This window comes from Telopea speciosissima, chromosome 2, assembly GCF_018873765.1.
Source record: "Telopea speciosissima isolate NSW1024214 ecotype Mountain lineage chromosome 2, Tspe_v1, whole genome shotgun sequence".
NCBI lineage: Eukaryota > Viridiplantae > Streptophyta > Magnoliopsida > Proteales > Proteaceae > Telopea > Telopea speciosissima.
In genome coordinates this window covers 49,497,398-49,641,576 of record NC_057917.1, presented here as the reverse complement: position 1 = coordinate 49,641,576, position 144,179 = coordinate 49,497,398, and the positions used below count along the sequence as shown (strand labels likewise).

Sequence of the window (144,179 nt, the reverse complement as noted above, 5' to 3'; positions counted from 1 at the left end):
GTGTTGATACTTTTTGCAAGGCCAGTGGGCAAGCCATCAACTTTAAGAAATCCAACCTTTGTTTTAGTCCAAATACGACATCTCGTGTGAAGAGATGGTTTTCTCGAGTTCTTAAAATTCCATACGGAGATGGTCCCTCAAAGTATTTGGGTCTTTCGACTGAGTTTGGAGTTTCAAAGGTTGATCTTTTTCACAGCATGAGTGACAAAATCTCTAAGAAATTACATGGCTGGTCTCAAAACTAATTATTTTGTTGGGAGTGACCCAAAATGCCCTGCCTAGATCCTGGCTCGGGCGAGGAAGCGATGCGCGCTGGCTGATGTGCAATAAGGAATTAAAGTTGCACCTTCCCTTACAAGACATTTTTGGGGGGATTGGCAAGCGCTTAATCATACAATTTGTATCAGAGCAGGTGGTCGCAAGTTCGAGTCTCCCCGGTGCCATGGGAGATCTGTTATTGGGCGTACATTTGGTGGGGGAGGATTGTTGGGAGTGACCCAAAATGCCCTACCCAGATCCTGGCTCAGGTGAGGGAGCGATGCGCGCTGGCTGGTATGCAATAAGGAATTAAAGTTGCACCTTCCCTCACAAGGCATCTTTTGGGGGACCGGCAAACGCTTAATCCTACAACAACTTTGTGAGACAGTACATAGATGAATGAATGATAGCTATCGATTATGTGAAGTCAAAAACCAAGCTGCCATGTTCACAAAACCTATGTTTGTCAAGAACTTGTGTAGTGCATCTATAGAAATGGGATTAATGTCTAATCCTCAGGTCATGTAATGGATACCCTACCTATGTGAAGAGGCTAAATGCCTGAATTAGGTTCAAGGGGTACAAACGAAGTCACCGGTTGATCGGTTTTGTACTACTAGTATAAATATTCAGTCTAAGCTGTAGATGGTGAAAATAGGACTACCACAAAGAAAGAGGTTGAGCGGTAAAGCTCTTAATTAGTCTAATCCAAAGAAATGTGGGGGTGTGTCAGTTGTGGTGCACACTAGGGACTAACCAAAGTGAATGTAGAGGGTGTGGCAGCCGCTGATGAGAACTTATAGGTAAATTCTCTAAAACATTCATGAGTTCAACATAAGGGACATGGCCGGTTCAAAAGTCCAAAGTGGTTATATGATGGGTAGCTCAAAAGTCGACCTATGGTATATGGTTAATGGGACGGTCAGCTACACCAATGAGGAAAGGTTCAAGGAGTCTGACTCTACCTCTACTCTGTGGCGCTGTCCATTAGACTTTGTGTAGGTTCAAGTCCGGAAGACACTTATAACGATGTGTCCTATAGTGTCTAATTCAGTCACAGCATGTGTCTTTCGTGTCGTTTTGAAACTTGTAGGGGATTGTTAGATTTAAAATATTTAAAATGTATTTTATTTTTTAAGTTTTAAAAAGATTTTGATTGCTTTGTTATAGTGTGGGACCCATGTAATCAATGAAGTAATGGTTATCAAAGGGTTGTAACATCCTATGGGTACCCTAAAGTCCATTCATGGTCAGTATTATGAGTGGGAAGGTGGGTCAAGAATATTGATTGAGATTAATTCCATTTATGAAATTAATTCTCAATTCATGGCCATAGGTTATGTCTTTCTTTTTATGGGATTTTAAGGCCTTTCATGGTCTTTAGTGGGAAATGGTCCTTTATGGGGGTTTTAAGGCCTTTCATGGTCTTTAGTGGGGAATGACCATGAATTAGAAATTAATTTTCAATTCATGTCTATAAGTCTCATTCTCCAATTAAATTGGTCATTAGTGGGTGGTATATTCTTGGGGATTCCAAGGATGTGCAATGGTTGATTTTGGGTCTATATAAATCCAACCAAATACATTGCAAAACACACATCTTGATATACATCCATGCCCATACTTTGCAATCATATAAGGTTTATTTTTCTTTTCCTCTTTTCTTCTAAGTTTGTGTAAGGTTACAGGGTTGCTGTGTTGAAGCTCTTGGCTCCTTCAAGGGACTAGAAGAACTGCTTTATCTTCTAGTTGGAGGTTGTTTTATCGTGGGGTAGTGGTGCAGAATAATTCTTGGTAGTAGGAGACATCAATTACCTTAAAGGCAGCACCATAAGTGTGACGCAACCTCAAGCTTGTTCAAGTTGTTGCGGGTGTGACTCAACATCAAATTCAAGTTTTGATCTTCTCATTTCAGCCAAAGGTCAAAATAACTATAGCCTAGTTTCTACTGCTTAAGCTATTGTATTACAATTTGTATTATCTCAATTGTTTGTAAGGAATTGTAATACAATTATCCAACACTAATTTCACACGCTCTTGTGTCTAAACATAGAGGCTACAAGACTAGGCAATTTTCTTTTCTTGTAATTTAAATTTGGGAATTGCTTCTTGGGGGGTGGAATGTGGCCCCTACACGCATGAAGGGTCAATGGGAGTGTGCATGGAAGCATCAAGTGGGACGGTCATTTCACATTTCATGAGTGACTAGGCGGTTACGGTCATTTTATCTTATATGTCTGGGCACAGGAACCACGCTCCCTTAAGGAAACCATTTTCTCATACAAATTTCATCTTCCTGGCCACAGAAAAAATTATATTGTCGAAGGTAACGCATGGAAAAAAAATCATACTGTCAAAGTCCAGGTCGGATTTTATGGAAACAACATCTGACCGGTATGTGATCTACTCAGCACTCTAATAAGATTTGGATGATTTGCAGCGGATCTGGAGATGCTTTCTCTCTCTCGTATACTCTGGCTTTGCCTGGGAAAATGGCCTCCGCTCCATTTTGGAACAATAAAAAGAGAGAGAGAAAGAAAGCGGTGATCTTTTCCTCTGCTTCTCCTGCTCGACTCTTGGACTTGGGAAACAGAGGTTAACCTTCCCTCTTTTTCCCCCAAATCACTGTTCTATATTTTCTCCAAAAAAAAAAAAAAAAAAAAAAAATCTGTTTTATATTATTATTAATTTTTCATTTCCATTTATGTTGGTTTATTTTCTCTTCATCCCTTTGAACATTTAATATATACTGTCTAAAATTTCACTTTTTATATTTATTTGTAGATTCAAGCTTGAAATTTTTGTTATTTCGATGTTTGAATAGATAGTTTCTTATGCTAAAATTGTAAAATTTTTAATCAAGGAATCGTCAGATTTTGGATCGGAAAAAGTTGGGGTTTTTTTAATTTTTTATTTCCCCTTTATCTAAATTTTGCACCAGAGATTTTTTCCAGGCGGAGAATTTGTTTGTTTTGTTCTTCACTGAATTGGATTCGATTTTCGTTATCATTTTGAATTGGCTTCTGACTATCTTCTTCAAAGCTTTTATGGAATCTTTTCTTCTGCTTTTTCCCCTCCGATTTCTTAAGTAGGAACCTCCATCGTCCAGTTTTGTATGAACACTCACTAAAATCTTGCATTGGTCCTGATCTGCACTCTGAGCTTTGATTATTCGAGATCATAGTGGAAGGTATTGGGTTTCAGTAATAGAGGGGAAATGGGGTTTCTCTATTTTGTCTGACCTGACAAATCTTGCATTGTTCTGCGGGTTCTGTTAATGAGGTTATTGAGGTTTGATTTCAATGTTGGAAGTCAAGACCGCTGGTTCAGACGGAATTGAGATTGATATTTGATGGGGAACACATGCGTAGGACCCAATTTGGGTAAAAATGGATTCTTACAAAGTGTGTCCGCTGCGCTGTGGCGTGGGAGAACCCCCGCGGAAATGCTACCTTCTCCCAAAGGAGAAGAAAGTAGCAGAAAAACAGCAGAGACAGCAAAAGAGTCAACAACACCAGCACCGGCACCTGAGACGCCATCTAAAGAGTCTCAAGTGCCCCTACCCGTTCAAAGCACAGCACCGGAACCAGAAAAAATCACCGGGAGGGAGTCTAAACCTGAGGAATCTACCATGTCTACTAAGCCACATGTGAAAGAGGAGGAAAGTAAAGCAGCAGAGGCTCCGAAGCCCCAGAAACCTGTACAAATCAAGAGAGTGTCTAGTGCTGGCCTTCAGATAGATTCTGTGTTGCAGAGGAAGACGGAGAATCTGAAAGAGAAGTACAGTTTGGGTCGGAAGCTTGGGCAGGGACAGTTCGGCACGACGTTCTATTGCATGGAAAAAGGAGCTGGAAATGAATATGCCTGTAAATCAATCGCAAAGAGGAAATTGACAACTGTAGAGGATATAGAGGACGTGAGGAGGGAAATCCAGATAATGCACCATTTGGCTGGTCACCCCAATGTCATCCAGATCAAGGGTGCTTATGAGGATGCCGTCGCAGTTCACGTTGTGATGGAATTGTGTGCAGGTGGAGAGCTGTTTGACAGGATTATCCAGAGGGGGCATTATACAGAAAGGAAGGCAGCTGAGCTTGCTAGGATTATAGTTGGTGTTGTGGAAGCTTGTCATTCTTTAGGTGTCATGCATCGTGACCTTAAGCCCGAGAATTTTCTCTTTGTCAGCCAGCAAGAGGAATCGGCACTTAAAACAATTGACTTTGGACTGTCTGTATTCTTTAGACCAGGTATGTTTCTGAGAGGGCCTCTTTTTCGTTTTCTGAAAATATTGAAATACCACTTTTGGGATGGCCAGCAACTGTTCAGAATATTCTCTTATTGATGAACATGCTTATCCATCAAAACTGTTTTTTTTTTTTCCTTTTTTTTTTGTTGGGGTGGGGTGGGGTGGGGTGGAGGGAGGGAAGGAAGGAAAAAGAGAAATTATATTATATAGATTGGGTTCTTCATATTTCCTCATTTACGGTTATGTTCACTGTCATTCATTATGGTTGATTTGGAGGAGTTGATCATTTTTATACATTATATTTAAGTATCAAAACTGGTTTTGGAATAGGAGTAAAGGGCTGCTGCGAAGTTCAGTTAACCTGTGGGAATCCTGTAAGCATGTTTAGAAATTCAATATCAACCATAGAATCGAAAATAAGAAACAATACAAGAAGTTCCAAAATGCATGGTCAGTACTCCAGGGTTGGCAGGTACATATTAACGTTGAACCATGCTGTCATTTGTATGGATTGAGAGGATTGAGGAATGCATGCAAATTAGACATTCTTTTGCCTCTTTTCTGAAAGGCAAATTATTAGCTCTGTTTTTTTTTTATTTTTATGGGGGGGGGGGGGGGTTGTGGGTGAGTTGGAGAGGGTTCTGTTTGAGGAGCCCCTAGCATACATAGAAACAGAAGAAACTGCAAGTGAAGGAGCTTTGGAAAAGTACAAAACGTGCAATCCAATTAAGTTTCATCTGGATTAAGTTGTCCTGGTCTTGCATTGATTAACCTGTTGATCCATTAAAAAACCTGAAGGGAACACCTTTTCCTATTAATTTTCTACCTGGTTTGGTTATTTTTGCTTTTATGGATTCACAGATAACAAATGGGAGATTGTGCTAAAGGTAATTCATATTAGGGCCATTTCCTACTATTAAAGAATATCGGGTTTAGGGGGAGAAGAGGAAATCTCGATTCTAGAGAGTCCTCCTCCTCTCCTCCTGTGACTCCTAGTTATGGTCTGAGTCTTCTTTCCTTTTCTTGTTAAGTTGCTGTAGTCCTAGTTGGTTGTCCTAGTTCTACTTTGAGTCTTGATTGTTAGTCTTTTTTATTATTGTTTCCTATTGTAACTTGGAATCCTATCATGATTAGGAGTTCCCCCTTTTCTATTGTAATTTCTGAATATAAATACAAGTATGCTGAGAGAGGCTGTCAGATTCGACAGTTCTCCTCTTCTCCCTGTTACATTCTTCTCTCCATTCTCTCTTCCATCTCTCGGTTCTGGTTCCCTAGCTGCTAATCTCGCTACATGGTATCAGAGCTCAACTCTTAAGCTAGTTGTCTTCCTCGATTCTGGTTTGAGAGTTCCTTAACTCAATTCCTCTTAAAGGGGTGCAGCACCCTATGCTGCATATTATTACAGTTTTACCCTAGATGAAGTTTTCAATTGAAAATTAGGGTTTTAAAGTTCAGATCAATTGGAGAAGACTCTTCTCAACCTGCGGCAATGTCTTGAAGACAAGTTCTACAATTCCTTCTTGAAGTTTCTACTCATCCTATAGATGTTCTCTGAAGATTGAAGTTTATTTGAGAAAGTATAAGGTTTCTACTCTACAGCAACATCGCAGGGTTTTCTTCTTTCTCTGATTGATCCCAGGTAAGTTCTCAGATTCTGTTGCTATTCAAAACTTCACTCGGCACTCTAATACTGTTGATTTGAGTTGGATTTAATATCCACTGATTCTCGTTCTGCATATTTGGGTTATTAACCCCTAATTTCTACTTCTGCAAGAGTGCTATTGCACTGGTTCCCTGCTGTTTTAGGTTATCAGAACCTAACTCGTCGAATACTACTTCTGCATATATGGGTCATTAAAACCCAATTTCTGCTTCTGCCGAGAGTGCTGTTGCACTGGTTTGCTGCTGTTTTAGGTTATCAGAACCTAATTCCTGCTCCTACTGCTACTGGTTGAAGATTATTCAACCCTAATCAGGTTCTATTTAAGAGCCGATTTACACTGCTGGTATTATTAATCTGGTTTGATGGCTGATCCCAAACCACCTATGGACAATGTCCAAGTACAGATAACTACTATCAAACTTTCTGGAGTGTCAAATTATTTACTATGGGCCCAGGCGGTACAAGCTTACATACATGCCAAGGGCAAACTGAAATACATTATAGATGATCCTCCTAATCATGATCCTAAGGATCCTACCACACTCACAGCTCATGATTAGTGGATGCGTGAAAATTCTATCATCAAGATATGGCTATGGAACAATGTTGAACCTGCTATTGCCTCTAATGTAATGTTTCACACACTGGCCAAAGATGTTTGGAATGACTTACGTGAAAGCTTCTCTCAAGAAAGGAATATCTCCCGTATGTATGATCTTTATTAGAAACTCTTTACTTTCCAACAAGGAGATAAGATCTTGAATGAGTATTTTGCAAGTTATAAGGGTATGGTTGAAGAACTGCAGATACACCAACCCTTAACTACTAATCTTGATCAGTTAAAGCAACAACGAGCTGAGTTTCATGTTGCAAAATTTTTAGCTGGGCTACATCCTAACCATCAGCCTGTGAAAACACAGTTACTCGCAGGAGAGAAGGTCCATTCTCTCAATGAAGTGTTCTCCCGTATTAACCGTTTGGCTAATCCATCCAAACATGAGAATACTCTCAAAGACAACTCAGCCATTGTTGCCAATCATGGAAGGCGATGTGGCTGTGGCCAATTTAGAGGCCTTGGCCGTGGATCTAGTGGACGAGGTACAGGTCCTCAATATATTGACAAATTTGCCCTTCAATGCACATATTGTGGCAAACCTAATCAGTTGACACTTGTTGGGCCAAGCATGGAAAACCTGATTAGGCGATTGAACTAGCCAATGCTGCTACCACTGACACTGCTACTGAGAAACCTACTAGTGACATGAACCAGAGTTCAACAACTTCATCTTCTGTGTCCATTGATGATTACAACCAAGGTATTAAATTTTGCGATATATCGGTATCTCGGGCCTACCGAGATATCCGAGATATGGCGAAATTTTGTATTTTTTCTACAATATTTCGGGAGCCCATCTTGGTGGGTTTTTGGCCATATCTAGGCCTGATACTTTATGGACACCCTTATTTAAGCTAAATAAACACATTTAAACCTTCATATTGCAAAAATAATGAACTCAAAGTGGTGTTTTGGGCTTGCACCCTTGATTGACAGTATACGGTTGCCGACCCTAATGTATATAAATAGTTAAATACATATTGATTAGGTAGTTAAAGACATAAAAGAAATTTAAACAAACTAATAAAAACTCATAAGACATAATTCATAAATCATATTCTCATAAACTCTATAATAGTCAATGACTCAATAGTCAATACTCAATAGCTCAATAGTCAATACTTTAATAGGCAATACACAAAGTCACAACTCACAACTCACAATTCACAAGTTCACAAATCAGTGAAATCACAACTTACAAGAGACAAGACTCACAAGACTCACAACTCACAACTCACAACTCACAACTCACAAATGCTAATAATAGTTGCTGTGCCTTCCTGGCTTAACCCCACTCATGGCCCGCTGGAGTCGACGTCCATTGCTCTCTGTTTGAAGGACATATGTGGACCACGGTATAGTTTTGGAGAAGAAACGAGTGTAGCTGGCCAAAAACAGCTTTTGCCCAGCTCTCGATCGATATTTTGATTGTTAGCTGGCGAAATATGGTATTTATAACCATGGTTTAATGAGTCACGTGAGGTCTTTTGTAACATTTCGGCGATATTTCGGTATATCGCCGAAATGTCCCAAAATGTTACGAAATATCGTCGAAATTGTCTTTTTTGGTTTCGCCTTCACATCTTGTCTCGGCCCTACCGAAATTACCGAAATTTCGCGATATTTCGGCGATTTATCGCGAAATTTTGTACCATGATTACAACCAGCTAGTCAAACGCCTCCAACAACTTGAAGCTACATTTGCCTCTTCCTCTACCGCCAATCTAGCCTATAAAGGTAATGTTGCCTTTTTTCCTTCTTCTACTTCATGGCTTATTGATTCAAGGGCTTCATGCCACATGACTAGTAAGTCAAGTTTATTTTCTTCCATTAATTTTGTTCAAACTTCTTCCAATGTTATTCTTGCTGATGGGTCCTCTACCAAGATAACTAGTCATGGTACTGTTTCTCCAACATCATCCATGACTTTTTCTCCTGTTCTTCATGTTCCTAAATTACCCTTAAATCTTGTTTCTGTTAGTCAACTTACTAAATCCCTTAACTACTCTGTAGCCTTTTATCCCTCTTATTGTGTTTTTCATGACCTTCAGACAAAGAAGAAGATTGGTGGAGGGCTTGAGCACGACGGACTATATTACCTGAAGGGCACCGGACCTTCCACCGCTGCTACATCTACTACCACTCCATCTCCCATGCAATGGCATCTACAACTTGGCCACCCATCATTACCGAAACGTCAATTAATGGTTCCTAGTTGTAAGACCACATCTCACCTTGAATGTGAGGCTTGTGAACTAGGAAAGCATCATCGTTCTTTTTTTCCTGCCCGTACTTTACCTAGAAGTTCTTCATTGTTCTTTTTAGTTCATTATGATATTTGGGGTCCGTGTCGAGTTCGTAATAGGCTAGAATTTTCTTATTTTGTTAGTTTTGTGGATGATTATTCTCGCTCCACTTGGGTTTATTTGTTAAAGGACCGGACTCGGTTTCTTACTGTATTTCAAAAATTTTATCAAGAAATAAAAACTCCATTTGCCACATCCATTTAAACTTTTTGTTTAGATAATGCTTTGGAGTACACTCAATCTGCTATTTCTGATTTTTGTCTTACCCATGGTATTATTCACCAAACTAGCTGCTCGTACACTCCACAACAGAATGGGGTGGCCGAACGCAAAAATCGGCACTTACTCGAAGTTGCCCGTTCTATTATGATCCACATGAATGCTCCCAAACTTTTTTGTTGTGATGTTCTTACCGCCTGTTATACGTTGTCCTCTCCACCACATATATTTAGTTGCGTGTGTTTTGTTCACATTCTCCATCCCACCATTGATACTCTCACCTAGGTCTGTTAAATGTCTTTTTCTTGGTAATTCTCGTACTCATAAAGGATATAAATGTTTTGATCCCATTTCCATCAAACAATTTATTAGTGCCGATGTCACATTCTTTGAAAATACACCTTATTTTTCCTCTTCTACTGTACCATCTATAGTGAACAATGAAGATCCTTTAGGTCCACCCATACCTATTATTTTACCCGTTCCTTCACCGACTCAGGTATATCACTGTTGTCAACGTCACCTACCAACCTTACCTGCTCCCACGGTTCCGCCACCTGTACCCATCCCTAATCCATTACCCACTCCTAATACAAACCCTGTTCCTACTGTTCTGGTACTACCTAGTGATATAGCGGATACTGCTCAGCTCGACACTCAATCTGACTCTGATGCTGAAGGCTCCATCGACTTACCCATTGTTGTTCGTAAAGGTACTCGCTCTTGTCCTAAAAAACCTGTTTATCCTATTGAGCATTATGTAACCATTTCTCATCTTTCTTCTCCCTATCACCCACTTGCTTCAGCGTTATCTACTAACTTTATTCCTTACACCCACCATGAGGCATTCTCTCACCCTAGTTGGAAATCTGCCATGGATACTGAGATGGAAGCATTGTTATCCCGCCATACATGGACTCTAGTTCCGTTACCTGCTGGGAAAGATCTTGTGAAGTGTCGGTGGGTTTATACTATCAAATACAATCCTGAAGGTTCTGTTGAACGACTGAAGGCCCGCCTAGTTGCTAAAGGCTATACTTAGACCTATGGTGTGGATTACTTTGAGACTTTTTCTCCAGTTGCTCATCTAAACTTTGTTCGGATCCTTATTTCTTTGGCTGTGAATTTTGATTGGCCCTTGTATCAAATGGATATAAAAAATGCTTTTCTCTATGGTGATCTTCAAGAGGAGGTTTACACGGAGCAACCTCCAGGGTATGTTGCTCAGGGGGAGTTTTCTACCAAGCTTTGCAAGCTTCACAAGGCAATTTATGGGTTGAAACAATCTCCGAGAGCATGGTTTGATAAATTCAGATCCATTGTAACTCATGTAGGATTCTCACAGTGTTACTCAGACCATTCTGTTTTTGTTCGCCGTTAGAATTCTAAAGTGGTGGTGATGGTCGCCTATGTGGATGACATTATTATATCTAGTAATGATGCTTCTGATATTTCCCAAGTTAAAACATATCTTCATCAGCATTTTCAGATGAAGGACTTGGGTAGCCTGTCTCAGAGGAAATATGTTCTTGACCTCCTGACCGACACTAGAATGCTTGCTTCCAAACCAGCAAATACTCCCATGGATCCTCATCAGAAACTTGGATCCGATGAGGTGAAAATTTTTTAGATGTTCATCGATATAGAAGACTAGTTGGCAAACTTATTTATCTTACAGTCACTCGTCCAGATATATCATTTGCTGTTGGGGTTATTAGTCAATTTATGCAGTGTCCAAAGAAAGTTCATTGAGAAGTTGTTTGTCGTGTGTTGCGTTATCTGAAGAGTGCTCTAAGTAAAGGTCTCATATATCGACCTAATTGGAATGCTAATCTGGTTGGGTTCTCTGATGCTGATTGGGCCGGTGTTGATGGTGATAGATGGTCCACTTCTGGTTATTGTATTTTTGTGGGTGGAAATTTGGTCACATGGAAAAGCAAGAAACAAACTACCGTTGCTCGATCCAGTGCTGAAGCCGAATATCGAGCGATGGCACATACTACAGCTGAGTTGATGTGGGTCAAATCTTTACTCCAGGAATTAGGGTTTCCCATCAACCAGGCCATGCAAATGTTTTGTGATAATCAAGCCGCTATCTATAGTGCAAGTAATGTTGTTTTTCATGAGAGGACGAAGCACATTGAGGTTGATTGTCACTTTGTTCGGGATGTTGTTATGAAGAAGTTGGTTGTTACTCCTTTTGTCTCAACTACCAACCATCTTGATGATATGTTTACAAAGGCGTTGTTTGGACCTGCTTTTCGTCGAAGTTGTTCCAAGCTGGGCCTAGGTGATTTATATGCTCCAGCTTGAGGGGGAGTGTTAAAGAATATCGGGTTCAGGGGGAGAAGAGGAAATCTCGATTCTAGAGAGTCCTCCTCTCCTCCTGTAAATCCTAGTTATAGTCTGAGTCTTCTTTCCTTTCCTTTTCTTTTTTTTTTTTTTTTTTTTTTTTTTTGGTGAATAAAAATGTATTACCAAAGCCTGAGGGGGGTGAGGGAAAAAGAAGGGGGGGAATATACAAAAGGAGAGATAAGAGAGGGGGCGGGGAAGAAACAGACCCAACTAACGGGATCTCAAGAGAGCACTATCTAAACCCCAGGATACAACAATATGCTTGTTCCTTGGGGAATCCAAAAAGGCCTTATGAGGCCGAAAGCTGAGCTTAGAGGATACATAAAAAAAGATGGCTTTCCAAATCAGGTCAAAGGAACGAGAGTTGGAGGTCTATCTCCGAAGGTTCCTCTCCATCCAAATGTGATAATGAACCGCAGCAAACACAAGCTTGCCAATAGTGTCGTAGATAGTGCATCCAGGGTAAGTCATGTCCATCTAAAGCCACTCTCTAGCAAAAGGGAGGGGTCTCCTGCTGCGAGGCCAAATAAACGAAAGGGTTTTTTTCCAGATGGTAGAGGTAAAAGGGCAATCAAAGAAGAGGTGGCCAATGTCTTCAGATCCGTTCCAACAAAAGATACAAGAGGGGGAAACAGGGATTCATTGGTGAAGGAGGAAGGCTTGGGTTGGAAGGCAAAGATTAAGGGTTCTCCAGACTAGGAAGCTGTGCCGAGGGATGTGACCTTTGAACCAGACTAGCTTGTGCCAAAGGATAGAAGGGGCTTGGGTCCTAACTAGGTTCCAGGCAGATCTAAAGCTGAAGAGGCCGTTTGTGGAGGGGAGCCAAATAACCTTGTCCCTTCATATTAAGTTGCTGTAGTCCTGTCCTAGTTCTACTTTGAGTCCTGATTGTTAGTCTTAGTTTTTATTATTCTTTCCTATTGTATCTTGGAATCCTATTATGATTAGGAATTCCTAATCAGATTAGGAGTTCCCCCTTTTCTACTATATAAATACAAGTACGTTGAGAGAGGCTGTCAGATTCGACAGTTCTCCTCTTCTCCCTGTTACATTCTTCTCTCCATTCTCTCTCCGATCTCTTGTTTCTGGTTCCCTTGTTGCTGATCTCGCTACACCTACCTTTGCTTTACCAGATAATAAGGTCAGCTAGAGACACCACCCAATATACACGATTACTTCTAGAAGAAATTAGACCAGATAATTGTATGGCAAGAACAGCTGACGAATTGGGTATTTATATACTCTCCTTCATCCTGATAGAGAATTTTTATGCAAATTCAATCCTAAATGTGTTTTGTAAAGTCGAAGTACCAGAGAACATGAGAACTTCCGTCATTCTCACTACATTGTGAGCTAGGTTTGCAACAAGGGCAGGAAAACTTCTTGTAATTGTCCATCATAAAATAACTTCCTGTGCTACTACGTACTAACCAAGGTTCTAAAACTCGGGTCTCGGTGGCATCTTGGCCCAGCTAGAAACCGAGTTGAGCGAGATCTCGGCGAGTTGCTGCATTTTTTTGTTTTTTGACTCGGACCCCTAACTCGGTGGGTTTTACACATATTTTGGGAATGAAACTTGGTATTCAGCCTATTTCAGGCCATTTAAACACAATGGCATGCCCAGATTTCCCAAAAAACAAGTCCAAATATGAGTTTCACTTTGGACCATAGGTTGGTAGGCGACGAGTCATACTAAAACAACCTACTCTACACATAATTTAGTAAAACATAGCAAATTAGCAATCAAAACATTCTAATTTGTACATATCAGTCAAGACATTCAAATAAAAAGTACATTACATCAATGTTCACTGAATTTGTTACATAAAATGTGATCGAGCAATAAATTCATCCCCATATTGATGCACAAAGAATTCCCATGTCATGGAATTACTTTGGTAGCCCATTCTACAAATAGGTGATGATTCTTGGACTGTTGGAGTTGAATCTTCAATTTAGCACTTGAATCTCACTTGAAACCATGCAATCCACCCAAGATTTGAAGGAAATAGGAAGAATTTGAGGGAGAGGGCTGTTTTCCCCTTTTTTTAGAGCTGTGGACTGAACTCAGCAAGATTTTTGAGTTCTGTCCATAGCTTAGTTTAAGTGGTTTTGTTAGATGGGTCAACTGGGCACAAAAAATGGGTCAAAAAACATATCCATAACCCATACCGAGATCTCGGCGAGATATTGCATTTTTATAACTACAAAAATCAGGAAAAAAGTAAGGAAATTGGACCTATTTGGCTGGGCCGAGACGATACCGAGATCTCGCAGAGAAAATGCACTTTTAGAATGCGTATGTGATCTCGACTTGAGATTTTGAAAAACCGAGAAACTCGGCGAGATCTTGCGAGTTCTTGAACCATGGTACTAACTTGTTGAGGTTAGGGAAGGGTTCTTTCAACTCCTCATGAGTCATGTCACCAGGAAAACAGAACAGCTTTAGTTTATGAACATGAACAATTGAAGCCAAAAGGGACAGCTAAATTTATTGACTAATAATATTCACTAATAGATTTAGCTTCTCTTTTACCAAGTGGAACAAGAGAATGGAGCCATAAATGAATCTTTTTTAGGTTATATGTAACCTTAAAAAATTATTTGATTGTCAGTATTTTCCTTTTTGTGGATACATAGGTTACAAAATATTCTGATTTTGCTCCATGAGTACCAGTACGCATATGTATTTGGCAGTGTAATGTCTTTACAACTTAGGATTTTTTGTATACTTCATTGAATTATTTCGTCAAATAAGACGTCGTTCCTTGCAGTATCAGGATTACAACCAGTCCTGCTGACATTAGGAGCTTTGGCCACAAGAGTCTTGAATGAATATGAATCCCTTGAATAAGGATATTTTTGTTTTTCTTATTTTCCTTAGGGCCTCTTTGGTATCATTTTTCATTTTCATTTTCTGACACAAATGTTTTTACAAGTGTTTGGTACAATTTATGGACCTTATTTCTATTTACAGAACATCAAAATAATAGAAAACACCCCCAAAATGATAATGGACTCAAGAGTCCATTATGGATTATGGCCAAAATCTGTTTTTCATTCATTTTTTTCGCTCTTTAATGAGCATGTGCTCATAAGACCCAAATATGAGGGGTAAAATAGACATTTGATTGTTAAAATAGAAAGTCAAGTCCCTCCTCCTTCTTCTTCTTCCTTTCGTGAACCAGGAATAATGCTTCAGTCGATCAAACTCCCTCTTTCACGCATTGGGCTACTCACATCCTTCTTCTTCTTCAATCTTCATGCAGGAGGTTGCCGGAAAAAAATACAGAGATGTCGGAGAGACGACAGATAATGCCATAAACTCTTCAATTTTAAATCTGAAAACCTTAAAATATGAAATCTAAGACCTGAAAACTTGAATAATGGAACCTCATACCGAAGATGAAATTGGACTGTGGATCAGGTCGGAGAGAGAAATATCGGCAGTGAAACAAGAAAGAGAGGTGCAGGTGAATGGATAGACCGATAGATGGAGCGTTCCAGTCAATCTCCGTCTTCCGTCACGATTTGGAAAGAGGGATCTCACCATGTTGAGGCCAAGTGGTCTAATATGGAAAAAAGAAGAGTTAGAGAAGGAATGGAATCCCTATCTCTCACAATTGGAAAGATGAGATAAAAGGAGCTCTCCACGTTTTTAAGGGAAGCCAAAGTGGCTGGCTCCATGTTTTTGTTAGAAAGATCAGAAAAGATCCCAAATTTTGAGGCTGAGACCAAGAGGGACTCTCACCCCAAGAAGGGCTTGGAAGACTTTTGAGAGAATCCAAGAATGCTACCACAGTTTTGGCTTCAACAGTTTTAGAGAAGAGGGGAAAGAGTGGATTCCTCTACGTTTTGAAGACGAATAATCCTCTTCACGGTTTTGGGGAGATAAAGCTCCCACGTCTGGAGAGAAAATCCAGAAGAGAGTATGGAGATTGAGAAGATCTAAAAGAAATGAACTTATGAGACAAGGAGATGGACAGTTTTTGATCTCTTCCTCCCAAGGTTTTTTTTTTTCTGAAGTTTTCTTCGTGGATCTTGAGACCGGGATCCAACTATTTCCCTGTCGTGGCTCAAGATTTAGGCCAAGAACAGAAGCACTTAGTGGAGCTAGCAAGATCTCTGCGATTTCATTCCCAAAACTAGGGATCAGAGAAGCTGGTTTTCTCCATGGGAAGTGCAAATTAAGGTTCTGTTATCTTTCTTCCTCAATGACTGAGGTGTGTACGGGTTTCAGAGATGGTTTTCTTTGAAAAGTGTCTCATGTTCTTCCCTCCACGTTATGTTTTATTCTCAGAACTCTCTTCATTTTTACTGTTTAGAGTTGATTTGGGAAAGAAGATAGGTGATGAGAGAACTTCTTCACCCATTTACCAAACGGTTTCTCATTCTGTATCCTTTTATGTCTAGTAGCTACCAAACAGTTTTTCATTTTTTTCAAAAATGATTTTTATTAATGACTTTTCTTAAATAGGTCATAATGAAAATGAAAAGTGATACCAAAGAGGCCCTTAATAGTAATATTCATTTATTTTTTTATGCTTAAACTTGATCTAATTATGATAGAACTTAACCAACCCTACTCCTTCCCCCTCCCATCCCATTCCCGCAAAATAAATAAATAAATAAATAAATAACATACTTCATTCTGTTGGTCTATGCATACATCCCTTAAATATCAGTGCCCATGTGATGATTGCTTAGGAAGAGAAAAACTAGTGATGAGTACCTGATCTAAAAGAAAAAAAATGTAGAGTACTCCAAATACTGAAATGGTATGCATACAGCCTTCAAATGAGCTCACATGGTTAGCCTTCAGGCGTGTTCCAGTACTCCATTCTGTGCTTATTTATTTTGTGGGAGTTCATGCTATTGATTTTGATCTTTGAAATAGGAATATAATGATTTTTGTATACTTTCTCTGTTATCTATGCTATCTAGGTGGGTTCTTGTCATTCTTTTTTCTCCCCTTGTAATATAATGATAGTTATGGTGCTCCTTACTTTAGATATGCCTTAGCCATTATACAATGTTTGCATTATTATTTTATTAGGGCAAGAGATCTCTACTTGGTCGCATGACCTCTACACAAGCATTTGGGCCAATGGGTGAGCACGCATGGGTATCTAACTATCTACCCAGTGGGCAGAGGTGTCATCTCATGGTGCTCTGTGAGAGGGCGTAGGAAACACCACCAAGTAGAGATCTTTTTTCCTTATTATTATTCTTATTATTTTGTCTTCAAGCCTTCAAGGGTCTTTTGAAGAGTTCTTTCTTACATTCTTTGTCAAGAAAATAGGGCTTGCTATGGTCAGTGGTTTATGTTTGGTTATATTGATACAGTTTGAAATTTTTCTTAATTCTTTGTGAAGCTAAGAAATAAGCTTTCTTGTTGAAATTGGTTGTTGCATGGAAGTTTAATGCAAGTCCAGTTTAAATTTGGGCCAGGTTTTAGTATTAGTTGGGGTTTGGCCTTAATTTTTGGGTTTTATTGTAGTAATGGGCTGAAAAATAAAGCCCAAAAGTGGGTGCGCAAAAATTATTATTTTATTTGTAGGTCCCATGTATAGAGTTAAAATTTAGGAATTTCTCTTAGCTATCTAAGAGTTATAAAAAGGGCGTACCCAGTGCATGAGGCTCCCGCCACTGTGGGATCTGGGGAAGGTCATAATGTAAGCAGCCTTGCCCCTGCTTTCGCAAAGAGGCTGTTTCCAGGCTCGAACCTGTGAACACTTGTAACGACCCGAATGGTAAAAGGTAATGCCCTCACGGGGGCTGATCAAATGATCTTCTATATTCCTCGATTTATTATCACAACTCCCATATAACATAATATACACAGCGGAAGACTTACAGATTGACGTTGGATATACTTCATAGTTCTAAAGAGTATTTACAAACAAACAATGACACAGGTGGCTGATAATAGCATTCATTATCCAAAGGTTATTACATTTCTCTTACTTCTTGAACATATCCTATATATTCTTACAAACACAAAAGTATATTAGAAACCTTCATCGACTACTCATCCCTATCTCTCAAGTTTATGCACCTGATGTACAAACATCCATTTGTATTTGGTTCAGTATAAACACACTCTCCTACCTTCTCATTTGTAAAATCAACATATAAAATGGGATGAGCTAATAGCCCTGTGAGGAGAATCATGCTATATAAATAATCATACTTATAAGGATATTCTTATACTTGAACAGTTATAAGCATCATATCTGAAGTAAAACCTAAGTCTGGTCATCTTGGTGTCCTGCCAATGTGCACAATAATCTGAGGTTCTACTGGCCATCCACAATCGTCTATTCTACTCCTGATTCTAGTCGCCGAAGCACTGAGGAGGAACAATGTGAATGTGATCGATGATTCCCCCAGATACATGATCTACTCCCTTGTTCCAGTCACCGAAGCACTGAGGAGGACCATGCACTAGTAAATCACCCGTATAAGTTATTGTCTCTGTCTCCGGTTATTGGTCTACTCCTTATTCCAGTCACCGAAGCACTGGGGAGGATTATAACCAGTCGTACCACGAATTACGTATTACATCTTCCCTCATACAGTACCTAATCCCTTACTAGAAACGGATGGCAGTCACAAGGGTTTCTACATTCATTTCATTGTCATTCTTATTTCATTTCATACAAATATGTCATGTTTCATTCTTATCATTTCACTTGTTCATGTTCAGTCCTTGCATTCATTTCTTCATTCATATCTGATTTCATTCATATACATGTTCATTTCCATTCTAAGGCATCACAATCTGTAATATAACATATTGAATCAGCAGGTCTTATAATATAACTCATTTCATGCTTATACATTATCATCATCATCACATCATGTCAGTACATACATATACATCATTATCATCTCTTCATTTCATACATTACCTCACATATCATTCTCATAACCATTCTCATACTAGAACATCAACATAAACATGTAACATTATCTACAAACTCATCAATGCATGACATCCAAAGAACACATCATAACAACACTCACATAGGCATCATCAACAATTGACATATACATATACTTTACATATGCTTCACTAAATAGTACATTAATCACATATATAAAATATCCATGATTCCCTCACCTTTTCTCATTAAAGTGTTCGTCTATGTTCAATAGCACAAGTTGGAAGCTCTTCTCAAAGATTCAAAGTTTCAAACCCAAATCAGAATTTCCAGCAATGTAACTCTAACTCTTCCTTCAATTTCTGTAGTTTCAGCAACCTAATTCCATTCAAATCTAACCCTTCTTAATGCCTAATCCAATAATAAAAAACCAATTCAAAAATAAAGTCATAAGAACTTACCTTAGAGGAATCTAATTCAACGCTTGAAAGATTTAACCCTTCTTTCTAAGTCCTCACCCTATCTCTTCAATCCCAGACTTTCAGCAACACAATTCTCAATTCCTTTGAAATTTGAATTCCTATGATCCTAGCTGATTCAATCCAGCACCATGTCTATCCTCTTCCTTCTTCGTTTTCTTTTTTCTCTCTTTCTTTTCTCTAAGTCCAAAACTCAGCAGCCGTGGGAATTTCCAGCAACTATATGAGTATCCCAGCCTTACCACCACCTACTTAAGCATGCACTGCCTCTAAGGCCACCATGTGATGCACTAGTGTGCTTAGTCAAATCAGGTCCATGGCCACCTCCTCCTTCCAGCCATTTGCTTCCTATTGCCACCACCACCTTGGCCATGCAAATGGTGGTTGTTTAGACTTGGTTAAACAAAGCGGCTGACCCTTGATTACACCTCAGCCTTATGCCATGTGGCTACTAACCATGCCACCACCTCATCCTCTCTGTTAATGTGCTTTGGGTACTGTTCACGTGAACAGTGTCATGAACAGTACCGTACAACTAGAGATAAGAGTTGTTAGTCAGGGGTAGTTTGGGAATTTCTCGTGTGTTAGCTCTACCCTATTATTAATAATATTGGTAAAGAGGGAAGAACAATTTCATTTGATGGTTCTCCCCAAAGGATTACAACCACTTCTCTTCTTCATCTTCTTCCTCTTCATCTTTTCCATTAAATGGTTTTATTTACATGGTATCAAAGCTAGTATCTTAGGAGTCGATTACTCTCAAATTGATCAAGACAGTGTTGCGATTTTGAAGGCTTCACATTTGAAGGTTTTCGTGACCACAGTTTGAAGGGGCTGCAGCACCCTATGCTGCGTTTTGGTGGAATTTGCTGAGACTGGTTCATGATTATATAAAGGAACCTAGTCTCAATTTTGTGGTGATTGCTTGATATTGATTCAGGGTTTTGGGAGGTGATTATTTTTCGATTTCAGTTCTTCTTTTTAGTAGTTTGAAGTTTTTTGTAAGGTTTTCCCTGAATCGATCCTTGCTGGATATTGAGATTGCATCGATTTTTGTTCTAAAATCGATCTCTGAATTTTTCACTGGCTGTTGGCGATCGTGTTTGCTTGCTGGTTCATCACTTTTGCTCAGTTTTTATTAGTTGTTGGTGAATTTCTGCATCGGTTTGCTTGATCGAGATGGGTGACCCAACTGAAGATTCTAAAAGTGTTATCTCTAATGTTGTTTCGGGCTTTTCCAAATCTATTACAGAGAAGAGATTGGAAGGGGCAAGTAATTTCCAGCAATGGAAGAAAATTGTGTGGGTTGTTTTAACTGGTCGTGGCCAACAGAAACATCTTACAAAGGCCAAACCAAAGGATGATGAAGCGTGGGAAATTGTAGATGCACGCATTTTGGGACAGATATTGAATAGTATGGATTCACAGATTGTTGACTTAGTGACTCACATAGATACTGTGAAGGAGTTATGGGATTACTTACATGTTTTGTATTCTAGACAGAATAATCTATCCCGTATATATGAGTTGTCACAGGAGTTCTATCGTGCTGATAGGAAGGGACGTCCGTTGACCTAATATTTTGCCGATTATAAACGAATGTTTGAAGAGTTAAATGCATTGCTGCTCATTAGTTCGGATGTGAAACAGATGCAAGATCAACGTGAATAACTTGCGGTCATGGGATTTTTGGGAGGATTGGGCCAGGAATATGACTCAGTACGCTCCACTATTCTTGGAGGAGATAAAATTGCCTCACTTGGAAACTTTTTCTCGCGTTTTTCGTGTTTCTCGTGATAGTTCCCATGAACTAGCAGCTGCTCTAGGTGAGAGCTCTGCCCTTGTTGCTTCTAGTCAAGGGAGAGGTAATGGTGGAGGTAGTGGGGGCCGTCGTGGTGGTATAGCTGGCCGGAAGATGGAAGAGGCAGTGGTAGTGATAATGGTGGTGAAAATTCTGGTTCTGTGAAGACTTGTAATCACTGTGGTCGACCAAGACACATCCAACGTTTTTGTTGGAAACTTCATGGGAAGCCACCGCAACAGCAGTATGCTAATTCAGCAGCTAGTACCGAGTCTCCTGCTACACCTTCTGAGGGTAAGTTGGTAAGGTTATCTGATGAGGATTATGCTCAGTTCACACAGTTTCAGATTTCTCGGCCTTCTACATCTTCCTCCACGGCTACTTTTACCCAGACAGGTAATGCCACTACGTGTTTCTCCACTTCTCGTCCCTAGATCATTGATTCAGGTGCTTCTGATCATATGTCTGGTGTGTCAGGTAATTTTTCTTCATTTCGGTCTTCAGAGTCTAGTGTTACATTGGCTGATGGTTCCCTTGCCAAAGTCACTGGCACGGGTATTGTCAACCCAACTAAGTTCTTGTCCTTGTTTTCTGTTCTCCATTTACCGGACTTCCCTTGTAACCTGCTTTCTGTTAGTAAAATTACTAAAACCTACAATTGTTCAGTGACCTTTTATCCTGATTCCTGTGTTTTTCAGGATCTTATGAAGAAGAAGATGCTTGGTAGGGGACGTGAGCAAGGGGGGTTGTATCATCTTGAAGACTTTCCTTCAGTTGCTTATTCCAGTGTTTTGTCTCCACACCAAGTTCATTGTTGGCTGGGCCATCCGTCTTTGCAGAGTTTACAGAAGTTGGATCCTCGTTTTAGTTCCCTTTCTAGTTTAGAGTGTGAGTCATGTCAGTTTGGAAAGCTCCACCGTGTGAGTTATCCCCCCAGAGTTAATAAATGGTCTGGGTACCCTTTTTCTTTAGTGCATTCTGATGTATGGGGGCCTTGCCCTGTGTGTTACTTTTGTTGATGACTAGTATAGAGTCCCCTGGATTTATTTAATGAAAAGTCGTTCTGAGCTGTTTGCCATTTTTCGTGCATTTGTTATTAAAATTCAGACTCAGTTTAATAAGAATATTTATGTTTTACTTAGTGATAATGCCCTTGAATATTTTTCTACTCCATTTAATTCTTCTATGGCTGACCGTGGCATGTTGCACCAGTCTTCTTGTTTAGATACACCCCAACAAAATGGTGTAGCTGAATGGAAGAATAGACATTTAATGGAAGTAACCCGTTCAATTCTTTTTGAGATGAAAGTACCAAAAATATTTTGGGCTAATGCTATCTTGATTGCCTGTTTTCTGATAAATCGTATGCCATCTTCTGTGTTACAGGGTGGGATTCCTCATTCTCTTTTATTTCCTACTGAACCTCTCTTTGTTTTACTACCTACAATTTTTTGGTGTGTTTGCTCTATCCGTGACCATCGTCCAGGTCTGTCCAAATTAGATCCCCAGGCTATTAAATGTATTTTCTTGGGTTATTCATGCTCTCAAAAAGGTTATCGGTGTTATTCACCAGTTCTTCGAAAGTACTTTGTCTCTGCTGATGTTAACTTTTTTGAGTCCACTGCTTATGATGATACATCTTTTGTTTCCTCGAAGTTGGATGAGGATCTTCCTTTATATGTGGTGCAACGTACTATTTCCCATGGTCAACCGGCTGCTGCTTTGTCTCCGCCACCTCCGCCTCCGCCTCCACCTCCTCCTGTTCGGCCTGCTCGTCCTGCTGTTCGGTTTACATTTGTTCGGCGTCCTCGAGATGATATAGCACCCCCGGTCTCTACTGATCCTCCAATTTCAACTTTGCCTGCGGATCCTACTCCTCAGTTAAGTATTCCTTCTTCTTATCTTAATATTCCTATTGCTCTTCGTAAGGGTGTTTGTAGTTGTACTCAACATCCTTTGTCTCATTTTCTTTCTTATATAGGCTTAACTGCTAACTTTACTGCTTGTCTCTTTACTGTTGAGTCTTATCCTACCCCTAAGTTTGTTTCAGAGGCATTATCCCACTCTAGCTGGAGGACAGCTATGGAGGGGGAATTGGCTGCCTTGGCTGAAAATCACACTTGGGACTTGGTACCGTTACCTGCTGGCAAGAAGGTTGTTGGTTGTCGTGGGTATATATGGTTAAAGTGAACTCTGATGGTTCTTTGGCTCGTTTGAAGGCACGCTTAGTTGCCAAAGGTTATACACAGGTTTATGGAGTTGATTATCTTGATACCTTTTCCCCTTTTGCCAAGCTTGCATCTGTTCGTCTTTTGATCTCTCTTGCCGCATCCCATCATTGGCCTCTTTTTCAGTTGGACGTGAAGAATGCTTTTCTTCATGGTGATCTCCATGAGGAGGTTTATATGGAGCAACCTCCTGGGTTTGTTGCTCAGGGGGAGTTTGGTTTAGTGTGCAAACTTAAGAAGTCGTTGTATGGTTTGAAACAATCTCCCAGGGCCTGGTTTGGGAGATTTTCAAATGTTGTTATGGAATTTGGGATGACTCGGTGTGGCAGTGATCATTCGGTATTCTACCGGCATGGCAAGGCTGGAAGGATATTTTTGGTGGTATATGTAGATGATATAGTCATCACTGGTGATGATGTTGAAGGCATTAAGCAGCTTAAGTTACATTTGCAGTGTAAATTTCAGACCAAGGATCTTGGTAAGTTGAAGTACTTTCTTGGAGTTGAGGTAGCTCAGTCTAGTAAAGGTATTTCTCTCTCCCAGAGAAAGTATGTTCTTGACCTACTTTCCGAAACAGGTATGCTTGGGTCTAAACCTTTGGATACTCCAATGGACCCAAATTTGAAGTTGACAGTTGATAGTGGTGATGCTTTTGATGATCCGGAAAAATATAGAAGACTTGTTGGAAAATTAAATTATCTCACTGTGACTCGACAGGATATTGCCTTTCCGGTTAGTGTAGTAAGTCAATTTCTGTCCTCTCCTAGGACGTCACATTGGGATGCTGTGATTCGAATTCTGAGATACCTCAAGAAAGCACTAGATTGTGGTCTACTCTACACTGATCATGGTCATGGACGTGTTGAGGGATTTTGTGATGCTGATTGGGCTGGTTCTCCTGTGGATAGGAGGTCTACCACTGGATATTGTGTCTTTGTGGGGGGAAATTTGGTGTCCTGGAAGAGCAAGAAACAGCCAGTAGTAGCTAGATCTAGTGCAGAGGCAGAGTATCGGGCTATGGCACAGGTTAGTTGCGAGCTGATGTGGATGAAACAGTTGTTGACTGAGTTGAAATTTACGAAGGAGTTACCTATACAGCTGTGGTGTGATAATCAAGCTACTATCCATATAGCTTCCAATCCTGTGTTTCATGAGAGGACGAAGCATATAGAAGTTGATTGCCATTTTGTTCGAGGGAAACTACAATAAGGTTTTATTGCTCCACAACATGTTCGTACAGGGGAGCAACTTGCTGATATTTTTACTAATTCCTTGGGAAGAGTGAGAATTGATTATATTTATAATAAGCGGGGCATGATTAACATCTATGCTCCAGCTTGAGGGAGAGTGTTAATGTGCTTTGGATACTGTTAACGTGAACAGTGTCGTGAACAGTACCGTACACTCTTCACATGAACAGTAACTAGAGATGAGAGTTGTTAGTCAGGGGTAGTTTGGGAATTTCTCGTGTGTTAGCTCTACCCTATTATTAATAATATTGGTGAAGAGAGGAGAACAATTTCATTTGATAGTGCTCCCCAAAGGATTACAGCCACTTTTCTTCTTCTTCATCTTCTTCCTCTCCAACTTCTCTATTAAATATGGTTTTATTTACACTCTCCATGCACCATGTGGCAGCCCTTAAGTAGGACACATGATACAATTATGCTAAGCCAACTCTAATCCCATATTAACCCCCTAATAAATAGGATTAACTTAACTAATCATACTAATCCATATTTAATAACTAAGGTTAATATAAGCATGCCGCCTCGTGCTTGCACTATTCAACATATAATAAATAATCAATTCAATAGACGCTAAAATATTAACAAGCAATCCAATTAATTATTCATGACCTGCTTGCGGGTGTTACACCACTTGGTCACAATGGAGCAACCTTACCGTTGCACCAAGGCCCGTCCTCTCTCTTAGCTATCTAGGAGTTATATTGTTAGTTATATTAGGTTATTAAGAGTTTTATTAATTTTGGTAGTTTATTTAGAGTAAGTGAGTGTTAAGGAGTCTTTATGAGAATCAATTTACGTACAACTTATAAATATGTAATCACCCTTTCCTATGATTTTGGAATTGAATAGATTTGTTTTAATTGTTTGGTACTTGCCTTCTGTGACTTATTCTCTCTCACTCTCATCTCGTCTTTTTCTCTTTCATCCCATGGTAAGGGATTTCCCTGTCATTTTCTTCTTCTTTTCTCTCTCCTTCCCCATGTTTGATTACATTTTCCCCTATTTCTTCTTCTCTCTTTTATTGATTTATTCAGTTTTTTTTTTAATGAGGATTATATATCCTTCATTCCCATTGCAACTTCCTTATTCTCTCCAACTTTCTCTCTCATATTATCTCTTTCCTTAACTTTACTTCTATCAACCTCCCTCTCTCTCCTCTCAATAGCACCACATCAATCTCCACTAACTGGGATAATTAAATTCTGTTTTATATCTGGAAACTAACCTTGAAATATGGTTTCTTATTCTGTTGAAAATCTGTCCGTTAATTTTAAGATCAGATCTGTCCCGCATCTAGACATCAGATCGGGATCACTTCCATTCCATTAGTTGCAGGCCAATCAGATCCATCAGATCCAATCAAGTCCGCATCAGAGTTGTAGTAAGCTTTTTAGTTATGGCTCTGAACTCTGACACTTTCCTCCTTTTCTGGATGAATGCTCTGATTTGGTTTCTCCTCAACTTAAAAACAGAATACAGTCACCCATATCATCTGGATTTTGCCTGTAGAGAAACTTTTTATGGATTTGTGGAATAATGAATATGCTTAGATCATATCGTGTCAAGGTAATGTAGTACTGAATTTGAATGATCAAAACAGTAGCCAAACAAGATCTTTTCACAGGAAATAAGATCCAGATTTAAGATAATCAAATTAAACAAAATCAGATTGTCAAACAAGGCTGAAACTGGGATCAAGTTCAACAAATCAATAATAGAACAGCCACTGAAAATTGGGATCGATCTACTGGTTAGATCAGCAAATAGAAGGTAATCCTAATACTATTAGGAAAAGGGCAAATCAGTAATTTCAAAGATCAAACAGAAAACAGAAATTAGGGTTGGAGTTTGATACTTGATTCTGCATATGGATCAGAATGGGAAAAATGGAAAAACAAAAATAACTGAAGATCAGATGGTCAGAATTAGGTCAAACTCATATCGAGTTCACCATAGGGTTCCTGAACATATGGTCAAAATCTTGAAGGAATCTAATGGCTGGATTGCTTAATCTCAAAACACATGGAGTATATGATCTTCTAGAAGCAAAGTTCAAGTTGCAGGAAAATGGAAGAATACTTGTTAATGGAAGAAGAAGCCGATCGAATAATAAGAACAACAGAAAATAACACCCAGGCTGAGTAAGTGCCAGAACCTATTCTGATACCAATTATACCAGTGCAAGGCGCCCTGCACTAAGGCGACAGTCGCCCAGGCCCCTAGAGATCTGCCTGGATGCTTAGACGGCGCCTAGGCAACACCTTCACAACTATGGCCATGGCCCATGGAATATGTGAGTTGCTCTGGCTTAGAGGGTTGCTTCAGGATCTTGGCATTGATGTTGAGGTTCCCATGCGGTTGTACTCAGACAGCAAATCTGTCATTAGTATTGCCCATAACCAGGTTCAGCATGATCGAACTAAACATGTGGAGAGGTTGTAATATGTATTTCTTTTGTCCCTTCAGATAGTCAGTTAGCAGAAATCTTTACTAAGGGACTTAGTACTAAGAGTTTCATGTCTATTGTTAGCAAGTTTGGCATGGTCGATATCTATGCACCAAGTTGAGGGGGAGTGTTGTAATGTGGGTTCAAGGGTATTATTGTACAATAGGGTTTATATTGTGTTGCCCTAAGGGTACTATTGTAACTTGTTCTCACACTCATTTATTATAAATAAAGAGGGCTTGTGTCTCATTGACATAAGTCACATTTCCCCAAATATTCCGTCAATTACGTATTCCCAATCAGATACTAAACTATTTTAAGCAACTTCTAACTTTTTCCCTTTCTTTTTTAGGTTGATTAAAAAAGAAAAATAAAGCGTTTATGTCATATCTTTTGGTGCCTTTATTGCATTCATTTTATTTATATAAGTTGTTGGCACGGAGCTAAATGTAAACAGATCAGAGGATCTGGTGGTGGTGGCCGGTGGGTTTTCTTGTAAGAGAAAGAAAGAGACTGCTAGCACTGGAGCCGCAAGGATAGGGAAAAAAGGAAATCGCAAGGATGAGGGGAAGGGAGAAGTCGTGGGGAAGAAAGAGAGGAGAAAGAAGGGATATAGAGAGGCAAAATTTTAATATTAACTAAATCAAACTAATTTTCCATTCCAAAATTCCATAAATTCGTATTGGATTACAACCTTATTTATAATGACCAAATAAATATTTATCCCTTCAAGTTACCTAAACACACAAACTAAATTTAACTGATCAAATATTTGCTATAGAAGACTCCCAAGTCCAAACAAAATTACTTACTAACAATAAGACATGAGATACTGAACTAAAAAGGACTCTTTTAGACATACTTAACAGCACATGGGACCCACACAATCTGATCTATATATTTAATTGTGTACACAGAATTAAGACCCCAAATATGGGCTTGTAAAAGAAGCTCATTAGTCATTACATTAATAAATCCAAAGATAAGAAGCCCAAGGTTAAACCCATCCAGGCGTCAAATAGGTATGCATGTTCAACACGTGACAGGATTAGATCTGTGGATGCTTGCAGTGATGTATATAGTAAATCCAGCACTTTAAGAGCACCTTTAAGGGGATTAGTAATTAACATGCAAATTCCATTCTTTTATTTCTAATGCTAATGAACATTGCCATTAGCATGTTCAAAGGGGATGCTTGCATGTGCATCCTATGTATAACAAAGTGCATGCATTCAGTTCTGTTGCCGTTTATCCAATTCTATCTGAGCTTTTCTACTATTAAAATTCAAATTTTACTCTAGAATTGGTGAGGAATATGTTAAAATTTGTGATTTGATATCACAGTTAGCTGACTATAATGTATGATGGATTTTGGATATTAATTATTGCTGAAAATTGACTATTTCACTTCATAGATGTAAAGAACAAAGTCTCTGTCTAAAGCTGAAACTTAAACAAGTACTAAGAAAAGTTTCTCCAACTAAAAAATTTAATAAAGCTTGTCTATCGATTTTTTAAGTTTCTGTACGTAATAATAACATGCTGCAGAGTAGGAGCATGATCTTTGAGTCAACTGCCCCACCTCCCAACCCCGCCCCCCCCCCCCCCCCACAGGAAAAGAGAGGAAAATATTTTACATATTAGAACCCTAGTTTCCATGCTGACACCACATAATATTTCATTGGAGTGTGTTTCATCATTTATGTAGAAGAATCAAGATATCATTCTTTTCAATGAAATGGTAGATTCATTGCCACTCATTTCATGCTATCCTTCTTCACTCCACTAGTCCATTTTTGTCGATTTGTGTCCCTTGCCATCTGATCAGGAACTTAAAATTCTTTCTTCAGGGGAAACATTCACGGATGTGGTTGGGAGTCCTTATTATGTTGCTCCAGAAGTGTTGCGAAAGCATTATGGTCAAGAATGCGATGTTTGGAGTGCTGGAGTTATCATTTATATCTTACTAAGTGGGGTCCCACCATTTTGGGATGGTGAGATTTTCATGGTTCACTGCTTTCTTGCTTTCTCATTCATTTATTTCTGTCCATATGTCATGTCTTTTATGACTACCATAAATCTAGGAATAACATGTAAAATTGTTTGTTATTAATCTTTATGCTGGAACAGAAACGGAGCAGGGAATATTTGAGCAGGTGTTAAAAGGTGAGCTTGACTTTGTATCAGATCCATGGCCCGGTGTCTCTGATAGTGCGAAGGATTTGGTCAGGAGAATGCTTGTAAGAGACCCCAAAAAGCGGCTCACAGCCCATGAGGTTCTTTGTAAGTGCATCTTTCTCCAATGTTGTGCTTTTCGGACATTTCAATGGTTGAGGGAATTAGAGCACGATTAACATCATAGTAGGGTTTTTTTGTTTTGGGTTCCTAAAATTGTTGGGCAAATATTACAATTTATTCAAAGGAAAGCCCAATCAGAAGAACTAGTAGCTTTCCACCTTTAGATGGCTAATAACCAAATGGGCGAAGTTTCTAGTCCAGCAGGTCTGGAGAGTTTCTCTACACTGGCACTAAAATGTGCCACGTGGCAGATTGGATAGAGCTAAAATTTTGTGGACAGCACCCATAGGTCTCTTGCACACATGTCAAGTTTCGGCCAAAATAGAGTTGGTTGGCCAAGTGAGAAAATAATGTTTTGAAAATTCAATGGGAAAACGAAACCTTTCTAAAAAGAAATAGACGGTTGAAAATACAAGGGAAAATGCCAATACATGGAGGGTATGTTGTTGAATCTGGGTCTGAAATTTTCCGCATCACCCTTCCACATGGCAAACATGGTGTTGGTGTAGAGATGTGTTCATAATGCAACTCCGGCTTCTAAAACCCTAATTTTTTGTCACGATGGGCCCACAAGAATGATAAACATCTCAATTTAAGGGTATACTGGCAAAGCTGTAAATTCTGAAACAGTTCAGACCCTTAAGGGTAAAGTAAACAAGTGAAAGGACCAAACTGTAAATAGAATTTGGAAAGAAGGGCTTTTCTAGAATTACAAATCAAACTGGGGCTAAAACAGGAACCATATATGAATAGGAGGGTTTTAAGTGATAACAGCAAATATAAAGGCTTATTTGTAAATTCGGAAGTTGTTTCTTCTTCCTTCATGATATGAACAGTACCCAGTGGCAACCCATCTCAGCTTTGGTTGATGGAACTCACTCAATATGAGTCCAATCCAAATCATAGTTGTCAAAGCACTAGGCGATCCATGGTGTTCGAGGGCCAGCTAAGCGATTAGGTGACAAGGCGTCTGCCTAGTCACCCAAGGCGCTTTAGTATTTATTAATGTATTCTCGTAAGATTTATCATCATCTCAATCTTAAAATGTCCAGAAAGATTTTGGAAACCTTATGACTTATACATTAGTTTTTATTCCAGTTCCTTCTGACTATAATAAATAGAATATTAATATATTAAAATAAGATAAACACATATCTTATTAAAGAAAGGGGGTTGAGGGTATTCCCAATGGATTATGCCACAAATACTAATTAAAGAAGGGGGTGGGGGTGGGTTGAGGGAATTAATATATAAAACAAGGTAAACAAATATCTTATTAAAAAAAGAGGGAGTTGGGGGCATTCTTGATGTTGATGGATTCTAGAAACATGGACTAGAGGGCCATGGGGAATAGCGGAGCAAAAACCACTCGTCCTCTTGGAAACATGCTCTATGCACAACGTTGAATGAATTGCGACTCTGTGGTTGTCTGTTCTCAAAGAGGCTGTGACAGCTTTGAAGGGAGGGGCAGCGGCGCTAGAACTCAAACATGTACGTTCCCTCCTGTTGGTTATATGAGACAGAATACCGTGGGGAGTATTCTTGTCCTTTTGTTCTCTTTTTATTATGCTTTGTATTGAGTCGGTTATGAGGGACAGAATTGTCCATGTAATTTGTCTTCTAATATTATAAATACATTGCTTGGGATCAACCTTTGATCATCCGAGCCTTATTCTCTAATTCAAATCTGTTAACATGGTATCAGAGCAAGTTTCGAATTAGGGTAACTCTCCTCTCTTCCATTCTCGATTTCTTCTTCTTCTCCTCCTCTCTTTCATTCTCAAGTTCTTCCATCCTTCTCCTCTTGTTCTTCATTCTCCCATTAGGGCAGCACTGATGAGGTGATCTACAGATCCAGTTGCTGCCCTCCATCACCTCATTCATGTTCTAAAAAATTTTCAGAATCGATAGAAGCTTTTGTACCCTGCCTGCGAAATTTGAAGCCTTCAGATTTTTGGACAGATCCAGTTGCTGCCCTCCATCACCTCATTCATGTTCTAAAAAATTTTCAGAATCGATAGAAGCTTTTGTACCCTGCCTGCGAAATTTGAAGCCTTCAGATTTTTGGACAGATCCAGTTGCTGCCCTCCATCACCTCATTCATGTTCTAAAAAATTTTCAGAATCAATAGAAGCTTTTGTACCCTGCCTGCGAAATTTGAAGCCTTTAGATTTTTGAACTGATTCAACTTTATCTACTAAGGGATCTCTCCACATTATTGAAGCTCAGGAACTGCAGCAGATTTATTGGACGAGGTTCTATCTCCAGCCGTACTGAAGACTCTCTTTCCCTATCGATTTTTGCTCTCATTAGAGTTTTTTTCTAAAACCCTGCAAATATCGATCTTAGGGTTACTGTTCTTTGTTGATGCTGATTTTTGGAGGGTGATTCAACACTACTAGATGGCCACTCGATCCAAGTTTCAGCCCATTCCAATGTGTTTTTGCGCCCATTCTATCCTACATCGATCTCACCATATTCAAGGTTTTTTTTTTCAAAACCCTGAAAAAGTCGATCTAGGGGATTGCACTGGCTGCTGTTGCTGATTTTTGGAGACAAATATTACTATATTTCCAGCAGTCTCTCCTCCAATTTTCAGCCTTTATCTTGGAGTATTTGTTGGGGTTCTCTTCACAACAGCCCCTCTCTACAATTTGGGTTTCTCTGCTACAAGTATGGGTGACTCAATCACTTCCACTGCTACTTCTGATCAAGATAGTCAAGGCAAAACTGATTATCACACTTTTCCTCCTAATCCCATCAAACTGGATGGCTCCAACTACATGTTATGGTCTTGATCTGCAGCCTTTGCTATTGCTGGCCGTGGCCTTACTGGCCATATTGATGGCACCAATGTTATGCCGACTGCTCCAGGTCCTCTTCAAAGTAGATGGCTTGCCAACAATGGGGTTCTCATGTCATACCTGATTGGTTCTATAACTTCAGAACTTGCACATGGATTTCTTCTCCTTGACACAGCTTCTCAGATTTGGTCTGCTTGCAAAGAGACATATGGTCAACTTGGCAATAATGCCCAGGTTTATGAACTCAGGAAAAAGGTCCTTCACACTTCTCAGGGAGAATTATCAATCTCCAAATACTATGCTACTCTGCGCAGCCTCTGGCAACAATTGGACCACTTCTCTGATTTCCACCCCACTACTGCTGCTGACATTACTGCCTATAAGAAACATGCGGACAAGATCAGGGTCTTTGATTTCTTAGTAGGGTTGAATGTGGAGTATGACCAGATTCGTGTTCAAGTGTTGGGCCATTCTCCTTTTTCCACACTTGAACAGTCTTATGCCCTGGTCTCCTCTGAAGAGAATCGTAGAACTGCTATGTTACAGCCTCCTACTACCATTGATAGATCAGCCCTCAGGCTGCTGCCCCGACTACTCCTGCACCTGTTGGAAACCTTTCTCTTGGTGATTCTACTATTGGCACTGTTACTTGTGAGTACTGTCACAAGCCTTACCACACAAAAGATAAGTGTTGGAAACTCCACAGGAAACCAGCTAACTTTGAAGCAAAATAGGCTGCCAAGAAAAAACCAAAGAACAAGGCTCATCACACTGAGACTGTTACTACAGCTCCTACTACTGACCTTGGTTTATCCCAGAATGATCTACAGGCATTCCTATGTATGCTAAGGACTTCTGCTACTGCGGCTTCTACTAAATCAGCTCCTGCCAATTCCTCTGCTCCTTTAGGTTCATATTTTGCTCAGTCAGGTATCCCATTTGGTGGTCACTGTGCTTCTGTAGCATCCCATCCTTGGATCATAGATTTTGGTGTTATAGACCACATGACTGGATCTTCTAGTTTTTTCCATCGTTATTCTCCCATTTCAGGGAAGGACAAAGTCAGGGTAGCTGATGGTTCCCTTTCGTCCATCTCTGGAAAAGGATCCATTAACTACATCTCTTCCGTTACCTTGTCTTTTGTTTTACACATTCCTAATTTTACTACTAATCTTCTTTCCATTAATAGTCTTACTTGTGACCTTAATTGCAAAGTAAGTTTTTTTCCTTCTCACTGTGTTTTTCAGGATCTGGTGACAGGGAAGACGATTGGATGCGGTAAAGTGCAAGGTGGATTGTACCTGCTTGATGATGGTTGTCCTTCTCCACCAACCGTACCTTATCCACTTCATCAAAATGCATTGGTCTCTTCTGAACTTTACCAATGGCACTCTAGATTAGGTCATCCCCCATTAGGAACTTTGTCTCATTTGTTTCTAGCCTTAGTCAAGGGTTGTAATAAAGATGAATTCTATTGTGAGGCGTGTGCAAGGTACTAAAACTCGGGTCTCGGTACCAACTCGGCTCTTGGAAAAACCGAGACGAGTCGAGATCTCGCCGAGTTGGTGCATTTTTTTTTCCAACTCGAAGCCTCAACTTTGGGTCAACCTGAGATCCGAAATCTCGCCAAGATATGTCGAGTTTTGTCGAGTTAGGTAAGGTATTTAAGTGGTAGGTGGGTTAAAAAAATGGGTCGAAACCGAGATCTGAGATCTTGGGACTGAGATCTCGCCGAGATATTGCACTTTTGAGACTCGTAGGCAGTCTCGTCTCGGCTTTTCCAAAAACCGAGAAACTCGGCGAGATCTCGCGAGTTCTCGAACTATGGGCGTGTGTACTGGTCAAACAGACACGTTCAACTTATTCTAATTCTAATAAAAGAAGCTCTTCCCTTTTTCATGTGGTTCATTCTGATGTTTGGGGCCCTAGTCGAAAGATTTCAACTTTTGGACATCGTTGGTTTGTGTCATTTATAGATTGTCACTCTAGAAACACATGGATATACCTTTTGCACACGAAAAGTGAGGTGTTTTCTGTTTTCAGCATTTCCATAAGATGATCCAAACTCAATTCTAGGCCACTCTCAAAGTTTTGAGAAGTGACAATGGAACAGAGTATAAAGAGGGTCACCTTCAAAAATATCTTGCTGACCATGGAATTCTTCACCAGACCAGTTGTGTTGAGACCCCGCCCAAAATGGTGTGACTGAAAGGAAGAACTGTCACTTACTAGAAATGGCCAAAGCATTAATGTTTGCTTGACATATTCCCTCCCAATATTAGGGAGATGTTGTTCTTACTGCAGCCTATCTCATTAATCGTTTGCCTACTAGGGTTCTGGACTCCGGTAGTCCGGCTGAAGTTTTGTTTGGGAATTCGTCCTTTGTGGTTTCCCCTAAAGTGTTTGGTTGTATGTGTTATGCTAGGGATACCAGGTCCCCTGGCAAGCTTGAACCCCATGGATTGTGGTGTATTTTTTTGGGTTATTCTCCAACCCAGAAAGGATATAAGTGTTATCATCCCCCTTCCCATCGTACCCTAGCTAGTATGGATGTTACCTTCCATGAAGGGTTTTCTTATTATTCTTCACTACCTCTTCAGGGGGAGAGTTATAGTAAAGATGTGGATGTGGTGGATGTGTTTCCTTCCCTTGGGCCTACTACTCTTGAACCTCCATCACCTTTAGTTGTTGCCCCATCACCTTTAGCTGTTGCCCCATCACCTTTAGATAATCCTATACAGGGGGAGACTATGGAAAATGGTGATGGTGAAGCTCCTACTCAGGGGGAGTTGACTCCAATTGAGAGAGCTATTGAGAAATTTCAGAAGAGGATCGACGACTCCAACATTTTAACATATCACAAAAGATGTTCCAGAAGAGGGCAGCCTCAATCCATCGTAGCTCCAGTACCCATCCAGTTGCCGACTCTGGATCCAGACCCTACTTCTCCTGGTAAGATTTTTCCTTCCGACCTACTTATTATTCATCGCAAAGGTACTAGGACTTGCACTCAGCATCCCATTTCCCGTTTTGTTTCTTATAGTTATCTTTCTCCATCTTTTCATGCATTTGTGTCCTCTCTTTCTTCTGTTTCTATTCCTAAATATTGGCAGGAAGCTTACACAGATGGAAAGTGGAAGGTAGGAATGTTGGAAGAAATGAGAGCATTAAAAAAAATTAATACTTGGGATCTTGTAGATCTTCCTCCAAGGAAACGGCCAGTGGGATGGAAATGGGTGTTTGTGGTCAAACAGAAGGTTGATGGGACTGTGGATCGATATAAGGTACGCCTGGTTGCAAAGGGCTTTACCCAAACTTATGGAGTTGATTATCAGGAGACCTTCGCACCAGTGGCTAAACTCAGTACTGTAAGAGTGTTATTATCATGTGCTGTAAATCTTGGGTGGGATCTTCAGCAGTTGGATGTGAAGAATGCCTTCCTCTATGGAGAGCTAGAGGAAGAGGTATATATGGATATTCCACCAGGCTTCTCTGATGATAAGACCAAGGGCAAGGTCTGTAAATTGAAGCGTGCTCTTTATGGTTGAAACAGTCACCTGGAGCTTGGTTCGGCAGGTTTCACAAGGCTATTATTTCAGTAGGCTATAAGCAAAGCAATGTTGATCATACACTATTCATCAAACGAGTTGGTGATAAGGTAACTATTCTCATAGTCTATGTTGATGATATTGTTGTAACCGGAGATGATGGTGATGAGATCAAGAAATTAAAGCACTTCTTTGGCCGTGAGTTTGAAATAAAGGTTCTGGGAACTCTAAAATATTTTCTAGGGATAGAAGCTGCTCGATCTTCAAAGGGCACCTTCCTTTCTCAAAGGAAATATATCCTAGATCTGTTGTCCAAAACAGGGATGTTAGGATGTCATCCCATAGACACTCCCATGGAAGCTACTGCAAGGCTTAAGGAGAAAGAAGGTGAACCAGTTGATAAAGGTCGCTATCAGCGATTGGTTGGCAAGCTAATCTACCTCTCTCATACACGGCCAGATATAGCTGTTGCAGTTAGTCTAGTGAGCCAATTTATGCATGATCCTTATTCCTCTCATATGGAGGCAGTTATTCGTATTCTTCGGTATTTGAAGTCTGCTCCCGGAAAAGGAATACTTTTATCTCCCAATGGCCATCTGAAAGTTGAAGCTTATACTGATGCTGATTGGGTTGGCTCTACTGACAGGAAATCCATCTCTGGATATTGCTCTTTTGTGGGTGGGAATCTTGTCACATGGCGTAGCAAGAAGCAGAGTGTTGTGGCAAGATCTAGTGCTGAAGCTGAATTCTGTGCTATGGCACACAGAATCTGTGAGTTGCTATGCCTTAAATGGTTGTTGCAAGACACTGGAGTTGCTGTCCACCTTCCCATTATGCTATATTGTGACAACAAGGCTACCATTAGCATCGCTCATAACCTTGTCTAGCATGATCGTACCAAGCATGTTGAAGTTGACCGACATTTCATTAAGGAGAAGATTGAAGCTGGTCTCATCTGTGTTCCCTTTGTGCAGTCTGCTGATCAGTTAGCCGATGTGTTCACTAAAGGCTTGAGTAGCAAATTTTTCTGTCCTGATTTAGTCAAGTTGGGCATGTGTGACATATATGCATCAACTTGAGGGGAAGTGTTGGTTATATGGGACAGAATACCTTGGGGGGTATTCTTGTCTTTTTGTTCTCTTTTTATTATGCTTTGTATCTGTTATGAGGGACAGAATTGTCCATGTAATTTGTCTTCTAATATTATAAATACATTGCTTGGGATCAACCTTTGATCATCCAAGCCTTATTCTCTAATTCAGATCTGTTGTTAACACCTCCTCTTTCTTTTTTCTTTTTTTCCCCCCCCCCTTTTATGGTAGCGATTATGGCATGGAGGTGGCCGCTGCAACTTCTCTTCGTTAGCGGAAAAGTTATGGCTGCCACTGCTACTGCTTCTTCAATCTTCTTATTCTTCTCCCCCTCCTTCCATCTTTATCTTCTTCTACTTATTTCGCTGCTGTTACTGTTGCTATGGCGCTAGCGGTGAAAGCGGCTGTGTTTTTATTGTTAATTCCTCCTTGTCAGGGGTGGAGGGAGTCGAGTTGCAGGGGTGAGCATGTGCTGCCGACACCAAAGCACCTTGGACAATAACTCAATAAGGCAACAGCTTGCCTTGACCCAGATTTTCCGCCTGGATGCCTAAGCGACGCCTAGGCGACGCTTTGACAACTATGATCCAAATGAAATCTTAGATTAAATTCCTAACTCATAATCCTGTTGAATGCAAGTAATGGAACTGAGAATAATGGCATTAGGGTTTGGATCCCAATGTTGATCCTCGCTCTGATACCATGTTCGCTACTGTTTCACCTAAAAGCTCGAACTGTTAGGGAAGGGCAGCATAAATGTATACATCAACACTCCCCCCACACGTGCAGGCCAAGATCCCATGGTCCTTGCATGTGGAACTCACGCAGCATTTCCTTCGTGTGGCATTGAGGGAGAAGAAATATCAGGAAAACTCTTCAGATGCACTTCCCAGGAGTCGAACACTTGACCTCTCTGCTCTGATAACAACAACCATAACCTTATCCCAACTAAATGCCGAAGAGGCTATGACAGTAAAAAAAATAAGAGAAGTAAAAAAGAAGTACAAGGAGTAAAAGGAACAAGTACAAGCATACCCCTAAGGGAATAAAATAAGACAAAACTACCCTTATACCCATATTACAACAGCAAGTGATCACAACCCCAACAGATTTCGATACAAATTAATGCAACCAGTTCCAGCGGAAAATCAGGAACCAGAATTTAGTTTCAGTTCGAAACTCTCAGTTCAAGCAAGTATTTTGGACCGAGGCTTTGCATATAGAGTCATTCAATGGTGAGGATTGACCTGCCAAAGTGTTCTAAAAAGATAAGGAAGGGGATGAGGGAGATCGATGGTCAATTGTGACTGACTGTAAGTATCACTGGAATAGAACAGGGGGAGAATAAGGGAAGAAACAAGAAGGGAAGGGAGAGAAATAAGAGAAGAACAAAGGAGGAGGAGGAAATCTAAGAAGAATTTTTACCGGAAAGGGAGGAGGAACCGGATCAGGAAGATTGATAGAGGAAAGAAGGAATAAGCCACTCGGACACCAATCACATTACAGCAACAGTAAAACAAACCAGTATCTTTTTCTCAACTCTAAAAATGTTAATTACTAGTATTTGTATAAATATACTCTTCTAACTGAAATTAACTCCTATTAGGAAACTATCTCAAACAAGGAAACTAATCTCCTACATATGTAACTTTCTCAATATAAAATTAACCCCTACCAATCCCTATTGGACCAGAAATCTTCCGATTTGGATCTGGTTCGTCTTGGTCTAGGCTTCCAGATCGGGTCATGCTGGTCCAGCCGTGCCCATGCAACTGTATCAGTTCTAGTCTTGCCAGACTAGAAAAAACTTTTGCCTAAGCAAGCAAAAATATCACACCATAATAAATGCAGCAAATGGGTCTGAATCTGGAACCTTAATATTACTATTTTTTTTAATAGAACACAGCAAGTGACATGCATATGTTCTTTGATAAACATAGTCGCGAAATCTGGTGGCAAAACTTTTTATTTTCCATAGTATCTTTTTAAATTGAATTTTTTTGGCTGAATCTTTCATTGTCAATATCAAATTTTACATGAACTATTCCATGCCATCTAGTTTCTATGTGTCAATTTGCTATGTTTGGAGAACACATAGGCTTTCTCTTTCATTTGAAAACTATTGGTCTGTGGATTACCATAAGCAATTATGATCAATTGGTATGTGTTCTGGCAGGTCACCCATGGGTTCAAGTCGATGATGTTGCTCCTGATAAGCCTCTTGATTCCGCAGTCCTGACTCGCTTGAAGCAGTTTTCAGCCATGAACAAACTCAAGAAATTGGCAATCAGAGTGAGTACCTTAATGCCTCCAACTCTGTAGAATTTTCAACCTCAGACATGGCAGCACTGGAACTTGATGTTTGCACTTGTTAGAGACGAGAACTAAATGTTGTTAATGTGTGCAAAGTGCCATGTATTTTCTGTTCTGCTTGAGGGAAGGTGGACATATCTGTTTGTGTGCAGAGGGAATTGAACACTTGGCAGGATTATGTGTGACTCTAAAGATTTTTTTTTTTTTTTTGTGTAGATTTAGATCTAATACTACTTTTTTTTTTGGAGGTTTACGCTATCTTGTATAGAAAGTCAGAAGCTTAATTTTGTAACCCACTGTTTTGTTATTCTTTATAGGTCATTGCTGAGAGCCTTTCTGAAGAGGAAATCGCTGGCCTTAAAGAGATGTTCAAGATGATAGACACAGATAATAGTGGTCAGATCACTTTTGAAGAACTAAAATCTGGTTTGGAAAGAGTGGGTGCTAACCTGAAGGAGTCTGAAATATATACATTAATGCAAGCTGTGAGTTCTCCTTTGCTGATCACTGAAATAGCTTTCTTTTTTGCACCCTTTATGGGTGGAAAACTGGCATAAGTGATAAATTTTCCTACCCTGTAAAGATCCTTAATTCTGAGACCAGCCTGCAATGATGTCAATGTTGATAACTCATGAAGGTAGTTTTAAAGTCACAGAGAGCAAAGAGATTTACACCCCACTTCTTGAGAAAAGCAGTGTTGTTAGGGCCTTTCCAGCGAGTGACTTTGAAGTTTCACTGATATAACTGAACTTTCTCTTTCAGTCTTTCCATTAACTTTCTTTCCTCATTTCCCCCTTAATTGTTCCCATGACATGGCACAGATAAGCATAGTTGTTGAGGCGTTGTCTAGGCATCCAGGCACTCCTTGCTGGACGTCGCTGCCTTGGTGTCGCCTAGCTTCCAGGCCCCCTCCAACTCCTTGGGTTGCCTAGTCGTCTTGACAACTATGCCAGATAAGAGACTAAGGCAAATGGATTTATAGCAGTCACAGTCATACTTGGAGGACCTGAACCCAAAAGCAAGGTTTGTTTTTTTTTTTAATTGGGGGAGGGGGGGGGGGGGAAGAAAAACAAAAAGGTTATTTCTGCCCTGTGGCAGAATCTCTTGGTTATTTTCACTGTTGGATAGATGGGGAATTCCTGCAGTGGGAAGCCACATTTCAAATTTCCTTTCTCAACTGTGTGACTATGGGGCTTCCACCCCCACAACCCCCCCCCCCCCTCCCCCAAAAAAAAGTTCTTCAAAAACATGGACTTTTTCAAGCAATTTTCTAAGCATTGCATTCCTCATTATGCAGTTTCAAGTCTTTACGTATTGGTAAGAAAACCTGTTTTTATTAGTTACAATCCATCTTTGTTCACTAACCTCTGACCTGCTTTTATACAAAAAAAAACTCATGTCACTTGTTGCACTTGACCAAAACGATCTATTTGGGGCCATGGAACCAAATCTCTTAACTTCCAATCAGGGTTCCCTTGGTTGGGTCTATTTTGCTCCTTTACATGTTCTGGTTACCGGTCATTTTCCTTAGCAGCAATATATGCTTCTTGTTGTTCTCAACTTTCTGGTTTTAACAGTATGGGTAAAGATTTTTAGATATTAGCAGAAACACTGCACAGCTGTTACACTGACGTTATTTTCATAATTTCACTGAAAACAGGCAGATATTGACAACAGTGGTACCTTAGACTATGGGGAGTTCTTAGCAGCAACTCTCCATCTGAATAAAATTGATAAGGAGGATCATTTGTTTGCGGCTTTCTCATACTTCGATAAAGACGGAAGTGGTTACATCACACAAGATGAGCTGCAACAGGCATGTGATGATTTTGGTATAGGAAATATCCCCTTGGACGATTTGATCCGAGAAGTGGATCAGGACAATGTAAGATCCACCCCCCCCCTCTATATTTCCTAAAAATTTTCATGTTTTATGGAATCAAAATGTTCACCAAATCCGTTTTCTTTTCCTCCCAGGACGGTCGTATAGATTACAGTGAGTTTGTGGCAATGATGCAAGACAGAGGTGGTTTTGGCATGAAGGGTCTGCAGAATAGTGCAAGCATTGGGTTGAGGGAAGCCTTAAAGATCGGTTGATTTGTGACACTGATTTTGTATTTGTAACTAAATTTTTGTCTTCATTATTATTAGAATTGGAGGTGACATTAGTTGTAAAGATCAGCCAATGTTCACAAGGAACAAAATCCTTTCCATTTAGTTTTGGCATGTTGTATGTACTGTTCGGTTTTTAGTGGGAAGTCAAGTTGGAATAGGTACCCCTTTTTTTTTTCTTCTGTTCTTTGGGTTCGGAACTGTCCAATCTGTTTTGTGATTTTCGAATTCCTAGTTAACCCTAAACAATGGATAATGTTCGTTCTAATGTTTCCAATCCTGGAAACAGAATCTAGAATTTTTTTTATAATGTTTGGTGGAACAAGCATTTCGTTCAATCAAAGAAAGAAAAATAAGAAATTACAGGATTGCACATTTAAACCTACCTACAAAATCAAGCAACAAGAGAATTTGCAGATGAGACAAGGGGCTAGTTTTCATTAATGTACATTGACACCTATTGTTTTGTTCCTTCTTCTTGGTTCATCTGTGGGGAGAAGCCAATCTACAAGTATATTACCAGCTTAACCCAAGATGGACTGGTTAAGCACTAATTGATTCCTTCTTGCTCAGACTACTACTGCAAGGCACAAATCAATAATGTAAGAACCATCAAGTGTCTTCAATTTGACTGCTGTCACATTTTTTGTCAAAAATTTTACCAGGTTCACTCTGTTTAATCTTTGGGGAAGTGTTTCCTATGGGGGAGTGTGCCAATGGCAACAACAAGGGCAGTATTTTCGCTTTTCTTGGGGTGGGGCGATCATTCCACCCCCTAGGTGTTTGGGTGTAGGTGCCACGTTCCCCCATAGAATTCTTTTTCCCTATTTTTTATCCACCTAAAGCAAAAGTAGGCCAAAATGATTGGTAGCAGTTCATCCGGTGGTGGGTTCTACTTTAGGTTCCTCCCCTCCCCCCTCCCCCTTCCCCCTTCCCCCTTCCCCCCTCCTTTTAAATTTCTTTGGTTTATTATGACAATTTCCTAGATCTCAAAGATAAGAAAAAGAATTACAAATCAAGTTTACCTGACAAAATGGTGTAAGACAAAGTCAAATCTATTTGTTTGCTTTATAATTAATTTTCTTATCTCGTAGATCTAAGAAATTATCCCTAGTATTTTGTAAAACATCAAATTTCTTCGGGTATTCTTTAGTTGTTTTCCTTTCTTAGTTTGGTTGATGAATCGTCAATTCCAGCAACAAAATTAAAAAAATTACAATGGTAGATTGCACGTTAAACTAGAACCTCCAAAAGATATTGATCGATTAAGACAGCAAGATAGTGGTCATAAAAGTTAACATCCACTAAAGAGTGTGTAATAAAACACCTGTCGAAATCTTATATATGTAAACGTGAAATGACCTTAATTAAAGAATTGGATACTTATTTCAATAAAATCAAGAAGGATATTCAAAGAAAGGGGAAAATTTTACTAGGGCACCTTAAAACCTTTTGCTTCACACACCAAAACACATGACACTTAAACCTAACACACATCAGCTTTTAGCTTTTAAGTACAACCACCACCTTACTTTCTATTGGTACAATCACAATTCACACCCTGATGGCTCCGTTTTTAGTCTTTGTAGTTTTCATTTTCAATTTTCTTTTTGAAATCAAAGTTACACAAAAAGGCCTACCAGTAGTAATGGACTAATGGTTACCTGATGGCCCTTTTCTTAATTATTATTTTTAATGAAAAGCAAAGACAAGAGAAAAGCTTTTAGTGGACTCTCTTTTTTTTCATTTTTCTGAGAGCTCCCCTTCTCTCGCTGGTGGTGACAGTGCCACATTGAAAAGGTGAAGAAGCCAAGGACGGCCACATGAAAGATTGGTGTAAAATGTAGGTACGGGTTCTTTACACAACAACACTTTATGTACCAAATTTTAGCTTTTTTTTTTTCTTTTTTTTTTTTCTTTTTATGGACAAATAAGGATTGGAATAAGATCATCAATGACCACATTGATCAGGAATGCAGCAGCATTGAAGCAATGCTCTATATCTTAGATGTTGGGGTTAAATCCATTATCCACCCATTTGGGAATTGTAATGAATGGATTTCTTACTTGTCCATTATAGGCTTGCCTTCATATGGAGAACCCCTTTAGTAAGTGTGATTCGATTAGATTAGATTAGATTAGATCTCTCTTATTTTCAAATCTCAAGGAGTAAGCGCACCAGTTTCTGTTGGGAGAAATTAGAATGATGAGGTGATTTTTAATCATTTATTTGTGGATTTTATTGCTTCACCTTCCTCACTTGGGAAAAAAGTGGATTGCTTTCGTGTATCACGGCTCTTTCCGACTCTTATAGGGATGATATTTTCGTGCTAAAAAAAAAGGGGGGGTGGGGTGGGAGGGGGGGGCTTTTATTTGTATATCATGGAAGCGTAGATGTAGAATTATGGAAAATTCCACATCGTTTGGGGATGTGACATAAAATACGCATATATGTTACAACCTCTTTTACATGTTATATATGACGTGTTTTAAAACCATGAGATCCATCTGTCAAAACGGATAATATTATATCATTAGAAGACTGAGTTCGTGGTACTTCATTGGTATAAAAATCAAGAATAAGAATCGCGGAAAATTCCACATTCGCTTGGAGATGTGACATAAAATGCATATTTATGCTATGACCTCTTTTACTTGATATGACGCTTTTTAAAATCGTGAGATCCATCCGCCAAAACAAATAATATTATACCATTAGGAGGCTGAGTTCGTGGCTGTTCATTGGTATAAAAACCAAGAATGATAGACCCACCTAACTACAGGAGTATGATATCTAACCCCATATGAATGGGGCTCTTTAACTTCTCCACTATCTCTTTCAATGAATAGAAGAATATTCCCATGATTAGACCGACATGACATTAACAATATGCTTAGTTTCACTATGGTTTCAGCACTAATTGAACTAATAGATTGAAACCATAGTGAAGATGGTGGGCTTACAAATTTTGTACATAAGCGAAGTACCAAACAACCATCCACATGTGATCGAGTTTGTTTGTCTATCCAATTCAATAAATCCATCCAAGTGGAGGAGTGACCCGTGGCGACAGTGTTTGCACCCCTCTATTAATTGTTGTTGTCGTCGTCGTCGTTTTTCAGTTTGGCTTTTCCCTGAGAAAAGGTCGGCACTGCCCCTCCTCCTCCTCCTCCGGATCTCTCAACTCCCTTACTTCAGCCCTTTCCTCTGCCGGAGACCCCTTAATAATTAAGTGGCGGGGACTGTAGAGCTGTCTCACAATCAAATCAATCTCTCGATCATGTCTGTCTGTCTATCTATCTTTTTCTATTTGTTTTTTTGGTGTTTGGACAGGGGTAAGACGGACATTGTTCATAACACGGTGTTTGGATAGCAAGGTCCTATCGGAGAGCTCAGCAGTATAAGATCAAAATTAAAAGAACTCTATTATATGACAACCTGAATTAATGTACGTTGCTCGCTCGACGTGTGGAATTTCATTAATTTTTTTTTTTGGGTAACAAGAAAATTCATTACAAGTTGTGAGTGGCATTTTCAAACAATTTGTCCATCTAACAAAATGTAATATGTCGACCCCACTCTATCTAGGACTAAGTTAGCAGATTTTGTGAAAATTAAAACGGGATAATTTAAAACAGGAAGAGAAGAGATCAAGAATAAAGGAATCTTGCATGAGATAGAGCATCATTATGAAAAGAGGGGGAGGGAGACAAATCCTAAGATCCGGAATCCATGTAGCGTAGTTTTGGAGGGACTTAACTCCTCTCAGGTTCCCTGTCCGGTCAAGTTCGTAGGTTCCTCTCATAAGGGATCGAAAATAACGACCTCACCCCCTGCCCAAACACACTATCCGGGTGGGGTGAAATTGTCATTTTCGTCCTCCCTAGAAGAGGAACCTACGAACCTGACCGGGCAGGAAACTTGAGAGGAGAAAACTTCGTTTCTCGGAAGACCCACATCGGGTCAATATTTACAAACTCATAAATAACCTTGTTCCAATGATGCTAAATGAAATAATAAATAATAATAAACATCGAGAAGCACCACTTGAGAAGGCCCTTCATAGTGGACTTCCACAGCTGCTCTTTCTCTTTCAATTACTTTCATTTCTTATTTTGAAGCAACTAATTAGTCTTCATGTCTCTCATCTCTTGTTTTTGGCCCATTTGGCATGTTAAGGTCAAATAAACTAATTGCCTACAATATTATTTGATATATTTAGCCCCCCCCCCCCCCCCTAATACCTTTTTTTTTTATGAAGCTTCTTTAGAAATTTCTAATTAATATTCCCTCCAGTTGTTAAACTTCTATGAAAGTGAATAGCTCTTTGATGAGTTGATCAATGGTTTGACAATAGAGTGCATGTCCCCAAGAGATCAAGGGATTGACTCTTCTATTTCACATTTGTGTCATAAGGCACCTCTACCCCCCTACCCTCCTTACCGGAAAAAAAATTGCAAAGCTCATCAGGTCCAAACTTGGACTCTCTCTGTCGAAACTTACGAATTGGTATTTTTTCTACACCTTCCTGTTGATGGATAAAAATTTGCTACTACCCCAATTGTAGCCACCGATTTGGAATCTAGACAGGTATTATGGAAAATACAAAAACGTAAGAGGATATATGTGAACCCAAAGAGGAAAGGGATTATTCCAAGTTTGCGCCTACAATTGGGGGCAACAAGAGCATGGGTTGCAGCCAAATTTTTTCCCCTATTGATCTTGGTATTTTGTTTATTGACAAAAATTGTTTTAGACAAATAAGTAGGAACTAAGAATAATGTGACAATTTTGACTATATAGATATCTTGGAAACGTTCTAGATTGGTCACATGTTAAATTTTGAAGTTAAATTAATAACACATATTTTCTCCATGTATCTACAATTTCCACTATTTTTTTTAAAATTGTTTTCTATCAAAAATAAATTTTATTAATCTTAGAAAGTCTTCATTATACAACATTAGATTTTCAAAGCTTTATTTTGCCACTTTATCAATTCTATTTAAGTAAAATGTGACGTGTGATTAGAGACCTTAAGATCCACATGTTCAAAAAATTTCAATTCTATCCACTCTATCATGTGGTAGCTAGGCATTTATGCATAGATATCATCTAGACCTATTAGACCCATAGATGGAAAACCAGGTTTTCTGACTTTACTTGTCTTTTAGAAAAATTTGATGACCCAGCCTTGTCAAACCTAGTCAAAACGAGTTACATTCTTTCATTTTTAAAGGCAATAGATATGTATAAATTAATAAAAAATCAGAAAAAATATGAAAAAATACGAAAAAAAATATCAAGGAATCACAGATTCACATATCATTGCATTTTGAGTTCATAGCATTGAACAAGACAAGAGAGTTGAAGAGTTGAGAGTTTCTTATTGTTTAGAATATGGATTTACTATTTTACTCAATCCAATTTCTATTTTTCTAAGTGAATCAGCTTTATAGGTTTTTTGAAAATGATTATTTTTATTGAGTCTTATTTGACTCGAACAATTTATGATCCGGTCTCGTCATTTTTTACCTTGACCTAGTCTACAGGACTCGACTCGGGTGACTCGCCCAGGCAAAATCCAATTTTTCGACAATGATTGATTAGACAAAAAAAGACATTTTTTTTTCTTTTGTTTTTTTTGATTAAGCTATCAATAATGTTGGAAAGGTATTGCACGTACAAAATATCAAAGAAATCCCAATTTTTTTAAATTTCGGAACTCAAAAATCATATCAGATGCTGTAGATACCAAGAAAAGTATTTTAGAAGGTTGAGATGAAGCATTATCCTATCCCATGGGGACATTTGGAACCCAACACAGATGTAGAAAGCTATAAATTAATTTGTGGCAGATGAGAAGTTCACTTTCCACTAAAATCCAAGAATATAAATTGTAGTTTCCCTCTCAACAGGTAATGTTTGATGGATTTGGATGAGAAAGCGCACCGAAGGACCTCAAAAATTTGGACACGATCTCCATCAGATTTTCTTTTTGGGTAAGAATCTCCATAAGATGATGATGGGGAGAATTGAAATGAATCGATGAAGCCAGTAGAGGACTGTTCCCTTTTGTCCTTTTGTCGCCTGGACGGCCAGAAGAGCAAAAACTCTACCAAATGGTATTTATTAAATGGTTTTTGTTCTGTTTTGATTTATGAGAGTTATCTTATCGTATCTTATCTGACTGTGGCCAATAGCACCATTAATTGTAGAATGAGAGAATTTCAATTTACCAAAAACAAAAAAAAAAATAAGAGCCTTTTTTTTCAAAATTTCTTTTCATATTATATAAAAAGGAGAAACAATGCCACCCGGGCGTACCAGACATATTGCTCCTACGCCTGGACACAGGGGTGTGCGAAATGATCGCCTTACCCCTAGTCATTTTTAAGGTTCAGGAAAGGTGCGAGTAAGGATGTCAAAGGATATTCAAAAATTTATATTTAATCCGTGTTAGTATCCGTTTAGGAGAATCCAAATCCGTCCGAAAACTAATTGGATATGAATATGATAATCCTTCTATCCGACCAATTATTATCCGATTTATTTAGCAATCTAACGGTAATAAAATGTCTTAAATATATTTTTGTGTCTGATTAATTTACCTTATTGGATTTTGTTTTCTTATTTTTATATATTGTTTTATGCAATGTGACACATGGAATCATGTATCTATTAAAATAAATACAAGATAAAATCAAACGTAAAAAAACATAAGAAAATCAAAGACTAAGAAGAATAGAAGAAAGGGTAGTTGCCGAACTCTCAAGTCTCAACCCTAACTCTCACCAACAAAACGGTAACGATGTCAACGATAGTTAAAAATTCGTATTGGATCCGCATTCATATCCATTTAAATCCAAATTCAAAAAATCACTATCTGGAATCTATCTGAATTCGTCCGAATGTAATCATATACGAATACAAAATGCCACTATCTGGCAGAATTCGATTTTACATCCTTAGGTGTGATGGTCATTTCGAACGCCCTTATGTTAGGGCGCATGGACCACATGGGATGCACAACCAGGTGGCGTTCTCTTTCTTTATATAAAACTATAGAATGATTGACTGATTGGTTAATGATTGATGAATCATATACAAAATGGGAGTGGTGGGGGATAACATCAGTGATGATGTCCTCAGCAACATCATCCAACCAAAGTACACAATTCCAACCTAGTCCCGTACGTGGGTACACTCCGTATGACTGTATGACCGACCACGTGTACGGTAAGGATGTTACAATCGATTGTCTATATATAACTTAATAGAGGGTAGTTCTGTAATTGGGAACTCATCTAAATGGCATGCTAGCTTAGCTTCTCCTTTATAAAGGGTTAAAGAGAGAGAGAGAGAGAGAGAGAGACCCATTTGATAGCAGTGCTGCAAGTGTGCAACAGATGCACAGGGGGTCGCTTCACTGCAGCCACAACCAACAAAGAAATATCTCCCCCATCTTTCTCCATCAAACTCTCATCTTCCTCTTTTAACTTCACTAAGAGGTATAGATTGAAGTCCTCTCTCTCTCTCTCTCTCTCTCTCTCGGAGAGAAGAGGAAGGATAGGAAAATACAGAGAAAATGTAGGAGCTGACAAGATAGAATTAGAAATATGGTTTTTTTGTTTTTGGGTTTTCTCTTCTTGCGTTTGTTTGTTAAATTTAGGTTTTGGGTTTCACGTGCAGTGATGCTTTGTTTGTCTTGATCGTAATTTCAGATGGATATGACACCGTCGCCGACAGGGGGAGGAGGACTGGGTAGAACAAAATCAGATCAATTGGTGGAATTACCAACGACGAGGAAGTCGCTAAGCAGAGCTATGTCGATTGAAGCAGATCAGAGTGGTGGCAGCAGCCTCTCCAGGAAGTCGAGCTTTGGGAAACGCTTCTCGGCGACATCACCGGGGCAAGGCGGCGGGAATAGCAGAAGCCACTTAAGGAAGTCGAGGAGTGCACAGCTGAAGGTGGAATCGGACGAAGTGAGCAGCAGCGCCGCCCTCAGTAGGGCGTCTAGTGCCAGCTTAGGCTTCTCCTTCTCCTTCACGGGATTCACACTCCCACCCGAAGTAGACATTTCCGATTTCAAAACTTCTAGCGACGATGAAAACAACCGTAAGTCTCTCTCTCTCTCTCTCTATCTCTCTCTCTCTTATTGAGCCAACCCACATGAAATGAAGGATTTTATAAAGCTTATTACTATTATTTGCAGCTACCGACTTATTTTATGTGTTTTGCATCTCTATTTTTACCTATAAATAGTTACTAAATATTTATTATTTTCTGCATGTCTTGCTTCTTCAGAAAACAAATCCATAAGCCTTCATACGAGTATTATAGATCGAGGATTTTTTTAGGGAGAATGTTCTCTGTGCCGCAGCACAGCCTATGTCCAGACACATGGGCAACCTGTGCAGGAGGCAGGGTGGTCATTGCGCCTACCCCCATGTGCTGCGTTGCGGCACAGAGAACAGCACCCCTTTTTTTATTAAGAAAAAGCTTTGGGTGAGTTTTGTTTCTTTTCTTTCTTTTATGAATTATTTTTAGGGAAAAAGGATTCTGTCCGGGAGCATTGTTTCTGTGCCCAGACAAAGGATAAGATGAAATGACCATCTTACCCCTTATGAAGGCTGAAATTCCTTCCCTTTATTTTTAATTATAAATTTTTGGGGGAAAAATGGTCTTCTGACCCATTTGGCTCCTAATGCTTAAACACAAAAGCATATGAAAGTATCGTACTATCCCAATAGAAAGACTGGAAATCTCATCCAAGGTGATGCTTGCGTGCACACCCTCCCATTGGCCATTGCATGTGCGGACTCTAGAGACACAAACGTCTCTTTCCCTTAATTTTTTGTTTAATTGATAAACACCTTCGATTGTCCATATAATTTTTTGTTGTTGGAAGAATATCTTTTTTGGGAAAGGATGTCTGCAAGGCAGTGTGGTCCTTACTTTCTGACACAGGACTGGGCAAGATGACTGCCCCAGTTCACAGGGAAGGTAGAAATAGCACAGTTGTTGATGCTTCGCAAGAGCTAGGGTGCCAGCACGATGTTGTACTGCATCGTGCGGCGCTGCAGAGGCCATGTGGCATAGCAGGCCTCACATGATGCACATGGCCTTTGCAACCGCCGCACAATGCATTACAACACCGTGCTATAACAGGAGAGGATAAAAATTCTTAGAAAACCCTCGCCCTGTTTTTTTTATGACTAATCCATATGTAGACCAGTGCACTCCATCTGATAAGGGCCTCTCAGTAAATATGTTCCGATAAATTCTTGACCAATAATTCTCTCTATTTACAACTGATCTGTTGATCACTGTGGTATTTGATAATTTTCTATTGGGATTTTTTTATTTTATTTTTTTGGGTTTTATTATATAAGCTCATATACAATCATAAAATAATTGCTAAGTTATGGAGCATAGAATCAAGTAAAATAATAGGAATTCAAACAGACAAATACAAGTATTGACCACAAAAAAAAAAAAAAACAGACAAATATAAGTACGTCAAAACCATGCATGAGGAGCATAGATCAAAACATTACAAAATAACGTTTTCAAAAGCTGTTAATATACTTTGGGGAAGTGTTTGTTGTGGGGAGCGCAGCCCCAGCACACATGTGGAGACCAATGGGAGTGAACAGAAGAATCAAATGGGACAGTCATTTCTTGGGGGCAGGATTGTCATTTCACATTCATGTGCCTGGGTGCAGACACTGTGCTCTCCCACAAAAACCATTTTGCCATATACTTCTTGGGAAAAGGCTGGCCACACTGCCAGGGTGCTAACATGTGTCATCCTCTCTCCTCCCCCTTTGAAAAAGACCCTCTTGCCCTCATGTATCAAACCCTGTGATTGGTGCATGCCATTAGCATACTAAAAACTCGCAGCATGCCCAACCCTCTCCTATACTTTATTATTATTATTATGATGGGAGAAAGAATGCTATCTGGGTACGTGCATGTGGTGTGCTCCCTTACTCCTAGACACAGGGACGAGTGAAATGACTGTCGCACCCTCATGGAGAGGTGGAACTTCTTAGGGGCAAAGTGATCATTTCACCCACCCTTGCGTCTGGGCACAGGGACAACGTACCGCACACACCCAAGTAGGGTTCACTTTCCCTATTATTATATTCAATTATTTGCTTAGTACGAAATTTTCATTTTGAAGTTAGCTTTTGATAAAATACACTAGCGTTCGTTCAGCTCATCTCCAAACCCACGGGGCTTAGAATTTGGAAGGATTGAAGGTAACAAATAAGAGAAAGAACAAAAAAGTAGACACAGAACAGTGTGGACATCTGTAATTGGAGCTAAGGACGGACAACTAGGGGAGAATTAAAGAAGAGGTCAAGAGCGAGGAATGTCACGGTCTCAATGGATTCTAAGGTAGACACATAACCACGACATCCATCCATTCCCTGCCATTGCTTTTCTGATGGGTGTTTTGGCCTCTTCTAGGTGTGACTGCTCAGCTACTCATGCCTTACCCAAAAACTAACAAATTATAGGAAAACATAAAAGCTTCAATTCCCATTCCAAAGCTTGATGCCGTGTGAAATGAAGAGAGGAAAATTTAAACAAAACAAAAACGGAAGAACGTAGTTTAATATAGTGGCTAAACCCTCCTCCTCATGTAGTGAAGGAAAACTTTTTCCCAAAATGAAATATGATAACCTTTCTAATCATTACCAATGATTGTATTGAAAATGTTCTAAATATGGTAATCAAATTTTAATTTATTCTTTGAGGGAGCATTCTCTGTGGGTCCATTACCAATATCCAATAATAACGCATCCTCCTCCTACCTATCTATTTAGATAAGGCTGAAACAATTGGTCCATTAATCAATGGTTCAAATGATCTGACCCACCTGAGCTGGAAGCCTGGAATCATCATATATTACAAAATTGGGGACCGTTTGGCATTTTTCTAGGCAGCCCAAGACAGCTGCCCGTGTTACGAGCGCTTGGTCTGATGATGGTCTCTGTGGCCTGTGGAAGTTGCTTTGGGCCTGAAATAAAAACGATAACAAATACAACAAGATTGGGTTTGGCGATGCAAGCATGCACTAATTTTTGTAAACATTTCATATATAGTACTTACAGGTAACTGTTTACTATAATGCATGCAGCGGAGGACATTGAAGCTGGAACTCGAAAGAAGGTTCATATAGAGCCCACATGGCCAATTTATATGAAGGTAATGACCCTGCAACACAAACACATCCTTCTCCTTCCATCAGCATTAATAAGCCATGGCTGTCAGTCATGTAACTAACCCTGAACCCATTTGACCATTTGTCCATGTATGTTTTAAAGTATTTCCCTTGTTAGGTTCTTTTTAAAACAAATCCAAGTAGTTAGTTGAGCCAGGTTTGGACAAAACAGGCCACATTTCAGCTTTCCTGTTTCCTGCTTCTTATGAGAACTCATTGGTTAAATCACAAAAAAGTAAAAATAAAAATAAAAATAAAAATGAAGAGACTCTTCTGCCTAGTTTGCAATTCCCACCTTCCTGTAGTGATCAAGGGTTTATGAACCAATGACACTAAATTTTTTAAATGAAAAGGTTTCACTCAATCTAGGAATGATTTCCACATTCATTGTGAGTACCATCAACAGAAAACAGTCACTCCACCAGTCACTTGCAAAGAATTAAAGACAAGCTTCCTAGAAAGCTCACACTGAAAAACTGGGAGTGATATCATACCAAATGTGGCCTAAAGGAATCAAGCTTTGAATACATAATTCAGATGATTACAATCAATTATTAATTATTCTGTGGACATGTCCATGGATGGGAAATTCACTTTTTTTCATTTTGATTCCTGCATTCTGCAGTTCACAGATGTGACATACAAGGTTGTTCTTAAAGGTGTCAGGACAACAGTAGAGAAGGATATCTTAAATGGGATTACAGGTTCAGTGAATCCAGGAGAAGTTTTGGCATTAATGGGACCATCAGGCAGTGGAAAGACCACCCTTCTAAGTCTGCTTGGTGGAAGACTAAGTGTCCCTGCTCAGGGTGGCTCTATTACTTACAATGATCAGCCATATTCCAAGTCCCTAAAACGCAGGTATGAAACTCAATATGAACACAGAATTCAGAAAGTCACTTGATGACCAGTTGGAGCTGTTATGAGCTTAAAAGAATTACAACAAGGTGATCATGTTCATGATTGAAGGGGTTTTCCAAAGCCAACCAGTGGATCCAATCATGAACATGGAAATGAAAACCCAGGGAGATAAAACCACTATTGCTTAACATGAAATATATGGCAGGATAGGATTCGTAACTCAAGACGACGTTCTATTTCCTCACCTTACAGTGAGAGAAACATTAACATATGCAGCTCTTCTGCGATTGCCAAAAAAACTGACAAGACAACAGAAAGAAGAACGAGCCAAGAATGTCATCTACGAGCTTGGCTTGGAGAGGTATTCCCCTTCTCCTTACTATTATGAAATCTCAGAATGACTTTTTAGTACAGCTACAACAGATCCAATAGTTAATAAAATCATCAATATAATTACAAATTAACATGTGTATGGGGGAAATACTCAGTATTTGGTGGTTGGTGTGTGCAGGTGTCAAGACACTATGATTGGAGGCTCGTTTGTGAGGGGAGTTTCAGGTGGTGAGAGGAAAAGAGTGTGTATCGGCAGTGAGATTCTAATCAACCCTTCAGTTCTGTTTCTCGATGAGCCAACCTCTGGCTTGGATTCAACGACAGCTCTTAGGATTGTTCAGATGTTACATGACATTGCTGAGGTACGCAGATTTCTAAGTCAACATCTACTAACCTGAAAAACTTGTGTCTCAGCTGAACTGAAAGCAATAAGAGTTGTACCAAGTGCAGAAGGTAACTCAATTTTCTTAGGACTGAAAGGAGTATCAAACCAGAGTACTTGAAAATCTCATCTCAAAACTTGGAATTCAGTCTTAACCTTCTCAAAGTCCACTTGGACCCTAGCATTCATAGCCTCCAGTCATCGAGTTCAAGTTTGCGGAACCGTCGACTGGAGGTAATTAGCTAATACTAGAAAGACGGAACATTCTCTCTGTAAAAGCATTTGAGAGAAAAGTATAAGTCAGAATCTGATATGCTAAGAGTCTAAAACTCAACTAGTTTGTTCCTATGTTGTCTCTGAATCTAATGGCAGGCTGGCAAAACAGTGGTGACTACAATCCATCAGCCATCCAGCAGATTGTTCCACAAGTTTGACAAATTGATCCTTCTCGGGAAAGGGTGCTTACTCTACTTCGGAAAGGCATCGGAGGCAATGGTTTATTTCTCTTCCATAGGATGCTCCCCTCTCATTGCCATGAATCCAGCAGAATTCCTGCTAGATCTAGCAAATGGAAATATAAATGATGTTTCCGTACCATCAGAATTAGAGGATAAAGTGCAGATGGGAGACACAGAAACTGAAACAAGAAATGGAAAGCCATCTCCTACAGTGGTGCATGAGGTAATGCTCCTTGTTTTTGAATCACTATACGTAGAAGCATCCCACATAGGAGGAACCAGATCTTTTCTTCAAGGATAGTTGTCCCTTCTAATATCCAGATAACAATCAAAATTCAAATTTGCTTCTTGCTTCAACTATTAGTAGCATGCCATTTGTATAATCATGTATGTACCTAAGATCATTCTACTGATACTATGAACATAATGAACAGAACTTACACATCTCTCATAATATGTAAAGTAAAATACAGGAACTTTTGTTGTAACTGGCAAGCACCAGCTTCTAACCCTGTGAGTATTGTATTAAACAGTACCTTGTCGAGGCCTATGAGACAAGGGTGGCAGAGAATGAGAAGAAGAAACTCATGATGCCGATACCCATCAACGAAGAATTCAAGTCGAAGGTAATGAGAGAATGGGGGGCAAGCTGGTGGGAACAGTATTCCATCCTGTTTCAGAGAGGCATCAAAGAAAGGCGGCATGATTACTTAAGCTGGTTGAGAATCACCCAAGTTCTTGCCACAGCTATTATTTTAGGTTTGCTCTGGTGGCAGTCAGATGGTACTACCCTGAAAGGACTCCAAGATCAGGTATTACACCTTTGCCTTCTAAATTGTTTGACTGACAGTGATGGTACAGCATGATCAATGAACTGAATCGTGGTTGTTCTTCACTGGGACATGAGTAAGGAGTAGTTCTTTTTGGGGTTTCTAGAACAAAAAAGGGAGAACCCCTTTGTTTATCTTTACTTAGTGTAATTACATGAGCCAGATGGGAGGAAACCTTCACGTCCGATTTTGAAGGGGAGAGATCCGCTAGGAACCGATCCCAATTTTTCCTATAGCTTGGTCCAGAGCTAAAAAACTACTTTCTTACAATTACGAGGTTCATTCAAAAATAGAATCTAATCTTGGAAATACACCATCCTCCTTTTTTTACACCGAAGGTTTTGATAAAACATGTACTCAAGGTGCTGGTTCATTTTTTATTTCTTACTCATATTCCAAAATTTCAGAACTACCTAACCACAGCCTACAACTATCATGACCAGAAGGCTAGCAGATGTATTCCATATACGTTAATTTGCAAAAGTTCCATCTATACAATCAGTAAATAATATTATCATATTTTAGTAGATGATATTTCTATTTTATTTAATAGTGTAAAAATTAATAAGCATCTGCCAAAAGTTTGGTCATCATGAACAAATTCATTGACAACTAGCCGCATCCTTTCCTTTTCCTCTATTATATCTAGGCTTGTATCTTGTGTTAGAACAAGTGTATTTGAAGCTTCTTTTTGTCAACTCAATCAACACACCCTTCTCAGCTAAAAGCCTTCAAATTGCATCATGTGAGTTATCCTCTCCTTAGGCCAAAATCACAAACCATCTCAAAACTCCTTTCTTTATTATCTATTAGAGATACTCCTAGATTCCCTTAGAGATATTCAGATATTCACTCAAATACTCATCATATTGCTCAACACATCTCATCCTGGCTACATACTTATTATATTAGGGGGAGAAGGAAACTGAGAATTAGGTATTAATCTGAAGTGTCTGGAAAACACAAGGACATAAGGCTAGATGGTCACTAAATAAGATTACTCATATAACCATTGGTCTAAACATCTGTAATGTGAGTCAAGTTTATAGACAATGTTGTGGTAAGCAAAGCAAGGAATGAAACATCTGTCTTCTAGAGTTTCCCACATTATATGTCAAAACAGGATCAAATCTAAGCTACTTACTCATCTTGCATTGCAGGCAGGATTGCTGTTCTTCATCTCTGTTTTTTGGGGCTTCTTTCCTGTTTTCACAGCAATCTTCACATTCCCTCAAGAGAGAGCCATGATAAACAAGGAACGAGCAGTTGACATGTACAAACTAAGTGCATATTTTCTTGCTAGGACAACAAGTGATCTGCCTCTTGACCTCTTCCTACCTGTACTTTTCCTTCTCGTTGTTTACTTCATGGCAGGCTTGACATTGAGTGTTGGCCCATTCTTCCTAAGCATGCTTACTGTGTTCCTTTGCATTATAGCAGCTCAGGTATGCTTCTTCACAGTTAATAGTTAAATTAAGAAGATCTAAAGTGTATTGTTGCACATAGTTATTAAAACAGCTCTGGCTGGCCCAGTTGAATATGGAAAACAAAGGAAGCTCTTTTACAGATTCAAATAAGCCAGGCCAAAGCTGTCAATTGCATGGACCTGGCCATGCCCCTTTCTTCTAATTCCTCCTAGGCTGGATTTGATGACTATGCTGCATTTTGCCATTTACACTCCATTAAAAGTACAACATATTTCATGCAACATCACTGGGGGTACACACTGGCAGGGGCTTGGACTGGCTATTGGCGCTACGCTGATGGATGTAAAGAAGGCAACAACTCTGGCTTCTGTAACTGTGATGACATTTATGTTGGCTGGTGGCTTTTTTGTTAAGGTAAGCATGCAAGTGTAGATAAAAGCAATCTGCAAACATTTCTTAATTCCTACTAAACCCAATTGAATGGAAAGCATGATTCACCATTCAAATTTAGTGAACTTGGGAGTCAGCACATGAGACTGGTATCTGCAACTCCCAGATCCTGACCCAATCTTTAGAGGGTGCTGTACATAAGAAACTCACCCCAATTTATGAGAACCCAAATCTGACATATTTGTCTGAAGTCTGGACACAATTTGACAAATGCAGATGACTGGCCTAGTTTTAAAATGACCAATAACCAGATCTCAGACAAGAATTTCTATGAACCTGGTCTGAAACTGAACCAATCCAGGTAACAGACAGGTATGTAACAAAATAAACCAAAGATAACCTGGACCGAGGCCCGAGAGGATGGAGAAGAGAGGAGAAGGGAGATGGGGACTGATTTATTATGTTGGATCAAACAAGACAGTCCCCGGCCCCCTCACAAGCCTTTATTTATATATGAAAGTAGAGTACAACCAAAGATTCCTCATCCTACTAGGAATCATAGAAACAGAAAAATAGAAACATAATGGAACTAGGAAACTAACTACAACTAAGAATAGCATCTAATTACAAACATAAAAGGAGACACCTACGAGTTAGGTATGTCAATTAGAATAAGGAATATTCTAATCGAGATACTCTCTACCCCTAGAGTTCAATATACTTCAACAAGGTAAGAACAAAAATTGCCACCCTTTATTAGTTCATGATATGGACAAAAATAGCCTATAATATCTCTGAAATCACAAACCATGTAAACCAAATTAAACTTTCCATGTTTAATAAAGAAGCTACATCCTAATGTTCTAAAAGCAATGTGTGCAATTTTGCAGAGAGTTCCAGTGTTCGTAACATGGATCCGTTATATTTCTTTCAACTATCATACTTACAGGCTTCTTCTCAAGGTGCAGTACAATAATAAAACTCCTTCCATATATGGAACGAAACTGGACTGTGGTCTTACAGAAGTAGTTGCCTTAGTTATCATGGTTTTCGGATACCGTATTCTGGCATACCTCTCATTGCGGAAAATGAAGCTCTGATTTTGACCTTCAATTAGTAAGGAGGATCATGAGCAGAGTTATCAACAATCATTAGAAATCACTTCTTTTCTCACAATTTTGCTACTCAGTGACTTAATGGAAAAGGTTTGAGTCCTACTCAGTGACTTAACGGAAAAGGTTTGAGTGAGCAAAAGGGATATCAACAAGTAGAACTTATCCAACTCTTACAGGATTTTACTGATAATGGATTTAAATTTGTATCAGGAAACTGGAATATTGGATAGAATATTATTGGCCAGACTCGTAGCCTAGGCAGTCATGATATGTCTTTTTGAATGTAAAAAATCCTTGAGGATGTTTTAGGATTATCTCTCAACCCTTCCCCAGGTTTGGTTCCTTACATTTACGAATGTACCTAAAGATAACACTAATGTCTCTGAATATGAGTTGTACCAGAAGATATAACTACTGTCTCTGACTATGAATTCCAGGAGCTCACATTGTATTTTGGCTGAAAAGGAAATGGGTAAATTGTAAATATTTATTTAAATTTTTTTTAAAAAAAAAAAACCACTTCTACAACCGTTATGGACGACAATTGCGTAAATAACTCAAAAGAGTACTATATCTTGTAACCAAATTTTACTCAAAAAGTGAGACTTGTCAAACTTGACAGTAAGACAAGGATAGTAAGTGAAGTATTGTAATTTCAGACTCTGATTTTTAAAATTCTAGGCCATTAACCTTTTTATTTACTCTCTTTTTTGGGGGGAGGGCTGGTAATATCTTAAAAACCCATCAATATGATCTATGTCTAAAAACCCAAATGTCACTTCTTATTCTACTACATAAAAAATAAAAAATAAAAAATAAATAAAAGACTATCTCATTAGCCCTTCTCAAAACATTTTAGTTATTGGAATTTGTAAGAAGAAATACTGGGGACCTTTTCTCAATCCCTTGGAAAAAAAAAAGGGGGGGGGGGGGGCGGGGAGGAAATTGAAATTCAAACAGTATAAAAGAAAAAATATATCTGAGTTCACCCAGCAATAATTTTCAGGTAATAAATCAACTACCATTCGGTTCCTCAACCTGTCGATCAACCAATGAATTGGCTGCCGGACTAGTCAGTTTTGTCTCTAGATATTCATAGAAGAAAATCTAAACAGCAATTTGTAAAAAGGAAAAGAATCTTACTAATAAGCAAAATTTTCAAATGAGACTCATGAGTTATAAACTAACAGAGAGAAACTCAACTTGAAATGAGATTGTGCTTCGAGCTTTTTTGCATCAACCAACAGAACAAGTCTTCGATCGAAACAGAACATTCCATGACCAGAGCTTAAAGAAGTAGTTTTTGCTTTGTCTCTGGGGCATGATCTAAGGTATCTATACTAGTTCACGGCAATGAAATTCAATATGAGAAGGTACGGGAACCATCTTTTCCAGTATATTAAAGACATCATATAGAGGGAATGAGAATAAGAGAAGCGATTGGAGTGAGGATGGACGAAGCAAGGGAGTTCCATCAACATGTAGAGAGAGAAAAGCAAGCACATGTTATTGATAATAGAGGGCTCTGAAAACCTACTCACTGATATTAGAAGCTACACGATGAGCACACAAAATTCCTTAAAAGGCAACAACTATAACCTCTTTCCCTGTAAAGGCTGCTATCATCAACACAGTAGAGTCCATCTATAGCCTGCATGTTCCAGGTATTATATGGAAAAGGAAACGACACCGAATCGAAACTTTTTGGATCCGAGAGGAACAATCCATCCTCACACAGTATAGGGTATTCGAAATAATATCGCAATACGGGTTTAAGGTTACACTTTACGAATCATCTTGCTCAGAATTTCCATCCAATAAAGTTCAGGAGTCTCTCTTGAGATATTCTTCATACATGGGAAGTGGATTCTTTATTACGCGTCACTGTCACCCACTGACAGACACAGTGGACCCAGCACAGTGATATATAACTAGTCATCTGTAGGCATCAACCTTATGTACATTAAAGTACACAGTGTCGGTCTGCAACGATAAAGACCTCTCAGGTCTAAGGACCATACAACTATCGAGAAAATCCATTTACATTAAACATCCGACAGTAGACCATGTCGGGTTCTCAAATGATCACATTCAATACACAACTAAAGTGTATCTACATCTATGTCTAGAATCTCCATTCTAAAAAACACACAATGCGGCAACCATATAAACGGAGAGCCTAATTCCATGCCTAGTCGCGAACACTTTGAGGTCATACCTCTGGACATACAATCGCCCATAAAAGTAAATGTGAATTAATTAAAATAAACCATTTATTTGGATTTGATGGACACCATATCCAACAATGTATGTCAACTTCAACTAAAGAAGCTTACATAAAGATGCTGATATTTAGCACAAGCAAACACCCCCCAACCAACCAAAAAAATAAAAGATTCCTCTCCCCTTGCAAGTGGGGTTTTAAGAATCGATGAATAGGCCGATTCGGATTGGAATCGACCGTGACCGAACCCAATTTCCATCGATCCGACATGGTTGATTCACACTCAAAAACCCTAAAAATTCCATGTTTTTGGATCTGAGGACTGATTCTAGGGATCTTGAGCACAAATTTGGGCTGGATTGGATTCGCCAATGACTGATTCTCGATTATGTGTTTTAAAACCCTACCTGCGGGTAACCACCCCCACCCCATCTCACACCATCCATGGGGTGTGATCTCCACACCCCAAAGGCGGTCCTCACACCCATGGCTGGTGTGAAATGGGATGAGGTGATTACCTGTAGGGTAGTACGACCTATTGCTGTAATAAATGGCAACCGGAAACAGGCCCTTGGGGATTTTACATGATAGAGGTAACATGTTCAGGAGCAAGGAATGGTTTCTGAGACTTGGGTTGAGTGGATTCCATTTGAGCGGTAGGATCCCGTACAAGAATGGTTCTCGTACGAGAACCTGAACCATTCTCATCCCTACCTGCCATCAATTGCATAACCCTCACTAATGCAACCTAGGGTTCCAAAACCCTAATTTAGGTCACTAAGGGCCCACCACAAGTGATAAAATTCCAAATAATATGATCAATGACATTTTTGGTGAACAACCGCTAGCTCGGTTGGTTGGAGACTTGCCAGTTTAAGTGCTTGCCCCCCAGGAGGTCATGGGTTCGACTCTCCTGGTCACATTTGTGCCATTAAAAAAAGGCTCCCTTTCCTCTCCCCCCTTTGGTAGTTGTAGTTCTGTTGTCTTGTCTTAGCCTTCCCTCTGTAGACAAAGTTTAAAATTCATATACACTTGGGAGAAATGAAAACCATTTTTTGAGGTATTTACCTAACAATAACACTGAATTTGTATTTAAGAATAGATAGTATTTAAATTTTAGAATTTAAGGCCGTGTTTGGTAACACTAATATTCTGCGAACGTGTTTTTAAGTTGGAAGTGTTTTTTATTGTTTCTATTTTTCGAAAACATTTCTGCAAAGTGTAAAAAAATATTCTAAGATTAAAAAAAAGCACAAATGTGTTTGGAAGTCACTTTAAACAAAATATTGGAATCATTCTACAATACCAAATATACCCTCATTATAAGTTAAATTACTATTACGCCTTCTCCACCTTCTTTTGATATTCAACTCCTACTCCTTCAATGTCCTTGCCTAGTCGTTATTCTGTACGTGTTCCTAACCACTAGGACTTGGGCTCAAAGACACTGATGTCGTGCCAAGGATTTAATTCACGATATCGGTGGCGATTGATGATATTGATATCAATATGTATCGATCCAATACATGATCAAAAACACATTTTTTCTTACCAATATGTATCGCTCACGACTGATACCAATTCCTAAAGCCATGTGCCTTGCTACTATTATCATCTTCTGTTCACCCGTCACTAAATCAATCCCATCTATTGTTGGCTGATTAAAATGAACACCGTCTTCTCCTCCACTTCCGGTCCTCCCATTCCCTAGTTATTAGGGCAGATACTGTAAGAGCAAAATTGAAGACCGAAGTCAATTGATTTATTCCATTGTTTATATATGTAAAATACAAAAGAGACGGAGAAGATTTCTCCAATACAAGGAAACTAAAATGTACAATAAAAAATGAATCTAAACAAATATGGAAAGATTACAATGGAAGATCTGTACACATGTGAAAATATGCCCAATACTCCCCCCCCCCCCCAAAGTTGGAGAGTTGAGACCACACACCAACTTGCCAATGAGACTGTAAAGGCCAGATCTTCCCAAAGCTCTAATGAGAACATCTGCAACTTCGTGTTTGGAAGAGACGAAAGAAGTCTTAATGTGGCTAGAAAGAATTTTGTCTGGAATAAGATGACAATCTATTTCGATGCGCTTTGTTCTCATGGAAGATGGGATATGAAGCAATACGTAGAGCAACTTGATTGTCACAGTAAAGAATAAAGAGGTGTGGTGAAAACACTTGATTGAGAATCTCTTTATGAGATCGAATCTTGGCCATTGAGAACCAAAGGTCACCTCATTTTAGTAGGCCACTTTGAAAGGGTGCTTGTCCTTTATAAACCTGCGAGCAAGAGAGAGAGAGAGGACTGATTGTGTTTATTGCTCTTTCTGGTTCTCTTTTGTGAACTATTACCATCTTTGAGAGGTTACACCCTAAAGGGATATAGGCAGCTCCGAGAACAACTCATCTCTAACCTTGCAGATATCGAGTAGTATTCAATTGGCCTAGCAGGACGGGTAGGAGGTGTTGCGGGGTTCGCCATGGAGGAACTGCACCATACTTAAGAATCCAACTGTCCACCCAACATTTGAAAGGATAAAAAAATGCCACCACCCATGCTTTTACGGTTGGATTCTTAAGTGTGGTGCATTGGGCCACACTTGAGAGGATGAAAATCTAGTAAAGAGAGAGAGGTACAGTTTTCTTAATTTGCGAAGTTTCTATATCTACCCTCAACAGATTGAATAACATGAACACAAAAACATGGGCAAAAATGTCATAGTGAAACAATCTACTTCACTCGGCATAGTGACATTTAGGAGGGCCTTTTAAATTAATAGGGTAGAAGGAGAGGTAGGAGTTTGTTTTTTGGGAAAAAGAACTCTGTACGGAGTGTGGCCTATGCCAGCACTCCCATGAGTCTATCTCTCCTCCCATTTGAAAAGACACCTTTGCCCCTTGTTTTGAGGAAGAGAGAGATAGACACATGGAAGTGCTGGTGTAGGCCACACTCACGGATAGAAAACCCTTTCCCTTGTTTTTTTATTTTTTTGAATTAGATGTGAAAGTGTGAGTAAATAGGGGTAAGTAAATTTTGTCCGTGCATGGAAGCATTAACAAGGGCGAGATTTCTACCTTTCATGGGGGGTGGGGTGGTTATTTCGCCCCATCCTATGTCTAGGGGCTGGAGCCACACTCCTAGACATAGTTCTTTTTTCCCTATCTTTATACTCACGGGATTATGTTCCACACTTCCACTGCCACGGCACCTACCACCTACTCACTTCCAATGTTCTTTCCGCCCTTTGGCGTGCTTCTCCTTCCACCATGCTGGTGTGACTCCCCTGCTACCTTCTTCTCTTCCTTGTTTCTTCTTGATCTCTTCGCTTCTAGTTTCTACCTCTTTATCCCTTGATCCTATTTTATAAGTTATGCACCAACCACGCCCTAGACTACCTGCTTCCCTCACCCCTCAAAGATCTGCATTCCCACCGCCCTTACACCACCATACACCCTCTCAAAATAATACCATGAACCACCCTTCCGCGGAAACTTTTGTAGAAAGTGACAATGAAGAAGAGGATGTGTTCTTGGTTCTAAGAACTCGGAAGGAAATAGTTCTCAAACATGGGACCTCACTCTAGTTGGTTTCATCATCGCAGGTAAACCATACCGTCGTCAAGCTATTGATATAGCCCATCTTAAAGCCTGGAATACGAGATTTCCAATTGTTGTTGTCTTATATGATAAGGATCTTTATATGTTCCATTTTCAACATGGCCTAGATTTGCAAAGGCCCCTGGTCAGTCTCAAATAACCTCATCATACTGGAGAAGTGGTGCCCCAACAAAGATTGGAGCTTTACTCATTATCTCTTTTGGATACAGTTGCGTGAAGTCCTAGAAGAACTCTTACATCTGGATTTTGTTGCAAAAATAGCCACCAGGTTTGGTTTGCCATCATCAGCGATGATTATTCGCTCGTTTAAAGGAGGAGGCAAATTGCAATACATAAGGTTGCGAGTTCTATTGGATATCACAAAGCTGATCAAGCAACATTATCGGATTCAAAGGAGGGATGGATCATCTCATATTTTATTGATCAAATATGAAAAGCTTCCCTTGTTTTGTTTCTACTGTGGTATCATTGATCATGAAGAACAACGTTGTACTAAATTATATGATGAAGAAATTCATCACAGAAGCATCCACAGATGCGCAACGGTGCCACATTGGCCGGATTTTATTCGATGCCATTGTAACTCAGATATCAGGGGACAAATTCCAGATGCTCACGTATGTGAAAACGCCCCTACTATGGTTTTCCAAGCGACTGATGCTGCTGACTTTGGCAACGCCAATCAGAGTTTCCTGGTTTCACATCACGCTCCGGCGACGAGTTCCTCTACCTCCGGCGATACTTAAACCGGTATGTTACCATACTGCCCTTTCATCTCCCAAGACACTAATCGTGTTTCACGAGGCACACATTCTCCAACTATAATTAACCAATCTTCTGTTCAGTCTCAAATTGTTACCTCGAACCTGACTATTCCTCAACCACAATGGCCACTGGTTCCCAACGTCTCAAATTCCCCTATTCCCATGCACTTTAATGCTATGCCCAGCTCCACCTCACACCCAGGCACGTCTCTTCCTTTGCCTTTTTCAAACCCTCAATCAATATCAGCCCTTCATCTTCTTCAACACCCTGAATTGTCTCAAACAATCCTGAATCTTCTCCCTTATCTCTCAAACGTTTCCCTCTCAAAGCCAATCATTAACTGCTCTCCTCCCCCAATAAATCCAAATACCCATATACTGACTTTACCTCAACCAATTATACCCACTCCACATAACCTTAATGAATGACCTCCCACCAACCCGAACCCAATGAATCTCTCTCAACCAATCCATAACCACACTAATTCCGCTCAAACCCCGGTTCAAATGTCACCCTCACCTAAAAGACCTTGTAGGGAGATTGATAAGGAAAAAATCAATGACTATGAGATTGATATCATGATGAAGGATGAAAGTACTGATTCTTAGTATTTTTTATCATATGGCCCCATGGTGGCTGGGGGATTTCAACCCCACTGGTCATCATGAAAATTTTAAGCTGGAATTGTCAAGGTTTGGGGAGCCCCTTGACAATTCAAACTCTGAAGAATCTCCTCAAGTTTGAAAGACCTCACATTCTATTCCTGATGGAGACAAAAAAGAATAGGCAAAACTTTGAGAATTTTAGAAGAAAGCTTCCTCATCATAGGTGTTTCATTGTTGACACTATCAATACTGCTGGCGGCCTTGCTTTACTTTGGTGGAATGATGTCCAGACTGATATAATCAATTCTAAAAATAATTTCATTGATGCTAAAGTCTCCCTTCAAGGGTATCCCACTTTCTTCCTTACTTGTGTCTATGGAGAATCTAAGAGACATCTAAGACAAGGAGTTTGGGATTGCATTTCTTCTTCTTTTGGCTCACACAGGTAAGATAGCTGGATCATAGTAAGAGATTTCAATTCCTATCTTTCCTGGATGGAGAAGTCAGGTGGAAGTCAGTCTCATAACAAAGACTGTGATACTTTTTGAAGGTTTATTGATGGTTGTAACTTAATTGACTTGGGTTATAATGGGCCTCTCTACAGTTGGAATAACAAAAGGATGGGCAAGGAGAATATTCAGATTAGATTGGATAGAGGTTTTGTTAATCTGAATTGGTTGCAAGAATTCCCTGATTATGTAGTAATGGTTAAAGCTACCATTGGATTGGAACATGCTCCTATCATCGTCGATACCTTCGGCATTAAACCTAAATAGGCTCGACCTTTTAGGTTTGAGGATATGTGGTTCACTCACCTAGACTGTGGCAAAGTGGCTAAACAAGGATGGACTTTCTCTCCCTCTGGTTTTCCTGCTCAAAAGATCTACTAGAAGCTCGGCAACTCTAAGGTTATCTTTAAAAGATGGAACAGTGAATGTTTTGGAAATATCCATGTCAAAATTCAAAACTTGGAGGATGCTTTGGAAAACCTTCAATCTCAACCAATGGATAAATTCTCTCAAGATAAAGAAGCAGAGATCATTTCGGCCCTTGAGAAGGAGTTTCAATAGGATGAAATCTTCTAGAAACAAAAATCTAGAATTGACTGGCTAAGAGAAGGAGACCGAAACTCAAAGTTCTTTCATGTGGTGACTCTCCGGAGGCGACATCATAATAAAATTCTTAAATTAAAATATCCAGATGCGTCTTGGACACAATCTGATGGTGAGGTTCAAAATCTTCTTTGCAACCACTTCAAGGATCTTTTCAAAGAAGAATCCACTAATGAAGCGGCTATTTTGGAGGTTACCCAAGGAATCCAACCTCTAATCTCGGAAGAGATGAATTCGGATCTTTGCAAAATACCTGATATAGATGAGGTGAGATCGGCTTTATTCTCTATGGTTCCTCTAAAATCGCCAGGAATTGATGGATTTCCTTTAAAATTCTTCCAAAAATACTGGGACTTTATCAAAGAGGATATTTTTGAATTTGTGATGGACTTCTTTATCAATGGCAATCTTTCTACAGATTTGAATGGAACACTCATCTGTCTTATACCTAAATCTAAGGACACTAATTCTCCATATTAATACCGTCCTATCAGTCTCTGTTCGATTATGGTGAAGATCATTACTAAGTTGGTTGATATGCGCCTAAAAAAAGTCTTGGATTCGGTGATTGATCATTCTCAATCAGCTTTCATTCCTGGTAGGTATATTTCTGACAATATTCTTATAGCCCATGAATTATTTCATTACATTAAAAAAAGAAAGACAAAGAGCCTTTCTCAACTTATGGCCATTAAACTCGATATATGTAAGGCATATGACCGAGTTAATTGGATTTTTATTGAAAAGATGCTTCTCAATCTAGGTTTCTCTGTTACATGGGTTAACCTTGTCATGCCTTGTAGTAAATCGGTCTCCTATAGCCTCTTGATTAACGGCTCGGACTGTGGCTATATTTCTCCTTCTCGTGGTATTAGACAAGGTGACCCTCTCTCACCTGCCATTTTTATCATATGTGCTCAAGCTCTTTTCTCCATAATCAATTCAGCAGTTATTAGAGGAGATATCCAAGGAATAAGAATTAAAAATCGAGGAGATCAATTTTCTCATCTATTATTTGCAGATGATTGCTTTTTATTTGGCAAGGCCCATATCAAAGAAATCTTAGCCTGGAAATCTTGTCTTAATCTCTACTGTAAAGCCTCTGGTTAGGAAATAAATCTGAAAAACTCTTGCATCACCTTCAACCCTAATTCCCATAACAAATTCAAAAGATGGTTTTCTAGAGTCCTGAAAATTCCATATGGGGATGGGCCTTCCAAATGTTTGGGTTTGCCTACAGAATTTGGTGCCTCTAAGAAAATTCTTTTTCAAAATATCAAGGATTGTACCCTCTTCAAATTACAAGGCTGGAAAAAATCTTTACTCTCTACAGCAGGGAAAGAAGTGCTAATTAAATTTTCAGCTCTTTCAATGACAAACTTTGCAGGTTCCTACTTCAAAGTTCCAAAGTCTATCATCGATGAGATTAAAAAAGCTTCTTCGAATTTCTTCTGGGAGGATTCTTCAGACAATCGCAAATTACACTGGGTTTCTTGGGATAGGCTTTGTAAATCTAAGCAAAAGGGCGGTCTTGGATTCAGGGATCCTCACCTTCATAATCAAGCCTTGCTTGCTAAAATTGCTTGGTGGCTTTGGTCTTCTCCTGATTCTCCATGGGCTAGAATGATCAAGAGTATTTATTTTTCTGATTTTTTGCAAACTAAGTTGGGACATCAATCATCTTGGGGATGGCGTAGCCTTATTCAGGGTAACAATTCACTTTCTCTAAGCCTTCTTTGAATAGTAGGAAATGGAGAACACATCTCAATCTGGAACGATAATTGGATTCCTACTTCCAAAAACTTTAAGATCCTTTCTTTTAAACCAGTCGATTGCAATTTGGCTTCTCGGAGCTGATTGATCAAAGAACAAGGACCTGGAGATTAGATCTTCTTGATGCTTTCTTCCTCCCTGCCAATAAGTAAGAAATTGCTAAAATCTAGCTTAGTCTCTATCCTCAGGCGGATAAGTTGGTTTGGGGAGGTTCCAAATCAGGTATTTCTCTGTCCGCTCAATGTACCATCTCCTCAATAACCGCAAGGATATGCTCTCTCATAACCGCCCCTCCTCCTCATCATCTCATAAAGCTTATCCTTTAAAGAAAGAGTCTTATTGGAAAAGGATCTGGAATGCTCATACCTTACCTAAAATTAAGCTATTTTTGTGGAAAAGCTGTGCTAATGGTATTGCATCGGGAGAGGGTCTATTGGACAGAAATATTCCTTTAAATCCTTCATGTCAAAGATGCGATCATCCGAAGGAATCTGTGTGTTATATTTTTCTTGCTTGTCCCTTCTCTAGGGCGGTATGGTTTGGCTCCTCTCTTGCTCACTTAACTCCTCAAATTGAATCCCCTACATTAAGTGATTGGTGTACTTGTTGGGATCCCATATTCCAATCTGATAAAAAGCAAGCTCAAGATCGATTTTCTCTGGCATCTTTTATTTTTTGGTATATGGAGAGCCCGTAATGATCTCATTTTCAAGAAGCACCTCTAGTCTCCAGAAGAAGTAATTAAAGTTGCTGAAAAGGCTTATCAAGAATTCTCTGTAGCTACAAAAAGCAATTCCTCCTATCATGGACAGCCCTTCAAATCCGCAGAGGATGATCAGAACTCAATGGAATCCTCCTCCTCCTCCTAATGTTATCAAAATAAACCATGATGCGGCTTGGAGTAAAGAGTAAAAAAAAAGAGGTATTGATATTATTCTTCGAAATCATCTTGGCCTGCCTGTTTCGGCTTACTCCTATGGCTTACACTGCGAATCAGCTCTTATTGGGGAGGCTTATGCTATTAGATCTGGACTGCTCCATACTGCTACGTGTGGTTTCAATCAGGTTTTGGTTGAATCAGATTACTCTAATCTGATTAACCAATTATGCTCTAAGTCATATATGAAGATCGAGATCAATAGCATATGTCAAGTTATTTTTCATCTGTAAAAGTCTTTTGTTTCTTGCAGCTTTTCATATGTTCTAAGATCCTCCAATTCTGTGGCGGACTCCTTGGCCAGGTTGGCCCTATCGATTGAGTCTCCTATAGTTTGGCCACTTACCTCTCCGTGGCTTCTGCAACTCTGTAATGCAGATGTTACTGTTTGTAATGACTCTTCTGATCAATAGATTTTCTTTCAACCACAAAAAAAAAAAATAAAAAAATCTTTACACTCAAACTTTTGTTTGGAATCTTCATCCCTAGAGCGTGAGAACATTAAATTTTATCCATAGTTATGAATAACTTTTATTTTTTTTTTTTTTGATGAAAGTATAATCACACAAATCACACCAATCCCAAAAGGTTAACCGACTTTTTTTTTTTTTTTTTTGTTGGTAAACGAGGAATTTATTGATGAGAGGGGGGAGTACAACCAGCAGCTTCAGTATCACAAAGATCCTGAAGCCACCGAATGGAATGTGGCCAATCTGTCAAGCACCCAAGAGACATGGCCTTCCTGGCTAGGGCATCTGAAACACCATTCATATCCTTAGAAACAAAGGAAAAAGCAACAGAATCAAAAGATGATATCAATCTAATCACATCAGCAACCAGATTCTCCACTTCCCAAACCGGGGTCTTCTTTCCTTCAATACACAAGATAGCATCCATGTTATCAGACTCCACCGCAAGCTTGACATACCCAAGCTCCAAAGCATAAATCAGCCCACCTCGGATAGCCAATTTAAAACCTAATGAAAACAATTGTCTATTATAATCATACAAATTAATCAAAAGTAAAATCAATTAGGTATGAATTTGATGGAAATACTTCTCACAATTCCTTCAATAAAAATGGAGCATATGTGGTTGTAAAACAAATTAGGTCATTATTTTGAATTCTCAACATGATTTACCAAAAAGAATTTGAACTACACTCACTATTTGACATGGCAGGTGATGAGTCCGTAGAGGAGGGGAATCACTTGGACAGTTGGACCAACTGCCGCAATAGAGAGAGAGAGGGTTTCTGGAACTCACTGGAAGCTGTGTTTTTTTTTCGGTTCCCCGGTCTCCCAACTATCTCGTCCCTTCACTTTTTAGTGAGGATTCCACATGAATTATCGCCGATTTCTTAATCTGTGCCAAAATCAACGACAACCCTTTTCAGTTTCTTCGGCTTTCGCTACTGGGTCTCCCTTTGATTCGCTTAATGTTCTTCCTTGTCTCTGTTTGAAAACCTGCGGTTTGGCGTTTTGAATCGTGTAGTTCGGTTTTGATTTTAGAGTTAAAAACGTACGACGGTATGATGGATCCTGAGTTGATTCGGATAGCTCAAGAACAGATGAGTAGAATCTCCCCGACTGAACTGGCCAGAATCCAAGAGCAGGTACTAATTTTTCCCGTAATATTTGGATTTTGGGGTTTTCTTCCCTGCCGTCCTTTCTGGTTAACCTTGTCGTGTTTATTTATAAGTTTAATTTTGCATTATTTTTCTTGTAAATTTCATTAAATTATGGAGCGCCCTCTTTCAATTTGGCATTATTGCGACGGAGTTTAGGTACAAAATATGTTTTTTCCTGATTTTTTTTTATCAAATTGGTGTTTAGTTCTGGATTGATTCAAATTGAAGCCTGGAAATACCCCTCCAAAGAAGAGGGGGTGGAGGGGGTTTGATTGTTGCACAACTTGCTACTATTATTTTAGTTTTACAAATCTGGATGAGAAAATTATCGCTGTGGCTCAATCATCTTGTGTTTATAAATTTTGTGTTTCGGCTCTTATTGCTGTCTGATCCCCACATCGATTTGATGTTATTTTCATGGTTTGGAATTGAATGTGAAAACCTTGCATCAATTTGAGAATTTTGCTTATCTTGCTAGTTAAGGTTTATCAATGAATAAACACTTTCTTAGTTATCTGATTTGTGATGTTGTGAATATGGAGATTAGGATCTGGTGCTGTTGAGAACAAATTAAGAGTATTTTTGTTGAACTTTGCGGTTAGATAATTTTGGATCTGAATCTGAGAGATTTGCCTCAACTTATCTGTATAATGCTTTATTTTGCTACTATAGCTGTTGAAAAACGAAACCTAACACGATGCAAAAACGAATGGAAATCGCAAACAACAATCACACAATGAACACAAGGATTTACGTGGTTCGGCAAGATTGCCTACATCCACGGTGAGATGAGATTTGTTTTACTATCAATGGAGAATAGGGTTACAGCCGCTCATCCTCACACCTCTCTTAGATTGTGTTACGGAGAAAGAACCTCGCTACATATTTATAGCGAAACCCTATACTAGAATTTTACCAAAATACCCATAAGAAGCCGGGCCTTGAAGCCTTCGGCTTCTTAACGGCCCTTCGGAATCAACCCACAAACAAAGCGACAAAATTCAAGACATCGTACCCCCCAACAATCTCCACCTTGGCTTGAATTTTTTCGAGCCTCTTGTATAGATAACTAGATACCTTCATCCCCGTATCTCCATAGAGGTACCAACCCGCACACGTCTGTTGCGTCCCTCACCTTCAACAACAAGTAATATTGATGAAGTCCAAACAAGACTTGAACTTCTTTGTGTTGACCGACTTTGTAAACATATCTGTAGGATTGTTATTTGTATGAATTTTCCTCAAGTGAATGCTGCCTTCTGACACAAGCTCCCTGATCTTGTGAAACATCACATCAATATGCTTTGGCCTTGCATGAAACACCTGATTCTTTACAAGATGTATGACACTACTGTCACAGTGTAGCACTGTACCTCTTTGCTCAAACCCCAACTCACGAACCAATCCAGTCAACCAAACTCCTTCCTTGGCTGCCTCAACCGCCGCCATGTACTCTACCTCTGTAGTGGACAATGCAACTGTGGACTGAAGCATCGCCCTCCACGAGATGGGTCCACCAGCTAATTTAAACACATAACCTATAGTAGACCTCGTCCTGTCTAAGTCATTGGCATAATCAGAATCAACATATCCCGTCAGCTTTGTGGATTTTCCCTTACCACTGAATATAATACCCAAACCCTGTAGTCTTGCTCAGATATCTGAAGATCCACTTAATTGCATTCCAATGCTCCTTCCCTGGATTACTCATGTATCGGCTAACAACGCTTATTGCGTGAGACAAATCCGGCCTGCTACATACCATAGCATACATGAGACTCCCAACTGCACTAGCATAGGGAACTAGAGACATTTGCTCCACCTCTTCATGTGTTGTAGAGCATTGCTTTTCAGATAACTTGAAACGGCCAGCTAATGGAGTACTAACTGATTTAGCCTTTTCCATGTTGAAACGCTCCAACACCTTTTCAACATTACCTCTTCTGAGTTACCCAAAGTTTACCTGTACTTCTATTTCTAAGGATTTCCATGCTAAGGATCTTTTTCGCAGTACCAAGATCTTTTATATCAAATTCAACACTCAACAAAGACTTTAGAGAGATAAATTCATGTTTATTCTTGGCAGCAATGAGCATGTCATCAACGTAAAGCATCAAAAGAATTATAGAATTATCACCTGACACTTATAATACACAACAGTCATACTCACTTCTTGTGTAGCCAATCTGCACCATGTAGGAGTTAAAGCGCTTGTACCATTGCCTAGAAGATTGCTTAAGACTATAAAGCAACCTCTTAAGCAAACAAACATGATCTTCTTTTACATGCACCTTGAAACCTTTAGGCTGCTCCGTGTAAATCTATTCCTCCAAGTCCCCATGAAGAAACGCTGTCATTACGTCAAGCTGTTCAAGCTCAAAATCAAACATAGCTACCAAAGCAAGTAGTACCCAAATAGAAGTGTGCTTCACCACTGGAGAGAATATTTCATTGTAATCCACCTCTCCTTCTGTGCATAGCCCTTAGCTACAAGTCTTGCTTTAAACCTTTCACGCTCCTTCCCCGACGTTGCTTCTTTCTTATGAAAGACCGATTTACACCCAATGATTTTTCTTCGCTTGGGTTTTTCAACGATCTCCCATGTCTTATTCTTCTGTAGAGACTCCATTTCCTCCATTGTAGTTGTCATCCATTTATCACTTTGCTAGTGTGCTCATTATTTATAGCATCCTAGTAGGAAGATGGATCACCTGTACCTACAGTGAGGGCATAAACAACAATGTCCTCAAACCCGTATCTCATAGGTGCTTTGTGAGTATGTTTCCGGTTTCCCTTTACCCTTTGCCACGGTATCGGGATCATCTATTGTTTCCTACTGTTCTAGTAAGCCACTGGATGACTCTCTCTCTCTCTCTCCTGTTGTTTCTGACTCACTTAACTCCACATGTACAGTTGATCTTTCTTTATTTCCTTCATGTTCTTCTGATTTCCCTATGTGAGACTCATCAAACACAACGTCCTTGCTGATCACAATTTTCTGTGAACTAGGAATCCACAGCTTGAACCCCTTAACACCTTTCTCAAAACTAAGAAAACTACATTGCTTAGACTTTGAATCTAACTTGGAACGTTTCCCACTCTGCACATGAACATAGGCTGGACAACCAAATATTTTCAAAACAGAATAATCTACTGGTTTTCTTGTCCATACCTCTTCGGGAATTTTGCAATCAATTGCTTTTGATGGAGACTTGTTGATGAGAAAACATGCCATATTTACTGCTTCTGCCTAAAAAATCTTGCTCAGTCCTATATTCAGCATCATGCTCCGAGCTCTTTCTAGAAGTGTCCTGTTCATCCATTCAACTATACTATTTTGCTGTGGTGTATCTGACACCATGATTTAACGTGTAATCCCTTCATCCTTGCACAATTCTAGAAACGACTTGTTCCTGTACTTCCCCTATTGTCTGTTCTCAAGTACTTAATTTTCTTTCATGTCTTCCTTTCTATCTCAACCTTCCATTCTCTAAATTTAGTGAACACCTCACTTTTAGTCTTTTATGCTTCATGAAGTAGACCTAGACTCCGTGTACATCACTGTGTACATAATCAAGCACACCCTTGCTCGTGTGTTATGCAATTTTGAAAATAACCTTGCACTGTTTCCCGAACACAAAATACTTGGAGAAGTTCGGTTTGCAAGTTTTCACCCCTTCAACAGTTTCCTTTTGTGAAGCTGCATCATATCTCTTTCACCCATATGCCCCAGCTGCATATGCCACAGATGAGTGTCATCTATATCAGACTCTGCATTTGTAGTCACAGATGCTCCACCTGTCACTGTACTCCCTATGAGTTTGTATAGGTTTCCTGTTATCTGCCTTTCCATGACAACCATAGCTCCCTTAATAACTTTGAGAACTCCATCTGCTGTTGTATACCTGTAACCATTGGAGTCTAGTGCCCCCAAAGATACTAAGTTTTTCTTTAATTCTGGAACATGTCTCACATCTGATAGAGTGCTTATTATCCCATCAAACATCTTGATTTTGATAGTTCCTATCTTAATGGACTTGCACACCGCATCATTCCCCATTAGAACAGACCCACCACTGTATGATTTGTATGTATTAAACCAATCCGTGTGTGGACACATGTGATACAAACAACTAAAATCTAAAATCCAAAAATTAGAGAGTTGATTCTTACCTAATGATATAGAGTGCATCTCCATAATCCCCTTCCTAGCTATCAGCCACGCTGGCTTCCTCAGATGCCTTATCTACACCTTTGTTCAAGTCCGCCTTTCTCTTCATACAATCTGTCTTCAGATGGCTTTCCTTCTTGCAGTAGTAACAGGACAACTTTGTTTTTCCCCCTTTTGATTTCGATCGACCTCTTCTCCCAGATCCCTTCTGGTTTGATCTCTCCCTTTCCTGCTCCTTGACATTCCCAAAGAGACCTACTGGGGATTTAGTACCACTGACCCTCTTCCTTGTTTCATTAGACATAAGCGCAGCCATGACTTCATCTGTCTCAAGGGTCTCTTTCCCGTACAAGAGAGTCGTTATCAGGTGATCATACGATACTGGAATTGATGCTAACAACAATAGTGCTTTGTGTTCATCCTCAATCGAAACCTCCAGACTTGTAAGTTGGCTTATGACCTGATTGAACATGTTGAGATGTTCTAACAGATCCATACCTCTCTCCATCTGTAGAGAATACAACTACTTCTTCACAAACAACTTGTTCGTTATGGATTTCGTCATGTAGATGCTTTCAAGTTTTCCTCATACATCCGATGTAGATTCGAGTTCCACCACATATTGTAGGGCGTCATCTGATAGATTCAGACGGATTGCACTTAACGCCTTCTCCTCCATCTCTTCCCAGTCTTCATCACTTACTTTCTCCAGTTTCTTCAACTTCCCCAACAGAGTCTTCGCCAAATTCCTGCTGTATCAAAAGATCCTTCATCCTTCACTGCCAGAGGGTGAAGTTGTTCTTCCCATTGAACTTCTCGATGTCGTACTTGACACTCGATCCCTTCCCTGCCATCGTGATAGCAAACCCCAGAAAACGGAAAACCTGGAGGCTCTAATACCAATTTGTTGAAAAACAAAACCTAACACGATGCAAAAAAGAATGAAAATCGCAAACAACAATCACACAATTAACACAAGTATTTACGTAGTTCGGCAAGATTGCCTATGTTAATGGTGAGATGAGATCTGTTTCACTATCAATGGAGAATAGGGTTATAGCCGCTCGTCCTCACACCTCTCTCAAATTGCGTTACAGAGAAAGAACTCTCGCTACATAGTTATAGCGAAATCCTATACAGGAGTTTTACCGAAGTACCCATAAGAAGCCGGGCCTTGAAGCCTTGGGCTTCTTAATGTTCCTTTGGAATCAACCCACAAACCAAGCGAGAGAATACAATACATCGTACCCCCAACAATAGCAACCTAATCATAAACTCTGACTTATAAGTGTATTATGTTTAGCCAATGAATAACACTTTCTTTTTTCTTTTTACACCATTCTTTTGCTTCTTGTATTGTGTGTTTATGATATATGTTGGCTTGACAGATGATGTCCAATCCTGAGTTGGTGAAAATGGCTGCGGAAAGCATGAAGAACATGAGGCCAGAAGACTTGAGAAATGCTGCCGAACAGTTAAAGTATGCTCGTACAGAAGATATGATGGACATTGGTTCGAAGATGGCTAATGCCACACCTGAAGAGATTACAACTATGCGTGCCCGTGCAGAAGCCCAGATCACATATGAGTTGAATGCAGCTCAGATGCTAAAGAAACAGGTATCCTCGAGTTGCAGTCATTGCTATATTTCTCAAACCACGGTTATAGGTGTAGCTATTATAGTGGACAGGTTTGGCTTGGCGAATTGTGAATGTTGAATCAGTCATTTGGGCAGTTCTGTGATATGGTGGACCAGAAATTGTAGCATTTTTCTATAGCTTCCATGGTGCTCATGCCTTTAATTTGTGTGTGTGTGTGTGTTGCCTTTCTTGCTTCTGCCTTGTGCTCAACCACTTGCACAAGGCAGAAAGTGAGTAAAAGCTTGAGGATAGTCTTAAAATATTTCAGGCGTCAGATGTGAGAACTAAACAAAATACTACAAATCTCTTCTAGCAGCATTATCTCACTTCAATTACTTGTTTCTCAATATTGAACTCTTTAATTTCTGATTCAGTTTGCTGGAAGGCAGTATGGATGTTTAGATATCAGTCATAATGTAACTTTAATTCCTTAATCATTGTAAAATGTATTTTTTTTCCTGAAATCACAGCTTTAACATAACTTTATAACTTTAACCATTTTCAAATGTATTTTTCCCTTTTTTTTTGTGGTACCAGTGGGTGGGGTGGGAAAATGCTCTGAAGCAGCATTTTTATTGTATCCCTGTTTTACATGATCAACATTTCATGATTACTCCGGGCCTTTGAGTACTTTGTAAGAGAAGATACTTTCAGCACAAGCCTCAGCCAGATGACACATTGTTTTATTTTTGCACCTTAAAGATTATCAGGAACAATGATGTTCTGGGTTATATTGCAAACTAAGTTAAAAGATTTTAATCCTGGAAGATTCCAACTTTCATTATGTAAATGCTATTGCACCCACTCTTTGACTTCACGAACGACCTTTTCCTAGAACTGAACTCCAAACATTAAATTCAATGTTAAAATTTCTGATTCAGTTCTTTCTTATTTGTTTGCATCAATAAAATATCTACTTATTCCTCCACCCTCTGTGAAAGCATGTCTTTGTAACAACGGCCTAATACTTGGCAGGGTAATGAGCTTCATAGCCAGGGCAGGTTCAGTGACGCTGCGGAGAAGTATTTGCTTGTAAGTATGGAACGGGGCATTATTATTGTTCTTCTTTTACATGCATCTGTTTGTTGAAAATACCCTTCAGGATAATGAATTCTCCATTTTCCTTCTTGCATATTTAGGCAAGGGACAACCTAAAAGGAATTCCAGTCTCTAAAGGCAGAGCACTCCAGTTGCCATGTTCTCTAAATTTGATGTCGTGTTACTTGAAGACAAGTCAATTCGATGAGTGCATTAAGGAAGGTTCTGAGGTATGACTAAACTCCTCTCAACCCCCCTTTCCCCTTTCTTGTGTCATGAGCTGGTGAAGTGGCAATTGCCGATTTGGTCATTGGGAGATTTATAATTGGATGAAGACAGCCAAAGGAAAATGAAAAGTGAAAGCACGATGACAAAAATAATGATACAAATCAAATGACTACAGGAGCAAGTACTTAACGGTAAAAAGAGAAAAAGGAAGCAAATGTGATGATAATGGGGCTGGGTTGAGGTTTAGTTTAGGAAAGTGGAAAGATGATCTTACCTTCATCCTTTCTTGTGCTTTTATGTGTGTGAGATAGGTGGTCTACTAAGTAAATGGAGATGAGATTCTTTAATGTTCAGGACCATTCTTAATTCATATCTTATTTATCTTCGAAATGAAAATTTTTTTTTCAGGTGTTGGCATATGATGCTGACAATGTCAAAGCTTTATACCGGAGGGGTCAGGCGTATAAAGGATTAGGACAGTTAGAAGTGAGTTTGTGTCAATCTGCTTTCATCCTTGTATTGCAAAACTACCATAATTTCTGACATTCTTGTTAATGAAATCGACTGTCTATGAAAAATAATACATTCTGTGGATTGTTAGTTCCTCATCTGATTAAAATTTCTGGAACATGTTAGGATGCTGTTTCTGACTTGAATAAAGCACATGCAGTTTCCCCAGATGATGAAACTATTGCCGATGTTCTAAGGTATGCTTTATTTAATGGGAATATATATGATTGTTTGTGTTCAGGATGACTGATTCCTGTGCCTGGTTGTCCTCTCTTAAGTGTCTCAAGTCTTGCTTGTAAGACTACCAGCTGGGACCATTCAATTAGTGTTACACCAATCCAAAGAATTTTCTGGCATTTTGAAGTTTAGATTGATGAGTGTGTCTCTGAAGTCTGAACACTAAGGCTCTATTCATGAATCTATATGTGGCATCCTGTCTGGATACCGCCTTTTGATTCCTTTCTTTTGTTAGTTTTTCATCTTAAAATAAAAAAGGGATATCTGGTTTCTGTTCCCTTGTGATATATGGTAATTGAAGGTCTCAATTGGTGCAGGGATGCGAAGGAAGAATTGGAAAGAGAAGGTGAAGGGCGACAAGGAGCAGGACGTATGTACTCATTCTTCATTTAATTTTCAGTCATATCACACACCTGAAACTTAGAAAATTGTTATGCCTTGCTTTCAGATTTTGACCCTTTATCTTTCACAGGATCAGTCCTTGAAGAAATAAATGAAGAAGAAATCCGAACTGTCCGTGCTGAAAGCCATAAAAGCTCTACATCAATAGAGTATTCTGTGACACAACCGCAGGAAGCCAAAGCCAGTGAGTGCTCTCAGGGTCAAAGTGTTTCCAACTTTAGTGGTCGTACTACTGAGGCGGAGTGTTTGCAAGGTTTGAAAGATGACCCAGAAGCCATCAGGTTTGGTTCCATTTATATGAAAATCATTCTTCCTATTTTTTCTTAGTGAAGCATCTGAAACTTGTGCATTTTTTTATTACTGAATGTTCGTATCTTTCTCAAGTATCTGAATTGTGTGATTGCTTATTAAGTATAATAACTTTTGGTTCTTGATCATTGTTTAATATTTTTTTATAATTAATTTATTTTTATCTATTATTCGGCTAATTATTATAAAATTAAAATGTCATTGCTGCAGTGCACATTCTATATGTTATTGCTCTTTCATAGTGATATCTCAGTGATGTCTTGGGCTCCTAGAAGGCCCTCACTCTCTGCCTAAACCGTGCAGAGCAGGTCATGCAGAACATGGTGTTTGTTCCCCATCAGTAGGCCCAAAGCCAATCCCGGGAATGCTGAGCGTTCTGAATAATTACTATTAGAGTGTTCCGGGAATTGTATAGGGAGATTTAAAGATTATTTACTCTGCAAAGAGGTGGAAAAGTGGTGGTTGTTGGCATATAAGTCACACGAATTTGAAGAAAATGAACGCTGTCGATATTATCTGGTTTTAGGCTTTTGGCTGAGGTCATTAGGAAGACCATAGATGAATAAACTGGGGATAAGGCATGGATCTGGCATAACAAAGCTCTTTGTCAAATCACACGAGGAATATGAAGCAGAAGCAGATTTAATCCCCTAAAATCAGCACCTATAGGGCTTTGGGAAGCAGCTCTAGAGGTCTTGAAAGTGCCTGTTCCACAAAGAGAAGAATAATATTTCAATCTGCACCATCCAGCAAGTCAAAAGAAAAGTTTTGCCTGGTCAATAATTCATGAATATGGAAAAGGTTCTCTCTCAGAACAGAATATTTAGAATGGCCTAGAAACCTGGTTGAGTGGTCTAAGCTCACAGTAGAACAGACCTGGAGGATTTGAAGAAATTCTGGCAACATAATATGGAGTTTCAGTGAAGACATAGTGTTGCTAGAAGTACAAGTAGCAGAACTAGAACTGCAGTTATCGATTAGAATTCTTCAGAATCAGAACCAAAACTTCTGAGAACAGAATAGCAGGAACATATATCTCAGACTTCAAATCAGATCGGTAAACGGACATTTATTGAGCAATATCAAAATCAGAAAATTGAGTGAAAACAGGTTGCTGCAGGGGACTAGAAGAGTAAAAGAACAGACCCGTAGTTCGAAAGAGATTAAGATAGACAATAGAAGAGATAACAGAGCAGGAATCCACCTGCTTAGGTTTTCGAGTCCACCAAAAGCCACCCCTAGGAATCCACCAAGTTGAACTGAGAATCAACTCAGAAAATAGAACTGAATCCACAGTACTTGCAGAAAACTTCAATAATTCTTTTCATAAATTCACGGGTGGGACATAGGCCGCTACATCTATAAAGATTATTATAATCTGGCTCTCTAAAAGTTCTAAAACTGATCTGGAATTCAAACTACTAATTGGAATAGTAAAATTAGTCATGTATTGACTCTCCTATTCAAACTAGGAGTCTGAAAAATAGAGCATAGACTTAGAGTGTAATCTGGACTCAAATCCTTAATAATTCTGAGATGATGTACCCCTGGGACCAAATGCCAACACATATGTATCCCAAACCAAGGCTTATCTTCTCTAAAATAAGCTCACCTTTTTGATTTATCTGCATCAATCTGCCAAAAAACCAGAACATGACTACCTTAGATAACCCGAAATTATCCATAACAAAAATAAACCAGACTAATTCAACATCTACAAATTTAAACTCTGCGTTGATGGTTGTTCCCTTGGCAAAGCAGGGCCTTTTGGAAGGGAGTCATTAGAGATGACCAGAGACCAATCCTAAGAGATTTTTAGGATCCTATCAGAGAGGGTAACTTGATTAAAGCTGAGTGAGTGGCATTTTATATCGGTTTGGAGTTTGGACGCTGCTGTCTCTAGGAGTGCTTATTACTTCATTATTGAAGGGATTCTCCATTATCATTAGCTGGGTCAGAGTGTAGACGAACTGATTAGCCTTGGTGTCATTCGTATCTCATTAGACACATTCTTTGTTTCTTTACCTTCCTTCCCAAGCAAAAACCCCCATTCCAATGGAAAGCAAAGGTCCATGGATGACACTGATGATTTAGTGAGATGGGATGATAGGTTGACTTCATTTATGTATTGGAAAGTATATTGCATTGTGTGGTTCCAGGGTGCAGCAAAAGGTTGACCTCATTTATGTATTGGAAAATATATTGCATTGTGAGGTTTTAGGGTGCACATATTGCTTACTTTTGTATTTATTTTTTCTTTTTCTTTGTTTTGGGTGGAGCGGTGATCCCTCCTTTGTTCAGTCTGCTTCTTCTTTTATCAATTTGATATTTATCTGGAAAAAAGAAACCTTGATGTATCTCTAAAAATACCCTTGACATATATAAATGGGAAATATGTATTTCTCTTGAACCCCAGAGATTAACTAACTCTAGTAAATATGCAGTGCTTTTGGAGGCTGTCTAGTGGTCAACTGGGTCAAGTGCACCCACTGGACCTATTTTTTAATCATACCATATCCTGTGAAATCTGATCATCGATATATGATCTATGTTTTGCAGGTCGTTTCAAAGTTTTATTTCAAATACTGATCCTGAGACTTTGGCTGGTTTGAGTGCTGGAGGGGTGGCCCCAGATATGTTTAAGAGTGCCTCAAGTATGATCAGTAAAATGTCACCTGAAGAACTTCAGAAAATGCTCGGAATGGCTTCATCTTTTCAGGGGACAAGCCCATATTTTCCTGTAGGGACGGCAGAGAGTCGAGGTGACAGTTCAAGATCAGGGTCACTGCCTCCAGGTGTGTCACCTGACATGCTTAAAACTGCCACTGATATGATGAGTCAGATGTCACCAGATGATCTTCAGAAGATGTTTGAAGTTGCCTCTTCTTTAAGAGGGAAAGATGCAGTTTCAACAGTAACAGCAGTAGATACAAATGGTCTGAGATCTGAGACGGGCTCGAAAGTCTCCAAGGCCACTGAAATTTCCACAGTTAATGAGAATTCTGATGTAGGTGAAAGTAGTTGTCAATTGCATTCAAATACTAGAACGGGTTCATTTCCTTCACCAAATTTTCCGACCTCAGCTGTTGATTTGCAAGCAGAGATGAGAAACCAAATGAATGACCCAGCAATGAGTCAGGTATGTTTGGGTATAGCCCTTTGTAATTTAAAAAAAAAATTGATTTGGCTCTCTTATTTCCTTCTTTGTTCCAAACTCTTAGAACATGTTTATATTGGCAGATGTTTACATCAATGATCAAGAATATGAGCCCAGAAATGATGGCTAACATGAGTGAAAATTTTGGAGTAAAGCTTTCACAGGAGGATGCAGAAAAGGCTCAACAAGCAATGTCTTCTTTATCCCCCGGAGACTTGGATAAAATGGTACCTTCTTACGTTTTACACTTTACATGCACAAAGACACACATACACACACACATGCTAATATCATTTTATTTTATTTATTTATTGTATTAAAGTTTACTTAGTGCTGTGATTCTGAATTCTGCTTGCATTTGTAGATCTTTTGGATCGATTCTAAAATAAGTGCTTTCTTAACTCATTTCTTGCTTTAACTTCTGGTGACTAGGGTGCACCTTTCTTGGTGGAGGACCGTTTAGGAGAGGGGGGGGGGGGTAATATAGTCCTAGATAGACAAAGGATCTACTAGGAACCATGTAACCAGGACCTTTCAAACTGCTGGCCAATTGGGCAGGTTTGAGGATTTAGATCAAAATTTAGGGTTAGGTTTAGGGCAATGAAGACGGATCTTATATGGTAAAGCTGGGCAGGTTTAGGGGAGTCTAATGAGCTAGGATTAGTGAGGTTTGAGTGAGAATTTGAAAATCAGAAAATTAGGGTTTCGGGTTTTAGGATAGATGAGATTGGAGAGTTTTAGGTTTTAGAGTGAGAAGTTTGGGCAGGGATTAGGATCGAGCTTCCCTAATAGTGAGGGGAAGATTCGAACCAAATTTGGACAGAATCTGATGGTGGGAATGAGCTATGGGAATTTTAGGGTTTTAGGGCTTTAATAGGAGTTGAGGGGGATTAGGGTTTTGATGGGGGGGGGGGGGATGGGGCAGAAGCTAGGATTGAGTGTAGGGGTTACTGTGGGGATGTTGTGGTTGAAATTTGAATGAATTCTAATGGTGGACCATGGTTAGTATGGATGTTATTTTCCATGAGTCCCTTTCTTACTATTCTTCGCCTCCTCTTCAGGAGGAGAGTTCTAGTGAAGATGTGCCTTTTGAGATTCCTCTACCGGAGGTTCCTCAGGCTGCTGTCTAGCCTTCTTTACCACCCATGGCTGCTGCCCAGCCTACTTTACCACCCATGGCTGCTGCCCAGCCTTCTTTACCACCACCCACGGCTGCTGCCCAGCCTACTTTGGATGGTCTGGCCGTTCCTCCCTCACCTGATGGGAATCCTTTACTGGGGAGACCATAGAAAATAGTGTTGTTAATGTTCCTATCCAGGGGGAGTTGACTCCTGTCCAGAGAACTATTGGTGAATTTCAGAAGAGAATTGACAACTCCAACATCATCACCTATACAAGGGGCAAATCCAACAGAGGGCAGTTGCAATCCACTTTAGCACCAGTACTCATACAATTGCCGGCTCCTGACCCGGATCCCTCATCTCCTGGTAACCCCTCTTCTTTCGACCTACCTATTGCTCATCGCAAAGGTACTAGGACTTGCACTTTACATCCCATATCTCGCTTTGTTTCTTATAGCTCTCTTTCTCCGTCTTTTCGTACTTTTGTATCTTCTCTTTCTTCTGTCTCTATTCCTAAAAATTGGTAGGAAGCATATACAGATGGAAAGTGGAAGGCTGCAATGTTGGAAGAAATGAGAGCACTACACAAAAATACTACGTGGGATCTTGTGGCTCTTTCTCTAGGAAAAAAACCAGTGGGATGTAAATGGGTCTTCGTGGTCAAACAGAAGGCTGATGGTTCAGTGGATCGGTATAAGACACGTCTAGTTGCAAAGGGGTTCATTCAGACTTATGGAGTTGACTATCAGGAGACCTTTGCATCAGTGGCAAAACTCAATACTATCAAGGTGTTATTATCTTGTGCTGTAAATCTTGGGTGGGATCTTCAGCAGTTAGATGTAAAGAATGCCTTCCTCCATGGGGAGCTTGAGGAGGAGGTATATATGGACATTCCACTAGGCTTCTTTGATGACAGGACTAAGGGCAGGGTCTGTAAGCTAACACGTGCTCTCTATGGGCTGAAGCAGTCACCTAGAGCCTGGTTTGACAGATTTCATGGGGCTATGATTTCAGCAGGTTATAAGCAAAGTAATGCTGAACACACTTTGTTCATCAGACGAGTTGGTGGCAAGGTTACTCTTTTCATAGTCTATGTGAATGATATCGTGGTGACTGGTAATGATGGTGCTGCTATCAGGGATTTAAAGCTTCTCCTTGGCCGTGAGTTTGAGGTCAAAGATCTAGGCCCTCTCAAATATTTTCTTTCTAGGGATAGAAGTTGCTCGCTCTTCAAAGGGCATCTTTCTTTCTCAAAGAAAATATGTCCTTGATCTATTGACTGAAACAGGGTTGCTAGGTTGTCATCCTTCAGATACTCCTATGGATGCTACTATAAAACTTAAGGAGAAAGAGGGTGAACTTGTTGACAAGGGTGGTTATCAGCGGTTAGTGGGCAAACTAATCTACCTTTCCCACATAAGACCTGACATAGCAGTTGCTGTAAGTATGGTGAGCCAGTTCATGCATGATCCATATTCCTCTCATATGGATGCAGTCTGTCGTATTTTGAGGTATTTGAAGTCTGCTCCAAGAAAGGGAATCCTCTTATCTCCCAATGGTCACCTCAAGATTGAAGCTTATACTGATGCCGATTAGGCTGGTTCTCCTGACAGAAAATCTATCTCTGGCTATTGTTCCTTTGTGGGTGGGAACCTTGTCACATGGCGTAGCAAAAAGCAGAATGTTGTGGCAAGGTCTAGTGCTGAAGCCGAATTTCGTGCGATGACCCAAGGCATTTGTGAACTTCTATGGCTTAAAGGATTATTGCAGGATATTGGTGTTGCTGTCCATCTTCTCATGATGCTTTGTTGTGACAATAAAGCTGCCATCAGCATTGCTCATAATCCTATCCAGCATGATCGCACTAAGCATGTAGAGGTTGACCGACATTTCATCAAAGCAAAGCTTGAAGCTGGCCTCATTTGTGTTCCCTTTGTGAAGACTACTGATCAACTTGCTGATGTGTTCACTAAAGGACTGAGTAGTAAGGTGTTTCATCCTATCTTAGTCAAGTTGGGCATGCATGATAAATATGCTCCAACTTGAGGGGGAGTGTTAGATATGGGCCAGAATACTGTAGGGGTAATTCTGGACTTTTTTCCTCTTTATTTATTTAGTTGTTTGTATGTGGTTTAGTCCCACATTGCTCATGTACGTATGTTTATTCTTTTATTACTCTTATAAATAAAGAGATGCTTGGGGTGACTTAGATCATCCAAGCCTTTCCCTAAGTTCAAGTCTCTCTGCAGGAATAAGGCTGGACAGATTGAAGATGAGCTAGGGTTTAGTGGATCGATTAGGATTAATGGAGGGGGTGATATTGGGGATCAATGGGCTTAGGTTAGAGGATTAGGAGAAGAAGGATGATTGCTGAAACAGTAAACTACTTACTTGAATAGCAGATCGTCAATGGAAACAGCTTGAAGATTAGAATTTAGGTCCTCCCGATCTACAAGATGCAAGGAGTTGATTGGATGTCACCAATCCCTTCACTGTGATAGAATCCACAAGGCAATACTCACAATGGAGCAAGGCAGCAGCAGCAATAACAGCAAACAGAAATTGAGTTTTGAAAATTTGAATTGTGTGGGAGGCTCCCACGTTTCACTTTATTTATAATATGGAGGCCAAAGGCCTAAAACCTATTCAGCCTTGGAATTTGAAGCTGAATTCCTATTACAAAAATAACTCACACCCTCTTTAGAAATCGTGGAGGGGTGGGACTAATTAATTAAAAGCTAAACAAATTAAAAGATTCCCTAACAACCAATAGAATTAAATCACCTAACAACCAATAGGAATAAATCACTTAAATTGGGCCATGGTCTGAACCGGTTCAATTTAAGTTTACAATTAGACTGAAAAATAAACTAAGTATGGAAATTTAAAAATTAAACTAAGGCTCCTAACACTTGACACTAATCTTAGGGCTGCTTCTTCTTCTTGTGGATGCTTGGACCTGCATCAGGGGGGGGGGGATACAACCACACAGTCATGTTAAGCAACCAACAATATTCTATTTTCAAATCTGTGTCCAACGTTGGGTTACAATGTATAAATATTCTGTGTGTAAGTCATCCTCCTATAGACGACTCTAGCTCTCCAAGTCCCAAGTTCTAACTTCTAAGCCTTCCTCCATCTTGAGAATGAAGCCACGTTTCAGACCTGAACCTATCACTACTGCCCTAACTGATTCAGGGATTTTTTTCCCTTCAACTTTACCTCGCTGATTCTCATGTTTGTTGATTGCATTCAAGAGGGCTGGGGATTAGGAATCCTCCCCTGAAATTTCAGTTCGAATTGAGCTTTTATGGGAGAGTACTGTTGTTCGAACTCATCCTACCTACCACTGGTTTCCGCCTCCCTGTTGCGTCAATAGGTAGAAGACGACACCCTTCCGTCCTCTCTTTGTTGTTTAAATCACTAATTTTTTATTTACCGAAAGTACCACTTTATAACTCTTATTCCCCCATGTCCCTTACTTTTATTTTCTTCCAAGTCTGTCCCCAATAAATAAATCCTAATCCCCACTTGTGTCCTCTCCTATTGAATAACCCCATAATCCTCTCAAATTCTGGTTTATTACAGCTTTGCCATTTCTCTTGAAAACTTGAGATAAATTACAGATTTTGCCATCCTTTAGTTCTTTTGATATATTTACAGTTTTGCCATTACATTTTTACTTTTGGTTACCAACTATTTTTGTGCATGTGCTTTATATTAAGATCCGGCCGTCGGATTATCACCAATTTTTGCAGCCATGTTTTTATGACTGATCATTACTCTTGGTCAAAAGATCTGCCAGATCGAATTAGTTTTTCTTGGGGTTTTTGGTAATCCGCTAATTTGGTGGGCGTGCTATGTATAGTGCAAACCAGCCGTTGTTATTGTTGTTGTATTGTTATTGTCTGCAAGGAGCATTTGACCAGAATTTGGGAGACATCAGGCTCTCTGGTTTTGTGTTATTGTTAATTACTAGAATCTTCTTTTAATTTTAGCAGTAGATAAGGTTATTTATTTTAGTCGAAGTCTTCTAAGATTAGTTTAACCTATTTGGAAAGTTAGGAGTCCTTAATAAAGTTATTTCTGTATTTGGGTTTCTATATATATGTAATCATCCCCAAGATTGTGGGATGAATGAATGCATTGAATTTGGTTTGAATTGGTTGTTGCGAATGGTGTTTTCTCCCTCCTCCCTACACTAGCTCTCTCCCTTCTTTCTCCTCTCTTTTATTTTGCCCTCTTATTTTTCCTTTTCTTATGAGCTGCTTATCTCTCTCATCCTCATGGTAAGAGATCTCCCTCGCATTTTCTTCTTTTCTCTCTTCTCCACAGTTGATGGTATTCTTTCTCTCTTTTAGATCCTAATTTTAAGGAGGATTCTATCAACTGCACTCCAATTGTAACTTCATTCTTTTCTTCCTCTTTTGGGACAGCACATCAGATTTACTCTCCTCATCCTTCCTTTTATAGCATGCTAATTTCAGATCCTAAATTTTAGGATCTAACCATCCTAATTTATCTCCTATCAATTGCACCACATCGATCTCCATTAATTGAGCTAATTAAATTCTGTTTTATTTTTGGAAAATATCCTTGAAATCTGATAGTTATTCTGTTAAAAATCTGACCATTAATTTTGAGATCAGATCTGGCCGACATCTGGCTGTCAGATTGGGATCTTTTACATTCCATTAGTGGGCCCATTACTCGTAGGCCAATCAGATCCGTCAGATCTGATAGAATCTGCATTAACAATGCATCAACTTTGATGTGTATTGCTTGTGGGCTTCAGGAACATCGTCCAGAATTTCTCATCCTTTAGATTTACAACATAGCAAAATTTACACTGTTTTGCACAACGGCTACTGTTTTAACTAGTTGTGCTTTCGAACCAGAAGCCTTTGTTAAGGAGATTATGATCAATGTAGCAAAAATTTGCAGATAGTTAAGTTGTCCTATCTATGATAATTTTGGGTTGTCTTAATTCAGGAACCTTGTCTGACATTTGATGTTCTAGACTAATGACCAAAACCCTAACGGTTCCTCTCCTTTTGAGCTGTGCAAATTTCTCGATGCAATATGCATATAAAGTTTTGCTCTATCTTATGGGAGGTTTGGATGAAAAAGGAGAGTGCTTCTTAGCATGATGTCATGTGGATTGGAGGCATGGCTTGTGGAACCTCTACACCTTATGGTGGAGAGCTGGTTAGGGAGGAGGGGGGGGGAATCTGGGAAGAAACTTAGAGTTGCAGGGGGAAAGAGGAAACACACACCACACGCTCACGTTGAGCAACCAACACTTTACAATTTACTTATGTCTTCCAAAGTTAGGTATGCGCAAGAAGAAAAACGAACAAGACTCCTAACTAGACTATGAGACTGAAACTTAATTTCAGTCCAACTCTATCTTCTAATTCAACTCTAAAACTAAAAAAGAGTTCAAAATTAACTGGCTTATTCCTACTTATCCTACCCAATGGAAACATAAGAAAATAAAGACAAAGATGAAACTACTTCCAGCCCCTATTGGACAAAAACCCCGGGTTGGACAAGTTCAGTTTGGGTTTGGGTTTCGAAACTCGGTCATGCTGGTCCAACCAGTTGAGTGCTACTGCATCAATTCTCCTCCTTTGAAAAGAACTCGACTCCATTGATTTTGGACAAGGACCGAGGCATCTGACTTAACACACTGAAGGAGAAAATATCCTGTTGTCCGCTGAAGCTTGATTGCCAGAAGATCCTTAGCTGGGGGAAACTTCATTTCGAAGCCACCATGTTTGAAGGAGCAAGTGTTCTCATAATCATAATGTTGAGCCTTATCAAACAACCACAGACACCCAAGAGGATGTGACACACTTTTAAGGGTAGGACATCACATTGTACTTTGTCAATCAACCTGCCAATAGAGTACGTGAGCAAACATCTATCGTTGATCTTAAGATTAGTATTATTTACCCACACAACTTGATGCAGTTAGGCATAGTTTTAATTAGGTATAATAATATAATTTTCCTTTTATTTTTACTCTCATTTTGTAGAGTCGTTAGTAAGAACGTAAGAGTCCTATTTAATTTTGTCTTTTGTTTTAGATTAGATAGAATTAGAGTCTAGTTATGATTTCAGTTTCAGAATAGGAGTAGGAATTTTATTTTATAAAAGGGCATGTAACCCAATGATGGGGATTAGAGTTTTTGGAATGAAATTTTTGTTTTGGGTTAAATGATGGTTGCCATCAGCCTTGCGTGCATCATCTCCCTCTGCTGATTTCTTCTTCTTCCCAGTTACTGTTAGTGTTACTGTTGATACTACCAGGTTGAGAAGGAAAAGACCGAACTTCCTGCTACACTTTGGATTTGACCTGAGATCCTAACTGAAGGCAGTACTTCCATAGGAGATCCTAATCCAAGGGTTTTTTTAAACTCAAATCAACCTCTGTTGGGAGATCAAGTCGAAGCAAGGACCTGCTTTCCCTGTTTACCGTCAGATCTGAGTTGCAGGGATTTTCTTTAATCCTCAACCTATTATTTGGAGTGCTGCTTGGATGGAATCGGTAGAACCTGTAGTGGTGAGTCTACGCCTGAAATATCTGGCTCATCCGACAGTTGCAGAAGGAGTTCTCTCCATCGAAGCTTGCTGGTTTATCCATTTTGAATTTCTGGGTTTGTATTCTGTCGAAGGTTGAAGAAGATATAATCCTCTGAAATTGCAAGTAAGGACACTATTATTATTTACACTAAACCCCTATCTTCATTAATGCTATTCTGTTTACTCCCACCTTAAGTGATTCAGTTCCAAGAATACCCTTCTACCCACATGTTGAACCCTTTACTTATGTTTTGGAATTCTGATAATTTACAATTCTGCTATTCCTTCTTTACAATTTCAAAATAATTGCAATACTGCCCCCTATTATAAACTTCAGATTAATTACAATTCTGCCATTGTCCGTATAAAACCTCAAGTTATTTACTGTTTTGCCATCAACTTTGAATTTGAGTGCTCCTTTGCTTGGGTGGGTCCACAAGCAACCCAATAAGGGTTATTTTCAAACCCGGGTCTGCACCACAACTCTGTAGGGGTTAGGATGTGGGATCTGTCTTTGAACCAAGTTTGTGAACATCTTTAGAGACGGCATTGGTGCAACTACCATCGTCAATTACCATGGTGCACAAACTATTGTTGCATTCACTTTGGTCTGGAAAATACTATTTCGACGCTAATCATCCTCATTAGAAACCTTGTGTGTAGCCAAAAGTGGATGGAGAACGTAACAATGTTACGGCTCTCCATCGCTATCGCTGCAATTGGCTTCACTAGGTTCATGACCACGCTCTGACTCCAAGAGTATTAGGTTGTTCCTCTGTCTCTTCCAAAGCAGTAGTGTGGCCATAATTTTTTCCTTATCAGCGAAAGCAACCAGACGATTAGGACACTGGGTAGAAAAGTGTCCATACCCCTTGCATGAGAAGCACTGTAGCTCAGCCACATAGGAGGTTTGTCGGAACCACGACGAGGTAGAGAATAAAGGCGGTTTGGCCTCGAAGGTGCCATAGATGAACTGGTAACCTGTGGCTTGTTGAATTAATTTCCATGTGGAGAAGATTGTTGCAGACTGAGACTATCACCCTTGGAGAAAGTATCTGTGGAAGTCTTTCGAGGGTATGGCTGCTTCAGATTTTATTCTACCTGATATGCCACTTGTACAATGTAATGCAAAAGTTGACATCAAAACAGGGAAACCAGCGGAAGATCGATTGCAGCCAGGATCAATATGATAAGGAACAGATTAAATAACTAAAACTCTTTTTTTGTTTATTGTTGTTTTCTGACTGGAGAACATAAAGGAAAAGAAGAAAGGAGAAGAAGATAAAGAAGAGAAAGGGGAGGGGGGTAGGGGAATGGCTCTCTCAGCCTGGGTCTCTCACCCACAGCTATCCCAGCTGTTGAAACATGGAATTTCTCCCATAACCTATGGCAAGCTTGGCCACAATTCTATTCTCCGATTCTGATCTTTCCTTACAATAGGGGACATATTAATAGCTTAGGCAAGCTTACAAAATAGAAGCTAGAAAATTGAAACTAACTGAAAATAGATAGTAGGAAATAGAAACTACTAAACCTAACAACTAGTGACAATGACAACTTATTAAAAATATAAACTAACTAGAATTTGAAACTACAAAGGATTTATATTTGAGCCTTCTAAAAGAAAAGGAAGACACTAAAATAGAAACTAAATAAATTAAAAAGTCTTTTAGAAGTCTTCAGAGTTGCATTCAATCTCCACCAACTTGTCCATATCTGCCCCCAAATCACTGTTCATGTGAACGATAACTTTTTTTTTTTTTTATAAATTTCTGTCTTGGTCTCGTATCTTCTTCATGCTTCTCTCTGGGCTGGGGCTGCCTTGGGTGATGCTCCATTGGACCAATAAAAACTTGCCACATCATTAGACCAGGCTGCCTCTAACAGCAATCGAGTCCCACAACCTTGCTGGGTTGGTTTTGGGGCTTGTTCTTGCGGGTACATATGAACTTGTGATCTACATTACAATGTCCTCCATCGTAGGCAGCCTACCGGATGCTAATGCCGCACCAATCTGAGGGTGCAAACCGTTGCGGCGCTGTGCCACCAATACATCTTCATTTCACTCAAAATTATATCGAGTAGCTAAACAGTAAAACCTGGTGATATACTCCTCAATTGTTATGCTTTCCTGTCTCAACTGTGCATACCTAAGGTGCATGCGTTGCTTGTAGTCAGTAGGCAAGAATCTCTAGTTCATGACTTCACTCATCTCAGCCCAAGTAGTGACTAACCCAAGGCCTAGAGTTCAATTATGTTGTTGGTGTTTGATCCACCAGATTCGAGCCGTGCCCTTCGACTTTAGCCTTTGCAAATAAGATCTTTTTGGCTTTAGTCAACCCGTACCATCTGAAAAAGATCTCCAAACTGTGCGCCTAGTCAAGATACTCTGGGTTGTTATCCCCATAAAAATTGAGGACGTCCAGCTTTGGGCCTATTTTAGATCAATAGAGTCATCATCATATCGACCAACTCCCTATGGTGGTGGTGGTGGTGTAACATGAGACGGACATTGTGGGATGGAGTTGGAAGAATCCCCAGACTGCATGAGACTCTTTCCTTTATCAAAAGCCACTAGTCAGTCAATAGAAGCTTGAATGGATGTCATCAGAGGATGGATGGAGCTGAAAATTGCGGTGAGGGTATTGACACGTTAGGTGAGGGTGTCAATTTTTGCATCGGTTTCACCTTTAAAGGAGTTGAGTTGTTGGAGAATCTCACTATTGGCCACAATGGTTAGGATATAGATAGAATCTCCAACTTGGTGGTGATTTTGGGGTTTGGAACCCTATTCGGAATCACAATGAGCCCACTTGGATAATACACAACTCCAATAGTCAAGTTGATGGCAAGACTATAATTAATAGAAATGAAGCTAACAAGAAAAACAAATCCAGTAAGTGGAATAGCACGTGACGGGAGGGGTATTCTTGGAAGGACAAGAAATTAAGAGTTAAAAGGAATAAAATATGGGGGAAGGGGCACTATTAAAAATAAAGGAAAATAAACTTAAATAACGAATGAGGTTTAAAGAAAGTGGGTGTGTGGTGGAAGACGTAACTGAGTCATCTTCTACCTCTGGAGAACCAGTGGTGGATGGAGTTTGAATTCAAACGATGGCTGCAGTCTTCTGAAACGTGTCACACCCCACTCCCTAAGGCTAGGCATTATGACTAGGATGTACACCTACATCTTACCAATCCTCCAGGATCACAGATACATTGGCTAACACTCACAGTCCAAAATCACATAATCGGAATTAGAGCAGTGGAAGATAGATCAAAACTATAAAATCAGTAAAAATGAAATCTAACAGTTGTATCACATAATGTAATTGTGTGTCACTTATCCAATGTTTCATCAAAGTTTGTATGTCAAGACATACATACAATTTTCCTTAAAATATACATCAATGACAAAAAGAATGTAAAACATCAATGTATCAAAAAGGAGGGCCAGGCCCTCGATCAGCATGCCCCATAGGCACAATCATCACAAGTACACCTACATCACCATCTAAAAGGGGGAAACCACGTGATATGAGCTTCACTAAGCCCAATGAGGAGTTAGAACATTGCGCACACGCACATAGTCCATGAATGCAATCAGATGATGCATGAGTGAGTTCATTTTATTAATTCCACCTAAGCAACAAAACTAAGTCTGGGTAAAATACTACTACAACACCTTAGGAAGCATCCTTGGTCCCGAAAATGGCGGAGCTCAACGATGTCAAACCCGAGTTGCGAACAGAAGCATGCTGATCTGGACTCTGACATGAGTTGACCGCAAACCCCAACAACCCCGTCCTGGCGTTCGGTATCGAAAATACGGTCGAATACCCGAATTCGGTCCGCTTCCAGAAGAACTCTCAACGTACCACGGATTGGAGTACCCCGGCTAATCATCATCGGGCCTACCCCGTGGGTTGTTCAACACCTAACCCCTTGTCGACAAGGGGTCATAGTACTGGGTCATGTATCATCCTAACCAACATGCATCTACATGGGTGATGGCACATGAGTATGCCTATAGCGAAGGTTGGGATCATAGTACCAGATTCTCCGTTGGCCTCACTATCCACCCGTCTCCTCTAGTATATATACCCATATACAAGTAGTACAGCGTATACGGTATCGGCTATCCCCTCGGTAACCTGTTTCCCGACCTAATGCAGCAATCATTTATAGTGCAATAGTTATATCGAAATAAAATTCAGCAGTGAGTACGGCGATACGACAATGGAATCCACTTCAGCCATCTTGTACCTTGTTTCCAAGGCCTAATTCTAAATGAACATGAGCTACTTAACGGATGGCAATCCAGAGTCCGGTAAACCCTTTGGCACTTGGATCCCATAACCACATCATCATCTCATTCATTACAGTAGACATAATTCAAAGAATCCTATCATCTAGCAACACACACACACACACACACACACACACAATTAGGTCAACATGCATCATATCATTATGCATGAATGTTCATACACAACCCATGCCAAACACTCCATAATTAAGTCGAGGATCCAACCCACTCACCTTTGGCAACGTAGGTGATTTGATGGTCTCGAGTGTATACTCTGATTCGACCTCACCGAGACCTTGTTTAAGACCTAATTCACGTGTGGAATATTAATTAATTAGGTTGCACTAAAATGGTATAAGACCACCAACAAAACTTGGGAAAAATCACCGAAACTCAGCCTCAGGTCAATCCTGTGGTCGATTACACTGACCGACCGGTCAGCTGGGCAGAAGCTCCCTTAGAGCCTTAGGTCGATCTTGTGGTCGGTCTTGCTTGATCGACCGGTAAGGCATCCGAAGCTGTGATCAGCATGGCCTTGTTCATGCCTAAGCCTATAAGTTCACGGGGGTTCATAGAGGCTAAGGCACATCACCTACACATCTAATTGGTCATGAAAATCCTAATGAACAACCCCAACTCATGGAGGGATGATCCCAACATGGTTCTCCACTTGGAAACCCTAAGTTTGATTCCAAGATCCCATTTGATATCAAAGGGGAGGTGGGGAGCATAAACCCCACAACCAAAGGGATTTAAAAACATCAAAGGTTCACTCCAAATACTTGGGGGCATGAGAGAACCATAGAGTAAGGTCTAGTATGCTAAGCTTGAGTCATTTCCACCAATGGGTCCATGGGCTTGCTTGGGTTGGGGTGAAAGATGTGTATAGAAGTGTAGAACTCCTAAGGGAGCACATAGGAATGGCCACAAGGGTAGCCCTAGGTCTCAAATCCCCAAGTTCATGAGAAACTCCCAAACCCTAGGTCAAAACATGTTAGGGAATGGAGAAGAGCATACAAGGTATAGGGATATACCTTAGGTTGGGCTTAGATCTTAAGGATGTGCCCTAGCTCCTTCCTTCTCCTTTTCTTTCTTTCTCTCCTTCCCACGTTTATGGCTTTGGAAAATAAGAAATGAGCCATTTGAGAACTCATATCTATTTATATACTTGAGTTCACTAAGGCCTGTTTGGCAGGCAGGCTATATCCCCAATTTAAATCACTTTAAACCTCATGTATAGGTAAGTGGGTCCACCACATAACATCACAAGGGTGTGACTAACATGGTGGACATCCACACTCCACAAGGTCACAAGGGGTTGGGCCCACCTTGAGATTCAGTGGGGCCCATATTGTAAGTAATCCAATCTTCAGCACCACAGGTTGATCCTACTATTGATCCTGCCTGATCGACCTCAGCTGTTATGACAGCACTTATGAGGTCAAACATGCTTTCTGTTCAAAGTCAATCACGAGGGGCTTTGAGTGGGGATTTAGTTACGTTATTGGCACTATGTCCACATATATTGTAAGGTATAAACAACTTGGTTTGGGGCATGTACCAGAGAGTCACCAGCATGCATGGTTGCCGTATCTACACACAAGTTCAAATTAGTACGGGTTCGGGCATGGTTGTAACACCTAGAGCCGGGAGGGTTGTTGTTGTGGGAATCGAGGGGGGCAGGAGGGTGAGCGTAAGGGGGTTAGGATTTGATAATGCAGCGAAAGGGAGGGAAAGTCTTGAACAGAGAAGGGAAGTAGGGATTATTGACCAGCAAAGGGTACTGCTGGTCTCGTTAAGGTAGAGCAGTAATGTCGAAGAAGAAAAAAAAAAAGTAAAGAGAAGGAAGAACGGGGAGAGAGGGCATGTCTTACCTTATCAGAGGGAAGAGAGAGATCAATGGGGAGGAAGATTGATGCGTTCGGCTGTGATACCAAATTGGTGGATAGCCAGTTAGGGAGGAGGGGAAAATCTGAGAAGAAATTCAGAGTTGCTTGGGGGAGGGGGGGGGGATAGGAAACACACAACCACACACTCATGTTGAGCGATCAACAGTTTTCTATTTACTTCTGTCTTCCAACGTTAGCTACATGCAATTATATAAGGAAAAACAAACCAGATTCCTAACTAGACTTTAGGACTGAAACTAAATTGCAATCCAACTCCAAAACTAAAATAGGATTCAAAATTAACTAGTCTATTTGGCTATTCCTACGTATCCTACCCAATACAAACATAAGAAAATAAAGACAAAGATTAAACTACTTCTAGCCCCTATTGGACCCAAAAACTTGGGCTGGATCTGTTCCGTCTGGGTTTGGGTTTCCAAACTCAGTCATGCTGGTCCAACCAGTTGAGTGCTACTGCATCACCATAGTTAGTTTATAATTCCCCAATTATATTGGTTGCAACAAACTTTGTTTTATCATAGAAGTATGTTACAATGTTATTTAACATTTTGTGTATATAATTATATTTATTTCCTCAGGATGGGGTTTGTGTGGTCCTAGGTGATGAGGAGAAACTGATATTGGCATTGATGACCAGCCAATCCAACTTTCTTGTATGTTGTGGCTTAGAACCTAATCACCAATTTCATTAATCTGCATGGGCACCCCCAAGTTCTGAACCACATATTTCTGAGATTCGGGTGGGATGAAAGAGAAGGTTTAGTGGGTGGTGAAAAGAATTCCATGGAATAGGCACTTTAATGTGCATCAGTGACTTTTCTCCTCAGCATCTATGCAAGTAATCAATGCGTTTGGCTGTCCTTGAATCCTTAATTGTGGACCACATTAACCTTCTGGTAGAACACTATATCCAATCTCTTCAGAAAGTGTTGGGTCTCTATTTATATTTTGAAGTCCTGGATACTTCATAATTGCTTGTATGAACTACCTGCTTCAATTTCTTTGAATTTAGAACTATGCTTGCTAGAGCTCACTACCCAGTCAATAACTTGTCCAAAAGGGCGACTCAGTTTGGTTGGGACAGTAGTGGGTCCTATATTGACTACTTAAATCTTGAAATCCAAACTTTCTATGAAAAAATCGTTTTTTTTTTCTTCTTTCTTGATAATCCAAGTTGATTGGTGGGCTATGATCTTTTAGTTCGAGTCATGTTTCTGCTCAAATCTTCTATGATGATTTGGATAGTGGTTGCTGAATTTTGTGGGAACCTCCATGGATGGAAGTAACTGGTTTGTAGCTTGTCCATGGGGTGTACATATGTATGTTGATAAATAACTTGCAGAATGCAGGCTATTTGCAGATTCAGATGTGTGTTGTTGTTTTCAGATGCGGTGGGCCGATCGGATACAGAGAGGGGTCGAAGGTGCAAAGAAGACAAAGAATTGGGTATTGGGGAGACCTGGCATGATTCTTGCGATATGCATACTCATCTTGGCAATCATCCTTCACAGGCTGGGCTTCATTGGCAGTTAAAGAGACTGACCCCATAATCTTTTTGTAACATAACTTCTCTTCCAAAGTTAGGACTGCCCTACTCCAGCTTGGTGATAGGTGTAATTGACCCAGTTGGTCTCGTCATTGTCTAACATTGGACCATGGAAGTGGTTCAATGATTTTCTCTTTAGTAGTGGGGGGCAGAAAATGGGATACAACAACCCCAGATGGATCAATAATGTGTTCAATTCAGCGAGAAGGTGGTGGGCATAGGGAGAGGGGAAAAGGGCTTTGGGTAAAAGATGCCCACTTTGTATTGTCTGTTCGGATTATGGTTTTGGTTTGTTCTGTTAGGAGGATTCTTTGATGCTTTTCTTCTGCGAAACTTCCTTGTCAATCATTAATCGAAATATAAAAGGCCAAAGTTGAAGAAACACCAGTTTGTCTTTAACACCTTACACCTTATGGTGTTAATGGATCCACTCTCCTATTCGCCCCCAAAATTTCTGTTATCTTCTACCCAGTGCACATACTAAAACCAAAAGGGAGTCCTAACTAGGGATTAAAATCCTCTCCAATTCTTTGATTGCCGAGCAGTGCAGTTCAGGGTTGAGAGGTCAATATCTGGCAGGCGCGACATCTAATGGTGTGAGGTCGATTGGATCATTTTTTCCTCCTTTCTTCTTGAGCTTGATACCGTTGGATGTCGCGCCTGCTAGGTGTTGAGCTCTCTTCTTAACTGCACTTTTAGGGAATTGGATAGGATTTCCCCCTCCCTAATAAGCTCATTTCTTTATTTATTTTTTAGGAATTCTTAGTCCACAACCAAATATACCCGGAGGGTCTCCTCCCCATCTCAAATTTTTTAGATTAAGTGCCTAAAAACTAAATTGACCAATGCAACATCAGTTATTATTCCATATTAACAAGCATCAATAAACATGTTGAAATAGAGGGAAAGAGGAAAATTTGAAGGTAATGGGGGGTTTTTATACATGATGAGTCATAAAATACCCTCCACTCGAAAAATGACACGTGGACAAATCGAGGCTGAACCCAATGGCCGAGCTGAGCCAAGTGGTACGGCACTAAACCGGTCACCCAAGTGAAGGTGATCACCCTGATCACCAGTATGGCCAAGCACTATGGCCGAGCACCAATCTGGCCGAACGCCGAGCTGCACTGACAGTGATCGATCTAGCAGGCGAGGACCACCGAACACGAGCGCCGGGCCGAGCCTGAAGCCGAGTGCCCACGAGCACGATCGTTCGAGGTCGAGGCCCCTTCGAAAGCAGTAACAACGAATTGCCTCGAATCGCGGGGCCACGTCAGCACATTTCGAGATTCATGGGGAACGAATCGGCCACAATCCCGGGATGAAATAGAATCCCACCTCGATAAGGACTCCTACCTTATTAGGAGACTGACTCAGAAAATCACTCTCCACTCCACACCGCGCGGAAGTGCCCAGCTGATGAAGGACTCTTGCCATACAAGGACTCATCTAGCCCCCTCGTCTCATCCTATAAATACTCAGGTATAGAGCTCAAACGCTCGTCTCACTTTTCACTAAGCTGTTACGCTATTGCACCGGAGACCTAACTTAAGCATCGGAGAGTCCTTGGCCAGAGCCAAACTGGCTCTCTAGTGCTTACTCGGTTTTTGCAGGCTCATTTGTGGGCGAACTGGGCAGTAGAGGTTTTCACACGCAACAGATTTGGCGCCGTCTGTGGTAACGACGTCAACTAGTCATCATCGTTTCTATCAATCAAGAGAGTGAGGACGATGGTTGTGCAAACAAGATCAGGACAACACGGCTCTGCCTCCCGTGGGGATGAGCCACAACCTAATAGACAAGCGAGGCACTCTCCACCGCCCCTGAAAAGTCATGGCAGGGCGCAGCCAGAAGACCCCCACGAGGGGGAGGAACTCAGCGCAGCACGGGCGTCACTACCAACCCGGCTCCCCCAGTAGATGGTGGACACGGTGGGAGTGTGTTGGACACGGCAGCAGAGGGGCAGCCCCGAGCCGAGCCGAACCGACAAGGGTTGAATTTGCCGCCGCCTCCCCCTGTGCTAGAGAATTTGGATCCTGAAGCCCCGGCGAACAATTGGCAAGTCATGGACCTTCAGCTGCAACTGCTGCACACTTTCATGGGTTAGATGGCCCAGGCCGGGTTGCTAGGCCAACCCCCGGCTGCACCCCCTTTGGTACCAGCACTCGTCGAGGGAAACCTGTAGCATAACTGTGGCCGGCGTCGAGCCAAGCCCAGTCGAGTAGTGTCGTCTCATTCGCCAGGTCAGAAAACTCCACCCCTGCGTGCCCACAGGAGTGCTCGGCGGGACGAGTCGGAACATCGTCGGAGCCCTAGGCCAGGGGGAGAGATCGAACCAGCAGCTCAAGGAGGACGGGCAGCCTAGGGGACGCCGAGAGCAACGAGGGGAGCCCAATGGGAGGCGTGTTGTCGAAGAAGGAGAGAGATCTCGCCATAGCCCTCGGCGTCGAAGCCCACCTCGCCGAGAAGAACAACAAAGGAGCCCCCGTGGGTCCAATTTCCAAGGCGAGAGAGGAACAAGGAGTGAGGCTGGCCGAGCCGAACAGAACGGCCGACCTCAACTGGACGAGCGCTCTAGCCGATCTCGAGCCGAGGGGCAGAATGGCCGACCTCGACCAGATGAACAGGAAAACCAGCACCGAGCTGAGGATCTGAACAGCCGAGCACCCGAAACTGAAGTGGAAAAGAGGCTACGAGAATTGGCCTAGCAGGTTGAGGGATTGAAGAAACAGGCGACCCCGGACGCCTACTCGTTGGTCGGACGGCACCCATATCCTCCCGAGATCATGACTGCACCATTACCAGCCGGGTTCAAGCCGCCTCCCTTCGACCTGTATGATGGGACCACTGACCCGACAGATCACATCAATTACTTTAACGCCATGATGACTATGTACGGGGGAACAGAAATTGTCTCTTGCCGAGCCTTCCCTTCGTCTCTCAAGGGTGCGACGACCTCGTGGTTCTCATGGTTGCCGTCGAACTCCATTACAAGCTTCGCTCAGCTTTGCCGAGCCTTCGTCACGCGATTCCAAAGCAGTATGAAGCACAAGAAGACGATGGTCAACCTCCTCAGCGTAAAGCGAAGACCTGATGAGTCGATCTGAGCGTTCGTATCCCGTTTCAACAAAGAATCCTTAGATATCAAGGATTTGGATGAAGCCACGACCCATACGGCAATGAGCAATGGTCTCACAGACATGGATCTCATCAAGGACTTGGCGCGGAAGCAGACCAAAAACATGGCTGAGCTATTGGAGAGGTGCAACGAATTTGCAAACATGGAGGAGGTGCTCCAAACACGGAAGGCGAGTGAAGGCAAGGCTGAGAAGAAGAGGCCAACAACTGATGATTGCAAGGATGAAAAGCGGACCAAGACGGACTGCCGAGCCGAGAGAACGGACTCAGCTCGGAGTCCCGAATACACCCTTGAACACTTCGCGGAAGGAAATTCTGATGCAAATTCAAGATGATGGATACATCCGCGATGCAAGCCGGGTCATCCCGGAATCCCAACAAGTATTGTCAATTTCACAAAGACATCGGTCATGACATTGAAGATTGTTATCAGCTGAAAAGAGAAATCGAAGAGCTGATCAAGGCGGGGCACCTGAAGCGATATGTCAAAGGAAGCCGAGAAGAGCGTGGAAGTCGGTGATCGGAAGACCGCGATTGGAAAAAGGGCGAGCCGAGGACAGAGAGCCGAAGGGCCAAGCACGATGAACCTAAGACCAGAACTGAAAAGAAAGACGATGGAGCGGTGCCGAGCAATGACAAAGGAGCTCCCATATACACCATCCTTGGAGGACCCGGGCAAGAATCCACCGGGAAAGCCAAGGCTAATGCTAGGTTCGTCGGAGTCTTGGAAATGCCGAGCAAGAGGCCGAAGTCCGAGGCAACAATCTCCTTTACCGAGGCCAACCTCGAAGGTATAAGTTTCCCTCATGATGATGCTTTGGTGGTGCAAGTGGAAATCACGAGGAGACTCGTTCACCGTGGGTATTGATCGACACGGGAGCGTCAATGGATCTTATGTCACTCGACGCCTATCGACAATTCAACTTTGGCGATGATGCGCTCAAGCCAGAAGGAACTTCCCTCCATGGATTCTCAGGAGCCTCGGCCACAATCAAAGGGTCGATAGACCTACTGGTTACGTTCGGACAAGCTCTATGCCAAACTACGATCCAAGTCAAGTTTATGGTGGTACGGTCGGTGATAGCCTTTAATGCCATACTCGGTCGCCCAACACTCATCACCCTCCAAGCCATCATCTCGTCGATGCATCTAAAGATGAAATTTCCCACGGAGAACGGGATAAGGAAAATCCAAGGTGACCAAAAGAAGGCCAGGGAATGTTACGCAACATTCATCAAGTAGAACAAAGGAAATGTCCGAGGAATGGCCATGTGCGTCGGGCACCTCCCTGAAGACCAACGGGATGAGCTTACCGAAAGACGCGGGAGACCCGTGGAAGACCTCGTCCTATTCTCCCTAAGTGATGAAGATCTAATGAAGACGATGCAACTCGAATCGTTGTTGAGCGAAGAACAAAGGAATCAGCTTAAAAACTTCTTAAAGATGAACACCGATGTCTTTGCCTGCTCGGCCGTCGACATGGCAGGCATACTGAGACACATAGCTGAGCACCGACTCCATGTGGATCCGAGCCGAAAGCTGATCCAGCAGAAGAGAAGAAATTATGCTCTTGACCGCCAAGCCGCGATTAAAGAAGAGGTGGAGAAGCTACGACGGTCATGGTTCATCCGAGAATAAAAATTCCCGACTTGGTTAGCGAACGTGGCCATGGTTCCCAAGCTGAATGGGAAGTGGAGAATGTGCGTCGATTATACTGACCTCAACAAGGCATGCCCAAAAGATGAGTATCCGCTACCTCGGATAGACATGTTAATCAACGCCACCGCGGGGCACGGGATGCTGAGCTTTATGGATGCGTACTCTGGGTACAACCAAATCCTGATGCATAATGAAGATGAAACCTACACGGGATTCCGAACCAACCAAGAAAATTTTTGCTATAAAGTCATGCCGATTAAAGAACGCTGGAGCAACGTACCAGCAGTTGGTGCACCACATTCCGCGAGCAAATCGACAGAAACATAAAATTCTATGTGGACGACATGTTAGTGAAAAGCTTGAAGGTTGGGCACCACTTGGCTGACCTTGAAGAGGCCTTCAGCGTGCTAAGGAAGAACCAAATGAAGCTGAACCCCGCCAAATGCGCTTTCGACGTAACATTGGGAAAATTCCTTGGCTTCATGGTCTCCATGCAAGGCATTGAGGCCAACCCGGCAAAAATCAAGGCCATCCAGGAGATGAACCCTCCAAAGACGATCCGAGAAGTGCAAGGGCTGATCGGAAGAGCAGCGGCATTGGCACGATTCATGTCGAGATCGGGCGATAAATGCCTGTCGTTCTTCAATACCCTGAAGAACATTCGAAGCTCGAAAGATTTTAAGTGGACCGAAGAATGCCAGCAAGCTTTTGAAGACTTGAAGAAATACTTGGAGAATCCACCTCTCCTCTCCCGACTCGAGCCTAACAAAGAGCTCTAAATTTACCTAGCTGCGACCCCGATAGCGGTCAGCGCTGTACTGATCAGGGAGGAGGGCCGAGCACAAAAGCCCATATATTACATTAGCCATGTTCTCGTCGACGCCGAGACGAGATACTCCAAGTTTGAGAAAGTCGCGTTCGCCCTTGTCATGGCCATAAGAAAATTGAGGCCATATTTTCAAGCTCATCCAATCACGGTGTTAACCGATCAACCCCTCAAGAAGATACTACACAAGCCGGATGTGTCAGGTTGGTTGATCGTGTGGGCAGTGGAACTGAGTGAGTACAACATAAGCTATCACCCGAGGACAGCGATAAAGGGACAAGGTTTAATCGATTTTGTTGCGGAATGCACTATACTCGACCCCGGGGTGTAGGGCATCGAATCAACAGAAGAGGCCAAGGTCGAGCTCGAGGCCTAACAGTTATGGGTCATCAATGTTGACGGCTCAAGCAATTTCCTCGGGTGTGGAGCGGGCTTGATGTTAGTTAGCCCTGAGGGGTTTCGCATCCAATACGCCCTAAGATTCAAATTCCCAGCCTCCAACAACGAGGCCGAGTATGAAGCCCTCCTAGTCGGACTCTGAGTTAGCAAGGCCATAGGTGTCAACAAGCTAAAGGTGCGGAGTGACTCACAGCTCGTGGTCAACCAAGTCAACGGTGAATGCGAGGCCAAGGACGAAAGGATGATAACATACCTGAGCCGAGCCTGAGCTCTGATCTCCAAGCTTGAGCATTTCGAGATGGCCCGAGTGGCAAGAGAAGAAAATGCTGTGGCCGACTCCCTGTCAAGATTGGCCAAAGCCGACTTCCCAAGTCTGAGCCGATCAGTATATATCGAAATTCTAGAAAAGCCATCCCTACAGGAAGAAAGCGTCAAGCACATTGAAGAAAATAGGCCGACCTAGATGAACCCGATCGTCAACTATCTGGAAAATGATAAACTTTCGAAGAGCCGAGATGAGGCGAGAAAAGTCAAGATCCGAGCCGCAAAATACACCTTGATTGATGGTGTCTTGTACAATGGGCTATCTCGGCTCCCCTCCTCCGGTGTCTCGGGCCGAAAGGTGCCGAGTACACTATGGCGAAAGTCCACGAAGGCATATGCGGGAGCCATATGGGTGGCCGAGCACTGGCATACAAAATACTTCGACAAGGATTTTACTGGCCGAGAATGCAAGAGGAAGGCATGAGGTATGTGAAGACGTGCGAAAAGTGTCACCTATTCGCACCTATCCCGAGCCGACCAGCGGCTAAACTGACCACGATGCTGAGTCCAATACCATTCGCCATGTGGGGAATGGATATTCTCGGGGACTTTACATCGGCATCCGAAAATCAGAAGTATTTAGTGGTAGCCATCGACTACTTCACTAAGTGGGTCGAGGCCGAGCCCTTGGGCACCATCACTGAGAGAAATATGGAGAAATTTTTTTGAGACAAGATCATCTATCGGTTCGGGCTACCCAAGGTGCTCATCACGGACAATGGCACACAATTCAACAACCCAAACTTCCGGGAATTTTGCAAACACTTTTACATAGATTTCCGCCCAATAACAGTAGCTCATCCAAAAGCAAACGGACAAGTTGAAGTGTCAAACCGAACACTATTAGCGGGATCAAAAGGAGATTGGATGAGGCAAAGAAAGATGGGTGGAAGAGCTGCCGATCGTGCTTTGGGCATATCGGACAACAGTGAGAACGCTCACAGGAGAAAGCCCGTTTTGACTGGCGTACGGAACCGAGGCGCTCACCCCGTAGAAGTCAAAGCCTCTTCATATAAAGTGCTCAACTTTGACGAAAAGACCTATGAAGACGGACTAAGAGCAAATCTTGACTTCCTCGACGAAGTAAGGGAGAATGCTTTGCTTCAAAATACGGCTTATCAGCAGAAGACAGCAAAGTACTACGACTTAAGGGTGAAGGAAAGACACTTTCGCCAAGGAAACCTCGTCCTCAGAAAAGTTAGCGCATCTCAGCCGAGACAACAAGGAAAGTTAGCGCCAAATTGGAGGGGCCATACATAGTCTCCAAGCAAATTTGTCCAGGGACATATCGCTTGCAGACTCCGGGGGGCAAAAAGGTACCGAGGCCATGAACTCGGAGAATTTGAAGAAATTTTTTCAATAAAAAGACAAAGTATTCTGTTTAGCTCAGCTCAATCTATGCATACCCGTCTTCACCTATGTTCTCGGCCTTGGCCACTGCTTTTATGTTCAGTTCAGCTCATATGTTTACTTGAAGTTTTGAAATTCAATAAGATAAGATTCTTCTCCACTCCTGAGTTTATTTCAAGTCCACAACATACCGAGTCATAAGACCAATCCTCATAGATTGGCTGACGCCGAAGATCGACCCTCATAGGTCGGCACCCAAGTCATAAGACCAATCCTCATAGGTTGGCCGACGCCAAAGACCGACCCTCGTAGGTCCGCAATTAGGTCATAAGACCAATCCTCATAGATTGGCCGACAACCAAGTTTGACCCTCGTAGGACGGCTACAAAGTCGTAAGACCAGCCCTCATAGGATGGTTGACCGATAAGACTAACCTTCGCGAGTTTACTACCTTAACGCTGAACACGACGGCAAAACAGACTGGCGTTTGGGTACAGCAAAAAATCGCCAAGGCCTTGAGCTCGGCCAAGTGGACGGCTCGGTGCAATAATCGTATTCTAATAATAAACACAACGACCGAGCCGAGCAAACAATTAATGCTTAAAAATTTGACAATGCACCAAGCTCGACAGAGAGCTCGGCCTCGGCCTAGCATCTTAAGACGTGCCCGAGCACTCTAGCCTAGCCGAAAGCTAAGGATAAAAGAGATAAAAATTGCCAAGGCAAGGAGCTCGGTTGAGAATTTAGACTAAATGCTCGGCCTCGGCGCTCGGACATGGGAACAACGTTGACAAGATAACAAAGGGAAAAGGTCGAACATGAACACTTAGACAAATTTGGAAGTAGGTGTTTCATTAATTACAAGCCGAAAAAACTCGGCACGATACATACAAAAGCCGAAAGCTCGGCATGGTACATCATAAAAAAAAAAAAAAAAAAAGAAAGAAAGAAAAAGAAAAATTGTTCAAACCCCGAGCACGGAGACATGTACATCATCAGCAGAAAAAGAAAAAATAAAGACTTCAGATTACGGGGGCGTCCTTGGCAGGGTCCTCGATAGCGTCTTCAGCGGCGTCCTTGGCAGGGTCTTTGGCAGGCGAGCCCTTCGGATCCTCAGTGAGGGCAGACGGCTCGACCAGCGGGGAGAGCTCAGTCGGGACAGTCTGAAGGACCTCAACCCCGTCCTCCTCTTCCAAATCCTCAACCACAGTAGCCGCGTCCTCGTCGAACTGGGAAAGATTGAGGTTGCGGTGGGCCACCTTGACCTCGGCTAGAAGGTCAGCATGGCCTGCATCGTACCCAGCCGAGTATGAGGGCTTTCGCAAGCCGTGGCAGAGCTCATCGAAGTCCTTCGATTGAAGGTACTCCTCCACCCCCTCTGCTCGGGTTCAAGCCAGATCGGCCTCAGCTTTCTTTTTCGCTTGCTCGAGCTCAACCTTCAGAGCCCGCACCTCCTTCTCATGCTGGGCGCGGAGAGAGCCCATTTCCTCTTAAAGGGTCTTGAGGTCGGACTCCGCCTTCTCGGCCTTCGCCTCGACCTCTCGGCGATCCCTAATGGCCTTCCTGGCCTCCTTACCCGTTGCTCGGGATTGGGCATTGAGGTCGGTATTGTCGTTGAGGGCCCTCTCGAGCAAAAGAGTGGCCTCGACTGTCTTGGAAAAACCCTGAACAGTACGAGCTGAGCATGAGACGAAAGGGCAGAGCCCAAAAATTAGAGTTCTAAAACACACCAGGAAGAGAGAGAGAACTCACCATCGCAAAATCTTGAAACAGGGTGGATAAGAGCTCAGCGTCGCTCAAGTCCTCGAGCATGGCCTTGTCGGCAGGGAGCCAACCAGCTTTAAGCCACTCCTTGGCATGAGCGGCCGAGGTCAGGGCAGAGTCGCTCTGAAAAAGGTGCCATGCCGGTCGGATCAGTATGTTGCTGGCTGAGGCCCTCCCCAAGGCCAGCCGTGCAACATTCGAGCTCGAGGCAACCCCAGGAGGATTACCACTCGTGACGTTGATGGAGAGCTTCTGACGCTTTATTTCCCTCGGTGGGCTCGACTCGCCCTTGGCCTTCTCGGCCTAGAGGCCGACTACTACGTCCTTAGGGCTCAGCAGGATGGACGCCTTACCCTTTCCGACCTTGGAGGCCTCGGCCCTTGCTTTGGTCTTCGTGGCCACTTTCCTTTTCCTCTCCTCCAGAAGCTTGGCCTTCAGTCGAGCCGAATCCAGCTGGGGAACGTTGCCGACCACTACAAGGGAAGAAGCGAAGAATTAGAACACGACAAGAAAAATTACAAGTACAAAGCTCGGTTCGGATTGCCTACCTGGGGTCAACTTCCACAACCGGAGGGACTCCTCGTTCAGGAGTTGCTAAACATCAAAGGGTGCCTGCTGAACAATTTGGTCATATGAGATCTGCTCGTACTAGTTTAGAGGCGACACCCAGTTGACGTAGCTCAGCTTTATCTCCTTCCACTTGGTTCGGAAGGGGTAGTTGGGCATGGAGACAAAGAAGAACCTTGGTTTCCAACGCTTATTAGACGTCGGCACGTTGGCGAGGTATTTGCAGGTATTCAAAGCCGAGCACTTTTGTGCTCGGTGGGTGAAGTAGTACCACCCATGATCCTGGTACCTCTTGAGGTACCAGAGCCTAGAGAATAGATTGACGGTGGTTGGCCGTCCCATCCGAGCAAAGAAGACGTGGAAGCCGTACATGAGCAACCATGCGTTCGGGGTCAGCTGACCCGGGGAGAGGTGGAAGTGATCCAGGATTTGGTCCACCAAGTCGAGCACGGGGAACTTGAAGCCGTATTTGAAGGAGATCTCGTACAGAGCCACCTCGCCAGGCCTAAGGAAGCAGGCCATCTCCTGAGGGTGAGGGGCCCAAAGCTGGATGTCCTCGGGAATGACGTAGGTTTCCCTCAACCATTGGAGCTCGGCCTCGGTGACCGTGCTCTCAATTGCACCAACACTGCCCTCGGCGGGCTCTGGGACGTCCGCTGAGGAGTCAACTGAACCGATCTCATCGTCAGAAGATTCCTCTTCATCCGACTCTTCGCCTTCTAAGGACGAGCTCTAGCGCTTAGCTCGGTCTTCGGCGATGGGCTGAGCCTGGTGGCTAGACTCTTGGGGTAGGGGGGCCTCCGCGCCGTCATGCAGACGGGACTCCACCACTCGACATCCAAAGCCGAGCCCGGCAGGTCAATTAGGAGAGAAAGGGGGGAGAGCTCTCGGCTCGGACTAGCGATCTCTCGCACCCCGTCGAGCACTTCGCCCACGGAGCCATTACCAACTGACATGCTTGAAGGAAGAGGACTTACTGGCTGACGAAGGTTGGTGCGACGAGCTGAAAAGCAGAATGGAGCTGGAAATGGGAGAAAGTCGAGCGCTTGGAAATCCGAGGACTCTGAGTTAGCTAAGCACTCCGAAGATTTGAACAGTAACAAATGGGAAAAGAGCCTCTGCTATTTATAGCCATCGAGTCGCCAAGATCCTACGGCTGAAGAGAATCCGAGGAAGGAGATCCAACGGTCCAGATCCACCGACGGTTCGAATTCTTGAGCACCATCATTACTCCGAGTGACGTGGCACTGACAACCCAACTGTCAGAGTCCGTACGGCGTCAAATCTCCACAAAAGAAGGGCTCAGACTCGGCCTCGGAATTGAATGGCCAAAACACCAAGAGACTGAACTCATCAAAGTCGAGCTGAGCCTTGATGAGTGGGGGGCTTGTGATGAGTTATAAGATACCCGCCACTCGAAAAATGACATGTGGACAAACCGAGGCCGAACCCAATGGCCGAGCCGAGCCAAGTGGTGCGGCACTAAACCGGTCACCCAAGTAAAGGCGATCACCCTAATCACCAGCATGGCCGAGCACTACGACTGAGCGCCGAGCTGTACTGACAGCGATCGGTCTGGCTGGCAAGGACCACCGAACACCAACGTCGGGCCGAGTGCCCACGAGCACGGCCGTCCGAGGCTGAGGCCCCTCCGGAAGCAGTAACAACGACTCGCCCCAAATCGCGAGGCCACGTCAGCACATTCCGAGATTCATGGGGAACGAATCGGGCCGCAATCCCAGGACGAAATAGAATCCCACCTCGATAAGGACTCCTACCTTATTAGGAAATTGACTCCGAAAATCACTCTCTACTCTGCACCGCGCGGAAGAACCCAGCCGATGAAGGACTCTTGCCATACAAGGACTCATCCAGCCGCCTCGTCTCATCTTATAAATACTCAGGTATAGAGCTCAAACGCTCATCTCACTTTTCACTAAGCTATTACGCTGTTGCACCAGACCTAACTTAAGCATCGGAGAGTCCTTGGCCCGGAGCCAAACCGGCTCTCTAGTGCTTACTCGGTTTTTGCAGGCTCATTTGTGGGCGAACCGGGCAATAGAGGTTTTCACACGCAACAATACACACTAACTATAATTGCCATATGGAAGTTAGGTTTATGCCTAGATTGAGTTGATATATAATTAAAGTTATAATATAATCATGCGTTAAACTACACACCAATATGAGTTCTCCTGTGTAATTGTAAGGCTATGGAATTTGTATGAAGGAAATGGGGTGGTTTGAATCACAGGGATTGCTAAAAAATTGTTAAAGGGAAGAGCCCCATATATTATGCCATACAATTGAGATGAGTCGTCAAATATGTCTTTTGCCCATTGAGGGGATTTATTATCTTATCCAATAGTCAAAATGTCTAATCATCTTATCCACATGACAAAAAATAAAGGGTGTGGAAAGGTGTTTATAGGAACCCTTTTCCATTACAAGAAGTCTATGATTCCTATTAGGACGGTTTGGTATAATTTTATTTTATTTTATTTTTTTGAAACTTGAATGAGAGATCAAAGTTTTAGTAGTAGAAATTGGGGTTGGCCACTTGGCCAATTTCATTTATGCTCTAAATTAGGTGGATAGGCTTGAATTGGGTACACTTGGGCTTTGGCTAGTGGTTTGACATTGCGTAATTGAAGGCATGCCTAAGGTTTGGTTACTGGATCAAATCCTCACAAGTGCACCGATGGAATTGGCTGGATATATATATAGGGAGTGATAACACCTTTATAGTAAGTTTTTATTTTTTACAAGAGAAAATTTTATTGAAAACTATGAAAAATAGAGAATAACAAGGGGGTGCATTGTAGAAGCGCTATTCCTCAACAATTTAACGCACACCACAAACACACAACCCAAATCTAAACTGTTGATTTTTCTCTAAGAATGAATTTAACCGTCCATTACTTTTTATGCATTAACCGAGTATCGGTCAAGCAAGTGGGGTTGTGCAATGTGTTTTTGCATGTTTCCCATCTCTGGCGTTTCAAAGCCCTCTGCCTTCCCGCATCAAATCACTCTCAGCTCCCCTACTTCCCCAACGACCCATCTTCCTGTCTCCCCCATCTCTGGGATTGCAAAGCCCTCCGCCTAATCTGCCATCTCGCGTCATACCCTTCTCAACTCCCCCACTCCCTGGCTCTGTAACCCATGGCCGCACCTTCTACCTCTGTTAACTACGCCTGATCTGTGTCTGTATTTATGTTTTATTGAATGAACAGAACCGAGAAGGTCAAGAGTAACGACAGAGGCGGCGATGCCTAGCTCCCCATTCCACCAAATCAGAATCAAAAAGATGATCTTATTTTTATTTATACTTTTGAGTAAGAAAAGGAATACATTTTTATTTAAGATCAGTGAATAGCTCCTAGTTCGGTTGATTGGAGGCTTGTCAGTTAAAGTGCATACTCCTAAGCGGTCAAGTTTGGACTCTCCTGATCACCTTTGTACCATTAAAAAAATAAAAATGGTACCCTTTGCTGCTCCCCCTCCCCCTTGGTAGTTGTAGGTTTCGTTGCCACTAGTGGACCACTATATGCAAGCTGGTCGTCCATAGTATAATCTAAACTTTGAATGAAGGGTGTCAAATTGGAATCAGAACCAAAATTCAAAATCAGATTCGAACCGAATAATTGGAACTGAACCGAATCAAATAGAATTTGGTTATAATCCGAAAAACGAACAAAGTCGTGGCGCAGACTTGGTTACTTTCTACATCTAACATAGAAACCGGTTGTTAGAATCGAAATCGAACCGAATTTGGGTACCAATTTATTATAATATCCTAGATAAATATAATATAATACTAATATTATAATATATATTTTACTAGTATTAATATTAGATTTTATAACATTATTATATTATAGTATAATGGAAAATTTACGAAACACCTCCTGAAAATGGGTTGAAACTCAGATCACCTCTTGAAATTTAAAAATATTCAGATCACCCCCTGTATTAGAACCCAATACTCAGATTACACCCTACCGTTAAATGATGAAGTCAGCTATTTAAATATTTTTTAAAACCTTAAACTACTATTACAAAAAGTTACAATATTACCCTTGCAGAGAAAAACTCCCAAATTCGAATGTTTTCTTTCCTCTTCGTTCTTCACTCTCTTCCTAAAATGACCTTCCTAAATGACCTGCAACTCCAAAACAGAAGTTCGCCGGAGTGAAGAAAGACAACGAATTTAAAACACGGCTTGCCGAGATATACTCGAAAACCACTGACAAAGAGTCTGCCTTCACTCACGCCCTTATTCAAGCACCCTTCTTCTTCAACCATCGGCTTCAATTCTGAAGTTCGCCGGAGAGAAGACAGGCATGAACTGACTTGTTACGATCAAAGCCCACGAACTTGGGACCGTAACACTATCTCTATTGTGGATGGGTGGAGAAGAAAATGGTTTTCTGCTCTTTAGCATTCTACCGAGAATTTTGGTGGTGAGTTTAATATGCCAAAAAGCTGGAGATTCAAAGGTTTGACAGATCTCAGAAGTGGGTTTCATTCCAGGAGATATTGGGTGTAATCAGTAAAACTTGATGAGATCGGCTCTTAGATCAGTGGAAAAATGCAAGCAAACTGTAATTTAGCTTGAAATCAAAGCAAATCTAAAGCATCCTTGATGTTCCCCCCCTTTTTTTTTTCTTTTCCAAAAACCGAAATTCACCTCAGATGAAATCAAAGCAAATCTCCCACTGCAGCTGCTTTTTTTTTTTTTTCTTTTTTTATTCTTCTCATTCTTCTTCCCTTCTCTGTTCCGTGTTTTGTAATACATTTTTCTCCTCCTTTCCCTTCTTCTATCTTTGTAGCAGTAATGATGGCGGTACCCTGTTTTGGGGGGGGTTTTTTTTTCAGATTTGATTTCTGAAATTAATCTGAATCTGACCATTAGATTCAGTTGGTTTCTTAAGACTTATTCCACCCCTTTCGAAGGTCTTTCCTTTAGTCATGGTGAAGCTCAGAGCAGGCATGAAGATCTTTCTGATCTTGGCTTGCACAGATAGGTTCCTTAATGGGTTTTCTTCACCAAACAGGGGAAAAGTTGTTTAGGGATTTTTTTTTTGGGGGGGGTTTCACCAGCATCTGTGGCCGGGGTTATGGCCGTCGGACCTTGACGGTCGTTGGCCGTGTTTGAGCTTGGCCGCCGGCCTCTGGTTCGGTCGCCGCAAGAGACCACGGAGGTGGTTATTAAAATCCTAAATGGGTTTTTTCCATTCTCATTCTTGGTTTAGCGATTTGGGGAAGAAGGAGAGGGAAAGGGTAGCATTGTAAATTTAATTCTAAAGTTTTAGTACAAGGTTAAAATAGTCTTTTTACAATAATAATTAACAGTAGACTAACACCGTTAATGTAGAGGGGGTGATCTGAGTATTTTCAAATTTCAGGGGGTGATCTGAGTTTGGACCCATTTTCAGGGGGTGTTTCATAAATTTCTTTAGTATAATATACTATACTATAAATATAGTATAAACCAAGTACAAGAATCGAAACCGTACAGATTCGGTACAAGTACCAAATTTTAGAACCGAGGGGGAACTTGGTCCAGATCTGGATCAGATTAATACTCTTAGAACCTGAACCAAAACCGAACCGAATACCTGGTTCCGAACCAATTTAAACCCATAGTGCGGGTGTAGATAATGACATTACAGAAAGGAGTGAGTAGGCAGATCGGATGGTTACCACCGCCTATTCAGAATTCAGATTGACCATGGAAATAAAGCAATCTTTTTTCCTTCATAAATCATAAATGCAAATGCCCATCGTTTTCCTGGCAATTTACTGGACTTGGCTCATGGAGCTTTTTCTGTAGCTGGAGATACTCTCGGAATTTCGCCTGCCTTAACAGTACCGCAGGCGCGAGTCGTAACGAGGTAAACGAACATGGAAATGGAGGGAAATACCTCCATTAATTCATCTGTGAATTTAATGTATACCATGCAAATACTTTGCTCACCTAGAAGGCAAAGAGCCAAAGAGAAAAGGGAGGGAGGGAGGGAGGGAGGAGGGTTGGACAAGAACATAGATGATAAGAATCTCAAAGATTAGCTTTTTATTTTTCTTCGATTAGCGGGAATTTCTAAACATCGATCAATAGATCGATTGGTAAGGCCTTTGTATGCAGTTGGATTTTCAAATTTCTTGTTAACAAAAATTATTGCATTTCTCTCGCTTTTTCTTTTTTCTTTTTTCTTGGCTGTTTTTAGTTATATCATCCCTCCTTTTTTTGGTTCATTTTTGTGTTAATTTCGTTCGGAATTGAGATTCTTATTTGATTGTCTTCCTCTATCCTGGTTTCTATTTCTGGAGGATTCATGATCAATTTGGTTTCTTTCAGGGTTTATGCATTGTTAAAAAGCATCATTTTCTTCTCTTTTCAGATTTCGAATTTTAGGAATATCAGGTTTCTTGAAATGATGCACTTTTTAAATTTTTTTTGAGGTGCGTCTGGGAAATGTTTCTGTTTGTGACTGAATCGAATTTCACACCGATTTTACCTTATCTTGGGCACCCGCAGACATGATTCTTGCTTGGAACCTTTCCACATTGTGTGTTTCTGCTGCACTTGTGGGTACCGGATGGTTGTGTATGTCGATCTTTTCTCATTCCTAGAAAAATAAAAAATAAAAAATAAAATAAGAAATAACTTGTAGATTAAAAATAATGTTTTTGCTACAACATTTCCTACTTCTAGGGTCGTTGGATCTATCAAATGCTTTCTATTTTACTTGATACTCTGCTGTGCAAATGAAATTCTCTTATATATTGTTGGGGGGAGTTCATTCTGAAAATTTTATACACAAGACTTTTCTTTACATTTTTTTTTTTTTTTTTGGGCATTATGGAATGATTGTGTACCTCACTATTGTCAAATTGTTTTGTTATGTACAAGCAGGATTGCAGGCTCTAGGATGGTCAAGTTCATGATATTCTTGAATTGGTTGACTTGTCAATCCGTGAATGAAGAGGAAAATTCTTTTATCCTTTCTCTTATCACCAGATGACCTTTCTTAACGCGGAAAGAAGCAGACAAGGGAGAAAACTTCTAATAAACATTCTGCTATAATGGACAAATCTAATTCAGTGTCAAGGAATTTAAATTTTACTCCTGTAGCATCAGACGAGCATCCCCACCCACCGGTAAAAATATCCCATGGAAGAAAGCCCCTTATACCTCCAAACAAGGGCATAGACGGAATAATGGAGTGTCCTGTGTGTAGTAAATCAATCTTCCCACCTATTCACCAGGTTTGGCTTTCTTTATTTTTGAAGCATAGGTGGTTTGCTTGCTCTTTTTGTTCTTAGACTTAAGTTCTTTAAATCCCTATGATATCTATTTTTAGTACCCTGAACTTGCGTGTGATGTGTTCATTGAGAATTCATTTTCTATTTTGGGTTTCAACCCCCTTATGTGTGTCACATGGACAAACAGGCTAAGAGAACAGCTTCTCTGCCTTTCAATCCTTGCACAAGTGTTACTCTAACACATAATTTCAATGTTAGATCTTTTTATCATTCCAAGAATCTTTGTGGGCATTGGATTTTTTTTCCCTATGCATTGTCATTTATTTTGAAGTAGTTGATGGCCTAAAATTGGATGGCTTTGATAGAAGTTTGGTATGTGCAACTTCTTAGAGATCTATTGTAATTTTTTCCAATTTGATAGATGGAAGTTAATTTAATTTTGGACGCTTATTTATTTTTTGTGGTTGTATTTTCCCCATTCTTATATGTGTATGTTATTGATTTATATATTAGTTCACCCTTATTCTTTCTGTATTTTTTAGAATTCATTTGGACTTGTTGATTTTTGTCTGAATATGCAGTTATTTGAAGGAGTTTAATGGCCTACAATTGAGGGCCTTGGTAAAAGTTAAATATGGATAACTTTCCAGACATGCTGTAGCTTTGGACAATTATCATTTGTTTTTGTTGTATTTTCCTTATATTTATAACCCACATTTTTTTTCCGCTAAAGGTCAGCAAAGAGTAAATTAAAAATGAAAAAAAGATGTATATGATTTACGTCCAGGCATCCCTAGAGGGAAACAAAAATAAATCTTAACACTCCACCTTCGGCATTGCCATCAGCAGAGAGAAAGACTTACCAACTAAACTTTTGAATTAAAGATCCACCTTCGGTAGAGCCATCAGCAGAGACCTTAAGACAGAAAACAATAAAAATCAAACTAGTAGTTTTATACAAAACAAAATGTAGATCTTTCCTGTTCATCCCAAAACATTTCCACTTGTACAAACTGGGAATGAGTAGACCAAGAATAAGACACTTGTGAAATCGCACTCTTCGTAGCAAGGAAATCAACCACCGTATTGATCTCTCGATAGCAGTGAGTGACTTTCCATTAGATTGAAGAAAGGTGTCCCAAATATGCTAGCCATTGCTGGCTAAAGATCCAAAGAATGTGCTTATTTTTTTTACTCATAATACAGGTGCATCAGAATGAAACCTCCCCTCCCAATTAATTGGTGCCCTCTCTTTAATTCAGTAAAACTCAACGTGGATGGTGCTTGCAAAGGGAACCCAGGGATTGGGGGAGGGGGTGGAATTATTAGAGACAGAAATGGTATAGTGATCACGGCTTTTGCTAATTTCTATGGAGAGTATACCAATTCAGTTGCCGAGCTAAGAGCCCTTAGAGATGGCTTAAGGTTATGTGCAGAGTTGGGCTTTTCAGTTTTCTATATTAATTCTGATTTGGCTAGGACAGTGAAATTCATTTCTCAAAAGGTCTGCAACCTTTGGAGTTGCTGGTATTGGTTCCAGGAAGTCCTCGCCCTTTGCGCTTCACTTCAACCTCTCATCTCCTTCTCTTTCTGGGAAAGTAATCGGGCAACAGATTGGTTAGCTAACTTGGCATGCGAAATGACCAACAACTCTAGGTATTATGCAGAGAAGGAGGTCCCTTCGGAGCTTTGTCGTATTATTAGGGAAGACAAAGCCGGTTTACTGGTGCTTAGATTGTACTTTCTTTTTGGGCTTTTGTTTGGGTTTGGTTCAAGTCCTGGTGGTAGAGAGTGTTTTTTCTTCTCCTGGGTTGGGGTAAGGCGGGTTATGTCCCCCCTTGTATTCCTTTTCTTCACTTATTAATAAAATCCTCGGGGCTGCCCCAGGTACCAGTTAATATTCGAGTTTAAAAAAAAAAAAAACTGCATAAGAATCGCATTCAATCCATAATTTTGAAATTCCAAACTCTTTGGCCAAATGTAATCCAATAAAGAAAGAGGAAATTCAGCATAGAAGTTCGAGTGGACTCCAAGGAAGTTTGAGAAACATCCAATAGAGAATCCTGCTGAATGTCTTAAAATTCCTCCCGCACCAGCATTACTTGAGTACCCAAGGAACATCCATCAATGTTTCGTTTTACCCAACTAAAATCTGGTTTGAACCACTTTATCTCCAGAATTTTAATAGTGGGAGATGGAAAAGGAACAAAACCCAACCGTCTTGAAATTTGAAAGTCAGTTACCGAGTTAACTGTTGATTTCATCAAGGAGAAGCCTCTTTAATACACTTTTTAACAGCTTCCATAATAACTATTGAGTGCCTGTACTTTGCTTCAAATCTTCTTAGGTTACGTTCCAGCCAAATATGCAATGGAATGAGAATGAAACCTGCGGACCAACTACACTAGAGAGGAACTACTGATGCCTTTCTCTTCCACCAAATCAACAAATCGTGCATAGATGTAGGGTTCGGCAAAGAGAGAGAATAAATATACAAGAATAGCTGCCACAGTTTCCTTGAAACAACAACGACAACAACAACTCAGCCTTATCCCAAATAAATGGGGTCGACTACATGGATCCCAGAAGATACAAAATATTAATAATAGAAAAGTAAAGGGAAGGAGCACACAACAATGACACAAAGTCTAGGGCATCGACCGGACTTAGCTACGAACCGCTTCTTAACTACTCAACAGGAAGCCCCAAACCTCAAGAATGAAGTGTATTGCAACAATAGCGTCACAATAATCAAAGCCCAACTAAATGGGGTCGACCACATGGATCTTCGCTCTCTAATCAGCTCTATTTGAAGTAATATAAAGAGCATGGCCTAAGTTAAGCATGTCTTTCTTCACCACTTCTCTTATGGTTATCTTAAGCCTGCCTCTAACTCTCTTGGTTCCCTCAATTTGAATCAGGTTGCTCCTTCGAATTGGGGCATCTGAAGGCCTCCGTTGAACATGGCCATGCCACCTCAAATGACTCTCTCTAAGTTTATCATGAATCGGAGCTATTCCCAACCCAGCTCTAATATGGTCATTCCTTATTTTAGCCTTCCTAGTTTTCCCGCACATCCATCTCAACATATTCATCTCTGCTACACAAAGTTTAATTATATGACACTTGTTCACAGCCTAGCATTCCATACCGTACATCATAGTTGGTCTAATGACAGTCCTATAAAGTTTTCCTTTAAACTTTAAAGGGATACACCAATCACACAGTACCCTTGGCATACTTCTCCACTTCATCCACCCTATTTTAATCCTCTGGGCAACGTCATCTTCTATGTCACCCTCTTTATTTATGATTGCTCCCAGATATCTAAAGTAATCACTTTTAGGGATCTACCTCTCACCAATAATCACTACCTCATTATCCATCCCAGAGTTACTAAAGTTACACATCATATATTCGTCTAAGTTCTACTTATCTTCAGACCTATTTATTCCAAGGTTGATCTCCATTGATGTTAATCCCTGCTTGTGTCTCATCCATCAAAACAATATCATCTGCAAAGATCATACACCAAGGGACCTCATCTTGTATGCCTCTAGTTAAGTCGTCCATGATAAGCACAAACAAATAAGGGCTTAAGGCTGATCCTTGGTGTAACCCAATTGAGATTGGGAATTCACTGCCTTGGCCTCCCGCTATTCTAATGCTAGTCACCACATCAGCATACATATCTTTAATTATGTCAACGTATTTACATGACACCCTTCTCTTCCGAGCATAAAGCTGAATTGGTTTTCCGAAATAGTAGTCTCCTTCCTCAGGTGGGTTTCAATAACCCTCTCCCATAACTTCATTTTTTGACTCATCAACTTTATGCCTCTATAGTTATTATAGCTTTGGATATCTCTTTGTTTTTATAAATTGGGACCACAATGCTTCTCCTCCATTCATGATATTTTCCTAGTGGTCATAATCTTGTTAAACAGCCTGGTTAGCGAGGATAGATCTCCAAATCCTACGTTCTTCCACACCTCAATTGGGATCTCGTTTGGGGCTGGAGCTTTGCCTACTTTCATCTTTCTTTTTATGTACATATCTACGCAAAGAGGTGTGTCCCTATGAATAGTGTCGCTTTCTGCAGCTCTATCCCTCGAGGAGTCTTCATTAAGAAGACCATTGAAGTACTCTTTCCACCTCTCTTCAATGTCCTCATCCTTTATTAGTTCTCTACAATCCTCACTTTAATACATCTAACGAGTTCTAAATCTTTGTGCCTCCTTCCTTGAAACAGAACACTCTAAAAAAAGATGGTTGTAGTCCTCAGGTGCACATAAACAAAGAGAGCACCTCGAAGCAAGAGGAATACCTTTTTTTTATAATCAAGTCATCGGTAGGGAGACGTCGCTGCATTAATTTCCACCCAAAGGTGGACTGACTTGGTAGGAAAAAATTCGCCCACACAATGGAATACCATGGAGGCTTCACACCCTTTGACCAAAGACAGTTCCAAGCAGATTTTACAGTAAAGCGGCCTTCTTGAGAAGGTTTCCAAACTCGGGTATCCTCAACATGCATACTTGGAATGGGGATAACAGATGCTCTTGCAAATATTTCCTGCAAAAATGCAGAGGAAACTTGTGTAAAGGCCCAAATTGAGTGGTCAATAAAAGAGGAGAACTTTTGTACAAAGTCCCTTAAAGATTGATGAATCCAGTCCTGAAGAATCAGCCACTGACAAATCCCCTACCCGCATCTGACATGCCAAAAAATTATCGAATCACCATTGCTAATAATCCACATCTGCATTTAATACATATTAATGTAAAGTTCCCATTAGTTATCCCAAATTCAGAAATAGTTGTATTCAATTATGCTACTCTTGCAAATGTTACAGCATTGTTACTGCCCATAATTAGATATGGAAGGTAGGAGATGGGAGTTAGTAGTTCTTGTAAACTGTAGACTATCTATTATGGGGTTTCTAATTTTTTTCTCTTTTCTTTTCTCTCCCTATTGTTGCAGTGTCCTGGTGGGCATACCCTGTGTTCGGATTGCAGACCAGAATTCAATAACAAGTGCCCAATCTGCAGAAAGGAAATGGGAAACATAAGATGTCTGGCCCTCGAAAAGTTTGCTCTTTCAATCCCCCTAACTTGCAGATACCACTCCCGTGGCTGCAATGTGATACTCCCTTATTACAGTAAGGTGAAGCATGAGGCTCAATGCATCTGCAGGCCATACACGTGCCCACACCCAAACTTGGATTGTTCGGTCACTGGGGATGTCCCATCTCTGGTGGCGCATCTGAGGGAGTGCCATAAGGTAGATCTTCAGATGGGGTCCACTTTCAATCATCGTTATGTGAAACAGGATCCATGTTCAGTTGACAACATCTCTTGGACGCTCACTGTAAGCTCAATGATTGTTTTCTCATTTTTCAATTTCTTTTATCCTTCGTCTTTCCTTAGTTTTTTTTTCCCTTTCCATGGTGTCAAAAAACAAGTATTCAAGAACTTGATCAAAGTTCTAGTTGAGGTAAAAGTATAAAATCTCTTTGGTTGTAAAAAATGTGGTGAGGTTGACTTTCCCACTGACATAAATGATTGGTCCTGTCATAGTGGATTTACATCAAGCAAAATTGAACTGCTAATCAGACCTGTAGAATTGTGAAATTTTGTCAATCCCGGCTAGTTAAACTGCTACCTGGCCACATTCTATTTTTTGGGTGAGCTAGTGTCGTCGATTTGATTGAGCCAACCTCTGGATCAGGTTTTGAAGGTGGTGCTTAAAGGGGGTAGTTTCACTTGCCATCCTTAGCAAACAGTACAACTGTATGTTGAATGTGAAGTCTTCAATTAGATTGATCTAGACTCGATCAGTCTGGGATGATTTTTCAAGTCTGTAGCCTCACTAGGAATTTCCTGGAACTACATTAATTTTATTCTACGGAGTTTTATTGTCTTGATTCTTCCTGGTACATTAAAGGTTGCCTGCCATAGAAGAAGCATGCTGAATTGATTTGTGATGATTTCTAGGGATACGCCTCCTGTTGGCCTCTGGATTAGTTCAAGGGATTGGTTTTCAAAAGGCAATGCATATAGAGTTGGTTTATTTCTTGAAAGCTAAATTGGTTATAGGGGTTTTGGTTGGTTTTAAGGGAAGGGGATTGAGAAAAAAAAAAATCTCATGTGAGCTTGTTTTACCTATAGTGACTCTGATTTATGCCTTGCTTTTACTTCCATTGAGTCCTAATAGACAATTAGACATTTGAGGTTTTAATCTCACCAAAAATGATAAATTAAAAGAAAGATTAAGTCTGTTAAAAAAAGCGTCCCCGCGCACGAGGCTTTTGCTACTGCAGGGTCTGCTAGAGATTAAGTCTGTTACAATAACCTATTTATCTGATACTCTTCTGCTAGCATAGCAAATCAGGCATGACTCCTATGAAGAGTTGTATAGTCAATCTATAGACCTGGCAAATCAACCTCCGGTTCAACTCTTTGCTTGTTTACCAGGTCTGAAGACCCCTCATATCCGTGGATGACAACCACAGTCAGTCTAGTTCAAACTTATAGCTTACTTAATTCATCTGTGTTGCAACCTTGTGTTGTGGGTCCTATATCAGCTTACCACCTGAAAGACAGTTTGAATTTGATTGTTTGAGCATATTCCCTTGTTAATGTTGGACATCTCTTTGCCTTATCATGAATTTAACTCTGAAAGTGTGATGCTCTACTTATTTTCATTTTTTGTTCTGTTGGACACTTGAAGAATGTTCTGATTGCCCTTCTTGTTTTTTGATATGGTCGTCGAACAGCTCTTCTATTGCTTCAATCATTACTTCTGCCTCCACTTTGAAGCATTTTGCTTGGGAACTGAGCCAGTCTACATAGCTTTCCTTCGTTTCATGGGTGAGGAATCTGAAGCAAGAAAATTTGGATACTGTCTTGAGGTTGGTGGCGATAGTCGGAAATTGACATGGCAAGGTGTGCCTAGGAGCATCAGGACACATTATCACAGTGTACGTGACAGCTACGATGGGCTGATTATACAAAGGAGCTTAGCCTTGTGTTTCTCTGGGGGTGATAGAAGGGAGCTGAAGCTTAGAGTCACTGGCAGGATTTGGAAGGAGGTCTTATGAACTGAGAAAATTATATAAAGAAAAAGGATCTGGGAAAAGGAAAAGGAAAAGAAAAGAATGTTGAGCTTATGATATGTTCCTCAAATTGTAGGTCTTCGCTGTCAGCTGAGTTCTCCACAAAATGGGATTGTGGATCATCATCTCCTCTTCCACTAGTGGATTGAACCCAGCTAAATTTTGGCCTAGTTTGACGAAAGTGTTCTGTATATACCTTGAAAAGATGGATGAAAGCATTCTTTTTTGTGTTCCTGCTCTATGCTTAACAATGTTGTAGATTTTCCATTAACAAAAGCTTCAGAGTAATGAAATTCATTGGACGTGTAATTAATTTTCATTGATCATTTCGCCCATCCCCATGTGTCTGGGCACAGCCTGCGCCCCCGGCACAGAGAACATACATTTGGCGTTTATTTATCACCCTATAAACACAGATGAACATTTCTGTGTGGAAGCTTTTCCATCAATAGATGTTGCCTATATAAAATGCCCTATACACTATGGACATCCATCTTATCCTGGAAAGACAATTAATTTCGTTATGAGGTTGAGAGCTGAAGTTAAAACTACTAAAAATTTTGAAATTTGAATGGCTTCACAAAATTCTTATTTTATGATACCCATCAAAGAAGAAACTGATTACACCAACTCTTACGGCCAGTAGCATTAGCATTCTATCATTGGGATCTAGGGTGAGCCTCATGACTGCCTGTACTAGCCACCTGGCTACAATCCATACTCCTTCCCAATGCCCATAAACACAATCCCCAGCCTATTAACACAAACTATCTAATTGGATAGTATGGATGTGTTCCCCCTCTCGCATTCATTTGTGGGTTAAGATCAACTTTGATGGATCTTATTGCAGTCATGCAGGATTCTAAACCTGCTTCTATCCTATTATTTCTTTTCAATTAGAATTCTTATATTATCTAACCAAACGAGGCGAAGAGACCATACACGAGTCAGCATACAAAGCATGAGATAAAAAGGGAGGGGGATTAGAATCCCAAATCACAAAATTTCTGTGGTTATTGGCAAAGGGGATCCAGATCCTCTCCAATGCAGGGATCGCTCAATGAGTGCACAATGAGGCATCCAAAGGCTGGACTGCAGCACTCACATCCCGGCATGCGCCCAGGCAGCCCAGCCGTTGGATGCTTATTGGGTGGGATGCTCATTGTAGAGGATCCCGATCCTGGCAAAGGAAGTCAACAAGTCAGCCACTGAATTCCCCTGTGTAGATAAATAAACACCGTTAGGGTGTGTCTGAAACGATGACAAATGCAATGGCAGAGGATCACAAGCTGTTAAGTTTACAAGCCACACAAAGGACGCAAATCTTGTAAAATCTCTAGGTACCCATTAGGTTTCTCCAGAAGAGACTCCACACCACAAATCCAAAGGAGATGATAGATTCCTTCAAAGAACACAACACTAGCAAAGACAGAATGAGAACCAAGACTAAGACTGAGTGTTCCGGATTAGGGTTATTAGGGCTGCTGATGTGTGTGTGTCCCTTTATTGAGCACACGGATTGGGTCTAGCCTGATCTAGTTGCATCTCCCACTCGCCCACATAGGGCATATCAACTCAATCATTCATCTAAGCCTTTCTCACACGTGTATCTCTTCATACAAGAAATGTAGTGTGCAATCTAACAAGATAGAACAATGTAGGAGTGCTATATCAAGCTTCCACCTAACCAACATAGCATATCACTAACAAACAATCTTAAATACCCCAAACGATCCAACTACACTAGATTCAACACTCTCTATCCCTCATGATGAGCACTGCTAACCCCCAAATATGTAATGCATTCATGACTATATCGAAAAAATACAAGTCTCCAGAGCAATGAGTCACAAAACAAAGGTGAATCATCGAATGGTTTTCCTTGAGCCCTTATATGTCAATCCAACTATTCCCAACCACTTCCCAGTCAAGTCCCGCTAGACCGCATCATCCATGATCCTAAGGAGTATGCTAAAGTAGCGACATTGAGTGTCCTCTTCATGACATGGTCTCAGGTAATAAGGATATCAATGTGATTAACTGAATATGATCCACGTGGTTCACAAAGTGACGAAGCAAGGATCCATTTAGTAACTCCAACTCACGGTCGACACAAGCACATATAGTATGATATGTATGTATGGGTACCACGGTCCGAATCGGTTTTTGGGGTCCCTTGGCAACAAGAGGAGTTTCAGGATCATGCTTTTATGCATTAAAGTAAATGGAGTCATCACCTAAGATTTGGGCTTATGACCCAATGAATGGTAGCTCTATCAAGGGTGAGTGAAAGGGCTACCTGATTCGATGTGGTTTGGTTAGAGAGTCCGGGTAAGTATTCAGGTTACAAGAATGGAAAGGTGTTAGCACCCCATCTCATCCAATTAAACTGGTCTTTCTACTAGATGCTAGAATTTGAGCATTCTTCATAATGATATGTCCTATACCAATATGCAAGGATAATTTGAGATGCATTAATCATAAAAAGGAAAACATGCTATTCTTGTAAAAAATATTAGGAGGCGTTTGGTTGCGTAAATCTATTGGTGCAGATTTTGAGTTTGGATTAGATTCCATGAAATCAATTTCTATGGATTCGTAATTTTAAAAGATTAACTGGTTTGATTACCCTAATTCTATAATATGAATCTTCTTGAATAACTCTTTGGTTACCCTGATTTTGTGACTTGATTCTTCCTGAAAAACTGTTTGGTTACCCTGTGTCTGTCAAGTGGATTCATCCTGAATTTATCTGTTTGGTTACCCTGAGTCTGTCAGTTGGATTTATCTTGAATCTATCTGAATAATTGTTTGGTTATCCTGAGTCTGTCAGTTGGATTTATCTTGAATTTATCTGAATAATTGTTTGGTTACCCTGAGTCTATTAGTTGGATTCATCCTAAATCTATGTAAAAGAATGTCTGGTTGATCATGTGAAAAGGATATTGGCCAAATTATCCGTTCTTAGTAAAAGTAATTGTGGTTAAAACTTCGCATGTCTGAAATGCACCTTCATGCCATGTAGTTGGGCCCTAACTTCTGATTAGTAAATAAAAAAAGAGACACATCTCCATCTCCTGATGGTGTCAATTACTCATGGCTACTTATGGCCAAGTATTATATTTTAACGAAACCAACATCCTTAGTGCTAAATTCAAATTGAACAAAGTTTTTGAATTTGGATCAGTATTGCTCACATAATTCCCTACCATAGGAAGGTTCTCTGTTGGGTATTTGGTTTGGGTTCCAATTAAAACATATGGTCCACCATATATGCCATATATTCTTTTTGTCTCTAGATATAACTTCTTTGATTAAATTTTGTTTTGAGTTGTAAATATAGTTAAAAAGACTAGAAGGGCATCTCTCTGTTGCTCACTTTCTATTTAATAAAGCTTCAAAGTTAAAACAAAAAAATGAAATGCAAGTCACTTTAAATGTACCATTTAACTATTTGGTTTCAATGTCTCCGTCACTAGCATGCACACGACAATTAAATTCAATTACATAAAATTCACAAATTTTAGTCTAACGGTTCCAAGGCAATGCATTCAAGGATAGACATGGACCGTCTCATCTTCTCTTACTTCCTCCTACAGTTCTTTACTTATTCAAGTCAAGTTTTATTATAGCTTCAAGGACGTGTTCCAATGTCTTTGTATACTGCTTAATTATCCTTGATAGTTGTTCGGAACCTCTAATTGTTGAACTAATGAATCTCTGCAGATAGTCTGTGATTGGATTTGGTGATTATGAGGTGGAGGGTAGAACCACGGAAGTATTCACTATTAGCTCGTTTGAAGATGAAGATTCCCCCTTATCTATAAATTTAAACATTCCACAATCAATAGATTTGTTTTCCTGTAAGAAATATGAAAACATATTTGTAAATAATTTCTGTTAAATAATCTAACCAAATATGACTTTTTTTCAAGAATTTGACTTGACAAATGAAATAATTAACAACTTTACCTTAATACAATCATAAGACATTAGTAAATTTAATATAAAAAATTAAATTATAGGTCTTGTAAATATTTGATAGACTAACAACTTTACATTGAATTCAGACCACACATGTTGTGGTGCATCAAACCTTATTTCTATTGCGTTCCTGCCTAACCCACTTTGTTTTTGCAGTTCACTCAACACTCTAAGCCTTTGTTTCCATATTCTATAGTGATTTCTACATTGTTCTCAATCATATGCCATTCCAAACCGGTCTTTGATGGCAACTGAGATTGACTGCCACTAATCTTTCCTTAGCCCATTATCTCTAGTCCTTCCAGTTCTATAATGTCCTATAAGACACTCTAGCATGAAAATGTGAAACATCATTGGGCCATGAAGCAATATCTCATGCCCTCGCCTATGAATCCTCCCATGTACCCATGTTTTCGATAGACAAATAATTCAAATTCAATTAACCATTACAGAGACTATAATACAATCATTCCACATAATCAAAGAACTCAAATTCAATACTAGTTTAAAAAGACTATCAAACATTCAGATAACATTTAATAGGATCACTCCATATAAACAATTAACTTATAACTCTACAAATAAGATATACATAAAACCCACGATTTAGTCAAATCACCAAACAGAAAAAAATTCAAGAGTATTCAACTTAAAATTACATCAACAAGCAATCCAATGAAAGTAGTTAATGACCAAACAAACATAGAAATCTCAATCTTCATCACCAACATCTTCATCATCACCATCTTCATCATCAGTAACTCCTCCAATATAATCAGCCCATATATTGTCAGCAATCTCCTCTTGAAATTGTTCCCAATCTTCAATGTTCTCATTCGTCACAATCAACATTTGCATCTTCATAATTTGTTTCTCCTTCTCCTGGTTGGCCAGAAATTAGGTCGGGCATTCTCTTGCTGCAAAAACTCCTCTTCCTCAATAATATTATGGTAAAAAATATGATTATATAGAAGAACACATGCTTGAACAATCCTGTATTGCGTCTTATAAGGGTATTCAACCTAGCTTTTTAATATTTTGAATCTTGACTTCAATAGAGTAGCACGTTCAATTGCATTTCGTAATCTGGAATGTTGCAAGTTAAACAATTCCTTTTTATCAGCAGATGTTTGATTACTCTTCTCCCACTCTTTCAGATGGTAACAAACATTTCAGCATGGCCTCAAGAAGCCCCTTTGATTGGTAAACCCAACATCAACAAGATAGTATTTACCTGGAGGGACCACTATCTTTCCTTCTCCATCCTTATGAAGTGTATCATCTAATATTCGTGAATCAGATGCTGATCCTTCCCAACTAGAAAGTATGTATGTAAACTTCATGTCGAAGTCGCAGACAGCTAAGATATTTTGTGATATATTTCTCTTTCTATAGTGTAATCTCCGATGTTCGTTAACCGGTACCCACGTAGGGATATGTGAACCATCTATAACCCCAATGCAATCCTTGAAGTAAGGCTAGAAGCTTCTATGGTTACCTACTATTCGTTGATGCGTTGTTGTACTTGGAGGCTTCAATAATATTAGGTATAATTTCAATATTGCACCCAATACAAGATTAAAATACCTACTTATAGTCTCACCGAAATGTCCAAAATCATGCAGATTTTTTTCGATTATTCGTATGGTGGTCGATTGTTTGTAAACATGACTATCTATTCCTCCACTTGCACTGATTTAGTATCATAAAGAAGGCCCTTCTCTCGAACCAATTGACATAAACTAAAAAAGGCCATCCTGCTCATTCTTATGATGTTTTGAGATGTGATGTTGTACACACCAATAATTCTCCCAGTCTCCTCAATTTCACGTAGAGAGTCACCACAGTACGGCCCTTTACCGAGAAATATTTTACTATAGTGCTCCGCTCCTATAGCAGAGGCAGCCGCCGCTAATATAATTACTTTCTTGCACTTCTGATAACCCTCCTCGTGTTCATCATCGGTACCCATTTATATGTTGATCTACAATTCAAAACATATAGAGGTTAAACTCTTGCAATCTATTTGTCAATCGTGCATTTTTATAAATCTTTCTGTTCATGTTAAAACCCAAATGGGTCTACCAATGTTGGAAATTTTCTTTAAAAAGGATTTAAAAAAAGGTATTATCCACCCTCTAAGCAACATGAATCAAAGACATATACTTAATATGTTAAGGTTTGTTTGGTTTGATATGAGGAAATTTAGATGAAAACCTCCTTTAATAGCTACTTGCTAGATTTTTCAGTCTCAAGTATACCCCAGACACTAAGCAAGCGAAATTTCCAAACTAGAAGATAAGCTAGTATAGCTTAGCTACTTGCTTGATATGTTGAAGCCTTTGAGCTTATTACATAAGTTCCAATCTTGTTTTTGTTCAATATTACTTTTCGGCATTCTACATTTGACAAAACAACCAATGGGATTGACTTGTTCACCTTTAATATCAAGTTTCTTTTTTTTTTTTGGGGGGGGGGGTTAGAATTCACCTATTTAACAAATAGAAAATAAGCTTTTAATGCACTACTAAGTCTAAAATTTTAGATTAGAAAATCAAAACCTACCTAAATAACTTCACCTATGCATCTAAGAAAATACCTGAAGAGAAGTACATTAACTGTTAACAAAAAAAAGACCTTCCATTCCCCCAAACATTATAATAAAAACTAAGCCTATGAGTATTTCAACAAAGCATCGGGTACAAGCCTATACTAACTGAAAATATCACTGAAGTAATTTTAAAAAAAAAAAAAAAAACTCTAAAGGTAATTCAAATAAAAGGAAAAGGTCCAAAAGCATTTTTGTGAATGCTAGAATTCACGCAACCACAAGGGGATACAGGCAAAACCTGTAATCCCTAGCTCTTCAACCAGTGGAGCTCAAATGTATATTTTATACTGATGGCCTCAAACCTTCCCCCCGTAGCTCATATTTCTGTTCAGACCCACTTTTCTCCTCTGCCTAAACTACTACTGAAAACCAAGATTCACCCTAAACCCTAACTCTCCCCCCCTTAAAAAAAAAAAAAAAAACATTAGCAGTACCAAACTCTTCATGGCTCCCTCTTTTATGATCTGACTGGACCAAAAAACTTCAATGCAAAGAAGTTAAATCATTATTCATTTTTACACACTGAACTGGAACTTGAAAGTCAAAGTCAGAAAAGGGAAAGCTATATAGCTAACCCAGGAATGATTAGATGCAGGCAAGCACTTGAACAAAAACTAAGCAAGTTAAAAAAAAAAAAAAACTAAAGAATAAAGATCTTCCAACAATAAGGCATAAATAATAACAAAGTAAGAAACCAAATTCCTAAGCCGTCATAATGTATCGATCAATAGATGTTTGTATGAATAAATTTTAGGATAAGAACTACGGGTTTTCATAAGTGACAAGCCAAAATAATTACTGCAGTTTAAATAGGAGAATATATGCATTTCACAATGCTAACATACTCTTTTTATAGTAAAGGATTGGAACAGAGATGCAAAATTAGTGAAAAGAAAATAGATTTCAGAACAGAGTATCCAGGAGCACCTAAAAGGTGACGTCGAACTGACCTTTAGAGTAGAAATAGAGTGAAGAAGAATGAGATAACTCCAACAACAAATGAGAGCACTGATCGACTAGGTTATGAATCAAGGATATTAACCACAAAAACTTAATCAAAATTCCATCAAGATTGTTGACCACCTTAACCAAATGCCCTAGTAGCTGGAAAACCATATGAAAAAAAAAAAAAAAAAACACAAAAAACATAATCATGCAAGGAACCCTAACTCGAACGGAGAAGCATATATATGTGAAAAAAATATAAATCGATCACAGAGGGACAGAGTGAGAGAAGAGCGAGAGCGAGGGAGGGTGAGAAAGAGCAGAGAGGGACCAAGAGAGAGAGAGAGAGAGAGTGACAGTGAGATAAATAGGCAAAGCATACCTCGGTAATGAGAGCTCTTCCTAGGGTTCGATCTTTGGAGCTTGTAAAGAGTCGCGAGTTTAGATCATTTGCACCTCGGTGATGAGAGCTCTTTCCTAGGTTTTTTTTTTCTTTCGAGAGCTAGAAGAGTCGCGATTTCAGGTCTAAAATTGGATTCACCCAAAATCACCCATTTTTTATATGAGAGGCAGAATTTATGGAATCAATTTGAAATTCACCTCATGAGGTGAATTCCAGTACAAATCAATATCACGTTGAATTGTGGAATTACTTGGGTTCACATGAATCGACGATCATTTCAACCAAACGGTTTTAAATCTTCAGAATCATGATTCTATGGAATTAGATTCTATTGATTTACGCAACCAAATGCTTCCTTATGTACACGAAAATAAGTTACTTTAATGATCTCTTTGTGCCAAAAGTAAAGGAAAAAGTATAGATGTATACTTGCGAGTAAAACCAACAAAAGGGAACAATGCCAAAAGATGTGAAATAGAAAATATCTCTCGGCTCAGGTGGAGACAAACAAATAGCTTGCTTCTCTTTTGTCGGACAGAGTAATGGCTATGTGAGATTTTTGGGTTACTCAAACTTCGGGTAGAGTAATGACTATAAACCGAACTTTTTCTACTCATACTTCGGGTAGAGTAACAACATCACAAGGAGTTTTGGGAACTTGGCACTCGCACTTCAGGTAGAGTAACGACATCATGCAGGACTAATAAGGGTTACTTGATAGGGGTTTGGTAGAAAAATTGAAAACAGAGTGAAAGTAGGTAAAATGGGTGAAAATAGGTAAAAGAGATGATTCGTGTTGTTGGGGGTTGTGGACAGAGTAACGGGAGCACGAGTTTCAAGATGGAAGTTAGATAGAAATCCGAAATGGACTAAAAAAGGCCTTTCAAAAACTCAAAAGAAAAAAAAATAGACTCGAGCGCGTTTCCCAAGGAGGCTTAGAGGTGTGGAGGTGTGGAGGTTCATTCAAATGAGGGGGGTCCTCTATTTATAGGGTGCGGAGGCCCTTCATTGAGATGACTCATGGGGGTGCTACCGCTAGTACACGACGAAGGAGCTAATGTGTCTTCGTCTGACTCCTGCTAGTCCACGGGTAAGTCATTATTTGCATTTGAATTTTCTTGATTTTTTTATTTTTATTTTATTACTGACTTGTCCGTGCTTATTGGTAGGCCCTTACTGCCAGAGAGCCTTCTGAGGCTACCACTACTGCTACTGCTACGTCTACTAGGGGTGACGAGGCTTCTTTCAAGTCTCCTCTTGTAGCTATCCCTCACTGAGCCGGTGGTACTGTTCCAGCAAGGTCTTCTATTGAACGTTTGTGTTTGCATAGGGTACCAAAAGCCTTCTTCCCCACACCAGGGTGGACGTACATCTGTTTAGGTAGGAAGGTGCCCATCCCTAGGCCTTCATTGACTGTGGCTGGCTACCGTTGTGGCTATGACTTTGTAAGTATCCCAAACTTTTCTGTTGGTATCTGATTCAAGGTTATTGCTCTGTTATTGACTAAGTGATTATATAGGTCCCCGGATACATATATGATGATTTGTTGGGGATGGTGGCCAGCCTCAAGGGGATCATTGCTTCTTTGAGCGAGCGGGTGGCCCAGTTGGTAAGTCAATTTGCTTTTGTTCCTTGCATATTTAGTATGTAAAAATTACAAAATTGATGCTAATGTTGTTATGCAGCATGGGAGGACGATGTATTGGGGTATGAGGTGAAGACTACTTGGCTGCAGAAGGAGAGGGATAAGTTGTAGCTTTTGCCCAATCCACTCCGACTAAGAATGTGTTGGAGCCTCAACCTCCAGTGATTTCGACTGATGTTGCTGCTTAGGTTGATGATGATGATGATGATGGGCTCAAAGAGGGAAGCAGTGAAGAAGAAGAAGGAGAGGATGAGGAGGATGGTTCTGGGGAGCAGTAGCTTTTTTGGGTTTTTTTTGTTCTTTGTATTCCCTCATGGATGATATACAAATTTAGCCCATTTGGCCTTGTAAATATTTTTGGAAATCTTAATTCAATGATTTTTAATTTCAATTTGAGCTTTTTGATCAGTTGAAGGCATGAAATAGTGAAATTTTATTGTATGAATATGGATATGATGTGAAGCAGTCCATTGTGACCTTAGGGGTAGGTTATGGTGTTGAGACGGTAGGGACCCGTTGGTGTAGTGTGGACTGTCCAAAATGCAAAAACTAAACTTGACTGAGAAATGACAACAGTCGACATGACTTATTGTCGATCGACAGTGAAGAGAGGGTTATCGACATCAACAAATGGTGCTGTCGACATCGATGAAATATTTTTGAATGTCAATTAGTATTCGACTATGAGAAGGTTGTGTAAGACAGTGAAAATACCTTGTGTTGACATCGAGTATTGGAAATCGACAGTGTGTCAATGTTAGTGGAACCCTGGTTCATTGTCGACTCGGGCTCTTTCATTATCAATTCTGAGTTTTCAATTTCAATTTATTTCCTTTTCCCTTAGCTCAAGGATAGTATTTTATGATTTTCCTTCCATTCTTAGATCCTTGCACATCCTTGTAGGGTTTATTAAGGCCTAGGGGAGTATAAAAAACCTTTCACTTTCTACTTGGGTTGTTTGTATGGCTCTCTTACTCATTTGAAGAGTTTTCTTTGAATTTTCTCTATCTTTGCTTTGTTTTGCTGAAGCTATGGACAAGGCCTTGAGTTCATAGATTGATTCGATGATGAAGATGATCGTGAAGCCTTGGGTATAGTACATCTTCAATCATTGGTGGGGATGAAGGCAATGGTTTTGTCATGAGACTTGATTGGTGGTGCGATACACTTTTGGATTCCGGATGTGCATGTATTTCGCTTTGGCACTGCTGAAGTATGTCCAACTTATAAAAAATTTTGTGCATGTTCTCTCCGCTTGTCACAGAGATATGATACGTCCAAACTTGAAAATGACTATTCTAAAGACATCATGTCCTTTGGGTTGGAAAGGAACTGTTTGCCCAACTTTGTGCATGGTTTTTGTATTGATGTCTTGATGGTGATTTACCTTTTTGCAGGTCTGCATAGAGATAACCATGCTTTTATGGAGTGTCGGAAGAGAGCCTTTAATTTTGTGTTGTCTCTCAATTCCTTCTCCGTTCTGTTACCCGTGGTGCTTCTCCCGTTTTAATGGAGGTTATCAAATAATTACAACGGAGTTATGACATCATTCCCACTGTCCTTGCTGAAACGATGAGGGGATTGGATATGCTTAGTGAAATTATATTCATCATAGTGAAGACTTCTCTGGTAGCCCTTACTTGCTTCAAGTATCTCGTTATTTTCTCTTCCTTCTTGCTTGTTTTCTTTGGCCATGTATTTTATGTTACCCTAACCGTATTATATGGCAAGTGTGGCTTTCTAAGAGGCTGCAATTTGTTAAGTCTATGAGGGGGGACTTCAAAATCGAACACTATTTCTCTGCTCTGTGGTAATGGAGTATCACCATTAGGACACTTGGGAACACACTCTTTCCCGTATTGCCTCTAATAACATCTGGTGGAGGTGTTCTTGGTGGTTCGTGGACGCCCTAGTGTTAAAGTCCTCAGGATGCAACTACGTTCATTTGATGGGATTATATCATACTTCTTTTTATACACCCAATTGATTATGCCGACAACATGGACTGACTCAAGATGTTCATGCGGAGTTGGTGAACTTTTTCCTAGTGAAACAACTTGATCAAGAGATGGTGAACAAGATTGCAAGTTTGTGGCGATCGAAGACGATTTTGAAGAATGTGAACCCTTCAGAGGAAGGTGAGGTGACAGCTGAATACGCAACATGGATGACATCTCATGGTGCATGAGATGACAAGAAAGACAAGAGGAGGTTCACATGGGTAAGAAAAAGGATTTGAGTTCTTCAAGCTCTAAGCGCTCTAAAGAGGATGATGAGGATGATGGTGAAGACACCAATGATCCTATTATTTTGAAGGAAAGGATTGCCAAGTTGCAGAAGAAGGTGGATGACTTGAGTCATTATTAGGAAATTTTAGGGTGTTCTGATTGCCAAAAGTAGGACCTCATTTCAACATTTCTTCTTTTCCTTTTTTGAACAATTTTTTTAAAGACTTTGGATATTTTTTTTCTATTTTGAACTTGTGATTAAACTTCATATTTTGTTTTGTTTTATATTTGTGACCGAACTTGATGGTATTTGACCAAGTTGCCTACCTATCCTTTGATTTTTAAGGAATCAGGTCAAACATAGTTTTCTATTAGAAAATCTTCTAAATGTAGTACTTCTTGACCTGATCCATGTTTGTCAAGTAAGGGAGTTCATTCCACCTTGATCGACTACTCAAACCGCTTACTCGGGTTGTATCTCTTTGATGATGTAAGGGCCACTCCAATTGAGCCTAAAGTTTTCTTATGGATCATGTATGAGTGCTCTTTGCTATTTAAGCACCAAGTCACCAACGAATAGTTGGTGTGGTATGACCTTCATGTTGAATGTTTGTATCATTTGATGCTGATATTTCTTCATATTTTCCATGACATAAGGTTTAACCCTTGAAATCCTGTCTTGATCCATTCTGATTTTGGAATGTCTAATTCGACTGGAAGGATTGCTACCATTCCATAGACCAAAGAGTAAGGTGTTGCCCCAGTCAAAGTTCGGATGGATATCCTATAGGCTCAAAGTGCATAGGGTAACTTGTTGGCCCAATTGTTGTGCGTTTGTGCTATTTTATGTATTATTCTCTTGATATTCTTGTTGGCAGCTTCCACTGCGTCGTTGATTTGAGATCTATAAGGTGAAGACATTTGACTATGGATGTTCAATTTATCACATAGCTCTTCTTCACTTCTCTAAAGTGGGATCCTTATTTGATATAGGCTCTTGGGGGACTTCGTATCTATAGATAATATTGTTACTTATGAACTTGGCCTCCTTGGTTGTTGTCACCTTGGCATAAGATTGGGCTTCTTCCCACTTTATGAAATAATCAATGATCATTAGAATGTACTCATGACCATTAGAGGATTTGGGGGTCATTTTTCTCGAACTTCTTAAAGAACTTCAATCTATTTCTCTCGTTACACTCCAATCTAGTTCTACACTCCCTTAGTTCAATGAAACTTTACTAGCTGTCGTTAGATGGCTGGAAGGTAATTTCCATGAGTAAGTTTGTTAGGGGGACTGAAGCTGTTTTCGTACATTTGACATGTAGCTTACACAATCAATTCTGCCAAAACAACAAATACAAGCAACAGACTAACCCCGTTAGAAGGGCCAGCATAGACCAATATCAACATGGTTCTAAGTATCAGTGATACAGGCGATCTGTACTGGTTTTGCACCTTGATGATCCCGATACCATGTTGATATGTATCGGTGACACGGTATAGACAAGGGGTAAATCAGTAAAAAAAAACCTATTTTTAAAGGAAGATTATGGGCAAATTTGTCCGATATGGCCAATCCTTGCTGATACCAATCCAATATCGTATTGATTTCCGAGTTGACCGATACCATGCACTAAAACCATGAATATCAAACACTTGTCGTTTATAGCATGGACTAGCTACCAAGGTACCTAATCATGTCTGCTTCCTATCACTTACATCATACACTTTGGTTGAATCCAACGAGGCTCAAGTGCTGAGCCTGGAACAAAAACATCATTAGATATTTAGCGGAGTAAAATAATCTCTCTCCAAGCGAAGTAGAAGAAGAAACTCTTTTCAATGTCATGGAAGTTAGGAGTCTAAATCGAGAACTGCTCAAGTTTTTTTCCCATAAATCTTTTTATTTCTTGGCATGTTCTCCCTAAATTCTTAGAACTCCTTGATCTTACAAATAACTTTTCTAGTATTTCTTTTAAATGTCTAGAAGATACTAATCTTATGACTAAGTTGTCAAGTTTGGCCCGTAAAACCCTCGATGAGAAGAATGGACATCTCTCTGAGGGCTCTCTTGTAAATTAATATCTTTTCTACTTAATATATTCTCTTTTCATAAAAAATAAAAAATAAAAAAAAGAAAAGAAAAGAAACTCTTGAGTGCTAGCTAGGATGAAAAGCAAGAGAGAATAAAAGAAAAAAAAAACAAGTATTTTCAGGGCCCAACCGGGTTCGAACCGGTGACCTCTTGATCTGCAGTCAAATGCTCTACCACTGAGCTATGGACCCTATTGTTGTTCAAAGTATTTCGTTTTATTAATTTATATTTAACGACATAGTTTCCTAAACTTATTAATGCATCTCTGTTTCTTCGTAACTGCAAGTTTGAATCTTCCAGACTTTCACAAAACTCCATTTTAATCTAGTCATTTGAAGAAGCTCTTTTCGACCTTGTAGTAGAAAAAAAATTTAACTCATTTATGTGTTGATCTCCACTCGTAAATCTGAAAAATTTTCTGCCGTCTTCTCTGAGGTTCATCGGTTCTTCTACTTCAGTTGTTTTTTTTGCTGCTGGTGTTGTTGTTTATGGTAAAAAGTTTCTATGAAGCTTTTATGATTTCTGAGTAAGAAACAATAATCGAATAATATTACTTATTCAATTTATGTGTCACCTTCTAGGTTTGTCATGGACCCATGTAAGAGCGAAAGTATTTAACTCTCCCTCATTTTCAGCGTTTTCTTTTCTAGGAATATCCAAGTCATTGGGAATCTAGATGGCAAGAGCTCCTCTTTGAGTTTGTTGATCCCAGGTAGGGCTGTAAACGGATCGGATTCGGCTCGGATAGTGCTATATCCGCATCCGCATCCGATTAGTTATCGGATGGATTCGGATAGTGCTAAACGGATACGGATCAGATATTTTATCCGTTTACATGTAAATATAGCTTTTTGGATAACTATAGCCTATCCATATCCGCATCCGTTTAGCTTTCGGACGGATTCGGATAGTGCTAAACGGATATGGAAACGGATTTCGGCTATTCATTTACACCCCTAATCCCAGGTTAACACTAAGAGGGGGGTGAATCAGTGTTCGTAAAAAATAATTCCTAAATTTCAACCATGTGTTGACGTCGATGTAGAAGACTTTAAGCAAAACTGATTAGCTGGGGCAATCCCGTAATTATCAATTCTACAACACACATGCACGTTCACCTCGCAACCACTGTGTGGCCAGGTCTACCAGACAGTGCACCCCACTCTGCAGATCAAACACACTCCAATATATGCAATGGAAAGTAAAGTAGACAAGACACCAAAATTTACGTGGTTTGGCCAAACTGCCTACGCTTACGGAGCAATACCCCACCCAGGGTTTCGTATATTGCTCAACACGCTACTCAAATTTTTTACTGCAACAACAGCCCGGGAACTACAATCCCTGTTTCGATTTGTGCAACAACACAATCGAGGGCAACTACCCAATCTTTGTACAAGCCCCCACTTGACAGAGTTACAATAATTAATTGCAAATAACATAACCAAATCCCCCAATACACTGGCCAATATTGGCTTACAATCAAACTAGGTTTTTTTTCAACTAAACATGCAACCTAGAAACTCACAATGGGGATTTACAATTGAGGATTATCTCTTGTAGAGTAATCGAACAATCATGAAGCCTCTGACGCATAGAAATCGAGTCTGTGTACGCTCCACTGCTCAAACCATCTTCAATACGGAATCATCGAGCATAAACCAGTGATATCGTCGACTTCCTATGCTCAACCGATGCTGCAACTCCTTCCAATGGATTCCTCTCGAAAAATACCCAATTTCACACTGCCATATTCGTTAGAAATAGAATGTGATGTCATGCTGATGTCACACTCCACTACCAAATCCCTTATTTTCTTTCTCTCTTCCTTCTTTTTTAAAAAGGGTCTTGCATCAATCCACGACGTCCAAGAGGAATCTTGCACTAGATGCCGATCCGATGCCCGTAGTGATTCTGAAACTTTAACAAAACAATGGGAAACCTCTGTCTCCAGTAGCACTTAAAAAAAAGGACCAAAAAATTGGCTAAGTATAAAACTTTTTGCCTATTCCAGATTTGCTCCGTTTTTGCGCATCAACACGGAAACAACTGTAACTTTCTCAACCAACACGGAAATGATGCAAGACCAGTTGTGTTGGAACCATGACTCGAAATTCATTTCTCATGAAGACCACTTCACCCAGAAATGCTATTAAACCTTCCAAAAATGACCTTAAACTCACTGCCATTGCATGAACCTATGAAATCACAACTTTATCAGTATGAAACCTTCACCTGCTGCTTCGCCCCTTTGTCAAAGACTATTTAAGGACTTAATATGCTGTTAAATGGTGTTCTTCAAGTGCGGGTACCCTTGTAACCCTATCAAATGACCAAAATACCCTTATAGCTGTGTAGGTGACTGTTTGACCATTTCAGCTCTTCCAAACCACCAATAGCTACTGCCACAACACCACTATGACCAAATACGTTGCCAACAATGACAACAACATTCCACACACTCCAATGGACTAACAAAGTTGGTTAATGGCGTATTTTCAACGTTTTCTTTTTTAGAAAACTAAGAATATTTTAAAGGAGAAACAAAGCTAACAGGTGCTGTGCTTAGAAACAGTCCAGCGTGAAAAGACCGATGCTGCCCCTGGAAAGGCGGAAAGGATTGGTATTGGTCGAGACTGATCCCGAATCCGATCCACTTGTTTGGACAAGTGTAAAAAGGTAAAAAAATTAGATTTTTTTACAAAAAACAGAGGCAAAAGTGTCATATTTGTCCGAGTTTGGGTGATCCCGATCCGATCCAGAGATTACGATCCTTGGTCTAGCACAAGTACACGCCTAGGCACAACACCGATTAGTGTTCTTTTTCCCATATTTTAAATGGGAAAATATTTAATCTAAAATATCATTTTCATGAAAAACTTTACAAAGGAACAAATTGGCTGGGCCAAAGGGAATAAGTAAACGGAGGAAAATTATCTCCTGCGATTCTCTGCCTGGTACAGTTCCCTAGTGCCTCTAATAAGAGGGAGGTGGACCCCACCTAGGCAATATGTTAGTGCAGGGGGTAAGGTGGCCATTTCTGCCCCCTATGAGAGGAATTGCAAGAACTGTACCGGCCAGGGAACCACAGGGGATAAAGATCTAAAAACGGAACCTATTGGGAAACTTGGTGAATGTTAGCCTATAATATATTAAGAATGGGAGAATGTTCTCTGTGCCGCAGCGCAACCTACGCCCAGGCACATGGGGGTACAGAGAACAACACCCCATTAAGAATATCCTGACTACATAGTAGATGGAAAACCAGGTTTTGTGATACGATTCGTTTCTAGAAAAACCTGCTAACTCAGTCTTGTCAAACCCAGTCAAAACTAGTCACATTTGTTTTAGGGAAAAGGCCGGGTATGCTAGCGGTATACATATGCTAGCACCCTATGTGTCTATCTCTCTCTTCCTCCCTTTGAGGGGTAAGGGAGTAATTTCAAAAGAGGGAAGAGAGAAATAGACACATAGGGTGTTAGCATACGGTATATTGCTAGCATACCCATTCCTCTTCCTGTTTTAAATACAATAAATATGTATAAATTAATAAAAATCAGAAAAATACCAAAAAAGGAAAACAAGAAAAAAAATTAATAATCAAGGAATCACATATCAATGCATTTTGAGTTTATGAGGTTGAATAAGAAGAGAAGGGAGTTGAGGAGTTGAGGGTTCCTTTATTGTTCTAGAATACAGATCTACTATTTTCCTCAACTCAGTTTCTAAGTGAACCGACTTTATGGTTTAAAAAAAAAAACAACTAAACTTGCCAAGTTTGTAGAAATACCGATCGAGTCTCGTCATTTTTTACGTTGGTCTAAGCTACATGACTTTTGACCAGATTTTCCAAAATTTTGACTCGAATCGAACGAGTCATCCTAGTCAAGATCCGATTTTCCAACTATGGACTACACGGGCTTGGTGAAATTCATTTCCATTTAGACTAATCAATTAAATATGGATATAAGTTTAGGGTAAAGCTATTTGTAACCGATCCGGTTACAACACAGTGTTGTAATCGGACATATTTACCCACCCCCACACCATTCACCAACATTTTAAGATAGGGCGTGATGAGCCCAAATTCTCACCAACCAATCAGGGCCCGCCACGTGTCCAAATCCAATAAGGAAGACCGGTTCAGGACAAGAACCCAAAAATGAAGAACCAAGTAAGGATTTGACCCAACCCAGCATGGGCACCTCGGGCGCAGATTGTGGGTGAGAACCCGGACCCAGACTTGGGCATGACGTCCCCGGCACACGTTGTGCCCACACACGTCAACTCCAAGTACAAGCTCCCTCGGATCGCCATCAACAAGACTACGTCGCCAAGGACTCTAGGCCACCGCCTATCGAGTCACGTGGACTGAACGGACTCATACACCATGAACTCCATCTACCACGTAGATGAATCTATCCACCAAGATTACTAAGGCCACTCGGACACTACGTCCCACAAGAAGGCAACTTCCAAAGACACCACGTCTCTAAGGAAGGCAACTACCTAGTCTACCAAGGACACTACTTCTCCCGGGAAGATAACTACCTAGTGTATCAAGGACACTACATCTCTCGGGAAGACAACCAATTAGGATAAGCTCTGCTACTCAGGGACTCTATCACCTACGACAAACACTCTATATCAACTGGGACTCTCCACACCACCAGAGACTACTATAAAATGCAAGGTACACAGCCCCATCAGGGGACATCTGAACTCATATTGAATACTATTATTCATCTGTTTGCTCAGAGAAATCTAACTTAGGCATCGGAGAGTCCTAGGCCGGAACCACACCGGTTCTCCTTTGTCACCCCAGGGTCTTTTGTAGGTTACGGCACTCGAGGGACCGCTGAGTGATTTCTTGATGCAACAGATTGGCGCTATCTGTGGGAACGATGCTAGCCATAGTATCTACTAGCTTGTTTCCATACCTGATCAATCATGGCAAGCAGGAAGACCGCTCCCTCCACCAACAGTGCCCCGAGGGAGGGGAACGGATCACCTCCTCCAAAGAGTTCAAGTCACAAGGTCAATGATCGTGTCTCTCATGAGGAGGAGATACCAGAGAACCAACAAGTGGGGGTGGACAACCTCAACCCGGAAGCAGCCATTGAAGCCCCCATGGAGCTAGTACCTGATCCTAATGCACCAGCCACTGTGGGTCAGATCAAAGACCTACAGCGTTAGATCCTCAATGACCAACAACTCTTCCGCGAATACCTCAGGCAGAAGGCAGTGATCCACTGTCGTAGGTAGGAGCAGAGGCGGGAGCAAAGCCCTAGGAGATCACCTCCCAGGGGTGATAGGTCCGAGAGGCATAATAGGCAATCGGGAGAACTCTCCCAACATCCAAGGAGAATGGCAGACCTCCCAGCACGGTCGGACCGGGGGAGAACACCATCACACCGATCCGTGGTACCTAACCCTGAAGGGTCCATTCGGAGGTCGGTGTTTGATGGTCGACTAGAAGGAAGTCATGTACCAGAGCAAAGCCAGACTTACCGTGAAGCAAGCCTCTCGCGGTCAAGACAAGATTCATCATGACGCGACCCTTCACCATCTCGCTAACAGTTGAGATGGGAGGGGACTTCCAGGAGAGGATGCGAATGATCTCGCAGTAAACGACCAATAAGGCTTGAGGAACAAGCACGGGATGAAGAGTTAGACAAGAGACTCCGAGAGTTGGACGAGAAACTGGAAGGGTTGAAGAAGCAAACCAAGGGTGAGACACACTCAATCCTTAGACAACACCCCTTCTCAGAAGAGATCATGGCAACCTCACCGCCATCCAGGTTCAGGTTACCTACCTTTGAACTCTACAGTGGTACCACCAACCCTAATGACCACATTAACTACTTCAATGGCATGATGACACTATATGGTGGATCGGATGTGGTGTCCTGTTGAGCATTCCCTGCATCCCTCAAGGGTGCGATGACCTCATGGTTTTCCAGACTACTACCACAGTTGATTGGATTGTTTGCAGACACTACAAGAAATCAGAGTTTTTGCGACGGTAATTTTCCGTGGCAAAAGGATTGTTCCGTCCCAAAAAATGTATTTACGATGGTAACAATCCGTCGCACAACCGTCGGATGGACTGCCGTCGTAAGCTTTTACGATGAAAATTTGTTGTATGTCGGTTCAGCATGTATATACCACGACATACTTGTACTGTCGTATAAAGTTACCTATATACGACGGATCATATTCCGTAGGGTACAAAAAATTATATACCACACACTTTCCTTCCTATGGGATAACAAAACATTAGATATGACGGATTATGAAATCCGTGGTATAAGAGTCTTATATACGACGGATATAATTACTGTGGTACATAATAAATTATATGGGGCCTGCTACGTTTGCCGTAGTTTTAGAACTACCTTATATACGACGGACATTTATATTATATACCACGGAAATGTAACATCTTTTGGCATGGAAATTAAATTCCATCGTAAAAGGTGTGATAGTTTTTAAAAAAAAATTTTTATTTACAATATATAAATATTCCTACAAATATACATCCAAATTTCAAAATGAAAGAAAAAACATCATTATTAATTTGAAGATCAAGAGGCATTCAACAAGAAACACATCTCCACTAGACAATTCCTCTCGAACCTTGATTGGATCTCTAGCAAACCCCGAGTATTCTCTGCCAGCTCCTCTGCAGCAGGATGTACTGTGTTGTGGTTCTCAAAGCGAGGAAATAGATCCGTGAAAGGCTTCATGAACCGTTGTCTGCCAAAGAGCTCACCTGCTGTAAGGTATATGCGGGTGGAATTGTTGAATCCCATAGCATGCAAGATGAGACCAACCTGCATAGAGAGAACTATTTAGAACAATGCCTTCATCAAGTTCACCGTGAAGCATTATTAAAACACCGGATTGGCATTTTCAATAGTTGCCTCAATGTTGAACTAAGCAAGAGACCAATTAGATGCTATAGGGGGATCCGAACTAGGCAGCAATTAGTTAAATATATGTGCATGAACATTCAAAATTCCAAAAATTGTGTTTCTAAAACAGTAGTACTACCAGCCTACTTCAATGTGAGAACACAACATATCAATGCATATCGTAACAGAACAAAAGTTGAAAGAGGGGAAGAAAGAAATGAAAGAGACAATAGGCACTAAAAAAAGAATCTTAAGTAAGAATGTAATTGAGATACACAAACTAAAATAAAAATAAGCTGAAACTAAAAATAATAAATAGCATGCGCAGGAAATATGCCACTGCATATGGGGTTCACCAGCTGTGCTCTAGCAATAGGGATTTCATTCCTTTTTTTTTTGTCTCCCTTTTCTTGGGGGTATGCTATATCACTTTCAACTTGGCCATGACGGGTTTTGGTTTGTCACATAAGAGCATAAAGACACGAGTAATAACAAATATCCCCACCTAACCATTACCTTATCTGACTACAGTACAATGCCTTTCCTTCACAGGATTAATGATATGCAGCAAAGCATCTCACCAACACAAGGAACATAAACAAATAGCAACCTAATCTGTGTATGTTTTGTTTTTCAAAGTCTTATTCAAGTTTTTCCTTTTCTGTACTATGATTGGGTGTTTTGAGGCATATGCATGTGTTACTTTCATTGGCCTTTTCTGAACCTTGGTCATCCATATAATTTCTTTTTGTTGGTTGGATACAAACTTGGGAATTGGGATACGTATGACCAAGAGTCCAACTAACTTTTTTCTGGGTACTAGTCCAAACTAATATGAGAGTGGCCGGGAGAGAACATGAAGAAGTTATTTGCTACATTTGTCCCACCTGCACCAATCTATCCTAAGTTCAGATTAAATGAAATAATTTGCCCTTATCTCCTGGGGCTTTGCACCTAAATATTGTTTTTCTCCCTTATGTTTCTTTATTATTTCTATTATTCTAAGGGATTTTTTATGTAAAGAACAGAGTCCAGGTGTCAATTCTTGCAATACACTAGGGAGATAATTTTTATAGTAAAAAGAATGAATAACTATGAGCGAACATTCTCACACTTTCTAGTCCAAGGGACTA

At 40.4% G+C, this 144,179-nt stretch overlaps 4 protein-coding genes and 1 non-coding gene across 5 annotated transcripts; 4 read left to right on the top strand and 1 right to left on the bottom strand.

The window, feature by feature from the left end:
- The first annotated feature begins 3,391 nt into the window (after positions 1-3,391).
- LOC122651810 (calcium-dependent protein kinase 20-like) lies at positions 3,392-41,093 on the top strand. Its single transcript, XM_043845359.1, has 7 exons — positions 3,392-4,505; positions 28,605-28,748; positions 28,885-29,037; positions 38,672-38,787; positions 39,126-39,293; positions 40,469-40,693; positions 40,786-41,093. The coding sequence occupies exons 1-7, from the start codon at positions 3,611-3,613 to the stop codon at positions 40,903-40,905; spliced, it is 1,821 nt and encodes a 606-aa protein (XP_043701294.1). The 5' UTR covers positions 3,392-3,610; the 3' UTR covers positions 40,906-41,093.
- Positions 41,094-48,974: 7,881 nt separating this feature from the next.
- On the top strand, positions 48,975-58,045 carry LOC122651930 (ABC transporter G family member 22-like). Its single transcript, XM_043845508.1, has 10 exons — positions 48,975-49,039; positions 52,074-52,141; positions 52,783-53,018; positions 53,224-53,379; positions 53,530-53,713; positions 54,106-54,414; positions 54,725-55,003; positions 56,182-56,466; positions 56,755-56,862; positions 57,729-58,045. The coding sequence occupies exons 2-10, from the start codon at positions 52,136-52,138 to the stop codon at positions 57,936-57,938; spliced, it is 1,773 nt and encodes a 590-aa protein (XP_043701443.1). The 5' UTR covers positions 48,975-49,039; positions 52,074-52,135; the 3' UTR covers positions 57,939-58,045.
- Positions 58,046-70,311: 12,266 nt separating this feature from the next.
- On the top strand, positions 70,312-98,200 carry LOC122652320 (outer envelope protein 61-like). Its single transcript, XM_043846031.1, has 11 exons — positions 70,312-70,613; positions 76,188-76,418; positions 77,415-77,471; positions 77,579-77,707; positions 78,114-78,191; positions 78,342-78,412; positions 78,770-78,822; positions 78,925-79,135; positions 81,723-82,302; positions 82,404-82,547; positions 97,637-98,200. The coding sequence occupies exons 1-11, from the start codon at positions 70,530-70,532 to the stop codon at positions 97,781-97,783; spliced, it is 1,785 nt and encodes a 594-aa protein (XP_043701966.1). The 5' UTR covers positions 70,312-70,529; the 3' UTR covers positions 97,784-98,200.
- A 15,702-nt stretch (positions 98,201-113,902) lies between these two features.
- On the top strand, positions 113,903-122,238 carry LOC122653125 (E3 ubiquitin-protein ligase DIS1-like). Its single transcript, XM_043847065.1, has 4 exons — positions 113,903-113,958; positions 114,749-115,101; positions 120,082-120,468; positions 121,877-122,238. The coding sequence occupies exons 2-4, from the start codon at positions 114,919-114,921 to the stop codon at positions 122,198-122,200; spliced, it is 894 nt and encodes a 297-aa protein (XP_043703000.1). The 5' UTR covers positions 113,903-113,958; positions 114,749-114,918; the 3' UTR covers positions 122,201-122,238.
- Positions 122,239-136,248: 14,010 nt separating this feature from the next.
- On the bottom strand, positions 136,249-136,320 carry TRNAC-GCA. Its single transcript has one exon. It is a non-coding gene; the product is annotated as a tRNA-Cys (tRNA).
- Positions 136,321-144,179: the final 7,859 nt, after the last annotated feature.

Excerpts from the sequence above, each read along its gene's own strand:
- LOC122653125 (XM_043847065.1), top strand. The coding sequence starts at position 114,919 with ATGGACAAATCTAATTCAGTGTCAAGGAATTTAAATTTTACTCCTGTA. Across the intron at positions 115,102-120,081 it reads TCTTCCCACCTATTCACCAG|TGTCCTGGTGGGCATACCCT; the intron begins GTTTGGCTTTCT and ends CTATTGTTGCAG. Across the intron at positions 120,469-121,876 it reads ACATCTCTTGGACGCTCACT|CTCTTCTATTGCTTCAATCA; the intron begins GTAAGCTCAATG and ends GTCGTCGAACAG.
- LOC122651930 (XM_043845508.1), top strand. Across the intron at positions 53,380-53,529 it reads TACGAGCTTGGCTTGGAGAG|GTGTCAAGACACTATGATTG; the intron begins GTATTCCCCTTC and ends TGGTGTGTGCAG. Across the intron at positions 54,415-54,724 it reads CTCCTACAGTGGTGCATGAG|TACCTTGTCGAGGCCTATGA; the intron begins GTAATGCTCCTT and ends TGTATTAAACAG.
- LOC122652320 (XM_043846031.1), top strand. The coding sequence starts at position 70,530 with ATGATGGATCCTGAGTTGATTCGGATAGCTCAAGAACAGATGAGTAGA. Across the intron at positions 70,614-76,187 it reads TGGCCAGAATCCAAGAGCAG|ATGATGTCCAATCCTGAGTT; the intron begins GTACTAATTTTT and ends TTGGCTTGACAG. Across the intron at positions 79,136-81,722 it reads GATGACCCAGAAGCCATCAG|GTCGTTTCAAAGTTTTATTT; the intron begins GTTTGGTTCCAT and ends TATGTTTTGCAG.
- LOC122651810 (XM_043845359.1), top strand. The coding sequence starts at position 3,611 with ATGGGGAACACATGCGTAGGACCCAATTTGGGTAAAAATGGATTCTTA. Across the intron at positions 29,038-38,671 it reads CACAGCCCATGAGGTTCTTT|GTCACCCATGGGTTCAAGTC; the intron begins GTAAGTGCATCT and ends GTGTTCTGGCAG. Across the intron at positions 38,788-39,125 it reads TCAAGAAATTGGCAATCAGA|GTCATTGCTGAGAGCCTTTC; the intron begins GTGAGTACCTTA and ends TATTCTTTATAG.